The sequence below is a fragment of the Eublepharis macularius genome, chromosome 2 (genome assembly GCF_028583425.1).
Source record: "Eublepharis macularius isolate TG4126 chromosome 2, MPM_Emac_v1.0, whole genome shotgun sequence".
Taxonomy (NCBI): domain Eukaryota; kingdom Metazoa; phylum Chordata; class Lepidosauria; order Squamata; family Eublepharidae; genus Eublepharis; species Eublepharis macularius.
This window is the reverse complement of record NC_072791.1, coordinates 144,538,955-144,683,133: the sequence shown is the minus strand read 5'-3', so window position 1 is coordinate 144,683,133 and position 144,179 is coordinate 144,538,955. Positions and strand designations below refer to the sequence as shown.

Here is a 144,179-nt window from a genome sequence, read left to right as displayed (position 1 = left end):
GTGAAATGTTTTAACATGATCATCACTTTTAAAGACGTTATTTATGATTTACATTTTGTGTTCTTTATGATTGATTAGAATGCCCTTTAGCTGTATACAATAAATGATATCATTAAAATATCACTATCACTGTTGCATCAGTAACAGGGGCACAGACATCTGTGAAGCAGTGTCAACCTCTGAAAGAAGCCAGCAACCTAGTGTTATACCAAGTGTTTTGTGCCTCACACCAGTGAAGTTCCTGTACAAAACCCTTTCTGTTTCTTCAGTTCAAACACCTGCCTACCTGCCTTCTGACTTTAACTACTGTAAATAAACCTTCAGTTGCGTTTTGAACCTCCCCCCCCAAAAAGTAATAGGGGCACAGCAGCACTTTAACTTAATGGGAAAGGTCCTGGTGGCTTATTCTGGAGGGCCACTGGTATCCAGAAGCTCGCTGAGTGAATTTCCGCCTGTAGTATTTGCAGTACACAGAGACTGCTCAGCATAGCCCAAGTCCAAGGTGAATGGCCACTCCAGGACTGTCCAGAGTAAAGGGTATGAAGAACTCTGGAGGTTCAAAGAAGCCTCACGGACAGATGTTAATTCACCAGTAGTCCAGGAAATCAGGCTGCTTCATGCACACAATGCTTCAAGCAGTTCTTTCTTTGATCATGGGCCCCATCTTTAATATTACACTAGATGCTTTCTTTAAGGTATCTTAATGCCAAAAGGTTTGGGGGGTATATTCTTCCTGAACCTCTGGCATCAGAAGGCCAAAATGGAGCGTCACCATTGGGGGAGGAGACCACATAAACAGTGGAATAGGGATAGTTTATATAATTAACAAACTGGAAATGCGATAGGCATGTGGCAGAAGATTGGTGTACATGAACCCCTTACTCATATGACATGCTGTGTAAGGTGGGAAAAGAGTGAAAGAATCAGGCATGTCATATATGAATGTATGTTTAACACAGCCTGTCATATTTGAAAAAAGTTGTCCTGTTGCCAAAAACAACTTTAGTATGATGTAATCTGCAGCTAACTTTTAGTCAGTGAAAACTTGATAACCATCTTGGGCAGCTGAATTTCAGAATTTAGAACTGACATCATTGAATCTGTATATACTGTTGCAATATGGCCCCAGGTGAACAGACAACCTATGAATCAAACCCAAGCTGTTATATGTTTTATGATTCATGAAGGAAACTGCTGTGCAACTTGAAAAGATGCCTTGTCTGACTTTATGAGATCAATGCGTCTATGTGTAAGAATTAATGGGTTGGATCCTGAAATCCACAACTGCAGGGTTCACAGTTATGTCCTCCACCCTCCCCTCCCTCCTGGAGCCATTTCCAATCCCAGGAAAGTTTATTCCCAGGGTTGAGAGAGTTGTGTTTACAAATAGTTGCACAGATCGAGCAGCTGTAGTGGGCAGCAGCATTCTAACCACTACATCACACCAGCTCTCAATGGAAGAGGGAACTATGTAATACCCTGAGTGCCTTGGATGAAGGGTGGGATTAAAATATTGTGCGGTCATTGCTCACTCTGATCTGAGGTGGGTGGGAAATAAGAGGTGCTCATTAAAGAATGGAAGATTTAACCTGGGAAGGGTTCTTCTCACGGAGCCTCTGAGGAATGCTGGAGAGGTGATGGATGGCATGTGAGCAGTTTTGATGTAAACACTAACACAGTGTGTGTTTAGTCCATCTGGCCACTAGAGGAAGCTGTCCATTGGGCAGAGCTATTTAAAGATTCTCTCATTTCCCTTGCCTTTTATTGTACTTTCCATCTGCAGATAATTTTATCTGAAGATTTCTCTGATGTTGGAAAGGTCACAGTTAGTGAATGCTTTTTGCTAATCCTGAAAACAACTCTGCATGTGCAGGACTGAATCACTTGCCCAATTCCGCTAACAAGGGATACAGTGCACTTGTTGCTGACCTAAGAGTAGCAGTTCTCAAGCACAGAAGCTTCAAAGGAAAATTACATGAGATTGCTGAAAAATGAGTATTGCAAATTTGGAACAGTGAATCCACCAGAGTTAAATAGGGACATAGAATTTTTCTCTAAATACAGATGCTAATTTTCTGCACTTTGCACCCACACTCTAATCTTGCTCTACCACATATATTGTAGCTAGACTTCCTGACACTCCAATTTTCAATATCCTTCCTGCCCTTTGCTTGGATTATAAGGACCCCTTCCTTTTTCCAGTCGTCGTATCTAATGAAGGGAGCTCTGACTCAAAAACTCATACCCTGAAAATTTAGTTGGTCTTTAGCGTACTACTGGACCCAAATCTTGCTCTTTTACAGTCCTATTATCCTAGTTAAATTTACCTCAGTTCTGGTTGCCATGGCTCCCTAAAACAAGGGTCCCTAGCTTTTTTGAGCCTGTGGACACATCTGGAATTCTGCCACAGTGTGGTGGTCACAGCAACAAAATGGCTGTCACAAAATGGCTGCTACAGTAAAGATCCTTATGCTATGGAAGCAGTTCCTGCCAAAGCAATGGTTTTTAAAATCTGTACAGCCAATCAAAACTCCAGCGGCCAATCAGATGTCATGCTTTGCACAAGCCTCACCTGGCCCCACCCACTTTCTAAAAGCATTTGGTGGGCACTAGGAAAGGTGTTGGCATGCACAAATGTGCTCATGGGCACATCATTGGGGACCCCTACCCTAAAGTCTTCCTGGGGCAGCTGTTAGTTGGGATTTAAGAGCTTGTCTGGGCCAGGAATGATTGTCAGGCAATCAGGAATTGCTTCACTAAACTGGTCCGGCAGTGGACTCTGCTTTTGCTTCTCCACAGCAGCCAAAGAGAAACTGAGAGCCAAGCTACAAGTGACGCCTTACACAGGTTGGACACTTGTCAGCTTCCCTCAAGTTTTGATGGAAAATGTAGGCATCCTGGTTTTACAGCTTGGCTCTCCACTACAGCTGCAAGACCAGGATGCCTACATTTCCCATCAAAACTTGAGGGAAGCTGACAAGTGTCCAACCTGTGTCAGGCATCACTTGTAGCTTGGCTCTGAGAGACTTTAGGCAACAACTGCTGTACCACAGTTTCTAGATGGCTTGGTTTCCATGGAAAGTTTGAAGCAACATGCAAATATACTTTGGAGGAGGAAGATGGAACAAGTGTGATTAGGAATTACTAAAATCTTGATTAAGCCTTTGCATCACATGTACATGTGAAAGTATGCTTGGTTTAAACAAGATGTGGTCAGAATACATGAAGAAAAGACAGTTGCAAAGGAATGGTGCATCTGAACTTTTGACATTGCCATTGAAAAGTATAGAAAATTATGATGGAGCTGGCGTGGGGTTCTTGGACCCTAAATTCAGGGGTCACCTGTTACAGTATGAAGTCGTATTATTATTTATTTCAGTAAAAGCACAGTGCTTTATAGTCCCACTAAGAAGGTTAAATACTTGCTGCCAGGCTTTGGGGGAGGGCATCCTTAAGCAGCAGAGTGTGGAAATCAGAGGCAGAAGCTTAGTGAAAACTAGCAAGGGCTGAGGAGGCCAGATGGCAAGCAGGGTCCAGAGGATCAGAAGTGAAGTCATAAAGAAGTAAATTTAGAATAAATATGGCAAGTATGGTACAGATAGTTTTGTCTAACTCCTCTTGTTGTAATAAAAAATACTCAATCTTACTGTAATCTCTCAAATTCATATTCATATAGAGGGTCTTCACCAGGAAAAAGATCTAAACCGGGCATAATTTGTTTTGGAATATAGCTATTTTCATTTGCCTGGCATTCTGAGTATGCAAAAAGCCCAGCTGATTTGGCTAAGCCACTCTGACATTGTTTGCGCTCATCATCATACCATAATTTGTTCAGATGTTGTCAGATTTGTGAGGATTTGCATAAATTAAAGAGGGTTTCAGCTCCTGAATGACAATTTTTGAAAGAAATCACTTTGAGGTGAGAATACCTCCTCCCTGGATAATACCAGATTGGAACTCCTATGATTTTCTGCCACTTTTTCATGTAAAAGGAAAAAAGAAATCAATGTGATGTTTGGACCAGCCAGTATTATGGATGGAGGACAACCCCCTCTGCAACATAGCCCCAAGTGCAGTGCTTGTTTTTCCTATGTTGATAAATTTCAGCCATTTATTCCCTTATAGAGAGAGTAAAAGGACACCATTTAGGTGGGAGCTAAACTTTCTCCCTGTCACTGCTGATCCATTTTCTAGAGTGTGGTGAGGAAGGTTCATTCTGAGTTGTTTTCACTGGTTTCTTGACTTACCCTGCATTCTGTTTCTTAATCATAGAGAGTGTAATGGAATATTGAGGGAGTCTGGTGGAATACTGGGAATTAACTTTTATACCTATAGATGATAATGCAGATAACATGGATACTGGACAAACGTAAGTCATAATCATGCAGTTGTGACATAGGTGTATTTTAAGGTTTATATAATTAAAGTTGCCAGGTAAGCATAATACGACAGAAGTTACGTATCTTTGGGTGGAGTTGGGTTCTGTATTATACACCTACCTTTAATGTTTGCAACATATTTTTTATGCAATGATCACTTGAATTATTGTTCATTTCACCAAATCTAATAGTTGATAATTAAGTATGCAGACAAATTCCAGATGATTAGCTATATTGCACCTGAAAGGATAAATGTGAACTAGGAAATTTATTTTGTCATGAGCTCTTGTGTGCCATAATACACAAACCTGTCAAGATGTTCTCTGACTGGTGAAAGTATATGCTATGGTATATTTGTTAGCCTTTGAAGTGCCACGAGGCTCTCCATTATTTAATAATGCAGATTGCTTTGATCTTATATATGAAACTAAATGCATTCATAGTAATTGTCGTGATGAGGTTTGGAAGAAGATCAAAGCAAAACAATCAACATGTTTTTGCTAATCTGGAACTAGATACGTACCTCGTTCTATGAGTGGTTTGGATACTAAGAGAGTGTAATTCTCTTTTTTTGTTGTTGATCTAATGTCTAGTCACTTACACAATTCTCCATATGATTATTTGGCATAACTTCTAGTTGTTGTTTAGTCTGAAAGCTTACTGTTAATGTACAAATTGTTATTGTTTACTTGTAGTTACATATGGCAACTGATTAAATATTTTTTTTAAAAAAAACAGGTTGGAGATTGGGAGGGGAATGTGGGTGTGGATTCAATTTCTAAAGGGCATCCTGATTGGACTGTGACACATAGTATACTTTGTGAGATATGAGTATCTTCAATTAAGCTAAAAAGTACAGGCATCACTGCATTTATGAAGGAAAGCATGAAGATTTGTGATATCAAGTGGGAACTGACAATCCAAATCAGCTATACATTCTAACCCCTTAATAATCAATCTGTCTTCATCATTTAAGATCCTCCATTGTGGGATCACTTGTGAAACTGGATCAGCTGAAACAGATTATCCTGTAGCTCCAGACTTCTTTCAAGGAAGTACAACTTAATAGGTATGAATGTATCTCAAACTATCCTGCACTGCTTCTTTTTTCTATGTGTGAATGCAGGGCCGGCGCACCCATTGAGGCCAGGTAGGCGGTGGCCTCAGGCGCGGGGTGCCGGAGGGAGCACCGGAGGAGGCGCGGGGGGCGGGAGCACGCGCCTCAGAGCTGCAACCTCCTATCCCTCCTGCCCCATGCTGCTGCCGCGGCCAGCACATGCCCCTGGCTGGGCACAGCCACCGCAGGCAGGCATCTGCGGCAGCACAGGCAACTAAGCGGGAGAGCTCGGAGGCCACCTGCGCACCGTCAGAGCCACCCGCCGCAGCTATCGGGCCGGCGGTGGTGCAGGCACTCCTGTGATGACATCACATGCTTGCACGCGTGGGGGGGGAGGTGCCCGGCTGGCCGGCCGCAAGCGCCGAAAACCCTTGCACAGCCCCTGTGTGAATAAATGAAATGGGTTAAAATATGGCAAGAGGAGAATCACACCACCAGAGTTAAAGGGGATCTTGCTGATTCCTTGTTCCTAGAGATCCTGCAAATCCTGCTTGGGTGAAGCCAGTAATAAGATCATGGTCACCAAACTTTCTTAAGCCACCAAAGAAGTCATATCCCCTCATGAAATCTTTTACATATGTAACTAATGCTCAGTCTGCAAGGTATATGTAAAGTCTTGCCTACATGAAAAAGTTGTGCTAAAAGGATAGCATACTTTCCAAAGTTCAGTCTTTTCAAAGTAGCATATCTTTAGCTCTGGTAAACACAGGGCTTAGTGCAAGACACATCCAATGTTGGATGTTTTAAAATGTTTTTACTGCTTTATGGTATATAAATTATATGATGTATTTTTAATTTGTTGTAATCATCCCTAAGCCCACTGTGAGGATGTTGAAATAAAAGTCTAAATAAAATAAATAAAATAAATGAATAAAGTTATGGGCATGGTTCAGTAAGCCACAGATTGGCATATTCCCATGAAAGTAGAGCAGTTAAACAGAATTTGACTAAAAGTAAAATTGAACTCCAGCCTTGGTAGAAATTGGTTACTTCCTCATATTATCTTTATCTTCATCTTAACTGCAACAGCTCAAGTGGTTCTCCAAGTTTCTCCTGTGCCCCCCCCCCGAGACTTCGCATTAGAAAAGATCAGAGCTTGTATTCCAGAGATAAAATCAAATGGGCAAGATTGATAGATTGAGCATATGCAGAATTATCTTCCCTTCTCTTTCATGTATAAGATCAGGACAGGCATCAGATGTAGAATCTTCTGGTTTCCTGAAATTATTTTTTCTACTCAGCACAGTCTATCTAGGAGTTGTCAACCTCCAGTTGAGGTTTGGAGATCTCCCAGGATTTCAGCTGATCTCCCGACTATAGAGATAGTTGCCCTGGAAAAACAGGCAACTTCAGAGGGCAAATTCAATGGTATACCATAGATTCTAGGTGAAATCCCTCCCCACAGGCAACACCCCCTATATCCAAGAATTTCCCAAACTGGAGGTGGGAAGCCTAGTCTATCATTATTATATCTATAACATCTCCTGTACTCAATTTTAAAATTGCTACACACTGCAGGCTTGTGACATTTCTATCATACCCTAAAATTATCTTTTTAATTACATAAGAGCCCTGCTTGATATGGTCAAAAGTCCATCTAGTCCAGCATCCTGTTTGTTATGGCATCCAGTTGCCTTGGAAGGCCCATGACCAGAGGCTGGATCTTCTCCCGTGTCTCCCTCCAACACTTTTCACTGGCACACTGCCTTTGAACATGGAAGTTTCACTTAGCTACAATTGGTAAATATTGATGGATCTCTTCTCCATGAATTTGTCTAATGTTACTTTAAAGCCACCTATGTTATTAGTCATTATCATATCCTGTAGTAGTGACTTCCACAAGTTACTTGCATGATATATTATGAAAAAGTAATTTATTTTATTTGGAATGTGCTGTTCATCAATTTTATGGGTAGTATTTCAAAGAGAGGAAAAAGTCCTCTATACACTCACCCCACATGGATAATTTTATAAGCTTCTACTGTATATCCCCCCCCCATCCCTGATTTACCACTTTTTAAAACTGAAAAGCCCCAAATTCTTTATCCCTTCCTTACAAGAAAGTTATTCAGATGTCTTCTTCATTTTGGTTTCCCCCTTTTTGCACCTTTTCTAGCACTGCCTTTTCCGTAAAAGTAAAATATTATGTAGGATATTTTTCCTGGCCTCTAGAGTACAAATAAAGTCCTTTAATTTGATGATACTATCAGAATTCCCTTAGGGTCTTTAGTTGGAATGATCCAAGGTTATCAGCTATTTGTTAATAATGAGCTAACTTCTAGAATCACAACTGAGAAAAGGCATTGGACAAAGTTAATAGTTAATGCACATTTGGCTGCACTCATCATCACATCGGTCTAGTATTTTTCATTCATTTCATTTATTGGATTTGTAGTCTGCTCTCCCCACAAAGCAGGCTCAGAGCAGATAATATACGGATTAAAACAATACAATATACAAGAACAATTAATAATGTATAACATTATATACAATATAAACAAAAACTGGTAGCAGCAACAACGTAGTTGTGGTTCCACAACCCTCCTTCAGCAGTTCTTATAGTACAGTCCCACGCATAACCATCATGGGTCCAGAGTGGCAGATGGCAACAGTAGCAAAAGGCAGAGACCAGGAGGGGGTACTCCCCCTCCCCAGTGGGAGGCGAAAGAGGAGGCCTGCTTGTCTCAACCGACAAAAGCCTGGCAGAACATCTCTGTCTTGCAGGCCCGGCAGAATGATAATAAATCCCGCTGAGCCTGAGTTGTTTCAGACAGACAGTTCCACCAGGTCGGGGCCAGGGCCGAAAAGACCCAGGCCCTGGTTGAGGCAAGATGAACCTCCTTGGGGCCAGGGACTACCAGTAAGTATTTTTCTGCTGAGTAAAGTGCTCTCTGGGGGATGTAAGGAGAGAGGTGGTCCTGCAGGTATGTTGGTCCTAGTCCACTAAGGGCTTTAAATGTCAATACCAAAACCTTGAAGCTGATCCAGAACTCCACTGAGAGCCAGTGCAGTTGGCGCAGCACAGGTGTCACATGTGACCAAAATGGAGTCCTGGTCAAAAGATGTGTCGCTGCATTCTGGACCAGCTGCAACTTCTGGAGCAGGCCCAAGGTCAGCGCAGCATAGAGCAAGTTACAGTAATCTAACCTGGAGGTGACCATTGTATGGATCATTGTCACTAGGTCACAGGATGAAAGGTAGGGGGCAAGCTGTCTGACCTGGTGAAGATAGTAATAGTCTGTGCATGATCAGAACACACAGGTTTAAGGGTTTTATTTGTTTGGCCACATAGCATAGTATATTGTTTATGTATGCGTATTCATTTAGTTTGTTCTTATGTAAACTGTTGCAGTGTATATTTTATGATTATATAAAATAAAAACTATCTAATAAAATATTAATACAATTCAGTAAAACAATTTTTAGAAGTGTTTACTAGACTGTAGGAATGTAGGACTAGGTCTCAGATGATGGACCCATCTGGACCAACTATCCACCATGACCCCCAAGTTCCCCATTCAATACAGATGGCTGTTAAATACCACCCTGTACTCTGGTGCCAACATCACTTGGCAAGCAAGGGCAAGAGGGTCAGGGACAAGGTGCAAATAGTGGGGTAGCTAAAGGATGGTGAAATACCAGGCTACATCTTCAGTCCCGGGAGTGGGGTGACTGGGAAGAGATAGGTATGGATGCCTCCAAGAACCTTAAGGGCAGGCTGGCCATGCCCAAGGCCCTCAGTGAACCATAAACCACTCAAAGTTTGTAAAAGAGGAAACTCTTAACGATAACTGAAGACAAAGTGCACAAACATAGCAATAGGTAGAAAAAGACAACAGGAAATGTCAAATAAGTCCAACTTTTTATACTACCACCCTGTCTATGCCCACACTTAGCTGCTCTGGGACTGTCCATGCTCACTCAGGACTCAGGAGTCCCTGGAGCCTGCCCATGAATTTCATGCCCCCCGTCCATGCCCAGAGGAATTATGCCAGTTGGGCCATGGCAAGGGCAAGTTGATGCAAGTGGGACTGGATGCCTGCCACAGTGAGAAGCCTGCCCTGGCACTGCTTGTTCTGGTTGACTCTGGCCTGATTCAGATACAGGCATACACTTTAAAAACCCTGAGGTGTCTAGTTAGCTTTCCTTTATCAGATAATTTAATTCCTGGCAAGAGGTATGCCTCAAAAAGGTTTTAAGTTCATTGTTGGTCTAGTACATACATGATATTATTAGAGAATCTGTGCTTCCATTTCCTTGATTACAGCATAACTATTTTGTATCTTCAGCACTAACTCAACAGGAAATTATACCATTCATTTCTGTTAGAATAAAGAGCAATATCTTACCCAAAGATAACTGGGTCACAGATAAGTGGCCTATATGCTGGACTGACTCACCTTGATGTGGTCCAGTCACTGTACATAATGAGGTCTTGATGAGCAGTGACATCATTCATGTGTCAGGAGGTGGTAGGCTGCAATGAGGATTCCATAGTGCAGAGCTCAAGGGACCACCTGAACTCTGGTGTGCCCGCCTCTAGGTGGCATAGGCCTAGGTCCAGAATAGATCTGGGGGAAGAAGGAATAAGACAGCTGCATTTGACCAGGGTGCAAAAATCCCCAAAGGCCCTTAAAGCCTAACAAAGTTTTATTACCAAACAAGCCTATGACACATATAGGGGTCTTCACTGGGCAACCATATATTTTAACATATAATGTGTTGATAATTGTTAAACTATTCGTTATATATGTCTTTGTTTAGACATTTATCCCTCAGTTTTTTCCTCACTGGGGATCCAAAGCTGCTGATAGTCTTGTTCTTCCCTTTTCCATTGTATTCTCATAACAACTCCCTGAGTTAGATTAGGATGAGAGTGAGTGGCTAGCCCAAGATCACCCAGTGAGTTTCCATGGCAGATGGAAATTCCATGGGGATTTGAATGTGGGTCTCCCAGATCCTAGTCTGACAGCAGCCATGTTCACAAGTTACACTGAATGCACAAACAATCTGTGAACACTGTACACTTAATTTTTTTATATGTGGGATCAGTGATTCTCATGATACATTCAACCTACATACAGCTGAATGTGTGATTTAACCCCACATTTATCCAGGTATTGGTCCCTGTTTTCATTTTTACAATGAACAACTTGTCAGGTCCAGAGGCGCCCCCTGGTGACGGTGACGGCGGGCCGGAGCGGGGCGGCCTTGGCGGGTCCGTCCTGGGGCGGCGGGTAGGCTTGGTGGGGGTGGCGGGGCGATCGTGCTCCCCTCCCCTGGCGACCTCAGATAGGGCGGCCCCTGTCTGTACCGGGTATCCCGGACAGCACTTGGCTCCACCCAGCCGGCTGCACCTTAGCTTCAGGGCAGCCTGACTTCTCTCCTTCTCCTCGGCCTGCCAGGGGAGTGCCCTTATATACCCTCTGGCTCCCTTCAGCCCCACCCCCTCTCCCATGCTCCCCCACCCAAGGCCATCCCCACCACCTGGGCCAGGTGTGGCCATGCCTGCCAGCCCCGCCCAGCCCTAGCCCATTGGTGGGCACTGAGGGTTCTTCCCACCTCCCAGGCCCGATTCACCTCCCTCTCTGTGACGGGCGGCGGGCCGAGCCTCTCCTGCTCGTTCTCTGCCCAGTCTGCCCTCGCCCGAGGGCCGGGCTGAGCCTGGTTGGCTCCTTCCCCTCCTCCCAGTTGTGGCTGCTGGGTGGGGCCCCGGCGGGCGGAGAGCACTTGTGCCGGCATCTGCCCGCCCAGCGCAGCCCGGCCCCACCTGCTCCTGGCCTCTCCACTGCCTGGGCTGCGCTGCCGCCGCCGTGGTGGCCACCACTGCCGGGGCCGCCAGGGCAACGCACCGGCGAACGGCCACCCACCCGGGCTCTCGGCCGGTGGCGGGGTGGCGGCCGCGGCAGCGGGCGCTCCGGGAAGTGGCGGGCCGTCGCGTGGGCTGCCCCGCCGGGCCGGCTCCGTGTCCTCCTCGCCTGGCCTGGCGTCGCCCTCCAGGTGAGCGGTGGGGTGCGTACGGGGGTTGCTGTGGGGGCAGGGGGCATGGCAGCGGCAAGTCTGAGGCCCCCAGGACGGGCCTCGGACACCCCCCCTCTTTGCGTTGCATTGGGGTGTTCTTCGCCGGCGAACATCCGCGACAGGAAGTCGGCGTTGGCATGCAATCTCCCGGGTCAGTGTCGGATGGAGAAACTGAAAGGGAGAAGGGACAGGTACCATCTGAGTACCCTTGCGTTGTGGTCCTTCAGCTGGGACATCCAGACAAGGGGGGCATGGTCCGTCACGAGGGTGAAGGGATTGTTAACGAAGTAATACTGTAGGGTCCCAACGGCCCTCTTCACAGCCAGGGCCTCTTTCTCGACAACGGTATACTTCCGTTCGGCCGTCTGGAGTTTCCGGCTGATAAAAAGGATTGGACGCTCCTGCCCCTCATGCTCCTGGGCAAGGACTGCGCCCAGGCCGGTGTCCGAGGTGTCCATCTGGAGTATGAAAGGACGCTCGAAGTCCGGGTTGTGTAGCACCGGGGACCCAGATAGGGCCGCCTTGAGGTCTGCAAAGGCTTCCTGTCATTCCGGGGTCCACTGTATCTGGTTGGGCTGGGCCTTTCAGAGGCAATCGGTCAGGGGGCTGGCTCGGCTGGCATAGCGGGCGATAAATTTGCTATAGTAGCCCCCCAATCCGAGGAACCCTCGCAGCTGCTTCTTAGTCCTCAGTTGTGGGCACGCCTCGACCGTGGCCACCTTGTCCAGGAGGGGCCGTAGTTGCCACTGCCCGACCAGGAAGCCGAGGTACTTCAACTCCTGGAAGCCGAGGCGACTCTTGGTGGGGTTGGCCTTCAGCCCGGCATCCCAGAGGGCTTGTAGCACCTGTCTGAGGTGGCGGAGGTGGGACGGCCAGTCGGTGCTGTAGATGAGGATGTCGTCTATGTAGGCCGTGGCGAACCATTGGCACTGGGCGAGGGCCCGGTCGATCAGCCGTTGGAATGTAGCTGCCGCGCCGTGCAGGCCAAAAGGCATGACCTGGAATTCGAAGAGGCCTTGCGGGGTGGCGAACGCCGTCTTCTCCCAGTCCCCAGGGGCCATCGAGACCTGCCAATAGCCCTTGGTCAGGTTGAGGGCCGAGAGATAATGGGCCGCTCCAAGTTGGTCGATGAGGACGTCCGCCCGGGGCATGGGGTACGCGTCGAATTTCGCGACCTTGTTCACTTCCCGGTAGTCGACGCAAAAGCGCACGGTGCCATCTGGTTTTGGGACCAGCACGATGGGGCTCCGCCACTCGCTGCGGGACAGCTGGATCACGCCTAGCCTCAGCATCTCCTCCACCTCCCGGGCTACCGCGTCCCATTGCTTCCGTGGGAGGGGCCTCCAGGTCGCTCGGGCCACCTGGCCCAGGGCCGTGGGGATGGCGTGCTCCGCTAGCTTTGTGCGCCCCGGTCAGGTAGAAAAACAGCCCGGCAGACTGGCCAGCATGTCTTGCAGTTGCTGTCGTTGCTGGGGCTGCAGGGCCTCGTCGAGCCCGGGGGCGGTTTCCTCTGGCTGGCGGTCCGTCCACGGGAGGTCCCCGGCCGGGGGGTCGAAGGGGTCATCGGCCAGCTGGCACTCTCCTGGCGGGCGGGCCTGCCAACCCTTCAGGTCGTTCACGTGCAGGCATTTGACTTGGCGGGGGGAAGGGTTGCACTGAACCTTGTAGGACTGGGGCCCGAGCACCTGCTTGATGGAGAAGGGCCCCTGCCAGGGGTCATCCTGATGGTGTGGCCCGAACACCCTTCGGCTGACCAGGACCCGGTCCCCCTCATGGAAAGTCCTCAGCCGGGTCCTGCGGTCGTAACGGGCCTTCTGCGCCATGCGAGCCTTCTCCAGGTTCTGGCTGGCCAGCGTCCGAGCCATCTCGAGCCATTCCCGAAGATCCCAGACATACTCTGGTGCGGGCTGCCCCGGCTGGGGTTGCGCAGTGGCCTGTTGTCCTTCCATCACCCCCAGGATCCCCCAGGGGTTGCTCCCATACAGCAATTCAAAGGGGGTGAAGCCGGTCGATGCCTTGGGAGACTTGCGGACCGCAAACAGCAGGGGGTCAATAAAAAGGTCCCACTGGGTCAGGCGTTCGTGGGCCAGCCGCCGCAACATCTGCTTGAGCGTTTGGTTAAAGCGTTCGACCAAACCGTTGGTCTGTGGGTGGTATATCGTTGTAAAGATCTGTCGCACCCCCATAGTGTGGCACAGCTGTTGGGTGACGGCGGCCGTGAACGGGGTGCTGCAATCCGAGATCAACTCTCGCGGGATGCCCACCTAGGCGAAGAACTGGACTAGGGCTCTGGTCACCCCGGGGGCTTGCATGGTGTGCAGGGGCACCACCTCCGGGTACCGGGTGGCGTAGTCCACCAAAACGAACAGAAATCGGCACCCTCAGGCGGTCCGCGGCAAGGGTCCAATGAAGTCCATGGCCACCCTCTCGAAAGGGGTGTGGATCACTGGCAGGGGGGCCAAAGGGGACCGGGGTGGAGGGCGATTGGAGGTCCGTTGGCACATGTCGCAGGTCCGGCAGTAGTCTTTCACATCCTGGGACATGGACGGCCAGAAGAAGTGTGTCAAGACCCGGGATAAGGTGTTGTTGGGGCCCTGGTGACCAGCCCAGCTGTGGTCGTGTGCGTGGGCTAAGATGGTCTGCCGGTAGCTCCGTGGAACCAGGAGCTGTCGTGCCTCCTTACCCCTCATCATCGTGATGCGGAACCACACACCCTCTTCTTGGATGACCCGGGGTTTTCGGCCCGCCCGCCTTGCATCCCTCACCACCCCATCACTCACCGCCACCGTATCCTGAAGGCCCTCGAGCGAGGGGTCATCTGCCTGGCGGGCGACGAATTCTGGGTCCGTGGTCCAGTCCAGGGGTGCGGGACCGGGCCTAGGCTGGAGAGAGCCACCGCCGGTGGAGGTCTCAGCCGGCAGCCCCTTGTCAGCACCCCGGGCATCCCGCAGGTGTTGGTGGAAGTTCGGGGTGTCACGCCCCAGCAAGATCGGGTACGGTCGGGCCGGGACGCAGGCGAGTTCCACCTCCCAGGTTCGGCCACGGCACGTCAGGGGGACCTTTACCACCAGGTAGGTCTCTGAGTGTCCGTGGAGGCAGGCCACCGACGTCGATCGTAGGACGGGGAGGCCCGGAGGGAGCAGGCGGGTGCGGACCATCGAGACCGAGCTGCCGCTGTCCAGGAAGGCGGAGAGGCGGCGGCCGGCCACTTCAACCATTATCAACAGCGGAGGCGGCTGCGGAGGTCGGGACGTCGCCGGGTATGACTCCTCCCAATCAGCATCGCACTCCATAAGGGGGCAGTCCTGGACGAAGTGCCCCCGCTGGCCGCACTTAAAACAGGGGCCGCGGACCTCTGGGTCTCGAGTCCCCCTCGGGCCGGCCTCTGGGGCTGCAGCCGGCGCCGGGTGGTTCCAGGCCCCCTCCCGGTGGGGCCCTGGGGGAGGCAACAGGGCTGGCCCTGGCCGCGTGCCCAATCCGTCGCGGTTCTCTGCCCTGGCATGCCCTGGGCGCGGGGCCTCCTGTGGCTTGGGCAGGGGTCCGGCGACCCGTAGGCTTGTCCCGGGGTCTCGGGCGGCCTCCCGCGGGTCAGCCGCAGTGGCGAAGTTCTCCAAGAGGGCGGTGGCCTCTTTAAGGCTTTCCAGGTGGCTGTATGCGACCCATTGCCGGGCCTTCGGGGGAAGGATAGTGAGCAGCTGCTCTAGGATCACCTGATCCATGATTTTCTTCTCCCTGTCCGTTGCGGGCCTCAGCCAGCGGTAGGCGGAGTCCTGGAGGGCGTTGACCAGGGTCTGGGGCCGCTCGATCTTCTTGTATGTGATAGCCCGGAATCGCTGCTGGTAAGAATCTGGGGTCACCTTGTAGCAATCGAGGATGGCGGCCTTTAGGGTCTGGTAGTTGGCGCTCTCCTCCTTCGGTAGAGCCTTCAAGGCTGCCTGAGCCTCCCCTGATAGGTAGGGCCCCAGGATGAATGCCCATTGGTCCCTTGGCCACTGGGCTGCCTCAGCGGTGCGCTCGAACACCTCCAAGTAGGCATCGATCTCATCACTGTCTCCCAATTTCATCAGTTGGAAGGGCGCGCCCCGTCTGGGCCCTGGGGGGGATCCCGGCTGGCCCCGCGCCCAGGGCCTGGGCCAGGCCTTGGAGAAGAGCGGCCTGGGTCTCCTGCTGTTGCACATCCATGTCCCGCAGGAGCCGCACCTGCTGTTCAGCCATCCACTGGCCCAGTTGGCCGAGGTCCGAGGTGGGCGGAGTTGTGGGTTGTCCGGCACTGCCGGCGGCTCCTGCAGCAGCCTGGTCCATTGTTGGGGTGGCTTCCATCGTATAAACTGGACTCTGTGGCCGGGGAGGCAAGTGGAAGGTCGCGGGGCGAAAATAGGCGCTGGCTCTCATCCAGCCGGGTGGGGTTGGGAGGTGCGGTCGCAGGCGCCTCACAGCGGGATCCGTGCCTGCATTCTCCACCACAATGTCAGGTCCAGAGGCGCCCCCTGGTGACGGCAACGGCGGGTTGGAGCAGGGCGGCCTCAGCGGGTCCGTCCTGGGGTGGCGGGTAGGCTTGGTGGGGGGCAGGGCAAGCATGCTCCCCTCCCCTGGCGACCTCAGATAGGGCGGCCCCTGTCTGTACCAGGTATCCCGGACAGCACTTGGCTCCACCCAGCAGGCTGCACCTTAGCTTCAGGACAGCCTGACTTCTCTCCTCCTCCTCAGCCTGCCAGGGGAGTGCCCTTATATACCCTCTGGCTCCCTTCAGCCCCACCCCCTCTCCTATGCTCCCCCACCCAAGGCCATCCCCACCACCTGGGCCAGGTGTGGCCATGCCTGCCAGCCCCACCCAGCCCTAGCCCATTGGTGGGTGCCGAGGGTTCTTCCCGCCTCCCAGGCCCGATTGCCCTCCCTCTCTGTGACGGGCAGCGGGCCGAGCCTCTCCTGCTCGTGCTCTGCCCAATCTGCCCTCGCCCGAGGGCCAGGCTGAGCCTGGTTGGCTCCTTCCCCTCCTCCCAGTTGCAGCCGCTGGGTCGGGCCCTGGCGGGCAGAGAGCACTTGAGCCAGCGTCTGCCTGCCCGGCGCAGCCCAGCCCCACCTGCTCCTGGCCTCTCCACTGCCTGGGCTGCGCTGCTGCTGTGGCGGCGGCCGCCGCCGCCGGGACCGCCAGGGCAACACGCCGGCGAACGGCCACCCACCCGGGCTCTCGGCCGGTGGTGGGGTGGCGGCCGCGGCCGCAGGCTCTCCGGGAAGCGGCGGGCCATCGCATGGGCTGCCCCGCCGGGCCGGCTGCACGTCCTCCTCGCCTGGCCCAGCGTCGCCCTCTAGATGAGCAGTGGGGTGCGTGCGGGGGTTGCTGTGGGGGCAGGGGGGCATGGCAGTGGTGAGGCCCCCGGGACGGGCCTCAGACACAACTGCTGGGTCTTTCTTACAAACAAATACATGCAGGCACAAGCAGGATGTACATGCATTCACTACAGTGTGAGACATAGATGAGAGTGTGACATTTGTTGTTAATTGTTGAACATAGAATTTGTTGGTGTGTGTGTGTGTGTGTGTGTGCACAGATTGTGAACAAATTTCAAGGAGAGACTTCTGCTGAATTAAATCTCATCAGTTTGATACCATCTCCTGAGGTATTAGCAAGATCTTGGAATTCCTCAGTCATTACAGGTCTCAACTAGCTGAGCAAAACTATGGAAATTGCACAATCACCAATTACTGCTATTGTTAATGTTTTCTATACTTTCTTCCATTTGAATTTTACCTAACTACATCTCACTTTGTACTACCTACATTTCATGGCCTTTTGATCCTGATGTTTACATTTTTTTCCTTTCAGAATCACACACACACACACAAATGGATGTGAAGTAAAAGTCTCTAGTACATGAATACTTGTACTAGAGTAAAAATGTTCCTAGGCTTCTATGTACATGCACATGTTTTGTCAGTGGCCACTGGGTACTTTGAACTGGACAAAATGTAAGAGTCTTCAGCAGAAAAGTTTGGGGGAAAGGCAAGTCATGTCACAATAAAACAAATGAATCATAAATATTCCAGGTGTGATTCCCTGTGTAAGGTACTGGAACTGATGGCCGATTAGATAAGTCAGAAATCCTATACTCTCATGGGATACAGACACATGAAGTGTAATGAAGTAGGATAAACACAACTGATCAGGGAAGAAAGTCTGAAGCATAAGAAAAATGTCAAATCATAATATAGTCACTCATCACTAACCATCTTTATTGATAGGAATCCATTCACTAAGTCTTCTTCTTTCTTTAACAGTAACGAAAGGCTAAGGCTCAAGATGAGAAATTCTGTGGTTTAAAGCTGGAAGTCCAGGAGCAGAGACTTATGCACCCTGGACAGGCAACTGCTGGGGGGGGGGCAAAGCTGGCATCCATTCCATTTGCCATGATGGTGACAAAGGTGACAAAGATGATGCTACCTTCCTCGGCTGAGTAGCAGCCATGGGGGAAGGTGGGGCAGCATCAGGCTGCAAACCTTTTGTGAAGGAGGGAACTCTCACAAGAGGTGAGAGAACCCTATGAGGCCCGAATAAAGTGCCATATGCTCTTCATATGGGCTCGAATATCAGTTGAGAAGTATACTCATCTGAAAAACTTCCGGTTTGGATAATGGAGATCTGACGTGGTCCGGAGAGCTGGGCTATCAAGGGCTACTGTTTTGGCAAGCAAGGTGCTTATATAACCTGCTGCCACCCTCTACAGGGAGAAGAGGGGCAAGAACACCACGTGACCCTGAGAGTGAGTGATTTCAGTGGCAGGGGGGGTTCTGAATAAAGGATTTCCCCCACCACCTTGAGATCCCCTCAGAGAAGGGTGAGTTAAAATCTCTGCAGTGCTCTTTTGAGTCATTTATTTGGCATAAGATCTTCAGAAACCAAGCTTCAGTAACAGATTTGACCAACTTTAAACAGAAGAAACAGCACGAACAACCCAAAGAGACAAATGGAAGGTAAAGATCATTATCTTATTTTTGCACTGGATTTTAGAAGAGAGACCTAATTTAAAGAGACTACAGTGGACTGAGCTAATAGAAGAAGTAAGGAGTAAAGCATTTTGAGCAAAAAAACTGAAATTGAAAAGTTTAAAAGTGTTAAAGAAGAGAAAGTAATTTTTGTTTATGCATACCTGCAGTTTTGGTGGAGATAATCGGCAGGAAAAGGGGAGGAGGAATGAGAAGAGCGGGAACAAATACCGCGAGAAAACAGAGAGCATTAAGAACAGTGAGTGACCCTGCCTAGAGAGGCTCAACAAAAGCAGGAAAAAGGAAGAAAGGAAACAGAGAAGCCCCGGAAGGAAAACAAAGGAAAGCATCGCGAGACAAGCTAACGAAAGGTCAGAAGGAAGTGGAAGCACGCCATTTTAAGTAAGGGAAAAACAGACGGTTTTACCATAGAAAAACTGCGCCCGACATCTTTGTTGAGGTCAAATCAAAACAAACTTTAAAATGAAGTATAAAAGCGATTTGGATTAAAGAAAATAAAGGGGAAACATAAAAAATGGAGCAAAGGAAGAGAGCAGACACCTGGGGTGGTAGGAAAGCTAGCCCAGGTGTGATGAAAAAAGCAGATAAAGAGTGGCAGGCAGCCATAGAAATGGCAATTGAAACATTGGAAAAAAGTTTTAGATGGCAATAAAGAACTGGGCCAAACTATACAGAAAATGCAAGAAAGTCTGGTTAAAGATATAAAGGATTTAATAAAAACAGAAGTAACAGAGCTGTCAAAAAAGATAGAAGAAGTTAAAAGAGAGCTACAAACAACAAACAAGACTGTTCAGGAAATGGAGCAAAAAACTACTGATCTGACCTCTAGCTTAAAAGCAGAGAATCAAGTTCTACAGGAACGGGTGGCAGTGATGGAATGCAAAATAACAGAAAAACAGCTGAGATTTAGGGGCGTGCCAGAGAGTACTACGTGGAGTGTGCAAGAACAAATGACAGAAATTTTGGCAGAATTTCTAAATAAACAACCAGAGGAAATTACAGTAAATTTGGATCTAGCGTACAGGGTCAACTCAAGCTATGCACAACAGAAGTATCTACCAAGAGATATTATCATCCAACTGATAACTAAAAGAATGAAAGAAGAAATTATGAAAAGGCATTTTGAAAACCCCTTGTCACTGGATGGAAGCAGAGTCAGAATTATGAAGGAGCTGCCCAGGAGGATATTGCAAGAAAGGAAGAAGTACAGAGAATTAACACAAAAATTGAGAGACAAGAGTATAAGATACAGATGGAGACTACCTGAGGGACTGAGTTTTCAATTTCAAACCTTGAGAATCACTACTAAATCAAGACATGAAATGGATTTGTTTTTGTTGGAGAATGAGAAGGACTTTCCCAAAACAGAGAGAAAATAGGAACATGGAGTACAAATTAATATCACGGAATGTTAATGGACTAAATTCACTGGAAAAATGTAGAGCTATATTTCATTGGCTAAAGAAACAAAATTGTAACATAATATGCCTGAAGGAAACGCATATTAAGGAGCAGGATTATAAAAATAATTCTTCTTCTTCTGCAAAACAGAAGAAAAGAGGAGTAGTGATCTATGTAAAGAAAGAATTGGAACCTAAATTAATTTTTAAGGATACAAATGGAAGATATCTGGCAGTAGAAATTAATTTGAACTCAAAGAAGACTTTGATTTTGGGAATATATGCACCTAATGGAGCCAAAGATGAGTTCTACAAGGAGATAATACAAAATCTGGATCAATACTCATATGACCAAATTTTAATGGCTGGAGATTTTAATGGAGTTGTTGACTTGCAATTAGACAGAAAATTACAATTAGCCAAGCAAAAATCAGGGAAGTTACCGAAATCGTTTTTTGAATTGGTAAGAAAGGAAAAATTAGAAAACATATGGAGAAGCTGGAACCCAAAGAGTAAAGATTATACATTTTACTCGACAAGACACCAGTCTTTTTCAAGAATTGACATGATTTGGACAACTAAAGAGTTGGCCTTTTTGACAAAGAAAATAGAGATGATGCCAAAAGTGAGTTCAGATCATAAACCAATGTTGTGGAAAGTGGTGACAGGACATAAGAAATTAAGATGGAGAATGAATGAAGATCTTCAAAATCAAGAAAATGTGGAATTTATACAAAGAGAAACGAAATATTTTTTTCAATACAATATAGATCAAGAAGTACCAATTCATATGGTTTAGGATGCATGTAAAGCAGTGATGAGAGGCATATTGATTATGTTGAACAGCAGAGAAAGGAAAAAGAAAAAGGAAAAATTTCAAGAAATACAAGAGAAAATTTCTAAAAAGGAGCAAGAATTGAAGAAAAAACCGGGGGGGGGGGACAATAACTCAAGAAATTAAGATGCTACACGAGCAGTTAAGGGCACTTGAAAACAAAGTTAGAGTGGAATTTGAGGACACTGCAGCAGAAATCCTTCAAAGGAGCAAATAAGCCAGGGAAATACCTAGCCTGGCAACTGAAAGAGAAGAGAGAGAAAAAATTAATCAGCAAAATAATAGTGGATGGTAAAGAACTAATGGGAAAACAATCAATCAATAGAGTATTTTATAAATATTATGCCAAGTTATTTCAAAAAAGGACAATAGACTTAAAGAATATAGATAGTTATTTACAAAAAGCAAACTTACCAATGATCTCAGCCAAAATGAAAGAGAAATTAAATATTCAAGTAACAGAAGAAGAAATTATAAAAACCATAGAAGCAACTAAGCTGGGGAAAGCTCCAGGCCCAGATGGAATATCAGCAAGATTTTATAAAATAATGAAAAAAGACTTGGTGCAAACACTGCAAAAAGTAATGAATGAAATATTGAAAGGAAAAGGTCTACCAGATACATGGAATGAAGCAAATATCTCACTGATACCAAAGGAGACACAAGAATTAACAGATGTTAAAAATTATAGACCAATATCCTTAATAAATAATGACTATAAAATACTTGCAAGAATCCTAGCAGAAAGACTTAAAAATTGGTTAGTGGATTTTGTAGGAGAAGAGCAGCCTGGATTTTTGCCCAACACAAAAATAAGAGACAATTTGAGAGTGGTTCTCAGTGCCATAGAATATTATGATAAGCACCCGGATAAAGAAGTTGGCTTTTTCTTTGTGGATGCAGACAAGGCCTTAGACAACTTAAATTGGGACTTTATGTTTGCAACAATGGGAAAGATGAACTTAGGCAAAGTTTACAGAGGCAGTTAAAATTCAAATGGTAAAATGGGCAGTAAATTGTAATAAAGAAATCACAGTCAGTCACAGAAATCACCCCACAAATGACCTGCCAACATCTTTTCCACACTGTGACACTGAGAGATCTCTGTCTTTTGGTGCTACACCTCTGAAGATGCCAGCCACAGCTGCTGGCGAAACGTCAGAAACTACAATGCCAAGACCACGGCAATACAGCCCGGAAAACCCACAACAACCATCGTTCTCTGGCCGTGAAAGCCTTCGACAATACAAAGGGGTTATAGTGCTGTTGGGAGTCAATATAGAAAAGGGGGAGGGGGAAGGGGTGGGATGCATGTATTAAGATAATGGGGAATATTTGAAAAGATGTATAATGAATATGTGTTAACCCATCCAATGAAAACTTTATAAAAAAAGAGAGAGAGAGAGAAGTATACTCATCTGGCAGCATAGAATTATCAGCAGCAGAAGGAGTAGAGTACTGTAACTCCTCACTCCAAGATGCAGCCACCCAGCCTGGAGGAAGTGGACAGGCAGATTCGCCTACCCCCAACACCAGAATCAGAAATTCCTTTAAAATATTACAAAAATGATTTTCCCAGGATACATCTGAAATATTTTTCAATAAGATTGTTATACACCTGACAATTGTTAAAACAGTTTCTGGGTAATTGTATTCCTTCATCAGATAGCATGCTTCAGGCAAAACTATAGCTGCGTTTGGTGACAGGTCTTCTTACAACTCCTTAGATATTTAATCCATTTTAATACAATGAGATTTTTAATTGTCAATCCCCAGCTACCAGCTTGATCCTTCAGATTATTCTTTATCCCTTTCCTTAGCCTCATTATACTGCTGATTGGACCAAATGTCACTATTATACCTTTCTTTATAACCTTTAGCAGGAGTCATCTAAGAATATCAGCTCTTTGTTCATAAGAAACTGGCAAAAGTACATGGAAATTCAGAAATTTAAGTCATAACTGAATTTAAAAAGTTGAATTTTAATACCTCCTGCCATACTGCCATCCCATTTAACATATCTTGTGCGTATGACTTAAACTTTTGTCATAACTAGGAAATTCCTAATCAATAAGCAGGAACCTGCAAGAACTTACAGGGTGGGCTCATTTCCCATTCCCCATTATTTCCTCTTTCCCTTCTCTTCAAGCCCCATAGCCTCTCCCCCTTCAATGCTTCCTTCTCTCCTTACCACCCACCAGCGTACCTCCTGTTACTTCTCCTTGATCTTCAGTTTCTCCTCCTCCCCCCACTCACAACTTCTCCCTAGAAAAACTATGCTGTTTCACAGTGACCATCAACAGGCCAGGCTCAGTTGCACAGTGAGGAATCTGCAAGGAATTGTCGGAGGCACCCAATTTTCACTGTATCACCTTCCCAGTGCTATTTCTTCTTTCCCTCTTCCTGGTAACACCCATATCTTCATTCTTCTCTGCTTCCTTGACTCCTTCCTACCCACCAACCTAACTTTTATCTGCCCTTCCCCAACTTTAGCTGTATTTATTATTTAATTACTTCATTTATATCTCACCTTTCTCCGCAATGTTACTCAAAGAAGTTTACATCATTCTCCTCTCCTCCTTCTGCAGCTTTCAATAAACTAGCAGAAGGAGTGTACTTTCCACTGGATGTACAGCTCATAGTCCTGGAGCCATCGCATTCTTAGCACCACTTGGAACTTGGTGGTTGGACTCACTATGAAAGTCCTTTCCTCCCAGTGACTACTCATCCCTAGTGGGGTTAACTGAGTCTCATAAGCGGGAGACCACCCTGCTTGGGTGGATTCAATTAGCCTGTGTGATTGAAAATCAGGAGCAGGTAGTAAAACTGCTCCGACTACCACAGGGAGAAATGGTGGAGTATCAGTGGAGAGAGAAACCGCAGACCCGAGAGCCTGCTACTTCAACTGAGAGAGGAGACTACAACGTCAATTGTGTCTAAGGTGTGGGCCACTGGCCCCGTTGCAGTGGATTGCCCCGGACAGAGAGAGAACAGAAAACCAAATGTGGTTCGGGGAGCTTCCCGAAGCCTGGAGGCACTGCATCCCATCCCCACAAGAAGGCAGCCATGGCTGGAGAGGAGGAGGATCTCATGCGGCCTAAAGCTGGCATCCAAACCAGCTGTGAAGGAGAAGAAGGCCAGCTGGCAGGAAACAAAGAAGGCCTGCAGTGAAGGGTGCTGAGCCACAGGTCCGAAAAGGAAAGGCACCAATGATGGTGAGACCACAAGGGATTTTGTTTTTCATCCCGATTACATTAGTGAACCCAAAGAGGGGGACTCATATTAGGGTCCGAGCCTTAATTGACTTGGGATGCAGCAGAGACTTGTTAGCCTCTTCATTCGTAACAGGATTGGGGTTGGATTTAGTTCTGTTACTGGAGCCGCTCCAGTTTGAATTGATGGATGGGATCCTCATGAAGGGAGCCCCTCCCACTCATGAGACTGAGTTAACCCCGCTAGGGATGGGAAGTCACTGGGAGGAAAAGACTTTCATAGTGAGTCGAACCACCAAGTTCCCAGCGGTGCTAGGAGTGCACTGGCTCCAGGACCATGAGCTGTACATCCAGTGGAAAGTGGGGCAAATGTGTTTCCCAGTGGGAGACTGCAAGCAGCATGTGTGGGATGCAAAGTGGGGGTCCCACCCCCCAATGATGCCAGAGACTGTGTGCCTTACCAGGGAGGAAATTAAGGAGATACTGAGATCAAGTTCCTATACAAAGTGGTGGTAGCTTATCTTGATGATGTTTTGATCTACACGGATAGCTATGAAGAGCATGTGAAACTGGTCAGAAAAGTGTTGAACACTCTTTATGCGAATAAACTGTATGCTAAATTGTCCAAATGTGAGTTCCATAAAGAGGAGCTGGACTTTCTAGGATATCGGGTCTCCCCAAAGGGATTGGGGATGGACTCAGCCAAGGTGCAGGATGTGTTGGGGTGGGAAGCCCTTACAACAAAATGGCAGTTTCAATCGTTCCTGGGCTTTGCACACTTTTATAGACCATTCATAAAGAATTTTGCTCAGACTGCACTGCCATTAACTGATCTACTAAAGACTAAAGGAAAGGGGCCAGATGGAGAGAAACCAAGTGCTAAACTGGCCTGGTCTACTGAGTGTCAGGAAGCATTTGACAAGTTAAAAACTCTGTTTACATCAGTACCCATCCTGTGTCACCCCAATGAAAACAGAAATTCATTATGCAGGTGGATGCCAGTGATACTGCAATGGAGGGAGTGATATTGCAAGAGCGGGAAGACAGGAGGCTTCACCCCTGTGCTTATGAATCCCGCAAGTTTTCAGAAACAGATAAACACTGGCCTGTGTGGGACAAAGAAGCAGCAGCCATGAAGTTAGCCCTGTCAACTTGGAGACACTGGCTTGAAGGGGCAAAGGTACTGTTTGAGGTTTGGACAGACCCTCAGGACACCCCAATGGTTGGGCGCGAAACAGCTCCGGTGGGCGTTCTTTTCAAAGTTTCAATTTATGCTCAAACACCTCCCCAGGACATTAAAGTGTCCTAGCAGACACTTTGTCCCACCTCCCACAAGATGACAGCTAATGGGAGGAGATTGTAGACCCTATGTTCACACCAGCACAGCTGGGAGGGGCTGTAGTGACATGACAGCAGGCATACAAAGTTCCTGTTAACCCCACTTAACCCCCGGTTAGAAAACATCAAAGGGAAGCTGAGAAAAGAAGGGGGCAGGCTCTCCAAATCCTCTCATGGAAGAGAAGGATGGTTGCTGGTACAGGAATGGCAAACTATACATACCGGAAAGCCTTCATGGGGAAGTGCTAAGAAAATGTCATGATGAGAACTGGCTGGTCATTTCAGCTTCGTCAAGACCTTAAATTTAGTTCAGAGACAATTTTGGTAGCCAGGGATGAAGAAGCATATCTCAATACGTGATGACCTCCCCATTTAGCTTAATGGGGAAAAACTGGCGGGGAGGTGGGTTCTCTGGGACTATTGCAACCACTAGAAACCCCTTTCAGACCCTGGTCAATGATTTCTATGGACTTTATTACTGACCTTCCCCCCAGCAAGGGGAAGACTGTGATCCTGGTGGTGGTGGATTTATTTTCAAAGCAAGCCCATTTTGTTCCATGTTATAAGCTGCCCACAGCAAAGAAGCTGGCTACCCTGTTTATGCAAAATGTCATGCGACTGCACTATTTCCCTGATAAGGTGATCTTGGATAGAGGAAGTCAATTTGTTGCCAATTTCATAGAATCATAGAGTTGGAAGGGGCCATACAGACCATCTAGTCCAACCCCCTGCCCAATGCAGGATCAGCCTAAAGCATCTCTGACAAGTATTCATCTAGCCTCTTCTTGAAAACTGCTAGTGAGGGGGAGCTCACCACCTCCTTAGGCAGCTGATTCCACTTTTGAACTACTCTGACCGTGAAAAAGTTTTTCCTAATACCTTTGTGCATGTAATTTAAGCCCATTGCTTCGTGTCCTACCCTCTGCTGCCAACTGGAACAGCTCCTTGCTCTCCTCCAAATGACAGCCTTTCAAATATTTAAAGAGAGCAATCATGTCCCCCCTCAACCTCCTCTTCTCCAAACTAAACATTCCCAAGGCCCTCAGCCTTCCCTCGTAGGGCTCAGTCTCCAAACCCCTGATCATTCTTGTCACTCTCCTCTGCACCCTCTCGATTTTGTCCACATCCTTTTTGAAGTGAGGCCTCCAGAACTGCACACAATACTCCAGGTGTGGCCTGAACAAGGCAGTATAGAGAGGGGCTATGACCTCCTGCGATTTCGACGCTATGGCCCCTTTGATACAACCCAAGATTGAATTAGCCTTTTTTGCCACCACATCACACTGACTGCTCATATTTAGTTTACAGTTCACTCTTACCCCAAGATCCCTTTCACATATACTACTGCCCAGAAGTGTATGCCCCATCTAGTATTTGTGCTTCCCATTTTTGTGGCCCAGATGTAATACTGTGCACTTGTCTTTGTTGAATTGCATCCTATTCACAGCTGCCCACTTCTCCAGAGTAATCTAAAAAGCCCTCAAGAACCTACTTATCACACTTGCATTAACAATATACAATCCAACTAATACACAAAATAGCAATATATTTGTAGTATGCAATTATACACCAGTGAATCACCATTCATATACAATATACACTCATAATCATTTTCACATAGTCCTCAATCTGTTTTACAAGAAAACCAAATCACAGGTGTTAGAGCTCAGTCCATGTATGATAAATATTCGTTGGAATGCAATTCTTCACTCTCAATATTAACAAGCCCACAAAACTCGAGGATGTTTCCAAGCTTTATGGCTACATAAAGCTTGGAAATGCTTGGAGTGCTCTGACAATTGGGGAGTGACTCCAGCCACCTGCAGCCATTTGGTTGCCAACAGTGAGAGAACCCCGGAATAGTGGGAGTATCCCAGGCATTCGACTTGTGCATGTAGCCATAAAGCTTGGAACCATCCTCGGGTTTTGTGGGCTCATTAATATTGAGAGTGAAGAATTGCATTCCAACGAATATTTATCATACATGGACTGAGCTCTAACACCTGTGATTTGGTTTTCTTGTAAAACAGATTGAGGACTATATGAAAATGATTATGAGTGTATATTGTACATGAATGGTGATTCACTGGTGTATAATTGCATACTACAAATATATTGCTATTTTGTGTATTAGTTGGATTGTACATTGTTAATGCAACACACCTGGTAGTGTGATAAGTAGGTTCTTGAGGGCTTTTTAGATTACAGTGTTGTGCAATCTCGGAACCTCTCCCTTTTGTGCTGTTTTGGTCACTTCTCCAGAGTATTCGGGTCTTGTTGAATTTTAATTCTATCTTCTTGGGTGTTTGCTACCCCTCCCAATTTGGTATCATCAGCAAATTTAATGAGCAGCCCTTCCACTCCTTCATCCAGATCATTGATAAAAATATTGAAAAGTACCAGGCCCAAAACTGAGCCCTGCAGCACCCCACTGGACACCTCCCTCCAATCTGATGAAATGCCGTTGACCACCACTCTTTGAGCGCGGTCCTCCAACCAGTTCCCTAACCACCGAACTGTCCTATAGTCCAGTCCACAGTCTTCCAGTTTGCCCATCAGAATGTCACGGGGGACCTTATCAAAAGCTTTACTGAAATCCAGATAAATCATGTCAACAGAGTTCCCCCGATCCAGTAAGCTGGTCACTCGATCAAAGAAGGAAACCAGGTTGGTTTTGGCAGGAGCTCCTGAAAGTAACTGGTTGGTTTTGGCAGGAGCTCCTGAAAGTAACTGGAATTGAGCAAGGGCTTAGCTCCTCCCAGAAACTGATGGACAGTCAGAATGTATTGATCAGATCTTGGAACAGTTCCTTAGGTGCTACATTAACCATCAGCAAGATGATTGAGTAGACTAGTTGTCATACACAGAGTACTGCTATAACAACAGTATTCACAGCTATATTGGAACATCCCCCTTCCAAGTAACGCAAGAGTTTGAAGGCAAACAGAAGCCTATCTTGGAGGATAAATCCCCCTGAGAGGAAAGAGAATTGAGGGAATGCTGGGCTAAAATAACTAATCAGGACCATGAGCTATACATTCAGTGGAAAGTGGGGCAAATGTGTTTTCCGGCAGGAGACTGCAAGCAGCATGTGTGGGATGTGAAGTGAGGGCTCCACTCCCCAATGATGCCAGAGACTGTGTGCCTTACCCAGGAGAAAATTAAGGAGATACCCTGTGAGTATCAGGAGCCTATGGCCCACAAGGTAAGGAAGGGAGGCAGTCAACGGGCCCATGAGGAGGGGCCAGCTGCCGTCAACACATACCTCACCCAGGCAGCTGCCTCCGCAACTGGAGCACATGGCCCCAGAAGGAATCACCTTCCCCCAAGGTGAGGAAGGTGTCCATTCCAGTCTGTCAGTGAGGTGGGTTCTTGTTGCTGAACCAGCCTTGAGTACAACCCTGGTGTGTTCCTGAGGAATCCCATAGCTGTTTGGTGCCTATTCCCCCACAAGGGGAAGTGCAACCTCTTTCCCCATGGGTCCACTAGAGGAAGACTTCCCTGTGAGCCAACCCATCGGTGTGGTGGGTTCTGGCCACCTGGAGGGAATCACTATTACGTGGAACAGCTTTTCTGGATGGGAATTAGTCTGGGTGGGTCTGATGTACAGTGTGTGGCATGTTTGTATTCTTACATCAGGGTAACAGCAACTACACTTGCAGCAAGTGTAAGTTGCTAGCCCTACTGGAGAAGAAGATACAGGGACTTGAGGCATGCTTGTCCACACTCAATTTGATAAGGGAAGGTGAAGACTACATGGACAGAACACATGAAGCACTTTTCAGAGGGTAACATGAAGAGGAAGAGGGAAAGGTATCTCAGGACTTGGAGGAGCACCCAATACAAGAGGTGGGCACATGGAGGAGCAGTATAATCAGGAGACATTCTGAGCCTCTGATGCTAAGCAATCAGTTCCAGGATCTCCCCTCAGATATTGATTCTGGACCACTGGATCAAGAGCTACTCCCCCAGACTCCTCAAACCTTGAAATAAATTTCTCAGGCTCCTGCGGATGAGAAGACTCAAGCTTCCATTCCTCAGGGTAGAAGGCATAGTTGGGGACTCCCCACAGAGAGGGGGTAGAGGGTAAAGTGTGTCAACCAGACTTGTTGTCTTGAGAGGTATGCTGTCTACCAGGTGCACGCATCCAGGATGTGCAGAAAGGGTAGGAAGACTTATCAAACCCACAGATTATTATTCCTTCCTCTTGATGTATGTGGGAACAAATGATATTGCCTGGCACAGTCCAGAATGCATTAAAAGAGACTATGTGGCTCTAGGTAAAAAGGTTAAGGACCTGAGGGCACAGGTTTGTGTTTTCATCAGTTCTTCCTGTCATAGGCCGTGGTTTAGGAAGGGAAAGAAGAATACTGCAAATAAATGATTGGCTACGTAGATGGCGTCATCAGGAGCAGTTTGGGTTTTTGGACCATGGCTTACCCTTTCAAGATGAAGCTCTTCTATCGAGAGATGGCTTGCACCTCACAAAGGTAGGGAAAAATGTGTTTGGTAAGAGCCTTGCAAACGTGTGAAGGAGGGCTTTAAACTAAATCCTATGGGGGAGAGAGACAAAAATGCAAAGCCTATAACTGGAGAAGGGAACACTGAAGGCCAGCAGGGAGTGGAACATATGCTAGGAAACATTAACTCACAGGTAAGCACAGAAGCAAAAACCTTAGGGCATATAATTCATGGCTTCCGATGTCTCTAATGCACAGAGTATGGGAAACAAGCAGAGGAACTTGAAGTTCTAATACAGGAAGGGGACTATGACATAATAGGCATTACTGAAGGAATGACACTCACAATTGGAATACTAGGACTGATGGGTACAACTTGTTCAAAAGACATAGACAAGTAAGGAAGGGGGAGGAGTAATATTATATGTAAAGGATGTATATATTGGTTGTTGTGGGTTTTCCGGGCTGTATTGCCGTGGTCCTGGCATAGTAGTTCCTGACGTTTCGCCAGCAGCTGTGGCTGGCATCTTCAGAGGTGTAGCACCAAAAGACAGAGATCTCTCAGTGTCAGAGGTGTAGCACCAAACGACAGAGATCTCTCAGATGTATATATTTGTGAGGAAATAGATATATCTGAGTATGGAAATTCAGCTGAGAGTCTCTGGGTAAAAATAAAAGGAGTAAGAAATAATAGTGATACTATGGTGGGGGTCTGCTATAGACCACCACGCAAAACGGAAGACTTGGATGAGAAACTCCTAAAACAAATTACAAAGTTCACAAAGAGAAGGGACACAGTGGTCATGGGAGATTTCAATTACCTGGATATCTGTTGGAAGTCTAACTCTGCTAAAAATGAAAGGTCAAATATATTCTTGACTTGTCTTGCTGACAACTTCATTTTTCAGAAAGTAGAGAGAGAAACAAGGGGTTCTGCTATCTTGGACTTGATTCTCACCAACGGGGAAGAGTTGGTTGACGAGGTGAAAGTAGTGGGCACCCTGGGTAGCAGTGACCATGTCATTTTGGAATTTACAGTCTTGGGGAAGAGAAAAGCTGTACCTAGTCAGACACATAGGTTGGACTTCAGGAAAGCAAATTTTAACAAACTGAAAGCTATGCTGGGTAGAATCAGATGGTCAGAAAAAGTTCAGGAGAAGGGAGTTCAAGAGGGGTGAGAGTTTCTTAAAAGCGAATATTGAAAGCACAATCACAAACAATTCTTATAAGAAGGAAAAATGAGAGGAGCTTAAAGAAGCCGTGGTGGTGAGCCCATCTGTGGGGAGGGCGGGGTATAAATCGAATAAAATAAATAAATAAATAAACAGCTTTCTAATGAACTGAGAAATAAAAAAGACTCGTTTAGGAAATGAAATGAGGGCCTTATAACCAAAGATGAATATAAACAAATAACCAGTGCTTGTAGGGAGAGTGTTAGAAAAGTTAAATCTCAGTATGAGCTTAAGCTAACAAGAGATGCTAAAAACAACCAAAAAGTGTTCTTTGCTTATGTTCAAAGTAAGAAAAAGAGCAAGGACGTGGTATGCCCATTGCAGGGACAGGGAAGTGAAATTGTAACAGGTGATGAAGAGAGGGCAGAACTGCTCACCCCCCCCCCCCCCAGTTCAGCTACAGTTCCAAGTGTTACCACAGCCCTCAAGATCTGGCAGCTCCTGGAGAAGGTTGAACACCCTTATTTGCTTGGGTTCTCAGTCTGGAGGATTTTGCACACGAATGGTCAAGCACTCAGACACAAGACTTATACAAACAGATGTTTTATTAACTTGGAGGAGTGTATGCAGATGGCAGGAACCACTCCCTTTAAGGCACAAACAAGAGGCATAAAAAAAAACAAACAGCTAGCCTAATCTTTACTGTAGCTAACTGCAGGGCTTTTTTTCTGGGGAAAGAGGTGGTGGAACTCAGTGGGTTGCCCTCAGAGAAAATGGTCATATGGCTGGTGTCCCCGCCCCCTGATCTCCAGACAGAGGGGAGTTTAGATTGCCCTCCGCGCCGCTCAGTGCTGCAGAGGGCAATCTAAACTCTCCTCTGTCTGGAGATCAGGGGGTGGGGTCACCAGCCATGTGACCATTTTCAAGAGGTTCCGGAACTCCATTCCACCGTGTTCCCGCTGAAAAAAAGCCCTGGCTAACTGACTAAAAACATAAGCTCACTAACTTGCGTTTATGAAAAGGCTTGAAGCTCATACTCACAAATCCATAAACCATGCCAGGCAGGTAGTCATCTCAGGCCTGACCAGGAGCAAAGTCTCTCACATGCTAACATAGCATGGAATAGTTCACCAACATCTCAGTGAGTGTGTGTGGCGTAGTCACGTGTTTTTTGAACAGCGAGGAGCCATCCTTTTCTAAGATTGCCAGCCAATCAGAGGCACCTTGTAATCAGTGTTGCTAGGCTGAGAAGGCGTACGTGCAGAGCCAAAACTCCCTTGTGTCTCAAGGACACCAGCTCCAGGTGCAATTAATTACTGAGCTGCACATTCCACTCCTGGAGTGTCAGGCCAAACTGGGCCTGTAAGATTTTAAAAACTTAAACCAATATAGGCAAATTGGCTCACTATGGCTCTGCTAGACAATGGGGGAAGGGAGTTACAGCCTAGGATCAGCATAGAGATAGTATGTAAACACCTAGTTTCTTTAACTGGACCTAATTCCTCAGGGCCAGATGATTAGCACCCAAGGGTACTAAAAGAACTCACAGATGTAATTTCTGAGCCTCTGTCCATTATTTTTGAGAATTCTTGGAGATCAGGCAAGGTACCAGAAGATTGGAAGTGAAAAACAGAAGGCACTCCTGATATATTCCCATCCAAATAGATACACACCAATCAGGAGAAAAACAATAATAATAAACTCTATGTAAAGAGTTAATATTCTTTTACTCTTAAAGTGACTTAGTGCATTTGTGCATATCGAGAAGTGCTCTTAGTACCCAGGAACAATCCTCTATTTATCACAAGAATAAGTACTAATTATTAAATATTACACATAAATAAATTACACTCATTAATAAATTACAATAAATAACATTCTTACTATACAAAAAAAGTTAATGGCCGCATCAAATATATTGTCCCCTGGCTGCTCATTCCTTAACAATATTTCAAACAGAAAAATGTCTTTTTAAATTTCTATCATATGTGCCAGGGAAAGAAGCTCCGGGGAAGACATCAAGACTGGTAAGTAATTATTCCAATTTAATGGTAATGTTGTTAAATGTTATCTCTTTCTCTTCTCAGACGGATCCATGGATGATATTCATGGCAAAAGTCCAAGCCCATTCAAGCTCTAACCGGGGCCAGCTATTCTCACACAGTTTTCATCTGAAGACTTCTTCAGGGGCAAGGAATCTGTACACTCTTATAATGTCTACAACAAATACATGCACATTCTAACAATAGTTTTAATAAAGAATATAATTAAATATCCATCAATCCTCTATGCAATTTATTTAACTCACCATCATACAATGTTCAATATTCCTGATTCATCTCAAAAAGCAGCACCACATGATCTCTAGTTGTGTGCAACTAGTAAATTCCTCATTTATCTCACACTATCCCTACTCCATCATAGCTTTTAAAGGGACCAGTTACTTTTCTGTATAACCACTATGTTCAGAATTATAATTTTGTGTACTCTCAAAGAATCTCTCTGACTATAAAAAGCAAGACAATATTAGTTCGTTGTTCAAACTTGACGGCTTCAAGCTGCCTAGTGAATGAATCCATTCAGCTTCCTTACATAATAGATCCCTTTGGACAACCTGCATTGGACTCCGCCTAGCTACATGTAGTACTGTAAACACAAACTCATCCTCCTTATGATGCTCATTAATAAAATGTTCTTCAAGTGGGGCTTCCCGCACCCTATTCCTTATCCTGGTCATGTGCTTCAAAATACGTGTCTGGAGGGGGCGGATAGTACTACCCACATAATAGCTTCTGACAGTGACATATCAATAAATATACAACCCCCAATGTCTGACAAGTTGAAAACTGCCTAAGCTTCACCACCCTGTGTTGCAGCCTTATTGCTATTTCATCCCCTTCCAACACCAATGGACAGACGTGGTAATGTCCACATCTATGATGACCTTTTGAGGTGGAATCAATATCCTGGCTTTTCCTCATATCAGAATGTGCTATCACTCCTGAGCCCTATAGTGGGTGGAACCTCACAACCCTTAATCTCCATGAGTAATGACCAATGCACAAATGCACTAAGTCACTTTAAGAGTAAAAGAATATTAAGTCTTTACATGCAGTTTATTATTGTTGTTGGTGTGTATCTGAGGAAGCCTGTTTCACTGAGGGGCCACTCTAACTGTCAAGAAGTTCTTCCTAATGTTTAGCTGAAAGCTATTTGATTTCATTTCAAGCCTTCTGTTCTGGCCCGACCTTCTGGGGTAATGGAAAACAGCTCTGTGCCATCCTCTATATGACAGCCCTTCAAGTACTTGATGATGGTTATCACACCTCTCAGTTGTCTCCTTTCCAGGCTAAACATTCTGAGCTCCTTCAGAACATCCACTCCCTCCCCCCAAATTTAACCTCCTCTCATAGATTGTATCTGTCCTCGTGTCCTTTAAAAGAATATTCCTCCTGTCTCCCCAAAAACATCTCGACTGTCCCCTCAAAGAGTACTTCTCTAACTCCCCATTCCAGCCCCAGAGCAGGTTTTCTGCTCCCAGGAACCATCATTCCACTCTAGGGGCCATCGTTCTGTTCTCAGAGGAAAATTCTCCAACTCAATCCAACGTTTCAATTGCAATTTTTTTGGTGCTGCAAGCCAATGCAAGACAATTGACATCTGCGGCTCCTGTTCTCTCTGCTGGAAGTTTCCTGGAGGCGGCCGCTTTGGGGGTCTGTAACTCAGACCTCCGAAATGCAATCTTGGCCAAACTTGGCGTGTGGCTGGAGGAGAGCCTGCTGAAGACTTGTTGTGCGTTTGGCATCTCTGAGTGTGAAGGGGGCAGTCCTGGGGCCCCTAGAAGTGATGGACTACAGACCAACAAATCAATCCATGAACCGGGGCAGATCCATGAAAAGTTCATGGTCTGTCACCCGTGAAATGCGACAGATCACAGGCTGAAGGTCCGTAATTTTTTCCCAGTCCATGTCCACCTCTGATCCTAAACACTGGCACATTGCTGGCATTTTTGCTGGTGTCTCAGAAGAGATGTTCAAAAAAGATACAATTGCAAGTTCCTATGAGCATGGCAACAACACTGAAGTTAGGTTTGCCAACTCTGTTGAGAAATTCATGGAGACTTGGGGTGATGCCTGCAGAGGGGAGAAATTGGCATGGTATTTCACCTATTATCTATGGTATGTCATTGAGTTTGCTTTCTTAAGCTGACAATTTCTCTAGATGGACTGATCTCTGTATCCTGGAGATCAGTTGTAATTCAGAATGCTCTCCAAACCCCACCTGTGAGTTGGCAAACCTAACTGAAGTCCATAGTAAGACTGCCCACATTCAACAATCATGGATGGTATGGCAATACCCCATGTCAATATATGATGCAGCCAATCAATGCTCATTAGTGCTGGCAAAGCTCTCTGATGGCACCCTGCTCCTACCCATCCACGGAACACAACAAAGGAAGAAACATAGGATATTTTACCCTAAATGGCTAAATGGGGGGGGGGGTTCCTTGCAAGTTGGAGGGGGAATTAGCATGCAAGGAGATGAGCTAGTGAGCGGGAGTAACTGAGATCTCCATCTTTGTATATGAAGAATGTTCCCTTAGAAGACTCTCTAATAACCAAGCAGGTTTTCACAGAAATGGTTTTTATTAAAGAGGTAGTAAAAGCAATTGCACACAAAATATGCACACATACAGAGTTAATTAAGAAGTCAGTAAAGAAGAGGTAGAGAAATTCAGGGTCAGGTTATATTTACCAGTTTTGGAGAGAGGAAAGGGTGTCTATAGGAAGTAGCAACTTGAGTGACCAGCACTTCACAGCAGAAGAGAGAAGGCTCAGATGTGATCTGAGGGTGTGCATGCGGATCTGAAGGACACACACAGCATGTAGCTTGGGGTAGACCAATTATACTGTGGCACATACCCTAGGGCACAATTTTAATTTCTGCCCCAAAACAATAGCTTAATAGCTGTCTTCGGAAGTGAGACAAAGAACTGGGTTTGATTACACATATGAGGGGAACTAAAGGTGGAAAAGGTGCTTGATGTCCTGCAGTTATTAAGTGAGAAGGGCTTGATCAGATCCCTGAAGAGCCTGAGTCTAGGAAGAGGGGTGAGGAAGCCACAGAAGGGTGTTGATGAGATTATCAGACACTTCTGGAAGACCTCTCCTTGTCTCTACAATTTTGCACATCTCCGGAGTGTGGGACAGCCAGCTAGCCTTACCTGATGACTCACGTTCCAGTGATTTTCCACTCAGTGGAGTTGGAAACCATTTCACCTAGCCAAACATCATGCCATGTGCTTGGAGCACATGGGAAAAGAAGGGGTTCAGAATATAGCCATATTCATAAACTGCCCTTTTCAGTGCAAGGGAGGGTTTGGCTGCTAACCGATACATAGCACACTTTATTGTAAACAGGGTTGTAGTATGCCCTCTACCGTTTTTCTGGGAACTGCACAGAGAGGGGTTCAAATCCCCTTTTGCAAATGCATGCCCTTTTGACAGGCCAACACAATTGGAAGGAAGTATGGGTAACCCAGCTATATCACTCTGGCTCCTCCACAGTTCACTTGGCATCCGGAATCTTATTTATACTTCATTAATTATATTATTTATGTTATTTATAGTTCGTCTTTCTCACAAGACTCAAGTCAGATTACACAGTGTAAATCAATAGGGAAAGACTTGTAACAAACAACGCAATAGAACTGGGATTGTAGAAATCTGAAACCAAGCAAAAATCTGAACAAAGCATATATATTAAACATGATATTAGAGATGTGCAATTTGGGTTTGGTATTGTGTAAAAATTACTTAATTTTACCTGATTCAGTAAAATTTGGTATTACCAAACTTAAATATGCATCACCGAATGAATTTAGTAATACTGAATTTAAGTTTACTAAATTTATTTAGTAAAATTCAGGAAGCACAGCAGCACTGTTCCTTGCTGGAACAGCAAAAAAACATTGCTTCCTGCCTTTTTTTACCTGATGAGAGAGGGGAGAAGGGAGGGGGAGTGAGTGTCAGAGTGTGAAAGTAACTCTGGCAAGATCCAGCATTGTCTGATCATACTGATCTAAGTGACAGTTGAGTCATGTGAGCATCCAAGGTTGCAAGGTTGCATCAGCCGAAAGTGCGGAGTGCACAGGTACATACTGATTGGATGCAAGTATGTATAAATGTATGACGAGTACTGTGTATTAGGTGCCTGCATAGGTATCAGAGTCTGGCGAAGCACTTTGCCACTCTGAATTGTATAGGCTATTGGACTGTACATATGTATATATCTCTGTGAATAAACCTGTAAATAGTTCACCTTACTTGGTGTGGTCTCTACTGCTTCAAACCTGTTTCTATTGCCAGCCAGTACACCGCCAGAAAGCTTTGCGTCAGTGAGTGGCCAAACCTTGCAGCAGCTCTCCTTCTCTGGCCAATGGGTTTCTCAATGAGAGTGCCTTTTAAAACTGCAACTGCTGCAGGAGTTAAATTAGGAGGCTTGCCTCAGTCAGCCTCCATTTTGCCCTGGAAAATCAATACACTAAAATACATTTTGATGGAATATATCTCATATTCAAATAAAGTGCTCAAGTGCAATAAATAGTCTATGATTCTAAAACAATATACTGTACTGAAGTGGCTCTATCCTATAATCAGTACAAACATTCACTGATATATATGCAAAGTATTGGTGACTAGAGATGAGCACAATCCAAAATATGAACCAAAGTTTGTGACGAACTGGGATGGTTCATGGTTCGCAAACCGGCAGTTCATCAGAGCCCATGTCTGATGAACTGCCACGAACTTTAGGCTGGTTCATTTGATTCGTTTTTTGATTCATCACTGCAGACAGCCTGGCGCCAATCAATCAGTTTCCTAGGCAACAGGGGATGGACTTCCTGCAGACCTTCTGCTGACCCGGAAGTGACGATTTACTGACCTTGGTGTGATGTTTTTATGACACACAAAACAAGGAGCTGCGAGGCTCGAGGAAGAACACCAATAAATAAGACCAAACACGCCGGCAGTCTGTGAATGAGTCCAGGACCGTAAAGGCTAATTCTCTCTCATTACCATGATTGGTCATGAAGTGCTGGGTAAGGGGAGCCTCTTCATTCCGGGTCCATATTTTAGAGAGATGCTCTTGAATTCTCAGACGGACCGGACGGGTGGTGCATCCTACGTACATCAGTTTACAACTACACTGTTTACAGTTTACAACTACACTGGATCAAGTAAACCACGTTCGGCGTGGAGCAGGTTGAAAAGCTTTTAGATTCCAGCGGACTGTTATGAACCGGATGAATAATAGTTCTAGTGTCCGCACAAAGGGAACAGACATTACAATGGCCGCAGGGGAAATGCCCCTGTGGTACATTACTAACGGTGGTAAAATTTTTCAAATCCGAATGCACCAGGACATCCTTCAGGCTTTTAGTTCTCTTAAAGCCGATCTGTGGGGGAGCCTCGCAGCCTGGAACATCAGCCAGGATGTGCCAGTTTCTCCGAATGATTCCTGCGATTCTCCCTGATAGGGGAGAAAAATGTATGGCCCACGTGATTTTACTTTTGGGTCCATTCTCCCGTGCCTTATTGGTAAGTAAGTCCCTCCGGGGGCACCGTTCCGCTCGTGATTTTGCCTGTTTTATGACCTGCGTAGGGTAGCCCCGCGATCTAAAGGCTTCACTCATGGTCCTGGCTTCCTTGATATAATCAAAATAATTGGTGGCATTCCTCCTAATTCTTAAAAATTGCCCATAAGGTATATTGCGTTTAAGGACAGAGCCGCTCTGTCCGTGGGCTTGTGAAAGGGCCTGACGCCCAGTCGGTTAGCTGATCTCTTGAATACCACCACATCCAAAAAATTAACCTGTTCCAGGCTGCCCTGGTGTGTGAACTGAATATTGGGATCCAGGGTGTTGATCCAACTCATCAATGGCACAACTGACTCTGCATCTTTAATTATCAAAAAAATATCATCAATATATCGTCTCCAACACACTATATGATTGAAATAGGGGTTGACATCTTCCGCATAAATATAGCGGTCCTCCAAACTGGCCATATATAGATTTGCTATACTTGAGGCCGCGGAGCAGCCCATGGCCACTCCCTTCGTTTGGTAATAGAACTGCGACTCGAAACGGAAATAGTTATGTTCCATAATCAAGTCCAAAAGGTCCAACAAAAAATGGGTGGGTGGAGACCGCAATTGTCTCTCATCCATTACCACTTCAATCACTTGGCATGCCTCCGAATGTGGTATTGAGGTGTACAGTGACTGCACATCCATGGTCAACAAAAATGAATTGTGAGGTATGGTCAAAGGCTCCACAAAATTAATAAAGGAAGTGGTATCCTTGACATATGATTTAGTTTGGACCACAAAAGGTTGTAGAATATGATCCAAAAAAACTGCCAAAGGCTCTAAGATCGAATTAGAGGCTGACATGACCGGTGGCGGGTAAATGTTTTTGTGGATCTTTGGGAGGCAATAAAATACTGGCACCCGTGGGTCTCGATTAAATAGATCCCGATGTAAATTCTGGCTAATATAGCCATTTCCCAGGGCATCATCTAATGTAATTTTAACAATCCTCCCAATCGTAGCTGTAGGATCTTGATTGATGGGACGATAATAGTCCCTATCTGATAGTTGATGTAAAACCTCAGTTCTATAGACCTCTCGGTCTAATACAACAACCACCCCACCTTTGTCTGCTGGTTTCACGACTACAGAGCTATCTCTTTTTAAATCCTCGAGTGCGTACTTCTCTAATTTCGTTAAGTTGTGCCAATTTTGATACGGTTTACTCTCTATAGCTATCACTTCCTTGAGGACCAATCTCTCAAATGTTTCAATTTGGAGGTCCGTGATTTTGGGAGTGAAAGTTGACCTATGTTTTAAGCCAGTACACAAAACACCTTCAGAAGTATTGCCAAAAAACGTTTTTAATTTTACCAACCGGAACAGCTTGAACAAATCCACATGGGTATCAAAAGGATTATACCCGGGAAAAGGGACAAAGCCCAAACCTTTATTTAGAACCTTTAATTCCAAAGCCGTAAGTCGTTTCGAGGATAGATTAAAAACTAAGTCCGGTTTCTCCCGCATCTCGAGAGGCGGCCCCTCCCTAAAAAAGATCTTCTAGGTGGTAAAGGGAGGGCAGAGGGAACGACCCGGTTACGGAGAGCACGGCCTCCTTCGTCTCCGGACAACTCAGTGTCCGAAGGGTCAGTGGTATCAAAATCAGTGCCACCCACAGTGGAGGAAGCCCAAGTCACCCGTTTCTTGGAGGTAGACTCTTTCCAATTATAAACATTACCTGTGCTGTAGTCCTGCTTGTCTCTGTTCAATTTCTTAATTTTAAGTTCTTTCAATCTTAATTCACAATCTCTAATAGACCTATTCACCTCATTCAGTCTATTTGTAAAATCATCCTCATTATAAGTAGATTTCAAGGTCTCTTTAATGGTCTCAATCTCAGTGCCAATATCGTCTTTTTCTTGTGCCATGCGCTCTATCAGCAGCAGCATTAAATCGAAGGAGCATTTATTTAATATTGAGGCCCAGCGTTTTTTAAAACTCTCGTCCTCTTTGTACATACCCGGGGGTTTGTGTAAACGCAGCCCCCGTGGAATGATGTTCTCCTTACTATACTCAATTAAAGACGCAGCATGCAGTGTTAATTTGGTAAACTTGGTAAGTTGAGTCATAAGTAAGTCCCAATCCTGAGCCGGGGCAGCCCCCCTGGCTTCAGACAGAGAAGGAAAAATGGATAGAATCCTCTCTCTTTCATCCCGGGAAAAAGCGAAGGTGTCCCTGTAATCAGGCATGGTTTCCAGGAAAGAACACAAACAAATGGGAAAGTCTTCCTCTCAAAGACACACAAAACAAGGAGCCGCGAGGCTCGAGGAAGAACACCAAGGGGCACCAAGATAGAAAGTCACGTTGTTAATTACCCAATGTCAATACAATGGTGCAAATCAAATCGAATACAATGTAACAGTAACCAATATAAGGCAAAATTGATACACCCGTAGGGTGGCTTAAATAAGCCCAAACACGCCGGCAGTCTGTGAATGAGTCCAGCCGGCTGAACCGGGGAAAGGCAGACAACACAATAAGTCTGCCAAATTGAAGTGCAGAAAAAAGGGGCCGAACATGGTTTACTTGATCCAGTGTAGTTGTAAACTGATGTATGTAGGATGCACCACCCGTCCGGTCCGTCTGAGAATTCAAGAGCATCTCTCTAAAATACGGACCCGGAACGAAGAGGCTCCCCTTACCCAGCACTTCGTGACCAATCATGGTAATGAGAGATAATTAGCCTTTACAGTCCTGGAAATAGTTAACAAACCTGGCAATGCAAACCGTTTTTTATTACAGGCGGAGGCGCGTTGGATTTTCCGCCTCCGTACATTGTCCCCTGGGGGTTTAAACAATGAGCTCGATTATTCATCTTTCTTATGATTGTTCTTCACACACATGCTTGGAATTATTATCATGTATATGATATGATTTGTGTTTATTTAATTTCTTCATATATCTATATTGCTTTAAATGTTCATAAACAGTAGGTAACGAAGCTTCAGTCTCAGTGTTTTAAGGTCTTTTAAGGTACCTATTGTATCGGTTGTAATTTTTACATCAGCATGCATTGTAATTTTTACATCAGCATGTACTGCAAAGCGTTGTGTAATTGCAACAGATTCGAATTTGGTGACTTTCACTTTAATTTTACAAGGAACTATGATTAGTTTTTGTATAAATCATGGGAGGGGCCAAGATCCCTTATCCCAATGATTCGTCATACTCACTCTAAGGGTACGAATTGGAAGGTGTAGAGCAGTTCCTTGTAAGTAAGTCTCCTACCACTGAAAATGTATTGTTTAGTGAAATGTTTGGAGAGGTGTGGAAATTTCCTTTTGTGATTCGTTCACAGAAATTTTGGCCTGAAGAAAGAAGAATTTACTTCTGAAACGAGTAGTGAACAGGTCGACCCAGCTCGTCGTCCACCCCTTTTTTCTGCACTTCAATTTGGCAGACTTATTGTGTTGTCTGCCTTTCCCCGGTTCAGCCGGCTGGACTCATTCACAGACTGCCGGCGTGTTTGGGCTTATTTAAGCCACCCTACGGGTGTATCAATTTTGCCTTATATTGGCTACTGTTACATTGTATTCGATTTGATTTGCACCATTGTATTGACATTGGGTAATTAACAACGTGACTTTCTATCTTGGTGCCCCTTGGTGTTCTTCCTCGAGCCTCGCGGCTCCTTGTTTTGTGTGTCTTTGAGAGGAAGACTTTCCCGTTTGTTTGTGATGTTTTTATGAACCAAATGAACCAGTTCATGAATTGGGGCAGGTTCATGAAAGTTCATGGTTCATGGTTCGTGAAATGCAACGAACCATGAACCGCATGGTTCATTTTTTTTTCAGGTTAGTGCCCATCTCTATTGGTGACTATTAGCAAATGGGGGGAGGGGGCTCGTCTGGTGTCTGGGTGGGATGGGAGGAGGGAATTTTTTTTTAGTTTGCATTTTAAAAACTGCTTTTTTACTGGAGGGACTTTGGTTGGGCTTTTGTATAGGGGAGCTTTGATTTTTGGCTTTTGAAGGTTATATTTACTGTTCATTGTGCTGCTTGTTCTTCTGAGAGCCAGTTTGGTATAGTGGTTAAGAGTGCGGGACTCTAATCTGGAGAGCTGGGTTTGATTCCCCACTCCTCCACTTGAAGCCAACTGTCAGACTGTGGCTTGAACAAAAGTTGCAATCCAGACTACCCCTTGCAATGAGACAAAAGTCCATCGATTTCAAAAGGCTTTATTGAAGATAAACAACCATTATAAGTCCACACTCCAAGATACAAGGATCATGGCTGAGCTAGAAATTGTTACGAATGACAGGCAAAAGCAAAGGTACAGAATAGCAGTTCCCTGCGGGCCCCATCCTCCCCCTCGGTTCTCAAAACAATCGGCCCGAGGGTGAGAAAGTGAAAGTTTCCCAAGGGTGTCTGAAAGGCAGATATATGTAGACATAACATTCCTCTTCTCTCTGTGAGCTTCCAGCAGAAGGCTTGCCACCTGCAAAGAAAACACTTAATATACAGACAGGATCAAAATGGAGTTTCTTTGGTTTAAACACAGTCAGAACCTGACACCAACTGGATGACCTTGGGCTAGTCACAGTTCTCTGGAGCTCTCTCAGCCCCACCCACCTCACAGGGTGTTTTGTTGTGGGGATAATAATGACATACTTTGTAAACTGCTCTTTGTGTGCATTAAGTTGTCCTGAGGAGCGGTATATAAATCGAACGCTGTTGTTCTGGGGGGGTTGTTTTGTTTGGAGTTTTATAGTTCCTGTTAATTTTATTAAATTCACTTGTTCTTACAGGAGGGGCTGTTTTCCCCTGTTATTGGGCTTTCTTTACAGAAGTTTGGTTGGTGTTTTTGACAATTGTTCTTCACAATTACATCTGCTTTCTTGGAACCTCTTGGGGTGGGAGAATTAACTCCATGGCCCTAAATTTTTCTTATTCCTGCCGCATATACCCTAAAATCTCAACTCATCTTGGCAGAGGGTGGCTTGATTAGGAATGTAGAACTGCCAGGAAATAGCTAGTACACAATACTCAACAGATTCATCACCATAAGAAAGGAATCAGTCATCTCATCTCCTTAAGGCCAACTTATAAGAATCTCCTTAGGCAGAAGAAGCTTGACTTTGCTAAATTGCAATGGCAGGAACTCGGTCTAGCAGCTCAAGAAAAGAGGGGGGTCCTGGTTCTGGGAACTTGTTTCCTTCAATTTAAGCAGATTCCTCGCCTTTATTGGAGGATCTGGTCTCAGCAAAAGACTGGCAAACGCACTACAGTCAGGTATTGAGAGGCCCCACCCTATTCAGGAAATTAGGCAGTGGAGCAGGCACCACTTTTAGATCAGTCCATCTCACCACAATGTTCTCCCATTGCAGCATCTGAAATAACAGGCCTCATCTCCTCTCTCTCTCTCTCTCTCTCCTCTGGTAAATCCATCCTGAGCAAGCAGGATTCAGCAAAGGGACAGGCACTATTGATCACTGTTTGATTTTTTCCCAGCTGACCTGGCAGTGTATTTTTTTTTTATAATTTTTTTATTTTTCAAACTACAAAACACTACACAGCACTACACAAGACTATCACAAGGAAAGGGGAGAGGGAAGGGACAAAGGGGGATGGAAAAAGAAGAGGGGGGGGAATGAACTACAAACACTAAACACTACACTTCAATGTTTTCCCTTCATACTGTCATAATACAAAAATAGCTCCATAGGATAATGATGGAGTGGTTAATCATACAGAGAATAAACATTTCAAATTCTGATTAAACTTTCCTCCCCCTTCTAGGTCCCGGACGCAATTCTCTCTGTGCAACCGCTGTTGCGGTGCTCTCCTCCTCTTCCCCCCCCTCCGGCTTCTCCTTTTCTTCGTTCTCGGTGCAGCAGAATTCCGGGTTTTTATCCTCAAAATCCTTTAGTTGATCTTCTGATAGTATCTTATAGGCCTGATCTTTATATCTAAACCATATTCCTTCCGGGAATAACCATTTGTACTTTATTCCATGGTCCCTCAGAAGAGCTGCAAACTTTTTATACTTAAAACGCCTTTTCCGGACTAGAAATGGAACGTCCTTCAAAATCTTGACTTTCAAACCCATAAAGTCCAAATCCGCATTGTATGAGTTATATAGGATGGTGTCCCGAATCTTTTTAAATGAAAAGTCAATAATGATCTCACGAGGCAACTGTCGCTTTGTTGCATATTTTGAAGAAGCCCGATGGACCTCCAAAATGGCGCTTTTAACCTCTTCTTTAGTCGTCCTCGCGGGTATCGCCAATAGTTCCGAGACCACCTCCCACAGATCCTCATTTTCCTCCTCTTTCACATTTTGGAGACGCAAAATTGTCTGCGTTCGTTCCATCTGTAGCCCGATCAGCTGGTTCTCAACCAACTTCAGCTCCTTTTTTGTAGCCTTCACAAGTGACGCACTTTCCAGAGCAGACTTCTCTGCCCCCCCTGCTACTTCCTTAATGGTTTTCACTTCACTTTCAATTAAGCCCACCCTTTGATCAGTTTCGTTCAGCTTGTCAACAAAGGGTTTTATGGCTTCCACCACCGCCCTGCGCACCAACTCTTCGAGCGACTCTCCCTTCAAGGTAGCTGAGATTGACTTACCGAGAGCGGGACTTTGCTTCTTTGCTGCCATTTGGGGGGGGGGCCAACAAAATTCTGGAACTCACCGAAGGGGAAGAACGAGTCTTCTTCAGATCAACCTCTCCTTTACGAACGCTTGTAGAACAGAAGGGATTCGCTTGTTTACGGGCTTCCGCCTGTTTCTTTTATTTGCCGTTTCTCGTTGCCCGGCAGCACTCGAGGCGCCGCGCACGTCTGCCGGCCTCCATAGGGACAAACGGGCAATTCCCCCCCCGCATTGATTTCGGGGAGTTCTTCCCGCAGCATCCCGGACCCTGGCTCCCTCCCTGGGAGTCCTGGGGGCTAATCCTTGCGGATCAGCCGCCCGGTCAGGGTGCCCGGTCGTTTCTTCCCGGACCAGCCGAGAGGAGCGTCCGGCATGGCTGAGAAAACGAAAACGAATCCTGACCTGGCAGTGTATTAAGGGCCCACCAAGGCTAAGTCTGCAGCATCTGTGAATCTCACTTCTGCTTTGATACAGTAGATTGGAACCGATTGTGGGTGAAACTAGCAGGCACGAATATCAATAAACACCTATTGTTCCTGATTCAGGAATTTCATTCCAATATATCTGCTAGAATTAAGGTAGGCCCCACAGGATCTTTAACAGAGAAGATCCCAGTTACTTGGTGGGAGGGTCAAAAGACCTAAACAGCATAACTGCGTGGCACTGTGCAGATGGGATGATGGCAAAGAAGCATTTCTCTGTTCAGTCAGCACTGCCCCGGCATAGACTCCCAAACGGTTTCTAGACTATAATTGGTTGCACTCAGCCACCTTCAGTCTAATTGTTGACCCAAATCCACATTGATGTGTACTTTGAATTAACCTGCCTCAACACCATTTAGTATCTTTAATGTGTTTTACAGGGTTTCCATAACTCTTATTGTGAAAGTGGCTTTCTTGTTGAAGAGTTTCATAATCTTCAACATTCTCTATAAAAGTTGGTGCCACAATAGAACTCTGTGTGCTTGACACTAAAGAAGGACACTCTGCATGTCAGTAGATGTGCATATGCAGGCTATTTGGGTAACTGAGTGGAGTGGATTTTATTACAAAGAACAGCTGCTTGACTGGAGAGATGTTCTCTTCCAAAAATCCACTCGGGTAGGTTTTCCTTCAGGAGCTCAGAGACAGGGAAGATGTGCAGGTGGGGAGATGTAACAGGAGGCAGGAAAAAAGTCAAGAGAGAAGGAAAATCAGTGCTGCAATTCCCCGCAGGGAGAAGAACAGTGGGAGGGACTGGGTTTCTCTTGCATGTGGAAAACACCTTGAGATTTTTTCTGCCTCCTGTCATGTTATTCCCCACCCCCACCCCCATCCTGAGCTCCTGGAGGATTTTTGAAAAAGAGAGAGAGAGTCCCTCCCATTGCAATTCTCTCTGGCTAAAAATCGCATCAAACAACTGTTTTTTTTTTTAAAAACCCTACCCCTCCCAAGTAAGCTTGCGAGACCCGACATGTAAAGATCACGTCTGGTGTCTCATGTAGCTTGGCTTTGAGACTCAAGGTAGATTATATAGCAAGAGTCAGTACAACCAATATCACCAGGGGTCCTGTTTTCATCTAAACAGTCCAGTATTTACACTTTCTGTCTGGGAAATGCATTGAGAACATATCGGATATATACATATCTAGTATTTTCTAATTAAGCAGCCTAGATTCCCCCACCTCTTTACATGGCCTTAACAACAACAAAATTCAATTTATATATCACCCTTCAGGATGACTTAACACCCACTCAGAGCAGTTTACAAAGTATGTCATTATTATCCCCTCAACAGCAAACCTGTGAGGTGGGTGGGTCTGACAGAGCTCCTAGAAGCTATGACTGACCCAAGGTCACCCAGCTGGCTTCAAGTGGAGGAGTGGGGAATCAAACCCTGTTCTCCAGATTAGAGTCCCGTGCTCTTAACCACTATACCAAACCAGCTTTCCATTCCAATTGCTGTTGCATTAAATTATTTCCTCAGCCCATACTTTTCATTATCGTTCAGGGGTAAAACCTCGTCACTGCTTCTGTTCAGTCTTTGCTCAAAAAAACCAACATCCCTACACTGTGCTGTACCCAAGCATGAAATGGGGCAACCAGAAAGATAACCTTGTCAAGACCAAACAGAGCTTTGGCTTTCTCCAGCCATCTAGTTTTCAGCTGCTCTGGCTTTCTCCAGTCTCCTTGCTGCCTCCTCAGTTTGTTCCATCTTTCCCCACCTGTCCCTCCCTCTGTATATAGTTTTTGGTTAAGTATTATGGGTTATTGGCAGGGGGATACATTCCTTTTCCAATCATATGATGTCATAAATCACACCATGAAAAAGAGTCATGACGGGAAATCGCGCCATGAAGACGCCATCATTCTGTAAGTTTTGCACAATTTTCCACAAGGGAAAGATGTGTGGAAATGGCCAATGGCTCTATTAGGAAGGAAGAGTAGAAAGAATCTTGAAAACAGATTAGTACATTATTAGTAGAGTATAGTTGAAGAAATAAAGAAAACAAAGTGGACCAGGTGCAAATATGCCCAAGTAGAGGACACGATATGAGTTGAAACAGACTGGAGGAATATGGATAGCAACTTAAAAGATAATTGAAAGCTAATCCAATATTACATACTTTAAAGGCCGAGAAACAAACATAATAGAGTCAAAAGAGGTTGATGAAGGAATATGAGGTGAACCTTTCTTTTTATGGTAGAGAGAAATAGGGGAAAGGAAGTATTCTAGATTAAAGTTAATTCTCACTTTCCAATAACCTTGATTTTGTTTTTGAGATAGTCCCAAATTTATTACTTCTGGCACAGATAAATTATAACTCTCCAAATGTCACATTTTTCCAGACTTGCTTCTTTCCACTTCCCAACTTTTTTGATTTAACTGCTCTGCTTGCACTTCTGCTTATAATCCATGTGCAATCTAACTATGCTGGTCTCTCTCCACACCTACTACTTAATTCTAAGGCATGCTCTAAGGCTCTTTCCATTGGTTTCAAATTCTACCCTAGCCTATTCCAGTACTCATGTATACAAATGCCCAAATGTCCCTTTATGAAATGCTGGAGGATATAAGCTACTTTTGCATGGTGACAATTCTCCATGTAGCACTCTTAAATCGTTTACCAGATCTCCCTATCAATAAATCTAGTATTGATTTCTGGGGAAAGATCTCATTCCTAGATCTAATTAATCAAATACTACTTTAATGTGAAGCTTTCAAACATCTCTGAGGTCATTTTACCATATCCATGCAACAGCACTGAGTCAGATTATTTTCCAGATAAATCCAGGCAGTATAAATTTAAATAAAATAATCTGTAATTGTCAACATTTTGAAAATAAATCATACCTTGAACCATTTTGCTTTTCTCTTCTCTGTCATAACTTAATGTGATTTCCAAATTACACCATCTTGGCAGTGCCTCCAGGTTTTATGGTGCAAAACACTGCACCATTCTAACAGAATTATACGCTTCTAAATACATTGAGTTCCATGGGCGTAGTAGGGTGTAACATTGCTTGGCACAGCATTGTTAGATGTGCAATATTTTAGAAATGTTTTTCTTGCCCATATGTTTTGCGTAAAGACAATAGTCTCATATTTAAGAATACAGGATAAAACTTGAAGAAATTACTAGTTCATTATTGTGGATTAATTGGAGTCACAAATTTTAATCCCTTAACTGGAGCAATAGCATGGGAAATGAAAAGCTACGGAGATGGCATTTAACAGACATCACCAATTCCCTCTTAGGCATATAAACAGATGATTATTAGAGATGCTACAAAATTTTGTAGCCCCACAATTTTGACTCAAAATTCCCCATTTCTATTTTACTTCTTCCTTATTCAGTTCAAAACTCTGTGTCTTTTTCTGTTTTTTTTAAACTAAATATTTCCCTGTTGTGTGAATGCAATTTTAACAGGTTTTTTTACATCAATTGTGTCTAAATAATGTTTAATTTATATAGAGTATTTAAATAAAGAAAGGAAACTACAATAATGAATTACGTTCCAAAGAGATATATGAGAAATAATATCAAATATCTGCTCAATGCAATTCAGTATTCAAGGAGAAAAGGAGAAAAATGACATTTATGTTTTTAGAAGCAGATAAAGCTTTTGATAATGTATCTTGGCTGTTTTTGATGAAAGTAGTACCAAATATGAACTGTGGGACTGAATTTTTAATTTGGATGCTAAGTATCTACATAGATTAGTAAGCCAGAATTTTAGTAAATGGTTCCCTAACAGAGAAAATTAAAATAGCAAAAGGAATTCACCAGGGGTATTCAATATTGCCACTACTGTTTATTTTGTAACAAACCAAAGGTGCAATGCAAAGTGTACTTCACAAGATATCACAAACAACAGCACTTGCAATGAATAACAATAAATAACTTACTGCAAATGTATTACTGATTCTTATATCAATTTAAAGTGCTCAGTGCAAAGGTGTAATATCTCAGTATAAATTGGCTTCCAAGTCCTACAAAATACATATACTATAAATACATAAGGAGTACAAAAGACCAATACTGGCCACGTCCCTTTAAGGCAGTCCTTCAGCAAAAACAAAGTCCTCAGGTTGGCGTATACTCTTAGCTTCGACAGCTGAAGACTCCCTTGCAATGAGAATCACCAAATTGTAGTCCAAAATGTAGCAAAACAGGTAGGGCACCCTCAAGGGCGTAGGAGGAAGCCCCTATGCTGTAAACTGTAGACAAATTCCAGACGGTAACAAGTGGAAATTGACTAAACTTGTTCTGTTCTTCTTCTTCTTTTTCTTAAATCACAGGTGGATCTCCAAGATGGATAGAGAGCCCAAACAGGGCTCACCTGGCCCTACAAGCTGCCGGCTTGATCATTTAGCTTGTTTCATGACACCTCCACTTCCTCAGGGGTCAATCATATTTCCACCATGCAGCAATACAGATGATATAGTAATATCAGTAACAAAACCAAACATTTCTCTGAAATATATAATACAATAAATAAACAGATTTGAATCGTATTCAAATTAAATTAAATTAAATATAAATAAATATATAAATTAAATAAAAAGTAGATGGGAAAAATAATGTTATTAGCAGCAACCAGAACATAACAAAACAAGAAGAGATAGAAAAAACAACAGATTGTGTTGTCACCAAAAAAACCAATTACATATTTGGAAATATATGTAATGGGACAAAATTATAATTTATATGTTTGGACAAGTATTATTGAAGTTTTGCAAAGATGGGAAAAACTGAAAATTTCATGGCTAGGAAGAATCTCTGCTGTTAAAATGAATATATTATCCAAGCTAATTTTTTTTTGTTTCAAATGTTACCAATCCATGTAGATGAAAAGCTGTTTTTAAAAAATGGCAGAAAAGGATAAATGATTTTGTATGGAATGAGAAGAATCCAAGAATTACATGATAGGGAAAAAAAGGAGGCTTAGTGGTACCAAATATTAAATTGTATCATCAAGGAGCAGCATTAGTTTGGATATCAGATTGGATTATAAACTCAAATAGAGGAAAGTTAGAAACTCAAATAGAGGAAAGTTTGATCACCCTCCATGCTGTCTGTCTGGAGATCAGGAGGATGGGGCCACCAGCCATGTGACCATTTTCAAGAGGTGCCAGAACTCCATTCCACCGCATTCCAGCTGAAAAAAAGCCCTGGACCTAACCCAAGATACAGAATAGAAAGAGGAGAGGTTGGACTATAACACGACAGTGAGGCCAAACTATTCAATTGCAACTGCACTGTTATAGTGTTCAGTCGTATTACTTTAAGCTAAATACTCAATTGAAGTTCTTATAATGTCCAAATTGTGTTCCTCCTCCAGAGAAAGCAACACAAATAGAAGAAATAGGTGATGAGTTGCCAAAAAATGGGATCAAAAGGTGCACCAGGGGAAATGGAGAAGGATTTTTGAAATAAAAAGGGAATTTCTAGCCAGGCATGAGATGTGCTGTGGAGAAGGGCTTGCTGGCAGTAAAGCAGACTAGCTACAACAAAGAAGGAGTTGAAGGGAGGAAGAGGAGAGGAAGACATGGAGGTTCTATTTAGGAAGGGAAGCAGAACAGGAGAAACCAAAGGCGTTCTCTGCCCATCTTGATGAGGACGAGCCTGTTATGTCATGCTCATAGGATTCCCAGCTCCAGGTCAGGACATTCTTGGAGATTCAGGAATGAAGCCTGTGAAAGGTGGAGTTTGAGGAGGGGAGAGACCTTAAAGGGGTAAAATGTCCTATATTCCCCTTCCAAAGCAGCCAAGTAGTATAGAGATCAGTTCCAGTAGATCTCCAGGCTTCACGTGGAGGCTGGCAACCCTGCATGCTCCATGGTGCTAGAAGAATGATCTGAAATGGAATCAACTAATACATGGAGAGAAGTGTTCTGTGTTTTCATCTTTAGAAAATATCTAAAGAGCACATCCAGTTTTTTAAAATTTTAAACCATTTAAACCAGTTTTGAAAATGGGGGGGCTTCAGATGCAGCTATATTTACTTGGATACAAATAGTAGAAGCACTGCTACTGGTCAAATTTGGTGCAGAATTAAGATCCATGATGGCACTGGGCCAAAAGTGCAAGATCTAGGTGCCCATTAGTGGGATTTGGGTTGCACTCTGATCGGTGCAACTTAATCTGAATGTTATTGATGTGAGGATTCAGGATTCAGGCTGTCATATGACAGTTCAAACTTTCTGTTGCAAGGGGGAACGGAAAATAGTATAAGGGTGATGAAATGGAGCGTGGAGATGGGTCTGGCTGTGGACAATTGTTCTAGGATGGCATGACTCATATCTGCCAACAGTGGCCAGAAAATGGACTGATGGGCCAAAGGATCTCAGGGTTCAAAATGACATAGCTCTCCATGCGGGGAATACTCCATGCAACAACCCCCCCTGGTGCTTCACTGTCACTTGAATTTACCTCCTCTTTGCAAGCAGTGTAACATCTGATGAATTAGCTTTGACAATGCTTCACTAGTGTGCTGGCATTAATAGGGAGGACTTGAACTACCCTTAGTAGCAGGGTGCTGGGTCCAGTCTCCCAGACAGCATGAAAGCAAGTTAACCATATGAACTTGTTGAACCAGGGCAGGATGAGGAGAGATCAAGTAAACACTCAGCAATCAACAAAGGTTGGGGAAGGGAAAATGTTTCCTTCTCGACCTAAATTTAAAAAGACTTGGATCCAGATGAACCATTGTGAGGAGGATATTCCACAGGGATATCCATAAGGAAAAACCTCGGTCCCACTACCTACCACTCCCTCCACCCCACATCTCATATAGGTATAGGTACACATGCAAGCAGAGCCTGTGTTGCAGATATGAGATGCCGGCACTGATATGAGATGCCGAGCAGAGACTCCTTTAAGTTCTCTGGTCCCAGGCTATTTAGGGCTTTACTGATAATAGCTAACATCTTAGATTGTGCCTGGAAGCAGTGTAGCTGTTTTAAGATTAGTAAGACATATTTTCTATAAATATAACCTGGTCAAGCAACCATGTTTGGTGTAATGGTTAAGAGCAGCAAGACTTTAATCTGGAGAGCCAGGTTTGATTCCCCACTCCTCCGCTTGAAGCTAGCTGAGTGACCTTGGGTCAGTCACAGCTTCTTGGAGCTTTCTCAGCCCCACCCATCTCACAGGCTGATCGTCATGAGGATAGTAACAACACACTTTGTAAACTGTTCTGAGTGGGTGTTAAGTTGTCCTGAAGGGTGGTATATAAATAAAATGTTGTTGTTTATTGTGGTTATTATTATGATGTATGGCAATGCTTTGTAAAAACTGAAGTTTATGAACAGATGTTACAGTTAATCCCATGTAAAGTACATTGCAATAATCCAATCTGGATTTGATCGGTGCAAGAACGATTGTAGTCAGAAGATGCTATTCCAGGATGAGCCAGTTAATGTGCCGAGAGGTGCAAAGCTTCATCACCCTCCCCTGATGCATCATAAGGCCACTACAGGTTTGAATGCTGCTCAGCAGAAGGCACTCTATCCCACCCCACCAGCCATAAGGTATATGATGGGCTGTTCAGGACATGACCTGCCATCACACCCGATGCCTCTTGGTGCTTGCCTATTATCCCTATTGTAAGCAACTTGCACCATTCCTGCCAAACAAGGAAGTTAGCCTAGCTTTAACCCCCCCCTTGCCCCCAATTGCTGACTATAATGCCTTGCAGGCACTGATGCAGATCAACCACTACACAAGGGAGTCATATTGCACTGATTTGTCAGGTGAAATATTTAAGTCCATCTTCCAAAATCACCTTCCTTAATGAGCTCTTAACATTGTGTCTAGCCTGTTCTATGCTAATGAGCTTAAACACCCCTTCTTAGACTCTCCTCTGGAGAACTGTGGTCCTTACTAAGACTACTTGTAGGCACATATCTCTAATCTTCTTCAGGTTTCTAAGACTTTAATTGTGAAGCCCTCCATTTCACCCAGAAAACAATGGAATGACCCAGGACAAAGCCCCTGACTAGGGTTTGAGATATGCCCCTACATTTAAAAAAAACCAAAGCATAAATTTTTGGGTCCCTTTTAAAACTATCCAAGATGGCCATCTCCATTTCTCACTGCAGTTAAATCCACCTGTTAGTTATACGGTCTGTAAAGAATATTATTCTTTTTTCTCTTTTTCCTCCATCTGGAATGCAGGAGGATAGGAACAACCTTGCAAGAGGCCACAAGGAGACGAGGGGAGAGACAGGTGCTATACACAACCATGCAATATCACACTCATGCTCAGCCAGCATGGTCAATGAGAGGTGGCCAGAGCTGCCATCCACCACCACCACCACCACAACTATCTTGCTCTCATACTGCCAGTTTGGCACCCACCTTCCTTCTCACTTGGCAGCAGAGGATGGGACCTGAAGCAACGGGCTTCAATTACATGCAGGCTGGATAGTAGGAAAAACTTTTTCATGGTCAGAGTAATTCAAAGGTGGAATCAGCTGCCTAGGGAGATGGTGAGCCCCCCTTCACTGGCAGTTTTCAAAAAGAGTCTGGATGAATATTTGTTGGAGATGTTTTAGACTCATCCTGCATTGGGCAGGGGGTTGGGCTAGAATGTCTGTATGGCCCCTTCCAATTCTGTGATTCTTTGATTCTGTGATAAGGAATTTGTGTGTTGCCTCTGGGTCCAAGGAAGATTTTTCCCCACTGTTGAGACAGATCACTTAATATAAAGATGAAGTTGTGGCATGTGGTAAGAAAAGGACTATCACTTAACAAAATGTTTAAAAGGTAGAGCTGCAGTTTTAAAAGCTGGCTCATCATCATCTGGGATAATACATATAGTTTGTGTCGGTACAGGGTTTTCAGCACTTCCCACACTAATTCACATGGGACTCGCAGTCCTCCATATACACCATCTCATCTTCAAGATAAACAATCACCCCCTTATAAAGGCATTTGTGTAGGACTTCATTAATTAAATTCATGAACATGCCTGGGGTCTGTTGTAACCCGAAAGGCATGACCTGATACTCAAATTGCCCTAGGGGGTGTTAAACACGATCTTCCACTCATCCCCCTCCTTTATTCTTATTTGGAAATATGCATCTCAGAGGTCCAGCTTAGTGAAGATCTTCCCCTGGGCTGCCACCCCCAGCAAGTCTCTAATTAGTGGGATGGGGGTAGGTGTTCGACATCGAGACCACATTGATACCCCTATAATCCGTGCATAATTGCAGGCCCCCATCCTTCTTCTTCCTGAATAACACTGGGGCAGCATGGGGGGAACTAGATGACCGAATGAAGCCTCACACCAGGTTTTTGTCAATGAACTTACGTAACTCCTCTCTTTCTCCAGGACTCATTGAATAAATCTTCCCCTTCGGCAACTTAGAGCCAAAACACACGTTAAGAAAAACCTAGGTTCAGCACGTGTTCTCTTACCTCAAGGTTTGCCGGGATCTGTAGGAGTCCTGGAAGCTTAAAGTAGGCGTCCTGGAAGCTTAAAGATCTGTAGGGGTCCTGGAAGCTTAAAGTCCTGGAAGCTTAAAGGATCTGTAAGCGTCCTGGAAGCTTAAAGGCGTCCTGGAAGCTTAAAGCTTAAAATACAGGCGCCTGTATTTCCCTTTCCCTTTTTGCTGCTCTGTAAATGCTAAACTTTAAGCTTCCAGGACGCCTACAGATCCCAGCAAACCTTGAGGTAAGAGAACACGTGCTGAACCTAGGTTTTTCTTAACGTGTGTTTTGGCTCTTAGTCCCTGGGATCAACTCAATCACACAATCCGTAGCCCTGTGGGGAGGTAATTCACTTTGGGCAAATGCTTGCCCTTTCCTCCATAGTTAAACACACAGTCTCGGGAAGGGGGGAGGGTCTCAGCCCCATTTGGCTTCCCATACATGTTTTTGGCAAGTTTCAGCTCACTAGCCTTCCACCTCACATAGGGGTCATGGTCTCATAACCATCTTCCTCCCGACACCAGAGGGAACTTGGTGGCCAGGATGACCACAAAAGTCCTTTCCTCCCAATGTCTCCCCATTCCCACTGGTGTAGGCTCAGTTTCATAACTAGGGAGAGTCCCTTTCATGATCATTCTGTCCATGTGTTCAAACACAAGGGCTCAGATAGTTTTGCTACTTCCAGATCCAATCTCTCACGGGCTGGGCCAGCCCAAGCAGGGTGGTGCAAGTCCAAACCTCAATACCAAGTCCAGAGGGAGTTTCAGGAACCAAAAGCCAAGGCAAAGCAGTGGTCAGAGCACAAGCTAATGCCAGAGTGAGTCCAGAGTCCAAGAGCAAGGTCAGGCACAGTCCAAGGTCAGTTACCGGTAGTGTCAGGTCCAACAGTAGGCACGGGCAAGGTTCATGGAGCACGAAGTGGTTGCAAGCAGTAGACACGTTGCTTCCATGCCTGGCTGTTGCTTCTGACTGGCTTTTATAGCCAGGCATGGTTTTCAGCCAGCTGCTGGGGCTCCATCCTGAAGCTACTCATCATCACCCTCCAGCAGCTGGCGTCGGCTCAGGAGACGAGCACTGTGCCGTCTCTCCTGCAGCTCCAGTCTCTGGCGCTGTCTGCGGCATTCCCTGGGTGTAGGTGAACCCAGGGGGGTGGAAGCCTCTGGCTGGGCTTCCCCTGTGGTGCTGGCAGTCCCTGACTGAGCTTCCCCTGTGGAAGTCCCTGGCTGCACTTCCCCTGTGGTGCTGGGGCTGGAGAGTACTGATGGCTCTGCTTCAGCTGCTGGCTGTAGGCTCCGATTAGCCAGCAGCTGTGGCTCCTGATTACCAACCTCTGCTGAGTCAGGGCTGGCTGCATGGAGCTCCTCTTCTCCTGAGGAGTCCTGGCTGGCTACACGAAGCCCCTCTCCTCCTGAGGAGGAGTCCTCGCTCTCACTGAGCCCAGGCTGGGACATGACACCATCCCCTCCCTCAGGCCCCCCTCCATTCCGCGGACCAGGTTTCTGGGGGTAGGCCCTGTGGAACTGACGGATGATGTCCGGAGCATGGAGATTACTGGCAGGCTCCCAGGATTGGTCTTCTGGGCCATAACCCTTCCAGTCGACCAGATATTGCAGCTGTCCCCGGCAGCGGCGGGAGTCCAGGACCCCAGCAACTTCATATTCTTCTTGCCCATCAATAAGCACTGGCGGGGGAGGAAGTGGCTTGGGTCTCTGTGGGTCTGGGGGTGAGGCAGGAATGAGGAGAGATCGATGGAAGACCGGGTGGATCGGGAGCATAGGAGGCAAGTGCAGTCGAAAAGCCACAGAGTTGACCTGGTCCGTGATGGTGAACGGGCCGATAAATCGGGCATCCAGTTTTAGGGATGGTCTCTGGGTCCGTATGTGGCGGGTTGAGAGTAGGGGTGTGCAAGCCAAAAAATTTCGGCTAAAGCCGAAAGCCGAAAGCCGAAAGAAGAATCTCTTTCGAATAAGCCGAAAGCCGAAACAGCCAGCCGTTTCGGCTTTCGGCTTTCGGCTTTGTTTCGGCTTTGTTTCGGCTTTCGGCTTTTGGCTTTTTCAATGGGAAAATGCCTCCGTCTTCCCGGGCGTCTGGGGGAGGCATTTTCCCACCGAATCAGCCCAAAATTGGTGGGAACCTTCCTCTAACCCCTCTCTAAGAGCACCTGAATGAGCACCTTAATGCTTTGCCTACTTGTACTTTGAAAGGGAGAAAATAATTTTTAAAAAACTTTATTTTGTGTTGTTTGTGTTTTATTCTTTGTTGTGCAGTTGGTTCCCATCATAGGGAACAATTGGGCTGGCTGGCCAGCCATCTCTGTAGGTGGTGGGGGAATTTGAGGGAGGGTGTCTGTGGTTCAGGTGCTCTTTCACAGGGACCAGCTGGCACTCAGAAGTGTGCCCACCATTGTGGCACCCCTGGGCTGTGCAGAATTGCCCAGGGAAAGAGAGTTTAGAAGTTCCCAGCATAGGGAACAAAGGGAGAGGTCTGGCCTTTGTCAGCCTGTTCCTGGGGTTATGGGTGTGGGGCAGGTGGGGGTGGATTTGGGTCTGTGAGGGGCTAATGTGGGGATTTGGGTCTGTGTGTGGCAGCTGGGGGGGAATTGGGTTTGTGTGGGGCTGTAAGGGGTGGACTTTAGGGGCTGAGAGGACCTACTTGGGGAGGCCATGAAATGCCCCCCCCAAGTGGGAGCAGGCTGAGCCTTGGTGGGGGGTGGGAGAAGGGCCCCTGAGGGCTGGGGGGCATTTTGCATGCAAAATGCCACCCCTGGCAAGACAAGCCTCCCCCAGCTGTCAGTGGTAGAGATGAGAGCAGAGCACCTACTTGGGGAGGCCATGAAATGGCCCCCCCAAGTGGGAGCAGGCTGAGCCTTGGTGGGGGGTGGGAGGAAGGGTGGGAGAAGGGCCCTGAGGGTAAGGGGGCATTTTGCATGCAAAATGCCACCCCTGGCAAAGGAAGCCTGCTTCTTCATTTTTCCCCATAGGAAATAATGAAGAAGATGAGCAGCAGCATGCTAACAATATGCTGCTCCTTCGCTTTCTTATGGGAGGATGGGGGGACCTGCTTTGGGGGGCCATAACATGGCCCCCCAAAGTCTAATAGGTCTGAAACTTGGGGGGTTTGTAGAGAGGGGTTATAGGAAGGTCCCCACCAATTTTGGGCTGATTCAGTGGGAAAATGCCTCCCCCAGACGTCCGGGAAGACGGAGGCATTTTCCCATTGAAAAGCCGAAAGAAAGCCAAAAGAAGCCGAAACGTTTCGGCTTTTTTTCTTTTGGCTAGCCGAAACGTTTCTGCTTTCTCCGAAACGTTTCGGCTAACCCGAAAGAAGCCGAAACACTTTTGTTTCGGCTTTCTTTCGGCATTCAGAAAGCCGAAACGCACATCCCTACTCCCAGATGGTGTAGTTTTTCTCTGCTGGGGTGAGCTGGCGGGAGTAATAGGCGCAGGGTCGCAGAGGGCTTGAGGATGTCTCTCGCTGGGAAAGTACAGCCCCAATCGTGGTGCTAGAAGCGTCCGCTTCCACAGTGAATGGCAGCTGGGGGTCTGGGTATCGCAAGACCGGTCCAGCAGTGAAGCAGCCCTTCAGGGCTTGGAAAGCTTGGTCTGCTTCAGGAGTCCATTGGAATGGCACCCGGGGCCGCAGTAGCTGCGTCAGTGGTACAGTGGTCTCGGCAAAGCCAGGGATAAACTGGCGATAATAATTGGCGAAGCCCAGAAAACGCTGCACATCCTTTCAGAAACGGGGGGCTTGCCAAGTCTGTATGGCCTCAACCTTCCTGGGGTCCATCTGAATCCCCTGGGGTGAAATTACATGGCCAAGGAATTCCACCGTCCGGAGGTGGAAGGCACACTTTTCCAGCTTGGCAAACAGACCATGTTGCCGTAGTCGCTGAAGCACAGTTCGTACATGCTGTGGGTGGTCTGCAGGATCCCGGGAATAAATCAAGATGTCATCCAAATAAATTATGACAAACTGATCCAGGAGGTTGCGAAAGATGTCGTTCATGAACCTCTGGAACACAGCTGGTGCATTGGTCAGCCCGAACGGCATTACAAGGTACTCATACTGTCCATATCGAGTACTGAAAGCTGTCTTCCACTCATCGCCTTTCCGGATACGCACCAGGTTATATGCCCCCCAAAGATCAAGTTTGGTATAGATCTGGGCTCCCTTCAATTGCTCTAGCAGGTCGGCGATCAGGGGAAGTGGGTACCTGTCTCGAACAGTGATTTTATTCAGGGCCCGGTAATCATTGCATAACCGGAGTTCCCCACTTTTCTTTTTGACGAATAATACGGGAGCGGAGGTGGGCGAGGTGGACGGGCGGATGAACCCCCGCTGCAGGTTTTTGGCAAGAAAATCCCTGAGTGCAGCCAGCTCGGGCTCTGTCAGTGAATACAGGCGTCCCTTCAGCAGGGGTGAGCCTGGAAGCAGGTCAATGGCGCAGTCATATGGCCGGTGGGGGGGGGGACGTTGGTCCGCTCCCTTCTCCTCAAACACATTCTGGAAGTCCATATACAGTTTGGGCAGAGTGGACGAGGTTGGTGCAGCTGTGACCGTGGCCAGGACCGTAGGCTGGGTCAGGTGCGGACAAGGGTCCCGAAATTGGAGGTCCAGTTGGCCCCACCTGATGATGGGGTCGTGGAGGCTGAGCCAGGAAAGTCCCAAGATGAGGGGGAACCGAGGTGTACTCGCAACGTCAAAGCAGAGCTTCTCCTGATGCTGCTGGATTCGTAGCGTGAGTGGCTGGGTCTCTTTGACCACTGGGCCAGAGCACAGCGGGCGCCCGTCAATGGCTTCAACTATGGTGGGTGCCTTCTTGGACTGAAGAGGAATTTTGTGCTGGGCTGCGAAGTGAGCATCTATGAAACAGCGGGAGGCTCCCAAATCTATCATGGCATACACAAACAGGACCCGGCCGTCGGGTAAGCAAAGCTTCACTGGCACCAGGAAAGGTTCAGGATGGTCGTTGGAGGCATTGGCCACCCCAACCAGTTGCTTTACAAGAGGCTGCTCTCGCCCTGTAGCTGAGATTTTCTTCTTTGCAGGGCAGCTGTTGGCATAGTGGCCTGCCTCACCGCAGTACCAACAGAGGTGGTGGGCCTGGCATCGCTCCTTTTCCTCTGGGGGCAAGGGGGGACGAGGCCCCCCTAACTGCACAGGCTTACCCCTGTCTTCAGGTGAGGCTCTGGACGGAGGCCGATGGCTCAATGCACGGGCTGTTTTCCTGCTCTCCAGTCTCCTCTCGATTCGTAGGCATAGAAGAATAAGAGCCTGCAGTTCCACCGGCCGTTCCGATCGAGCCACTTCATCAAGAACTTCATCGGACAGCCCTTCCAGGTACTGGTCCACTAGGGCGGCCTTGTTCCAGTTCAGGTCCTGAGCCAGTAGCTGGAATTCTGTGGTATACTGAGCCACACTCCCATTTCCCTGGGTGAGGGCATGGATTTTCTGGTTTGCTTTAATGGCTTTCAGAGGATTGGCAAAGATGGCGGTAATGTGAGCCACGAAGTTTGGAAAGTCCCCCAGCAGAGGGGATTTAGCCAGTAGCAAGGGTGTGGCCCATCTTGCTGCCTGCCCCTTTAACAGGCTGAGGATGAAGCCCATTTTGACTTTATCCATGGGAAAGTCTCTGGCCCGGAGTTCAATGTACAACTGGCACTGGGCAAGAAATGCTGGGAATTCCTCCACATTACCCTCAAAACTGTCAGGAGGCCTCACTGGGCATTTTGCAGGCAGAGGTGCAGCAGGGGCAACAAGAAGAGTAGCAATCTGCTGCTGCAAAGACACCAGTGCTTGGGTTAATTGCAGCACCTGGTCCTGCAGCATGGCCAGGCTTCCCGGGGTGGGCATCACTGCGTCCATGCCGGGAAGTGTGGTGGAAGCAATCTGTCACGGGCTGGGCCAGCCCAAGCAGGGTGGTGCAAGTCCAAACCTCAATACCAAGTCCAGAGGGAGTTTCAGGAGCCAAAAGCCAAGGCCAAGCAGTGGTCAGAGCACAAGCTAATGCCAGAGTGAGTCCAGAGTCCAAGAGCAAGGTCAGGCACAGTCCAAGGTCAGTTACCGGTAGTGTCAGGTCCAACAGTAGGCACGGGCAAGGTTCACAGCGCACGGAGTGGTTGCAGGCAGTAGACACGTTGCTTCCATGCCTGGCTGTTGCTCCTGACTGGCTTTTATAGCCAGGCATGGTTTTCAGCCAGCTGCTGGGGCTCCATCCTGAAGCTACTCATCATCACTCTCCAGCAGCTGGCGTCGGCTCAAGAGACGAGCACTGCGCCGTCTCTCCTGCAGCTCCAGTCTCTGGCACTGTCTGCGGCGTTCTCTGGGTGTGGGTGAACCCGGGGGGGTGGAAGCCTCTGGCTGGGCTTCCCCTGTGGTGCTGGCAGTCCCTGACTGAGCTTCCCCTGTGGAAGTCCCTGGCTGCACTTCCCCTGTGGTGCTGGGGCTGGAGAGTACTGATGGTTCTGCTTCAGCTGCTGGCTGTAGGCTCCGATTAGCCAGCAGCTGTGGCTCCTGATTACCAGCCTCTGCTGAGTCAGGGCTGGCTGCATGGAGCTCCTCTTCTCCTGAGGAGTCCTGGCTGGCTACACGAAGCCCCTCTCCTCCTGAGGAGGAGTCCTCGCTCTCACTGAGCCCAGGCTGGGACATGACACAGTCCTTTCACTAGAGCAGGGGCGATCAAGTCTCTGCTGCACCCCAAGTCAATCAAGGCCCTTACCCAGAGATTTGTTCTTCTCGAGGGGTTCAACAAGATGACAACTATAAAAAATAATGCTCCCTTTGATCTCACCCTCTGCGGCACCAGAACGTCCACGACCTGCTGGCAGGTGCCCTTCACAGTAGGTCTCCGCTGTTTCCCATTGGCAATTCAATTTCCCCCTCGCTGCCTGATATGGGTTTTCCACTTGAGTTGTGTTTCTCCTTCTCTTGTGCAGTGGCCACTGCTGCTTCTTCCTTCCTGGAAGTCAATCGGGGATTCACCTTCGAGCGCCCCTCTGACAGCCTCCTTGGCTTTGGCTCTTTCCCCTGCTGAGTCTTTCCTCAACCGGACATTCCCTGCATCTCACACACAGCCCCTGTTTCATCCTCCGGTATTTCTCGCTCGGGGCAACGTTGGCTCGCAACCTCCCTCGCTCCCAGGGCTGCGCATCTGTCAAGTTTCTCCACTGGCTGGCTTGATGCTGTAACTTCAGCAACTTCACTATTTGCTTGTGAATCTAAATTTCACAAGCCAGTTGAATCCAGCCCAGGAGTGTTCAGGGGTCATCCTGCACCATCGCTTTAGCCACCAGGTCAGGGTTCAGGTTGGCTCTGAAAAATTCTATTTTCACCCCCTCCATCCAGTCCCTCAGCTTAGCCACATATTCCCAGAACTCAGCAGCGTATTCCCGGACCAGACTGTTGCCCTGCCTTATCCGCCTCAGGTGAGTTCTTGCCCTCTCCTCCTCAAAGGGGTCCTTGTACTGCTCCTTGAGAGCCTGGATGAATGCTTCCATGCTCCGCAGTTCTGGGGCTTGTGTTGCATACACAGTCACATACCACTTAGCTGCTGAGCCTCCCAGCCTAGAGCCTATGTAATTTACTTAGCTGAGTTCATCTGGGAAAGTGTGGTCCCACTCTCTTAGAAACTCCTCTACCTGCACCAAGAAGTAGCCCAGTTCCTTGGGCTCTCCATCAAAATGGGCTTCCAGTTTACACCAGTCCAGGGGTAGCAGGTTCAAATTACTTGGGACCCTCACTCCTCTAGCACATGGCCTTGGGGCCACCCTTAGGACTGCTGGAAGAGCAGGTGCTTCTGGGCGAGGGGGGCCTTGAGGTATCCCACCTGCCCCCCCCTGGTCAGGAAGACCCTCTGGTCCCCTCCCCTCTACCTCTTTGGGACTGCATGGCTAGGTACAGTTCTTGTAACCCATCCATAATTTCAAGCATCATCTGCTTGACCTCCTCCACCTCCTCGTGCAACTCTTGCAGGTCGGTAGCCACTCAGGTCTCTGGGCTCCTTTTCCTGTTCTTCATCACTCTCACACTGGTCCTCTGCTGTGGAGGAGTCTCCATCTGCCTGGTTTCCAGTTGCCTTCTCCGTGGCCATGGCAGAGTCCCCATCTTTGGTGTCCCCAGTTGGGTTCTCCAGAAGAGCCCCCAATCCAAACAGCCATGCCTCATCCTCTGGGTCTCCGACTGGATTCCCCAGGGATTCTGTTCCTCCTGCCAAGCTGGGCTGAAACAGTTGTGGTTTGTGCTGCTCTTTCTTTCCTTCACCCAATCATACAAAGGACATGGTATCCAGCCTCGGGGCATTGTCCCCAGCCATAGTAGGAAACTTGCTCCTGACTTCGGCATTCCCATGAGGCTTTGGCATTCCTGTGAGGTCTTTAGGTAGGCTCTTGGGTTTCACAGGAGTTCCACCTGGTCCGTCTCAGAATTCTACTCAGGCCTATTCAATGTGGCTTACTTCCAAGAAAGTGTTACAATACAATACTTAGTAGAGTTCAATCCTTTTGAGACTATCAAGTTCAGTACTTAATTCTGCTTAGGACTGCACTGCAAATAGCAAGGTTAAGAACATACTTGATATTATATTCTAGGTATCACATGAAGAGGGACACTGGAGCATGACTGGAGGAGGACTGCTTCTTGCTTGTATCATGTTGTAGGTCTAAGGGGAACCTGAGCTAAATCAATTGTAGATGGCCTCGTTCTTGGTCAGAGCTCTATAGCTGGGCAGACCTGTTCCCCTCGCTGCATTTTATGTAAATCCAGACATTGATACATTTTGTAAATGCATATGTATTTCAATCCTAGATGGCACTTAAAACATACAAAGCACTCTAGAGTTGCTGACATCATTGAATAGCAGATTGTTATTGAGGCAGCACCATGGCTCTTGCACAGTGTTGTTAGCCAAACTGCCTTAAAGATGGGGAATTAATCAGCAGCAGGCTATTATTAAGAGATGAAGACCAGTGTATACCAGAGTCAGAGTTCCTGGGACATGCCCAATAAGAGAAGAGACTAATATTTTAATGAATTGAAGACTTTACTTAATAAACCCTGAGTAAAAAGTACATGAGACTCACACACACATTCATTACAAGGCTAGGAAATAAAAGATAATAAAAATAGAGACGGTTGCATGAGTAGGAATATCATTGGTGGGCAATACACACCTGTCCTGGTGAAAGCAGAGATCCAGCAGCGATGGGCAGAATGCCTAGTGAGATGCCAGCAGTGCACTAGGTGGGGTGGGGTAGGAGGACCCCTGTGGAGTTTGAGCATCTCCCTTATATAGCCAGTTCCAGCCCCTAGGCTAGACCCAGGGTGGGCTTATGCCCTGTCAAATGGTCCTCAGGAAATTTAACAAAAGGAAATAATGTACCACTCAGATGGGATAAAGGAGATCCAGACTGCATACTTCGAAGTCTTAATGTTTGTGTTTATGACACCTCAAGAGACAGAAGGAAGAGAGGATGAGGGGTGATTTATATTTATGATGGTCCATGGCAACTCTTTCAGAGGGAAGAAAGTACAGAAGAGAAGGGCAGATGAAAAGTGATCTGCATTTTATGATTGTCCATTGCGTGATGGGTGGAGGCGATTATCTTGATTGTGGGATTACCAGGACATCCTGAAGCGCCTTTTGTTCCTGGCATCTCCATATCAAGAGGCCCATCTGGAAGACAATTCATAAGACACAGACATGCCATGGTTTCCACATGAAAAATTGTTGTCATTTTAAAACTGTCTCTGGGAAAATGGCTTCTCTCTCTTTCACTTCCTGGTTCCTCCAGGATTCTCAGGAGGGGCTGGCATCTTGGAAAGCAGGCCCATTTATCTGGGTGCAGTGTGGCCACTCCAGAGTGCTTGCAGAGAGGGTGGCTTGTGGGTAGACATGGGCACGAACCAAAAAAAAATACCGAACCAGAGGATCGTGGTTCAGTGCAGACCACAATCCCGAATTCCCGAACAGCAATGAACATCTCCGATTCCCAAACCGAACTGTGGATCGTGGATTGTGGAGGCTACAGTGGAGGAGCACCCTGCTGTTCCCAGTGAACCAGAGGAGATAGATCCCTATCCACCAAAGCCAAACTCAATTGTTCTCTCTCAGTCTCTCTCTCCAAAGGCTAGCAAGTGGCAAGCAAGAGCTCTGTCCCACTCCACTGCTAGCAGAAAATGAATCCCAGCCTGGGAGCCCATGGCTATTTATAAGCATGGGTCCCATTCAGCAACACAGGAGGTCTGTGTTTGGCCATCAGAGCTGCCTATCAGGGTTTGTAGGGATGAGATTGGAGTGCCCATGGCTGCAGAACACCCCCTTCCCCCTCCCTCCCCTGGGTGTCTTCTCCCGACTTGTGATTGCTTTGCTGCTCTGTGGTTGGAAGGAAGCCCTGCTGATCAAGGAAAGCTGGGCTTCCATTGGGGTTTCCAGGGCGACAGAAGGAGGGCAAACAGAGCTCAAGCATTCCCTTGGCTCCGTTGCCAGGGGAATAGATTGCTGGCGCCTGAGTGTCTGGATCCCCGAACCGAGCCCAAACACCATGATCCAGGCCTCTCCCGACCACTGGATCATTGGCCATGGACGATCACGATCCACCAGGTCATGATCGTGCGATTGCCATTTTTGTGGGTTTTTTACGTTCGTAATGTGGATCGTGCCCATCTCTACTTGTGGGTGCTGATCAGGGGGTTGCCCTGCCAGTCCCATGACGTTCCCTTCTTCATGCATCATATTGGCCTCAGTACCAAGTTATGTGCAGTCCATATATAAAGTCTATGTCCAGATTCTAGGAAGGGGGGGGGGTTCTAGGCAACAGTGTGTAGCTTCCAACCATAGATGACAAAACAGTTGTTCATTCAACAGCTTATTGAGACTCCTTTTAAAATATGATTGTTTATTCAATTCTAAGGTCGGGTAAGGAGAATCATGTGTGGGCATGAATGAATCTGGCAACATTTATGTGGAAATGAAGCAGAGGGGAGGAGCAAGAAAAGGAGAAGGTGGTGCTGGAAGTGGTTGCTTGGAGCAATAGAATGCTAAGAGCAGTTACGGTTACTGCAACAGGACTATATAAAGCTGTCTTCCACATACAGTAGAACAGAAAAGTATTGCTCCATTTTTCTGTTAGATAGAGTGGCAGCTGAGCGCTTAATTGGAAGACCCAGTTCTAGGTGATCAAATGCCTCCACAGTCGGGCAGCCTGCTAAGGTTGGAACCTTGTTCAAGTGTCTCACCGCTTTTCACCTGGGAAGAGATAGGACTCCACTCAGGTCAGAAGAACTCCAAGCAAGAGAAATGGCTGGTCATCAACAGGAAAGTCTATGATATCAGCCAGTTCCTTGAGCAGCATCCTGGGGGCCCTCGTGTCATCAACCACTATGCAGGACAAGATGCCATGGTAGGATTTTATTGTAGGGTCCAGAGAAGTTGGGAAGGAACAAAAATTTATTTCAGGCCATATACTTTGTAGTCATGATGACTCATGAGGCCCCAGGTTAAATCTTGGCATCTCCAATTATTTCCAAAATTCTCAGGTAACAGGGCTGGAAAAGACTTCTGCCTAAAAACCTGAAGGACCATAGACGGTATGAGCAAACAAGGTTAGATGACTCAGTAAAAAACAGCAGCATGTGGTCATGGAGCTGAAGAATAAGTGGAAGGAGCTAGACCAAGAGGTTCTGCTCTACATCCCTTCCCAATCACCACACATGTGCCCTGAAAACACTCCTCTCATCACGGGACCTTCATAAACAAAGGGATGTGAGGCTTTGGGGTAACTCTCCTGGCAGCTAAGGGAAGGGAGATCATCTTGTGTGAGATACTTCTGTTTATACAATCACAGGATCTGTCCCCTAGATGCCCACTTGGAGATTTACAATAGCCTAGCTTCCACTTAGGTGGTAAACCTGTGTTTGGACTAGAACACATCAGACTGCAGATAGGAACTCTCATGTCTGAATGATGTTCGGTACAAATCATCCCCAGCATTATGGCTACAACTCTTCTCTGACAAGGAGATTTTGTCTGACAAGGAGATTTTGAATTTGGAGAAGGCTTTAACCATGTGAGACCCACTTGCAGTCTGAACTGATATTAGCCAAGATATAGGTTTGCTGCTGTGAAAATCTAGGCTAATTTACCTGAGCTGCTTAAAGCACTTCTTAGCCTTCTTCCAGTGTTGGAATATGAGTGAAAAATGGAAAGGCAGTTCTAAATTTGGATGCATCACAGTTATGAACTGATTGATAACCAGGCAGGAAGGTTAATTTACAATAGCAACCTTTCTGTGGTTTACCTTTTTGTGCATGCATGCATTAGTGATTTTGGCCCTTGTCCTAAATCACCATGACATTCTGTTCCCTAATCATGAAGACATATAGAACAGCCTGTTCTTTGAGCAGTAAGATGGTAAAAATGGACAGTGCACCAGTGAATGTTCAAGGTTTCAAGCAGTCTAGCTGTGTGCAGAATTACACAGAAGGAAAGAGAGAGCACAGTGTGGTGGCTACTAAAGTATTAGACTTGGACTAGAAACACATGAGTTTGAATCTCTCCTTGTTTCACAAAGTACAGTAGGTGACCTTGGACAGTCACTTGCTCTCAGCCAGGATAGTTATGAGGATAAAATGGGTAGGGGGACTGGACTGTGACTTCATTTTGGATGAAGTGTGAAGTAAAAATTAGATTGATGTACATGTTTACTCAAAAGGAAAGCTATCACCTGAATTTTACCAGTACAATTCAAAGTGAATTTGCAAGTTTCAACAAAATAGTGGAGCAATTTCAAGAAAAAGCAGATGAAATTTCATTAAGATTAGTGTCAGTTTACAGGGAGGTTTTACACATTTCATAAAAGTTCAAGGGGAATTATATCCAGTTAGGATTTGTTAGGAGTTCAGCCTTCTATTTATATTTCACAACAGAACATCTTATATTTCCACAATATATTTAAAAGATATAAAAATGTTATAATCCTTGGGGCACCAGTTAACTGTGAGATTAATATAGTTCTTCCTGAGATTGAGAGTTTTCTGATAAAGTTATTTTGGCTTGGAATTTGTTTCAGCTGAGCACTTTTGGGAAAGAGCTTATATTTTAATAGATGTATGTCTTTTAATCTCCCTGTGTATTTTTAAAAAGAATTCATTACATTACAAATGAATGTGGCGGAGGAGGTTGTTGGTGAAATAAGGCTATACACAAAATGCATTTAAATGGATACGCTTTTCTATCTTCCCTATACATTTCATACCAAAAATAAAATACTTGTTATATTATTTTCATAAATGTTTTGTGCTAGCAACGTAGCAGCTAAAAGCAACAGGCATGCTGGATATTGCTGACTGACCTTGAAATTAATACACATAAAACAGGTTATGTTTTATATTTTGCCTGGATCAACTCATCATGCCACCGGCAGTGCAATCCTAAACAGAACTATACTCTTGTAAGCACATAGACTTCAACAAACTTAGAAGGATGCAACTCTGCTTAGACTGCACTGTTAGTGAAGAAATACCAAAGGCACAGAAGCAGAGAGAAAGAAAAAGGTAAACAAAGAGGGAAAATATCACCACACAATAAAAGATTAAGCATATGTTTTTGGAAGTCAGCCTCCTTGAACAAAGTAGGATTGACTTGCAAGTAGTAAACACTCAAAGGATTGACTGGTAGGAGTCTTATGAGAATGCTCTTTCTTTACAAATTCAGATCCATTTTTTTAAAAACATGATTTCCCTTTACTTTTTTTGACTGACTTCTCTATCCTACTTGACCGGAGGATCCTCAGCAAGGACTAGTCATTTTTAATTTTTGTTTTTGCTAACATTACTGTACACTGCACCTGTACACTGATGTCAGTATTTTTTTTCTGTGTTCCTGATGCTGGTTGACGATAAATAATAAATGGATGAATTTACCGTTAATTTTCAAGTGCATGTATTTCCTACATATTCTTATATGCTGCTAATGATTTCAGCAGCAGTGTTCACTAGACATCGGCACTAAACCCCAAACAAGCTGTTTGTTGTTCGTTGCCATCCACGAACAACGAACAGTAACGAACATGACCCTGTTCACAAACACGTTCGTTGTTCATTGTTCATGGTCCTTTAAAGATCCCTTTAAACTATCAGCTGGCAGGTGGCAGGGGGATTCCCCCCTGCCCCTTTCCTGCCACGTGCAAGGAGCAGGGCCCTTTAAACACCCCACAAACTGACCTTCCCAATGTCCAATACTCACCAAATTTGCAGGGGACATAGTCCTCACTGTCCTCCAAAGACCCCCCAAGTTTCAGAGAGATTGCACCCTGGGAAAGGCATGATGCATGGGTCTCCCCCTTTGTTGTCATTTTCTCTTCACAGTGGCAAAAACGGGACTCTCTGCTGGAAGTACTTTGAAGGGTTAAAGCCAGAAAGAAAGCCAGAAGGATTTCAGAGTTCAGGATTCGTTTTCATTTTCCCGGCCATGTCGGACGCTCCTCTCCGCAGGTCCAGGAGGAAGCGCCCGAGCAGCCTGACCGGGTGGTTGGCCCATGAGGGTTAACCCCCAGGACTCCCAGTGAGGGGGTCAGGGTCCGGAGCGCTGCGGGAAGAGCCCCCTGAAGTCGATGCAGGGGGTAAGTTGCCCGTTTGCTCCTACGGAGGCTGGCAGACTTGCGCAGCACATCGCATGCTGCTGGGCCATGGAGAACGGCAACAAGCAGATTTAAGGTGAAAACCTGGAAGTAAGCGAATCCCTTCTGTTATTCTAAGTGTATGCGAAGGATTGGTGGGAGTTGAAGCTAAGAAAGTTTGGATATCTTCCCCTTCATTGAGTTTTGGAACTTAGTTGGCGGACTTCCCCCCCTAAGATGGTGATGAAAAAGCAGAGCCCTGCTCTGGGCAAATCTGTTTCGGCTGCTTTGCAGGGGAAAGGAGAGTCTCTTGAAGAGGCGGTTAAGCGGTCGGTCGTTAAAGCTATGAAGCCCTTTGTTGATAAGCTAAATGAAATTGGTCAAGGGGTTGGTTCAGTTGAAAACGAGGTGAAAACCATTAAAGACGTAGCATCTGGGGCAGAGCAGTCTGCTCAGGAAAACGTAGTACTCATGAAAGCAACAAACAAAGAAGTAAAGCTTTTGGAGAATCAATTGATAGGGTTACAAGTGGATTGTGCTCAGACGGTATTGCGTCTTCAGAATGTGAAGGAGGAGGAGAGTGAAAACGTCAAGGATTTGGTGTCGGAACTTTTGGCGTCATTCGCAAAGGCAATTAAAGAAGAGTTAAAAAGTGATATTCTGGAAGTCCGCCGGACATCTTCAAAATATGCAACGAAGCATCAGCTGCCTCGTGAGATTATTATTGACTTTTCATCTAAGAAGACTCGGGACACCATCTTATATAATTCGTACAATGTGGACTTGGACTTTCTGGGTAACAAGGTTAAGATATTGAAGGACGTTCCATTTTTAGCTCGGAAAAGAAGATTCAAATATAAAAGGTTTGCAGCTCTTCTGAGGAAGCGTGAAATAAAATACAAATGGTTATTTCCGGAAGGCATCTGGTTCAGTTATAAAGACCAAGCCTACAAGATAACATCGGAAGCACAGCTGAGGGACTTTGTGTTTAATCATCAAGAGTTTCAGCAAGCAGAAGATTTAGGAACTGAAGAGGAGAATGGGAAGGAGGGAGTGAGCACAGCTACTGTAGCTGTTCAGAGAGAGCTGCCACCGAGACGCGGGGGGGGGGGGGGGAGAAGACCTGATCCTGACTGTAGTTCATACTTTATAAGATCTACCAATCTAATAGCATATTAGAAAGTTTAACTTTAAATAATTGTATTATGAAGGGAATGCAATACTTGTAGATGTAGTGTGTGTTTTTTATATGTTGTTTCTTCCCTTTCCCCCTGTTCCCTTTTTCCCTTCTTTGTAGTTTTTGTGGCTAGTAATTAAAAATAAAAATTTATATATATATTAAAAAAAAAGGAGTTCAGAGTTCAGTCCTTGCCTCCGGTTGCCAAGGGAATTGATTGCAGGTGTCAGACTGTCTGGCTTGACAAATGGCTTATGAAGGCAATGAGGCTTGCAACAACCACTTGTTCGTTTAGAATGGGGCCTCACGAATGGCTTGTTTGTCAACAGATGAATGGGCTATTCATGGGTTTTTTCTGTTTGTAATGTTGTTCATGCCCATGTCTAGTGTTCACTAAAACCGAAGGTATAAGTTACATGTTGATTTTGCAGAATATGATGCTTCATTGTTCATTTCAGTAGGCTCTGAGTATTTGCTCTGCGGAATAATTTTTGAAGTTGTTTTCAACCAATCAGGACAGTAAAGTAAAGCTTGTGATATAACATGATGAATCATAACAGAGTCCTGTTCCATTTAAAACAGGTTCTGAAAAATAGGTTATTTGTCCTGCTTAATATTTAGAGATTTCCCCCCCCCCCCTACAAATGATTATCTGAGCTAGTTTGGGAACTAAATGTGCATGTTTATGTACCACTCCTCAGTCATATCAGCACACCAGTGGTACCTTAAAAACTAGGGGGGGAATCACATCAGCTTTCATTAGTCAGAGCTCAGTTCATCAGAAATTTTGGATGTACATCCATAGGAGATACGTTTATACTTAAAAACAACAGAAACATAGGAGTGAAGAGGTGTTAGAGAATGAAGCCAGTAAGCAACAATAATAAATCAAAGAAAATGCAATCTATTCAGAGTGGGTAAGGAGGACCACTCCCAACAGTGGGTAGATGAGCACAGGAGGATAAACATAAAATCAGATCTAATCAAGAAAGGTGCAGTATGAACCAGGATAAACAGAACTAATTAATATTTGTAAAGGGTGGATCATAATGTCCTACAGAGAATGAGAAAATCCAAGTACTTATTCAAATCTAGGGGGTAGTGGTAAATAGTATTGCCTCAAGCAGGCCCCTGAGTCTTAATTCAGCAGCACTTTTACATTGGAATTTCCCTTTGAAGTTCTTTATGTGAGAGAGCAGAATGGTATTATTGACACATTATGGCATATATGACACTGAAAGATAAGAAAGTGAATAAGCTAGTACTGGTGTCATTAGGTCCTGGGATCATGTTGCTTGAGTGTATATGAGGACAAAGTTGGCATCTAGGTTTATTGTAGAGTTTGGTCTCTGGCTCCCCTGATGGTAGAAAAAAGAAGGGAGCAGTTTCATCTCCATCACTTTTGCCACTGCTGCATCCCACCTACCTGGCTTGTAATCTACACAGGTACCAAAGCTCCAGTAATAAACTTTGCCAAGTCTGAAAAGGACTGTAGGAGGGAGAGGAACATGGAAAAGACGTTATGATCCTTGCACCCACAAACTGCAGGGTCCAACCCAATAGCTCTCACTTCTGTAAAGAACTTGTGTGAAACTCAGATACTGTTCATGTTTGTCTGCTTCAGAGAGATGAAGCAACTTATGCAGTGCTTTAATATAATGCCGAACAGACTTCCAGGGTGGAGTAGTGAGGCACAGCAGTTGAGTTACGAGCTCTCTGCCATGAGCTCTCTGGTTCCTTGGGACTTGAGAATTTGGGCCCCCAAGTCTCCTCCACAGAGGGGGGGCCAGGCTGGAAAAAGGTGGGGGAGCTCAAGGGGACTGGCAACCCCTGGGAAGCTTCTCCCACCCATCCATAGCAAGGACTGAGGGAGTAGCCAATATGGCTACCAAGCTACAAAAGCCAAAGTCCAGTGAACTTCCGGTTTGGGATCATGGTGGTCTGAAGTGATTCAGGGACCTGGATCATCCGGGTTGCTGTTTTTGAGCTAGTGGGGTGCTTAGATCACCCACAGCCCCCCGATTTCAGGCAGAAGTCGGGCAAGGACACTCATTGGCCCTAAGAGGGTGTGATCTCAGCAGATGGGGGGTTTTGAATCAAGGATTCTCCATCTGCCTTGAGATCCCCTCACAGAGGGGCGGCTAATATCTCTGCAGCAACCTTTTGGAGTCATTAAATTGACATAGGATCGCCGTACCCAAGCTTCAGAAATGAATTTTAACCAGGATTGAACAAAAGAGACAGTGAGTACAACCCAAGAAGACTTAGAGAAGTAAAGATCACTATCTCCCCTAACGGGCTTGATTTTTGCTCAAAGACTGAAACGTTTTAAAGTAAAGAGACAAATTCCCAAAGCAAAGGACATTAAAAGTGGTGGGGAATGGAGAACTGTGAATTTAATGATTTAAAGAGCTTAAAAAGAGCAAAAGGAACTTTTTGTTTTGCATATTTGCGGTTTGGGAGATAACAACATGAGGGGAAGAGTGTGGGAAGCGGCTGAAATATCATGAGAGGTGGATTGCCTGTAACATAAACGAGTGGTGGCTAGAAGGGCAGGAAGTCGGTGGGAACAGAGGAAGAGAAACAATGAGGGACAGAAGACCCGAAGAGGAAGCAGAAGTTGGCCATCGTGAGTGTGGGAAAGGCAGATGACTTCATGTGAACTGTGTAACTGTGTAACAGAGAAAAGCATCTGACATTGAAAAAATGAAGTGAAATAGGCCATCTTGGAAAGGGGAAAAGTGGAAAGCAACCATAGACAGCACCATTGAGAAAAAACGCCCGACATTTTGACTACTGGAAAAAGATAAAGTTTTCCCTTCACATTTTTTTTATATTACTGGACAAGACTGATTTAATTAAAGTAAGAAATATAAAAAAGGAAAGACGGAGTTGAGGAAGAGAGCCGACTCGTGGGGTCCTAAGGCAAGTCCAATGACGGGGGGAAAAAGATAAAGCTTGGCAGGCAGCGATTGAAAATTTGGATAAAAAAATAACAGAAGGTAATAAGGAAACAAATTAAACCATACAAAAGATGCAAGAAATGGTTCAAGAACTGCAAAAGCAAGTGAAGGACTCTCAGTTGAATTTAGTGAAAGAGATTAAAGAGGCAATAAAATCAGAGGTTGCAGAATTGGCAAAGAGTATTGATGAAATAAGAACGGAACTCCAAGCTACACGGCAGAAGGTACAAGAGGTGGATGTGAAAACGGAAGGTTTAAGAGCAGAGGCAGCGGGAGTGAGTGATAGGGTTGTTGTAATGGAATGCAAAGCTGTGGAAAAACAACTTCGTTTTAGAGGCATTCCAGAAGTAATGGCTGGAACAACCTTGAAACAAGTTACTGAAATAATTGCATAATTTCTAAATAAAGAGCAGGAAGAAGTGGCTGCCAATTTAGATATTGCCTATAGAATTAATTCCAAGTATGCAGAGCAAAAAAATTTACCAAGGGATGTTATTGTCCAGTTAACTACCAAAAGAATGAAAGAGGAAATTCTCAGAAAGCATTTTGAATCTCCATTGGTACTTGATGGGAAACGTGTTTGAATTATGAAGGAGTTACCAAGATCAGTGCTGCAAGATTGAAAAAAATATAGGGATCTGACTCAAAAGTTGAAAACCATGAATATAAGATATAGATGGGAAATACCAGAAGGGCTGAGTTTTGAGTTTCAATCTGTGAGGCAAGTTATCAAATCTAGACATGCAATGGAAGTGTTTCTGCTAGAGTATGAAAAGGACTTACCAAAATCAACCCGATTGTAATTATGGAATACAAATTAATATCATGGAATGTAAACGGACTTAATCCACCCTCAAAGAGAAAAGCAATATTTCATTGCCTGGCTAAACAGAGATGTAATGTGATTTGTCTACAAGAAACCCATATACGAGAACAAGATGTAAAATATTTACAAAATAAAAAGTTAGGGAAACAATTTGTGGCAACAACTAAGAAAAAGAAGAGAGGGATTGTACTCTATATTAAAGAAGAATTGCAACCAAAATTGATTTTTAATGACAAAGATGGAAGATATGTGGCAGTGGAATTTGACTGTAACGCTAAAAAAGCCCCGATTGTGGGAATATACGCACCAAATGGTGCGAAAGAGCAATTTTTCAACGAAATTAAAGACAGACTTGGACAGATGACATACGATCAAGTGATTGTGACAGGGGATTTTAATGAGGTAGTAGATGTACAATTAGATTAAAAAAATGAATTTGATAAAAAATAAAGGAGGGAAATTGCCAAAATCTTTTTTTGAACTTGGAAGATATATGAAGATATATGAACTTTGGAAGATATATGGAGGACATATAATCCGAATGCCAAACAATATACTTTTTTTTCAGCAAGACATCAATCTTTTTCAAGAATTGATATGATTTGAGTATCTAAGGAGATTGCTGTGTGTACAAAAGAAACGGACATTTTGCCAAAAGTTAGTTCAGACCACAATCCTGTGTTTTGGAGATTTGGAATGAGGTAAAAAAAGGAGATGGAGAATAAATGAGGATCTTTTGAGCAGTCATGCTAATGTGGAGGTTCTTAAGAAAGAGACTAAAAACTTTATACAATATAATGTGGATCAAGGAGTGGCAATTCATAAAGTATGGGATGCATACAAAGCTGTGATTCAAGGAGTGCTTATGGACTTAAATGCCAGAGATAAGAAAAATAAAGAGTTGAAGTTGAAAGAAATTCAAGAAAAAATCAAGCTAAAAGATCAGCCGTTAAAGAAAAGACCGGGCAAAAAGAAGTTACAACAAAAAATTAAAATAATGCAGGAACAAATAAGAGCAATGGAGAATAAAGAAGTGGAATGGGAGTTAAAAAGGATGAAACAAAAAGCATTTGAAAGAGCCAATAAACCAGGGAAATATTTGGCTTGGCAACTGAAGAAGAAAACTTTAACTTTAACTTTAATTGAATTTTTATACCGCCCATCTCCCGAAGGACTCAGGGCGGTGTACAGCAAAAATAAAACATGCAAATATAAAACAATAAGAATATAAAATATAAACATATTAATAATGTAACTCAGAACAGGACAACTCAATTAAAACACATTTAGGCCGGCCCCGCTTGTTGGAATAATAACGTCTTAAGGGCACGGCGAAAGGTGTGTAGGTCAGCGGCCATACGTATCTCCGGGGGCAATTCATTCCAGAGGACAGGTGCCCTGACAGAGAAGGCTCTCCCCCTGGGGGTCACCAGCCGACATTGTTTGACCAACGGCACCCTGAGGAGGCCCTCTCTGTAGGAGCGTACCAGCCTGTGGGAGGCTATCGGTAGCAGGCGGTCTTGTAAATACCTAGGCCCTAAGCCATGGAACGCTCTAAAGATGGTAACCAGCACCTTGAAGCACACCCGGAAGACCATCGGAAGCCAGTGTAGCTCACGCAGGAGAGGTGTTACATGGGCATGCCGTGTCGCTCCCATAATCACCCGCGCAACCGCATTCTGCACTAATTGAAGGGAGAAGCAAACAATCAGTAAGATTGTGGAAGACGGGAATGAGTTGTTTGATCAAAATTCAATTGAGAGGGCATTTTTTAAATATTATGCAAAGCTATATCAGAAGAAATCAATTGATAAAGGTCAATAGAGGAGTATTTTCGAAAGCTGAGTTTACCAACGGTACCCGAGAAACTGAGAGAGAAATTAAATGCTGAAATAACAACATTGGAAATTTTGGAAGCGATACAAGATACAAAAGTGGGAAAGGCGCCAGGACCGGATGGGCTCACAGCTAAATTTTATAAAGTAATGGCAGAGGACTTGAAGCAGCTGATGCAGAAAGTGATGAATGCAATTTTGGAAGGCCATGATTTGCCGGAGACATGGAATGAAGCTAATATTACATTAATACCAAAGGAAGCACAAGATTTGACTAATGTGAAAAATTATAGACCAATATCCTTAACAAATAATGATTATAAGATTTTTGCAAAAATACTGGCTGAGAGGTTGAAGATCTGGCTGGTAGAGTTTGTAGGGGAGGAGCAGGCAGGTTTTTTACCAGATAGACAGATAAAAGACAATCTGAGGATGGTATTGAATGCGGTAGAATATTATGATAAAAACCCAGGAAAACAAGTCGTTTTTTTCTTTGTGGATGCTGAAAAAGAGTTTGACAATTTAAATTGGGATTTTATGTTTGCGATGATGGAAAAAGTGCAGATGGGCAAGATGTTCATTCCAGCAGTAAAGATGATATATAAAAACCAACCTGCAGCTATAGTTGTTAACTGGGACATAACGAAAAAATTGGAGATAAGAAAGGGAAAGAGACAAGGATGCCCACTCTCTCCATTGTTATTTGTAATGGTATTGGAAATTTTACTTAGACAAATACGTGAAGATGATGAGATTAAAGGTATGAAGATTAAAGGGTATACATATAAGGTAAGGGCCTTTGCAGATGATGTGATGGTGATAGTGGAAGATCCGCTCCAGAATATGCTAAGATTGCTGGGGAAGATAAAAGAATTTGGAGAGTTGGCAGGATTCTATATATATAGAAAGAAATCTAAACTGCTTTGTAAGAATATGTCTAAACAACAACAGCAAGAGTTAATGAAGATAATGGATTGTGAAGTGGTTCATAAAACAAGGTACCTAGGTATTGAGTTGACTGCAAAAATATTGATTTATTCAAGAATAATTATGAAAAGTTATGGCAGCAAATAGATAAAGACATGATGGTTTGGAATAGGTTAAATTTGTCATGGTTGGGTCGTATTGCCGCAATTAAGATGAATGTCCTACCAAGGATAATGTTTTTAATGCAGACAATTCCAATAGTGAAAAATGGCAAAGGAAAATCTTAACATTTGTGTGGGCAGGGAAAAAGCCTAGAGTCAAGATGAAGGTGTTATATGATGCAAAGGAGAGAGGTGGACTACAGCTACCAAATCTGAAATTATATTATGAAGCTATATGTTTGGTTTGGGTGAGGGATTGGATGCTGTTGGAAAACCATAAACTATTGACATTGGAAGGGTACAATAAAACCTTTGGATGGCATGCATATCTATGGTATGAAAAGACTAAGGCCGATATGATGTTTTTGCATCATTTTGTGAGGCGAAGTCTATTTGCTGTATGGGCTAAATATAAGAGATATTTGAATGAAAAAACACCAATGTGGATTGTACCAGCGGAGGTTGTCAATCCAAGGACTGAAAATGAAGGAGAGGAGTGGACGACATATCAGAATATTCTTAGAGTGGACCAGTATTTATATAGTATTAAAAATAATGAAGAATTGCCATTTTGATATGGTTGGTTTCAATACATGCAGATAAAAGATCTGTATGATTCTGATCGGAGGAAAGCAGGTTTTAGAGCAGAAAATTCAGAGCTGGAACAGTGTTTACTTCAAGGGGGGAAAATTGATATCTAAAGTGTATAAAATTTTGTTGAAATGGTTAACAGAAGATGAGATCGTTAAGGTTCAAATGGTAAAATGGGCAATAAATTGCAATAAGGATATATTGATGGAAGCTTGGGAGAAATTGTGGAAGGATACCATAAAGATATCAACATGTACCATGATAAGAGAAAATGTGTATAAAATGGTTTATAGATGGTATCTTACGCCAAAAAAATTAGCTAAGGGAAACAGATGTCAGATATATGTTGGAAATGTGGGAAACATGAAGGTTCTTTTTACCATATGTGGTGGACGTGCGAAAAAGCTAAACTGTCCCGGGGGGAAATAGTAGATGCTATGTCAGATATATTGCAGAAAAATGTTGTTAAAAACCCAGAATTGCTATTGTTATGTATGAACCTTGAAGAATTTGATAAAATGGACAGGATAATGGTGTTTTATATGACTACGGCGGTTAGGATACTATATGCACAGTTGTGGAAGCCAAAGGAGATACCAACGGTGGAAGATTGGATCTTGAAGACATTGAATTTGGCGGAAATGGACAAACTTACAAGGAAATTACGAGAAGAAGTTGTGGAAGAATATATAATAAGTTGGGAGAAATTTAAGAATTATATGGAGAAAAAGTGGGACATTAAAGGGAAGGTGTGGTCTTTGGATACTTTTTAAGGGGAGGATAGTGCTCTTTTACTTTAACTGAATATAGAGATAGAAATTTTAATATTATATTGGAAAAGAACAATATAGTTTGTGATAATATACCATGTTATAGTGATGTATTTTGTTATAATATATTTTGTTATAATACATTAGGTTATAATGTAAAACAGGATCTATAGGGTAGGATTATACGATACACCAGATTATGATATATTGTAGGACATTATAATAAACGCCTAATTTAACTTGTAAGAGGAAAAAATGAGACAATATATCTTAAAGTAATATTGAAAATAACAATAATTTTGAATGTTATAGACATGGTATAGTAGATATATATTATTTTGGACATGGAATATTATAGATTATACTATTATAGATTATGTTATTATAGAGAGTGTATATGTAATAGAATATATGATTTATTACTAGAATATACTAGATACTATATAGTATTAAATATATAGGGTCTAGGATGGTTAAGGATTATATACTAAAAGGTAGTAATGTAAATTAGATGAAGGGAATGGAAAACTGTCGGAAGTCAACATAAAAGGGGGGGAAGGGGGATATTATTATATGGGGGAGACAAAATAATGTGTTGTATGTGTGAATTGATATAATGACCCATCCAATAAAATTTTTTTTAAAAAAGCCGAAGTCCAGCAAGCAAAAATAAATTGAAGCGAAAACTGAGCAGATTCCTGATAAGACGAGGAAAGAAAACTGGGTGATGGAGCACTGAGGCCCTACTAGACTTCCCATTGAGTAAGAAAACCGTTTTATGACTTTACGAGGGCTGCCAGCTTGTCTGTAAAGCAGATGCCTGTGAAAGCTGGGAGGAGGGAGGAAGATATGGAAAATTGATTGCAAAGAGAACTCTCTCAGCAGTGCTGGAAAGCAATAAATTCTTTGAAACATATAAAGAAAAGTTCCGAAAAAAGACTTTGGTAATTTCCCCGTCCTTACTTTGCTTGTTGATGAACTTTTATCCAGTTGCAAATCTACCACTCCATTAAAGTCTCCAGCTAAGATTACCTGATCATAAGTCCATTGCTCCATTTGTTCTCGTAAATCTTTGAAAAATATCTCTTTAGAGCCATTTGGTGCATATAATCCAAGTATCATTTTTTTTTCATTACATAAAAATTCCACAGCCAGGTATCTTCCATTTTTATCAGACACTATTAATTTGGGTTGCAATTCTTCATTAATATATATAATAATTCCCCTCTTCTTTTGCTTGCTTGCCGAAACAAATTGCTTTCCTAACTTCTTATTAATTAAATATTTAACATCTTGATCTCTAACATGAGTTTCTTGCAAGCAAATCAAATTACTTCTTTGTTTGGATAGCCAACGTAACACAGCTTTTCATTTAGAGGGTGAATTGAGTCCGTTAACATTCCATGAAATTAATTTGTACTCCATAATTATAATCTAGTTGAGCTAGGAAAGTCTTTTCCATTCTCCATCAGAAAGACGTCCATTGCATATTTTGACTTACAGCGCAATCCTATGGCCGGCCCCAACGCCGACGCGGCTGCACTGGTGGTGTGGCGGCGCCGCCGGGCCGGATCCTGTGCCAGCAAAGTGTGGCCGCAGCGGCGCCCGCAGCGGCGCAGAGATGCAATTTTGGAGAACCAGAAAGTGTTGTGGGTGGGTGTGATCCACGGCCGCCGCCAGGCGCAGCCAAAGGGCGCTGTTCCTGACAAGTGTCAGGGGGAGGGGCCAGGAAAGGCGCAGCCTATGGGCAGCACGCGATCCCGGCCAGGCCCCAGAGCAGCAGGCAAACCGCGCCCATGCTGGCAGACTGCCTCGGCTCGTGTGTCGGGCGGGGCTCGCAGTCGGGAAGGAGAGGGGTGGGCGTAGTCTGAGAAGCCTTTCCCCCGTTTGCCCAATGTAGCACCAAGTCCCTGGCGGCCGCGTCCAGAGAGGTTGGCATGGGACTGGCAGGCGCCCTGCCATGAGGAATCCAGGGCAGCAGCCAGTCTCTGGCAGCAGGGGACAGCCCCCAAGTGGCGCCGAAGGGGAGGGCTGGCCTGAGGCCACCACCAAGAGGCAGACACAGCGGGCCTGCCCCCTCGTCCCCATCCCAAGGCAAAGAACACAGACACCCATTGCACAGAAATCAGCCTTTATTATTATATCATCCCACCTCCCCCAGCAGATGTGAGGAAGGGGAGGCGTGTAGGAGAGCCGTCTGTGCAGCAAAACACCCCACCCCACCCCCAAGGCGGCAGCGGCGGTCACCGGCGAGGCCGGCGGCCGGACCCCCTTGGCCGTCCACGGGCCCGGCCTCTCGCACGCAACTGGGCCCGAGGGAGGGGTGCCTCTGGGGCGGGTGGAGCTGCTGCAGCGGGTGGGGCCGGAGGGTCGAGGATGGTGACGAGCCGCCCGAGCAGGGCTTCGGCACGGACTTGAGAGGCACGGACCCCTTCCCCCACTTCCAGTACCGCAGCCATGAACTCCCGGCCGCGGTTGTTCGCCTCCTCCCATGCAGCGTGCACCTCTAGCCGCTCCCTCTTGATCGCCGCCCACATTGCGGCTAGTGTCGGGGGAAGCCGCTGGGCAGGGTGGGGGCCGCGAGCCCGTGCGCCTGGAAGGATCCCCTCCATGGGTCCCTCCCCCTCAGAGGCGGAGCCAGGTCCTTCCCGCACACGGCCCATGGCACCCGGGGGCGGGGGGGCTGGAGGGGATGGTGCTGCAGGCTGGGACAGCTCCTCGAGCGGCTCTGTCGATGAGGTGTCCTGAACCGGCGGAGTCCCAGGGCCACCTTCACCCTCCACCGACACAGGGAAGCCGAGCGACTGCAGGAGAGCCGCTCCGGCAGCAGAGGTCCTCCGGGAGGGTGGCAGCTCGCGCAGCTGGGCAATCACCTCCCCGCCTATCTCCAGACGCATGGTCCCTGCTGGAGCGAGACATGGGTGGGAAGAGGCCCCAGGGAGGGAAGAGCAGCGGCCCAACATGGGCTGCCACAGGCCACCGAGCCGGGCCAAGCACACCCATTCCAACTGCGGCCGCAGCCCCTCGTCTTGAGACCGGTCGGCGCCATGAGTGGCCTTGGATGTGTGGCCGAGGCCGGCGGCCGAGCCGGTCCCTGGCCCCACCAGCAGCAGGGCCACAGATACATACCGTGCTCTGGATCCATGCCCCCCGACGGGCCCGGTTGAGGCTCCTCGTCGCTGGCAGCAGGGGCTTGCTGTGGCGGTGGAAGGGCTGCCGGTTCCTGGGCCCCGCTCTCTGCCAGGGGGGGCACAGACTCCGCTGCCTCTGCCTCCGCCTGGCTTGGGTCTGGACCCTCAGGGGCCGTGCCTACTCACGGGAGAGGCCCTGTCACACATGTGCCACGATCCATACGTCCCCCCCCTCGCCTCCCTGAATCCACAAATACTAACCGGGCAGGACCTCAACGCCCAGGCCGCCCACCACCGCCTCCGGGATGACCGCTCGCATGACCGCCTCTGGGCCTGGGAGCCCCTCGTCAAGGGCCCGCTCATAAGGAACCCCCTGAGACATGAGGAGGTGCACTCGTTTGCGCGCGGGCCCGAAAGAATCATTCCAGCGCTTCATTGCCGAGTGAGCAGTGCGGGGCGCGTTGCCCACAGCCGAGACCCTGTCAGCTGCCATCTGCCAGAATGCCCGTCGTCGAGACCGGGACGAGGCGCCCCTGTGCGTGCTCAGGGCGACCTCCGCATTCTCCACCACGAGCCCAAAAAGCAGCACTCTCTCGGCCTCTGTCCAGTTTGCCTGGCGCTGGCTTCCGCCGCCACTAGTGCTCTCAGCAGACATGGGGGTAGTGCCCGCTGGAATGTCCAGTCCCCGAGATAAGTGGTGGGAACCAGCCACCTAGTCATGTGCTCACCCATCCCCTCGGCAAGATGGAGGAGGGCACAGGGGGTGCAGGACCGGGAAGGGTGGCTGGGACGGCCCATGCAGCGGACAGAGGACCTGCTCCTGAGCACCACTTGCAACGGGCCGCTGAGACCGGTAGGCCTGCTGCTGTGCGTGGGGGGGGGGGGTTCAGGGTGCTGGAACTCAACCTGCGTTCCTTCCAGGCAGGACCTTGATCATCCCCGCCTGGTGCCCGCCACTGCCGCCGCGGCTCCCAGCCATCCAGACCAGCCACCTCCTGCCAGCCGTGTTTGTCCGAGCGGCCCTCAGGCGGCGCCGCCTCAGACGCCGCCGCCGGTTCCAGGCCAGGGTGCCATCCCTGCTCCTGGGCGACATGACTTGCCTGGACCGCTTCCGCCTGGACAGGGCAGCCATACAGGCTCTGTGCGAGGAGCTCACGCCCGCCCTTCAGGGGCAAGCTGCGGCTCCCCGGGGCATCCCCGTCCTCCAGAGGGTCCTGCTGTCCCTCCGCTACCTTGCGACCGGCTCCTTCCAGGGAGTCATGGCTGAGGCCTTGGAGGTCTCCCAGTCATCCGCCAGCCGCTGCCTGCATGCCTTCCTGGACGCCCTAGTTGGTCGGATCCGTGAGCACATCCACTTTCCCACCTCGGAGGCAGAGTTGGCACCCATCCGGGCTGGCTTCTCCTCCTTTGCAGGCTTCCCCAATGTGATTGGAGCAGTCGACTGCATGCATGTGGCCATATGCGCTCCCAGAGAGGAGCCGCAGGTCTACAGGAATCGGCACCGGTTCTACAGTATCAACGTCCAGGCAGCCTGTGACCACCAGGGGATCTTCACGGACCTCGTTGCCAAGTTCCCGGGAAGCGTCCACGACGCACAGATCTTCACCACCTCCGGCCTGAACAGGCTCCTGTCATCATGGCCTGAGGGGAGAGGCTGGCTCCTAGGTCAGGAGTTGGTGGGGGAGCTGTGAGGGGACGGGGATGGGAAGGGAGATCCTAACTCCGCCTCCCCTTGCAGGTGACCGTGGCTATCCATTGCTGCCTTACCTCCTGACGCCATACCCTGCGGATGAGCCCGCCGACAGAGCCAACTACAACCAGGCCCACCGGTGCACGAGGATGGTGATCGAACGTGCTTTCGGTCAGCTGAAAATGCGCTTCAGATGCCTCCATCACACGGGCGGCCGCCTGGCCATGCAGCCGTTCACCGTCGCCAAGCTCGTGGCTGCCTGTGTCATGCTGCACAATATTGCCGTGCGCCAGCAGCTCCCCTTGCCAGCCACAGAGGGCCCAGGCGAGGACCCCTGGCTGCCGCCCGCCGGTCGCCTTTCTCCTGACGCCCCTGCAGAGCCCCAGGAGCATGACCGAGCTGTGCGAGACAGGGTCGCGGAGCACCTGTGGCATGCTGCGCGCTGAGGGCCATGCCTGGCCATGGGGGGCTCGGCCGGCCAAACACTCGCCCTTTACGCCCCTATGGTGTCCCAGGTGGCCCCGCCGAGTCCCCGCTCCCTCAACCCCTGCATGTAGAGAGCATGGGAAAGCCGCCCCGGCCAGCAGCCACCGCCCCCCATGGACGGGCTGCACGGGAAAAGCGGTTAACGAACTTGGCTTTATTCCCAATCGATTCCAGGGCCGCATCAGGCGCCCAGAGAGCAGCTTGCCAACCCAGAACCCCAGCCTCAGCAGCCAAGAGGGTGAGGGCTAGGTAGCGCGTCGGAGCAGGGGGAGGCCAGCGGCCCCGCCACGGCATCCCCGTTACAGAGCAGGGGCCCGGCTGGGGTCCAAGATGCCTGTGCCTGGGATGGCATATCGGCAGCTGCCCGGCCGTCTCCGGGGACGGGCTCCAGCTTCGGCCGCTTCCTGCCAGGCGCCTCCACTGGGTCACCCTGTGGGTCTTCAGCGGGTGGCGGGTAGCGGGGTGGAGACCAGGTGGTGAAGCCCCTCCCAAGTTCCTCCTCATCTGGCGAGGGGCTCCGGGCGGGCGCCACTGTGGGGGCAAGAGGTGGGGGATGGGAGCGTCAGGGCCCCTGTGGGCTCTGGGGTTGTTGTCGCGGCCGCAGGCCGCCCCACCCCACATGCCCGTGCCCCTCCTGTTGGCGAGACTCACATGGTGCCGCTGCCCGCGCCTGCTGGAATGCCCCGTGAACCCGGTCCATGGCAGCCATCCACCTGTCATTGATGGTCCCTGCAGAGGGGGGAGAGAGGGAGGGGGGGCACCCGTTGGTGGCAGCCCGGCATCTGCTGCAAGCACCTGCAACCTGCGCCTCGACGGAAGTGGCTGGGACGCCTCCGGGCCCTTATGGCCTGCCCTCTGTGGCAGCGGAGGAGGCTCCCTGGATGGCGCCGAGGACCCTGACTTACTGCGCGCAGGGCCCGCAGCCACCTCCTCTTCCAGGAGGTCATGCTCCACCTCTCACAGCGCCGTGTCTAGCCACGCTCGTATGAGGTGGGCCTCCTTCGCACGGCCAGGGAAGAGCTCCTCCAGGTAAACTGGCCGCGCAGTCATCGCACCCTCATCTGCCAGGAGGTCATTCCCAGCTGCCTTGGCAATGAGCTGGGCCCCGAGCCTGGCCGCCCACTGCTCCCGCCACCCGTCGCCCTCCATGCAGCCGGGACCGCTGTGGGTATAGTGTTTCTGTGCTGCCCACCGAACTACACCGCCCGCCGGCATGACCTTGGAGGGTCTGAGATGTAACAATTCCCTATCTTCTGTCTGGCAGCTGCATAGTTCATGGATAGGTTCAGCACAGCCCCCCCCGTCTCAGACCTGTGGGTTGGAGGGGAGGGGGCCGTGGTGGTTGGCTTCCTATGGCCCCAGGGCCCTCTTCCCTTGCGGGGATGCTGTGCTGCTCAAGTGCATCCTTGCGGGACGTGAACCCTTGGGCCTGGCTGTACGTTGCGCCGTGGGACTGGGAATAAAGCTCATCTACACATGGACCCGTGTCTGCCTGCGATACTTTGGTGAACTGCCAGCCATATCCTGCCCTGGCACCATGAGCGCATGACCAGGCCCGCGGTGACAGCGCATCCCTTCCAAGGGGGGGGGGGCTTAGGATGCACAAGGACTGGCCAGGGGCCGCTCTGGCATGTCTTCCATATTGCCCTAACGCACCTGCCCTGCCTGGCATGCCGCCCTGAGCTGGGGCAGTCACGCAACCTGCCATCGGGGGGCCCTCCCGGGCCTGGGGTGGCCACCCAGCCTGCATGGCCCGGCCGGGGAAGGGGCACGCTGTGGCAGCCAGCCGGGAGGCCTCGGGCTCCCGCATTTTAGCCACTTTGCGCAGCTGATGCGCTCTTCCACTGCCCCTGTGGGCGGGGCCAGCGGCCTTCCCTGCAGGATTGGCGGGGCTGGCAGCCTCGGAGTGGTTCCCCCCCCGGCAGGGCAACGCGAGTGGCCACAATTGCTGAACGCAGGAGACGGCGCCGAGCCAGGGCGGAGCCACGCGCAGCCTCGGACACATCCCACCCCTCCCAACAACCATGGCCTGTTGGCGTGGGAGGCTGGCAACTGCTCCACGGGATTGGATGCGAGGCAGGACGCCCTGGGGTGGAAGGTGTTGGAATGACCAATGGGGCTGCTGCAGACGCCCGAGGGGCTGGACCCACTCTGGGAGGCGGCCGCTCATGGGACTGTGTTGCTGGGGCTGCGGCTGCGATGGGGGCGACCCTCCCCAGGCGCGCGAGACCTCCTGCTCGGGATATGGCATCCGCCTGCCACCACCCTGGATTTTCCATTGGTGGGGGCTAGGGTTCCCGCGAGTGGACCGTTTCCCCTGCCATCTCCCGCCCCCTTGCAGCGGCAGCTCGCACCACCCTCTCCCTTGCTTATCGGGTGCCAGCTACTCTCCCCACCGGGGATTGATCCCCCTCCCCGCTCACATGCCCCGCCCCAACCCTCTACCTGGCCATAGATGCAGGGGGGTTAGCCGTGTTAGCCTGTGGTAGCGAATTCAAAAAGGGTCCCATAGCACCTTTAAAACTATCCAATTTTATTGTGGCATAGGCTTCTGAGAATCAAGTTCTCTTCGGCAGATGGGTGGTACAGACACTGGTCAAATACAGAGGAGGAGGGGGGGAGGAGGAGGGGGGAGGGGGCGGGGAGGCAAGACGGGGTGTGTCGGATACATTTGTGGCAATGTGCAGGTGGGGAGATGTGACGGGAGTGTTGGGGGAGGGGTGGAGGACGAAGTCAGACTCGCAGACACAGAAAACAGTTGTTGTACATCTCGTTTTATTGCACTGGAAAGAGCGGGCTTGCGTTTAGGCTGGCGAGGGAGCCGGAGCATTCCACACAGCCCTCCTTCCCGCTTGGAGGGGCGGGGCTGGGATGCAGGCTGCGGCGCGACGGTGCTTCCTGGGCTGCAGCCAACCGTCCGTCAGAGATGTTTGGGGAGGGCGAGGCGCGGGGGAGCAGCCATGCCCTGGACGTGCCTGTGGGGGAAAAAGACACGTGTGGGCTTTGCCTCGTTCCACTGGCAAGGCAAGCCCCACACTCCGCCATCCGGGGGGGGGTTGCACATGGTCGAGGGCAGCAGCTGATGCATGACGGTCTGGTGAGGATGCACTCGGCCTTGGCAAGCCTTTACCTTTAAGGGAGAGAATGAGCTGGTCACAACAAACACCTGGCCACATGTGGTTTTCGAGGCGCCTGCCTCTGAGGCAGCCAGGGGCGGCCATGGTTGCCCCCCACCCCTGCTGGGCCTCACCCAAAGCGGCAAGTGAGCGGGTGGGTTCAGGTGAATGGGCGGTTTGCACTAATCTGCGGAATGCCCCCCCACCTCCTCCTTACCTGTCAGCGCTCCGTCGGTCATCACCAGGTGGGAGCGCCAGAGTCAGGGCACCTGCAAGGAAACGGGAGAGCATGCGGTTAATTTGCAAAGTGTCATTCCCTTCTGCCACGGAAGGGTTAGTTTGTTTGTGCTTAGTTAGAAGCAACTAGCATGCATCAGTTAGCTGTGGAGTCATTCTTTCTATCACGGTAGAAAGAGAGTTAGGCAGACATTTGCACCTCTTCCCCTTTATGCGAAGTTCCCCCAGTTTTTCGCAAAGTCCCCCGAGTGCATTCTGCGCCTGCCAATGTGAATGCCCTCATCCCGTTTCGGTTTTCAAAGGGGCAATGCCACTCAGCAGACGGGCAGAGCCTCCGGCCGAGTGCTCACTTACCTGGGGGTTTGGGCGGCGCTGGCCGGATGTTTTGTAGGGCGCGGTCGCAGGTGTTTGGGTGCAGAGAGGGGGGCTCGTCCACACCGGGCGCGCACGCTGATTGGTCCCCAGGATAGTTCTCATCCTATGCTCCTTCGGGCCATAGGGGCGGGGCGAGGCGCTCAGAGAGGGGGCTGATTTTTCGCCGTTCCATGGACGCCTATGGGCTACGCCTTCTTTTTCCGTGGCGTAGCTTTTTTGCGCCGCTGTGGGCGTTCCCGCTTCTGGAGGAGCTTAGGGAGCGGACTAACTCCGACCCCGCCTTGCTCCCCGCCCCCCCTGCATCGGCGTAGGGCTCTACGCCACTTCTGCGCCGCCGCCCGGGCGCCTGTGGCTTGCACCGGTGCTGGCCCACCGGCGGGCCAGCGCCGCGTCCCAGCGCGGGCGGAAGGCCACTTACGCGGGCGTACGGGCTAGATGCGCCCTCGCAAGCCTTAGTTCGGTTCCTGTTCACTTTCCGTGCCCTTCTTAGGATTGGGCTGCCCATCACTTGTCTCCCTGATTGAAATTCAAAAGTCACTCCTTCCGGCAGCTCCCATCTGTATCTAATTTCAGCTGCCTTCAATTTTTGTATCAAATCTCTATATTTTTTCCGATCCTGGAGTACTTTTCGTGGTATTTCTTTCATAATTCGAACCCGTGTCCCAGCTATTTCCAGTGGAGTTTCGAAATACCTCCTAATAATTTCCTCCTTCATTCTCCTTGTAGTCAATTGGACAATAATATCTCTTGGTAAATTCTTTTGTTCTGCATATTTTGAATTGACTCTGTACACGATATCTAGATGTGTCATCATTTCCTCCTCTGTATTGTCGAAGGCTTTCATGGCCGGAGAACGATGGTTGTTGTGGGTTTTCCGAGTTGTATTGCCGTGGTCTTGGCATTGTAGTTCCTGACGTTTCGCCAGCAGCTGTGGCTGGCATCTTCAGAGGTGTAGCACCAAAAGACAGAGATCTCTCAGTGACACAGTGACACTGAGAGATCTCTGTCTTTTGGTGCTACACCTCTGAAGATGCCAGCCACAGCTGCTGGCGAAACGTCAGGAACTACAATGCCAAGACCACGGCAATACAACCTGGAAAACCCACAACAACCATTTCCTCCTCTGTTTGTCCCAAAAATTTTGCCAATATTTCAGCCACTTGTTTCAGAGCAGATCCATCCATTTTTTCCGGGACCGCCCTCATACGATTTTGTCTATCCATTGCTTTGCATTCCATCATCACAATTCTTTCATCCATACCCATAGTCTCTGTCTGTATACCCTCCGTTTTTTTCTCCCCATCCTGCACCATCTGTTGTGTTTCTTGCACCTTTTGTTGGGTATTCTGTAAATCTGTTTTTATTGCCTCCATCTCTTTTTTAACCTCTGTTATTTCCGACTTAATCACTTATTTTATTTCCGTCATTAAATTTTGCTGTAGTTGTTGTACCATTTCCCGAATCTCTTTATTTCCCTCCGTTATTTTCTTGTCCAAATTCTCAATGGCAACCTGCCAATCCTTTTCTTTTTTGGAGGCCATCAGACTTGCCTTGGGTCCCCATGAATCCGCTTTCTTTCTTAGCTCCATCTTCTTTTTAATTCAAGTCTCTGTTTTTATATATCAATATATTAAATTTAGAAGATATTTGGAGAAAATATAATCCTACAGTGAAGCAATATACTTTTTTTCAACTAGCCATCAATCTTTTTCCAGAATAGATATGATCTGGGCGTCTAAGGAACTGGTAGTATTTACAAAAGAGACTGATATTTTACTGAAAATTAGCTCGGATCATAATCCTGTGATGTGGAGATTCGGAAGGAGAAATAAGAAACGGAGATGGAGAATTAATGAGGATCTTTTGGGTGACCCAGAATGTGTGGAGGTGCTTAAAAAAGAAATGAAATTTTTTATTCAGTATAATGTGGATAAAGGTGTGTCAACACATAAGGTCTGGGATACATATAAAGCAGTAATTAGAGGTGTGTTAATGGATCTAAATGGTAGAGACAAAAAGAAAAAAGAAATGAGGTTAAAAGAGATTCAGGAAAAAATTATCCAAGTTGAACAGCAACTGAAAAAGAGGCCAGGTAAAAAGAAATTGTTGTATGAAATAAAGTTATTGCAAGAACAAATTAGGGTTATGGAAAATAAGGAAGTACAGTGGGAATTGAAGAAAATGAAGCAAAAATCATTTGAAGGAGCTAACAAACCAGGGAGATATTTGGCGTGGCAATTGAAGAAAAAGAGAGAGAAAAGAACAATAAGTAAAATAATAGAAGAGGGGAAGGAATTATATGATCAAGGACTGATTGAGAGAGCATTCTATAAATACTATGCAAGACTATACCAAAAAAACCCAGTGAAATATGATAAGATATGAGACTATTTTGACGTGATTGATTTACCTAAGGTGCCGGAGAAGTTGAAAGGGAAGCTTGGTGCTGAAATAACAACAATGGAAGTGGGGCAAGCAATACAAGCTACTACAGTGGGTAAAGCTCCGGGACCAGATGGAATTACAGCAAAATTTTATAAAGTGATGATAGAGGATTTAAAACATTTGATGCAAAAATTGATGAATGAGATATTGGAGGGGGCAGAGATGCCAGATACATGGAATGAGGCTAATATTACATTGATACCGAAGGAGACATTAGACTTAAGCAATGTAAAGAATTATAGACCAATATCTCTAACTAACAATGACTATAAAATATTTGCTAAGATATTAGCGGAAAGATTTAAAGCGTAGTTAGTGGAATTTATAGAAGAAGATCAAGCTGGCTTTTTACCGGAAAGGCAAATAAAAAATAATTTACGAGTATTGCTGAATGCCATTGAGTATTATGATAAAAATCCAGGGAAGCAGGTTGGCTTTTTCTTTGTGGATGCGGAGAAAGCATTTGACAATTTGAACTGGGATTTTATGTGTGCAACAATGGAGAAGATGCAGTTGGGAGAGAAATTTATACAAGCAATAAAGGCAATATACAAAAACCAATCTGCAAATATAATTGTTAATTCGGATGTAACAAAAAAGTTAGAAATCAAAAAAGGAACAAGACAAGGATGTCTGCTTTCCCCACTTTTGTTTGTAATGGTATTGGAGATTCTACTTAGGCAAATAAGAGAAGATAATTTAATAAGAGGACTGAGAATAAAAGGATTTGAATATAAAGTGAGAGCTTTTGCTGATGACATAATGGTGATAGTGGAGGATCCAATAGAGTGTATGCCTAAATTGATGAAGAAAATTAAAGACTTTGGAGATTTAGTGGGATTTGTAATAAATAAGATGAAGTCCAAAATACTGTGCAAAAATATGACCAAACAACAACAAAAGGAGTTGATGGATAAGGTGGAATGTGAAGTAGTGAACAAAGTTAAATACTTGGGAGTGGAAGTGACAGTGAAAAATATTGACTTATATAAGAATAACTATGACAAGTTATGGCAACAAATAGATAAAGATATGATTAGATGGAATAAAATGAACTTGTCATGGTTAGGTCGTATTGCAGTAATTAAGATGAATGTTCTTCCAAGAATGATGTTTCTACTACAGACAATACCTATTGTTAAAGACAGTAAACAATTTGAGAAGTGGCAGAGAACGATGTTAAATTTTGTTTGGGCTGGAAAGAAACCCAGAGTTAAAATGAAAGTACTCTATGATGCAAAAGAAAGAGGAGGATTACAATGACCAAATTTTAAATTATACCATGAAGCGGTATGTCTGGACTGGCTAAAGGAATGGATGATATTGAAGAACTTGAAGTTGTTAGCACTGGAAGGATATAATAAATTATTTGGATGGCATGCATATCTATGGTATGACAAAGTAAAAGCAGACTCTATGTTTTTACATCATTATGTAAGAAGAAGTTTGTTTGCCGTATGGACTAAATACAAGAAATATATGGAAGAGACTATACCAATGTGGATTATCCCTGCGGAAGTAGTAAATCCAAGAACAGAATATGCAGGGGAAGACTGGTTGACATATAAAGAAATTCTTGAGATAAATCAGAATAATTATATGCTTAAAGGTAATGATGAATTGCCATTCCAATATGGATGGTTTCAATATATGCAGATAAAAGATTTGTATGAGAAAGATAAGAGGAAAAATGGCTGGGATAAAATAGATTCCTTTTCCCTATATTGATATATAATAAGAATCATTTATTTTTCTGCTTATACTCTAAACTTTTTTATTCTTTGCCTTCCACTCCTGGAATGATTAAGGGGTTAATAATTTTGGTTAAAATGTAAGGGATAGCAAATGTGATCTATATAATATATATAAAGGAAAAAATTATTAGAAATGAATTAATAAATAGTGTAAGTGAATAAGAAAGCATAGAATGTAAATAATGATTGCAGAGACTAAAAGGGAAAAGGGATAGAAGGGGCGTCAATTGGCTATGTAATGTCTTGGTGTATTTATGGATTGATAGATATATGTCCTGTACATGTCCCGTCATTAACTTGCTAGATCTCCTTAGGTAAGACATACTTAAAATATAGGAATGATATACCTTACAGAGTTATTTTATTATAAGAATTTCAGCAAAATAATGTCTTTGAAGAGCTCTGTGGAATCAAACTAAAGGTCCAGCAAGTCCAGCATCCTGTTTCACATAGTGGGTGACTAGATGTCTCTGGGAAGCGCACAATCAAGGCATGAAGGCAGGAGTTTTTCACTGCAATTGCCTCCCCCACAACCCCAGCAAGTGGTGTTCGGAGACTAACTGACTAATATGAAGGTTACATTTAGCCATCATGGTTAGTAGTTGATTGTCCTTGAATATACCTTTTTTTAAAAGTCATGTAATATATGGCTATTATTAATAATAATAATACACTTTTATGCAGTGCCTTTGAAAGTGCCCAAATGCACTGTACATCTTAGTAACTGTGTTCATGCAAAATCTTGCCTCCTGAATTTCTAACATGATTAGATCCATTAAAAAATATTTTCTGTTTTTAAAAATCAAAGCCACAAATCATCAAATCATTTTTCCTTGTTTCACACAGGAAGTCAATAAGGAGATTCCAGTTAGCCAAAAGAAATAGACAATGTTTTATCTCTGATCAAAGCTGTATGTTTAGCCATCTCCACTAACTCCATCATTTTCATAATCCAGTCTTCAGTTGAAGGCAATTCTATGCTTTTCCATTTTTGCGCATACAAAATCCTAGCTGCTGTGGTCATATATAGAAATAAAACCCTGTGCTGATTTTTCCAACTGTTTGTCTATTAATCCCAACAAAAAAGTTTCTGGCTTAAACTGTATAGTAGTCTTTAAGATTTTTTGTATTATCATATGGATTTGAATCCAAAATTTTCTAACCTTACAGCAAGTCCACCAGAGAAGATAAAATGTTCCTTCTCATTTCTCACATTTCCAACATTTATTTGACATACCTTTACTCATTTTAGCTAATTTGTCAGGGGACATATACCACCAATACATCATTTTATAAAAAAATTCTTCAAGTCTAACACTCAAAGTAAATTTAAGCCCCTGTATCCACATATTTTCCCACTGGACATCTTAGTAATTGTGTTCATGCCAAATCTTGCCTCTTGAAGTTCTAACATGATTAGGTCCATTAAAAAGTATTTTCTGTTTTTATTTTAATAATCCTGAAACATCTTTTAAAAACATTCTAAAAACCCTTCTGCTTTTTCTGCTTTTTCTGCTTTTTCTACTTTAGAAGGAAGAAACAGAAAGATCTGGGAGGGAATGCATTTTCACGGGGGAGGAAGAGTGATGGGAAAGAAACAAATTAGAGTTTGTGCTGATATAGGAGAATTTGAAAGTTTCTTTCAAGAGTTTGGGGTTTTTTAAGGGAGAAAGTAGTCACTGATATAGTTTTACATTTTTTTTGCAAAATGGGTGCCCTAGGGTAAGCAGATTCCAGGCCAGGTCTGGCTGTGTAATGTTTTTAATTCTGGAATGTAACTGTCCCCTGAAAAGACAGCTAAAGGACAGTTACTCCGGAGAGACTAACAGGGCAATCTTCTTTCATGGGAGTAAGCTCCATTGAACTAGGGTTGCCAACTCTGAGTTGGGAAATTCCCAGATATTTTGGAAGTGGAGCCTCAGTAGGACATGGCTTGGAAAGGGGAGGAACCTCAGCAGGTTATAATGCCATACAGTCCACCCTCCAAAGAGCCAGTTTCTCAAGGGGACCTGATCTTTGTAATCTAGAGATCAGTTGTAGTTCCAGGAGATCTCCAGGCCCCATCTGGAATTGGCAAACCTACATTGATCAGACTCGAGGATTCTGAGCAGTCCCACTTAGCATTGTTCTCTAAAGAGCCTAACTATATATTACAAAGTCAGGTCATATTCATATCTGCCATGAGAACTTTCAATGAGACACAAATTGCAGGTTCCCCACTAGGAAATCAGCTCCTAAGTATGTTGGGGGACAATTTGGATTGGGACTGAAGCACCCAGAGAATGGCGGCTTATGCCTTTTCTCTGCATCATTATCGCAATCTGAAATGGCCCCAGAGGATGCTCCATCTGGTACTAATAGGGTACACATAGTTTCTCCAATAGGGTAAATAGAACCCTTGGGACAGTTTCAGATCAAGAAAATAGAGTGGGGTAGAAGGTAGAAAGACTGTACAATTTCTGTTGGTTTTTTTTTACCCTGCCTAGGGTCTTTAATTCAGCTCCTCATATTACTTTAATCTTTTACCTCAGAAAGTGGTAACCAACACTCCTTTTTTTCTCCACACAAACAGAGCTTCAGGTATTCTCAACTTTACCCACGTTTATATATCAAGAACATCTTCCCTTTGGGATTTGAATCCCACTGCTAACACCACCTATGGAATTCTGCACTATCTATGTTAGCTATATATTCCTGTCTCCCTGACTTCCTTAAAAGGTTTTCACTGCCACCAGAAGCTTTTGCCTTAGATCTCCTCTATTTAACTGGTACTATAGGAAGTAGGGTTGCCAGGTCTCCTTACCCTCCCAGCAGGAGTGGGTGACCTGGCACTTACTGGGGGTGAGTTCCTCATGTGTGCACAAAGTGAGCATTCTGCAAGGTGCAATGACATCATTTCCGGAAGTGATTTCATTGCACCCGGTGGGAGCGTGCCTGCTGTGTGCTGGCCTGGGAGGGTTTTTGCCTCCAGAGCTCATTGCCTGGGCCCTTTCTCCCTGCTAGCCAGGGGAATGGCAGTGGGGGGCAGAGGCTGGGAGAGAGAGATCCCCTGCCCCCACCGGGGAACCTGGCAGCCCTAATAGGAAGACTTTGTTATAGATGACAGTATGATGGAATGGTCAGTGCATGAGGGAGGTTGTGAAGTAAAAAAAGGATATTTTTTGCTTAACGAAAAGTAGAATTTATTTTTAAGAAGTTAAGTATGATGGTTGCAGTGTATTGATAAACATGTTGGTTGCAGGACAGTTCTTAAGCTAGGTGGTTTCAAAAATAATTACATCATCTTAAAGCTATATTCACAGACCCAGTCACAAAGACTTTCCATGCAGATTGTCACCAACAGAATAAACACTCGTTTTATCCACACAGGCATGGATTCACTCAGGCCTTTCCACACAGCTTGCCTGACCTAGATAGAATAACTTCCCTGAGACATACACAGATTGCCCCAGGTACAACATAGTTTGCCCAACTTAGCTAGAATAACTTTGACACCCCAGTCAGAATGAAGAGACAGACACCAAGCTTGGATCTAAGGGCCACTTTATTAATTAACATTAACCTGTAACAACAACTAATTGTGGAAAGGGCCAACTACTGTTACAGGTACAGGTACCTGTACAGGTAAAGCTACGTGGTCACCCCCAGGACCTCTGCCTTGACCTTTCTGGGCGAGCCCTAAAGCTCCAGGTGTGAGCCATCCTAGTGGATGGCTGCAACCCAGACAGCCAGGCAAATTGGATCCCCCCTTTCAAGCTCCTAAACCTCAGCCATACAGCAGTGAGGGAAGGACTTGCACACAGGGTTTCCCAAGGCAGTCGGCCCACACAGCATGGCAGCTGTCTCAAGCAGTACCATCCGTTCCTGGCAGACCCCTCTTCCCCATTCATGGAGAAGTGCCATGGGTGCTCACTGGCCCTCTCTCTATTCCCAAACTCTATCCTGCCATCGACAGGGCCAAGCCCCTGCTTAGGCCCTGGCGCCCCATGGGGGGCTTAAAGCCAACCAGAGCCCTTGCCGCAAATTGTCCAAGAAAATGCCACTGCCAGTCTCCAACAGGTGAACCCCATCACTTCTGTAGAGGTCGGCAAATTTGGCCCTGATCCTGGGGTGGGGTAAATAAATACCCAACCCCACTGTGAGGGCCTTCTGAATGGCCTGATTGGCCTTCATTTGGGCCCTCTCAATAGCCTGCTAGTCCTCAGCCTCCTGCCAAACCTTTCTAGGTAACATAGCCCACCACATGATCAACACACCTGGCCAGCGTTGACCTATATTCTGCAGATCCATTCTTGCCTGCCTTGCATAAGCCCCAAGACATTGCCTCCCATGTGAATGACCACTAAGGACCACTCGTGCCCCTGAATAACAATGGCAACAGCCCCTGCCACCTAAGGCCACGGCGGCCCAGCCACTCAACTGATGCCCATTCGCTCAAGCCAAGCTGGGAGCTGATCTGCATCTTCCTCACCTCACCCCCCCTGATGGGCCACCCAGAATAACATACTGTGCCCGCAGATCAAAATCCTTTGTTTCTCTTGGCAAGACACAGCTCCTAAGGAAAAATTGATTAGTAACAACTTCAAAACTGCAACAAAGATTGAATATAAGCATGATAAGCAGAGGACTTCCATCTGCCCACCCTCTGAATTGACTGGACCAGGTACCCCATGGCCGCGGCCATCGAGGCCACCCCAATCCAAAAGGAATGGGTGCCGAATTTGACGCCAGCTAAACCCAACTTAGCCAACGCCTTCGTTGTCACTGCCCAAAATTGGTAACGGGTCAAAGGCTGACCATCCCCATGCGTAAACAGTATCCCCTGGTCATCCCCCTGCACTCTAAGATACCTACACAGGGCCCAAACTAGACACAACTCATGCTTGGCACAAGACCCCAATTTGATGGATGCACCTCTGTGCCTCTGATCTTTCTTGGACCTACAGATCATGAGGGAAACAACATCTCCCATCAACTTAACATCCCTTGCCATAAGGGCTCGACCCGAAGCATCCACACCAGACTGGGCCACCAGCTCACTAATGTGCAGTGCCCCAAAGGCCGTCAATGTGGCCGCATGAAACAACCTAGCCTCAAAATCAGCGCTACAAATATCGGCCCAGGCTGTGCAAAGCCCCCGCAAAACTGCTGGGGAAATTGGCTCCCTCAAATCAAGGTGAGCCCCAGCCTCACAGGACCATCCCTCCAGCATTTTTCTCACTTGAAAGTCACCTGTGGCCTCAGGCATCCCCTGAGCCTTGCTAACAAAGGCTAACGTGGCTAACTGTCCCATGATTGTTTTTATAGCCAGACCCCGACTCTTCTGATGCACACAAAATTGCATAATGTGCCTGTAATGATTTCAAATAAATGGGTGCATGTGTCTTTAAATGCTTGGTGAGATAGGCGAAGAGTAGGGGTGAAAGAGAGGGATGAGTGAGTGATATGATTGGTTGATGACTGAGAGTGTGGGCGGAGTGAATGCTGTTTGAGACTGACAGGGCAGAGAGAAAAGTTTCATTCAGAAGAAAGCAGGCTAGCTGTGTTCTGCCTGAGTATATTGAAGTATTTATGAGAGAAATATAACTTGTGTGGAATCTGAACTGAGCATGTTTGTGAAAGGACACTCAGTCAGGGAAAGAGGCCAGCTGTGTGCTGCCTGAGCAGGTTTAATATTTCTGTGAATGAGAGTCAGAGAAAGAGAGGCTAGCTGTGTGCTGCCTGAGGAGTTTAAGCATTTCTGTGAGAGAAATATTGAGTTAGAGAAAGAGGCTAACTGTGTGTGAAGCCTTAGAAGTGATCTGTGTGAATGAGTTTATAGGACATAACTTTAAGAACCAAGAACTACGTTTATGAAACTGATACACTTCTTGACTAAATAAAAGTTTATTTTGTTTTGTTATATCCCAGAGTAGCTGTCATTGCTATATCCCATTCTTATCCTCAGGGCCACATAGAACCACGAAGGAGCCTGATGCTTAAGCACATTACCAAAGGGAAAATTTAAATAAAATATCTTGGAATAATATATTCCTGGTGGCCCATCCCCGTGTGGCACTGTTATGACCTACCACTCTGACATGGCCCTGAGCGCTTCTGACTCCCAAGCCTCCATAGCTCCTGGGGCATCTGTGCAGGTTCCAGGTGGGCCTCCGGGGCAAGCTGCCAAAAACACTCCATCTGCAGGTGGGACAAAGCGTCCACCACACCATTATTAACTCCTGGAACATGTCTGGCTTTAAATAAAATGTTCTACCGGAGGCACAGCAATGTAAAGGCCCTCACCAACCTCATGACCCTGGAGAATCTGGACGTTAGGGAGTTGACCACATGCACCACTGCCTGATTGTCACACCAAAAGTGGACAGAGTGGTTGCACAACTCCTCACCCCAAAGATGCACAGCTACCAGAATTGGAAAAAATTCCAAAAAAGTCAACTCCCTATCTAACCCCAGTGCCAGCCAATCCAGCGGCCACTGGTCTGCGCACCGATGCCTTTGGAAGTACACTCCAAAGCCAGTGGAGCCAGAAGCATCTGATGTGACCTGCAATTTGGCTTCAAGCAACAAGTCCTCATACCAAAAAGTCACCCCATTATAATTCCTGAGGAAGTCGGCCCAAACAGCCAAATCCTCCTGCATATCTTTAGTAACCCGAATACAATGATGAGAAGCATTCAGTGATGACATAGCATCACAGAGCCACCTCAAAAAGGCTGTGCCTGGGGCAATCACCTTACAGGCAAAATTAAGATGGCCCACCAATTGCTGCAGCTCCAGAAGGGATGCCTTGCGCTTGAACTGAAACTCCAGGAGCCTAGCCCTGAGCTCATCAACTTTCACTTGGGGAAGCCGAAACAATTGTTGGACTGTATCCAACTCTATGCCCAAGAAGGTTAACACCCAGGAAGGCTCCTCCATTTTCTCATGCGCCAAGGAGACCCCCCAGCTTCTCTGCAAGCTCAATAAAGGTGGCTAGCAACCGAGCACATTGCCCACATCCCACCACCATCAAGAAATCGTCTAAATAATGCGCCGTGTCATGATAATGCGACCAACGCCTCAATTCCCATTACAGAAAGGAGCTGAAGCACTCAAAAGCAGCACAAGAAATGGAACATCCTATAGGGAGGTCACGATCCATGTAGAAATTCCCTTCAAATGAGAACCCGAGGAGCTCAAAATCCTCAGGGTGTACCAGGAGTAGGCAAAATGCAGACTTAATGTTGCATTTCGCCATCTCTGCTCCCACCCCATACCTACGTACAACTGAGAATGCCTGATCAAATGATGTGTACCTAACCGAGCACAGGTGCTCCGGAATAGCATCATTGACTGAATTCCCTTGGGGGAATGACAAGTGATGAATGAGGCAGAACTCCCCTACCGCCTTCTTGGGCATCACCCCTAAAGGAGACACCCTCAGGTTGGGTATAGGAGGGTTGTCGAAGGGGCCCAGCACTCTGCCTTCTGCACATTCCTTAGCAGTTTTCTGGTGCACTATGTCCTCCTTACCAACAACCGAACGTAAATTGTCAAACATGAATGGTGAACGCGGTCCTGAACTCGGATCCAAAACCCAACTGTAAACCCACTTAACAAAAAAAGGGCATCCTCCCTCTTAGGGTACAAATACAACAGGCGTTCAAGTACTCTCAGCCTTACCGGGCTGGGACCCTTTTCCAAACCCTTGTTGGCCACCAGCACCCCCTCCCCCAGGCTTCTTACCCCCCTCCTTGCCTGACCTTGGGGCAGGCATTGTAGGTATGAGACCCGGCACAAGAATGGCATTCATGCCTGAACCTACAGGGCTTATGGGCACACCCTCCCTTGAAGGCGAACTCCCAGCAGAGCAGCCAGAGTTGAACCTACTGCCCTGCCATATTGCAGGAACGGGTGACTGTAGAAAATCGCTGGACAATATGGCCATTGTCGGACCGGTCCCGCAAACTTGGTTTTGCTGGGTTCATTACCTGCAGCCAAAGCTGCTGGTGAATACGGTCCCACGGAAGGCCTGGATTTAAAGCAGCCCTCATCCTCAACTCCTCATCGTACTGCAACCAAGCAGCACCCGAGAAGCCAGTATAACCTTTATAAATAATATCTAAATATTGAAACAGAGTTGCAGCTCGCTGGGGCTGAGCCCTTGCCAAAACTCCTGCACATATAAGGAATCCAGCCAGCCAGTTGGCCCATGTCCTGTCTACTTGCCTCCGTTTTAGCCTCTCCTTTTCCCTATAATCTAATTCGTCCTTGTCTTTCTAACTCCCAAAAGAGAAGGGAAAAGACATCAACATACTCTCCCTTAAGCACCTTATCCCTTGTAGCCTGCGTTAGATGGTCACTGAGAGGTAGGGCTGAGTCCCCAAATGGTAAGGCATGAAATGGCACATTGCCATAGTTCCAGTAAGGCTATGGAAAATAGGCCCAAGCACCAGCTGGGAACCCAGACCATCCCCCTTAATAACCTGGAAACGCTGTAGCATCACCCCCCCCCATGTTGAGGAAGCACCCGAGCTCAACAGATTGGCACCCATGCCCTGACCAACCTATGGGGCTTGACCAGCCTGGGGCCATAGCGCAGGAAACTGCAGGCCAGCACCTGGAGCCACTCCTTGAACCCCACTTGCAGCCCCCTGGCCTGGGGGTCCCCATGGCCATAAATGACCGGTGAGAGGGCTAGGCTCCTCCTTGCCAGAGGCAGAGTGGAAGCACCTGGGCTGAGGCAAGAGCACATGGTGGAGAGCTGCTGCTAGAAGGTAAGGGGTTGTTGTCTTTCTTTCTGCCTTTTGCCTTTCCTAGCTACTGTTTGAGAAGCTGAGGGTGAGTGGGTTCTGTGTAGCTTGCTAGAGAGTGGTTGTGGTTAAGTTCTGTGTGGGGCTGTTGCGGGCTGAGTGAATTGCTGTTGTTTGCTGCTGGTTGCTGTTGCTCTTGGTTACAAGCCCCGCCCCCTACTGTCCTAGGGCCCTGCTGGGCTAGGCAGGAAGTGACCTTTTGAAACAAAAGTCTCCTCCTCGCCAGAGGCGCGAGCCTTTGGCGTGAGCCAAATGGTGAGGGCTAAAGGGCCCTTGGCCTGTGGCTCTTAGCCTGGGGATCCACTTGGGGGACCCGAAACTCTGCTGAGCATACTCTAGGCATATATTTGGAAGGCTACGGAAGCCCCCTTCGCAGTCACCTGCATGGAGTGTGCTATGTTTGTTTTCCTCCCAGAAGAGAAGATGAAATTCACTTGCCAGAAGTGTAAACTGGTCAGACTTTTCGAAGAAAAGGTTCAGAGCCTGGAGGAGAAGATCACCACCCTTCAGGAGATCAAGGAGGGGGAGGATTTTATTGACAAGAGCCTGGGGGAACTGCACAGCAAAGAGGAAAGTCAAGGAGAAGAAGAAAGAGTCGATCTCCCTTCTGAGCCTCCTCTCAGATCTACAGTACAAACCCAAAGATGTCAACGAAGAAGACGCTCTGGTCCACTTGAGCTCAACAATCGTTTTGAAGTGCTAGAGATGGTGACGGAGATGAGAGTGGAAGGAGAACCGCAAAGACCTGGAAGAGGGTGTGCAGAGGACATGGGGCCACACGGAAGTGGAAAAAAACGGAAGGTGGCAGTCATCGGGGACTCTGCTCAGGGGAATGGAACGCCATGTCTCTGGGCCAGATCCCCTATTCTGAGAAATGTGTTGCTTGCCGGAGGCCAGAATTCAGGATATTACCGACTGGCTGCCAAAACTCATCAAGCCTGCTGATAAGTACCTGTTTCTGCTGATCCATGTGGGAACAAATGACACGGCTGTGAATACTGTCGCAAGAATTAAAGAGGATTATGAAGCTCTTGGAAGGCAGTTGAAGACATTGGGGGCTCAGGTGGTATTCTCTTCTATCCTTCCAGTCATAGGAAGAGGAGGGAGCGGACCAGACTTGAGGTGTTCCAGTTGGCAGCAGAGGGTAGGACCCAAAGCAATAGGCTTAAATTACATGCACAAAGGTACCGGCTGGATATTAGGGAAAACTTTTTCACGGTCAGAGTAGTTCAAAAGTGGAATCAGCTGCCTAGGGAGGTGGTGAGCTCCCCCTCACTGGTAGTTTTCAAGAAGAGGCTGGATGAATATTTGTCAGAGAGGCTTTAGGCTGATCCTGCACTGGGCAGGGGGTTGGACTAGATGGTCTGTATGGCCCCTTCCAACTCTATGATTCTATGATTCTATGAGAGCCACCCCATCCTTACCAACTGGCTCCACTGGGTCAACTGCCACTGCCACAGGAGGCTCCTCTGCCACAACTGCCTGCTCCTCTTCAATTATGGGCGCTGTCAGGATCTGTCATGTTTTAGGTTCTTAACCTGAGTTACGCCATTTTAAATGGGTAGTTGTTAGTCTTTCTCTCCCTCCAGGTCCAGGTGTTATTTTGACTGTGCTTTCCATGGGAGAGAATACTCTTATCTGTTTCCACAGCCAGAGACTTTGACGAGCCGAGCCTTCCCACAGCAAAGTTCTCATCGCCCTGGAAGATGTGGGGAGGCTGGGAATGAAGGGTTTGATGTATCACATGTTGTGCTTTCTTTTCCCATTCTCGACAATGACTGTGTTCAGCTAAGGTCCATCCTGGGCCTTGGAATATGGATACTTGTATCAGAGCCTAGTCTTTCAATAAAACCTTTTGAAATCAAGAAATTGTGCTTCTTGCAGAAGGGGGAGACGAACTCTAGATAACAGGGATTCCATAGTCTGACAGGCACCACCGCTCCTTGGCTTGAGCCCGAATGAGCCCCACTGCCTTCACCAGCCAGAGCTCCTGCCGCACCTTCAAGAGCAGACAACCTCATTAATATATCTCTATTGAGGGCATCCTGAGACACCCACCTAATTTGCCTCTTCTTGCTGGTACCCTGAGAGGCTGGTCCTGGTACTCCTTTGGCCCGCTCTAAGTCAGTCAAACACCGCAAAATCTCTTGCTGGCTGACACCCCCATCCTCATCCTCCAAAGAGGACAGAGCTGGTGAGGGCCCCTTAGACTGGGGCCTCTTGCATGGCTGCTTGATCTTTGAAGGGCCCTTACCCTTCTAGGGTGGCATGATCCCTAAGACAAGCAGCTGCACCCAATACCCTGAAGGGGCCAACTACTAGAGGGACTTAGGAGGAGGGGGGAAGAGACAAAATGGCCACCTGCTATAAAATGGCCGTCCTGTGAAAAGGCCACACCATGCAGAGCCTGCCACAAAATGGTTGCCACCCCATAAAGAGGCCCATGCAGGGTAGCTGGGGTAAACACTTCCCACCAGCTGGTCTGAAGCCCCCAACATGCCCAGCAAAGTTCTGTGCCTACTGGCCAGAAGGCAGCCCCCGAGCCCCACGTCACCCCTGCTTGCCCAATACCAGGGCCTACGGTGCCCAAAAAAGCCGAGGGAGAAGGACAGCCAGCAGGCTGAAGTAAATTCCCTGCCCCTGCTAAGACAGTGCAGAAAGCGGCACTCCCCCAGCCTATGGGCAGCCCGGAGAACCCAGCGCCAGAAGCCTCTGTCCGCCCACTCCACAGTCCGCCTCCACCTCGGCCACCTCCTCCAACTCTGTGGACCATGCTGTCGTTGTCAATGCTTTGCTCACCGGCCAGCCAGGCAGCACAGCTGCCGCCACCGCACTTGCCACTGATGCCCGCCACCGATGCCGCCGTGATGCCCGTGCTCGTCACTGCAGGAGCACACCCTGCTCGACCGAGCACTTTACGAAGACTGTGGCCAGGGCAGGTGGAGCCGCCTAAACAGGCTAAAGGCTCCACCCCCTGGCAAAGACCCAGATAGCTGGGAAAGAGTGTTGTCTCCTCCTCCATCCAAGGATGCAAAGAATGCCCTGTGACGCACACGGCTGGAGCCAGCAGCCGAATGGGCCGTTTTCTCTGAGATATACAAAAACTGACTGAAAACCTTTCCCTGTGTTCTCAGACTAAAACTGCAGTTCACTCCATCCACTAGGGTTGCCAGGTTTGGTGTAATGGTTAAGAGTGCGGGACTCTAATCTGGAGAACTGGGTTTGATTCCCCACTTCTCCACTTGAAGCCAGCTGGGTGACCTTGGGCTAGTCACAGTTCTCTGGAGCTCGCTCAGTCCCACCCACCTTACAGGGTGCTTTGTTGGGGGGATAATGATAACATATTTTGTAAACCATTGAGTGAGCATTAAGTTGTCCTGAACGGCGGTATATAAATTGAATGTTGTTGTTGTTGTTGTTGTTGTTGTTACCCTCCTGGAGGGAGGGAAGTGACCTGGCACTTCTGTTTGGAGTCTTCTTGCACACATGGTGCAATGACTTCTCTTCCAGGAGAGATGTCATTATGCAGGCCCCAGGAGCACTCTCACACTTCTCACTGGGCCAGTTCTTAACGAATTGGCCCGTTTGGGGCCAGGAAAGAAATGTGAGAGTGTTCCTGGGGCCTGCACAATGAAGTCACTCCTGGGAGAGATGTCATTGGACCATGCCAGGAGTATGCCCAAGAGGCCTGTTTCTCTGTTCACCGCCCCCCACCCAAGCTGGCCAGATGAGTGGTGGTAGGTGGTGGAGCCTGGGAGCAAGAAATTCCCCACCTCCATTGGGGGACTGGCAATCCCACCATTCTCTAGGGTACAGCTATCATCCAATCACCCATCTAGCCCTTCTTTTCTCAGAGGCCTGCATTTAAAGCCACAGTAACAAATGTTTAAAAAATCACATTAATACACACAAACTTATTTACATGCAAAGCATTACAAGCCCCTTTCCCCCACATGCTGCAATCCTGATTTGAATCAGGCTCCTGTGTGCCTAGAAACTGAGTGGGGAACTCATATCTGCTTGAAAGTCTTGGTGGTAGACTTAGACATGACCTGAGGACTTTTCAGTGTATAGTTAGGCCCTCATGAGATCACTCATTGCTTTCAAGCAATAATTTCTGGCCCACCAGAAGTGTTGGTTGATGGCTTTCTGGCCTGAAAAAAGTCTCAGAGATGCCTTTCTATGCATCCCTGCTCCACTATACCCAGACCCCCACAAAGAAAAACATGTCTCAATATAATATCTGGCTACTAAAATTCTCCTAATCAGTGACATTTGTGCATCTGTCTGTATCAGGATGAAAATCTCATGAGAAAATTCTCTTAAGTAAAAAACAACAAAGTGATATCAGCCGGAAGTGTGGGTATTCTTGAATGTAGGCAGCAGTAATGCAATTGTGCTATCTGATCTGTCGCTGAGCCAGATCGCATAGCAGGTTACACTGACTAGTTGTCTTTCAGTGCATTTTTTAAAGTTATGTGGAATGAAAGAAGCCCTATTAAAATCACTCTTGTTGGGCTGGAGACTGCTTCCAAATGGAGGTTTTTCTCTGCCTTGACTTCCAAACTGTAGTGCTTTGTTTAGAACTTCCATGTTGCATTGTGCTGTAATAGTTCTCTTTCCAGTTTTTCTCTTTTCTCCAAATACTTGCTCCCAAACCTGCTTTACTTCTACCTATGTGGAAAGAATACAGTACAACCATATTAGTATACTGTGTAGAAGGGATGAAGGATGTTCTTGCAAAGGTTCTGCCCATCACAGCAGCATATTATCACAGGAAAAACAACAGTCACAAGGGGCTGATGGGGGAAAGGGTAAAAAAAATTCCACATATGGAAACTCTATTTTTAATGTATATGCCTCTGCTTTTGCAGCAGCATTGAAAACAATACAGAAAATCCTCACTGTGCGGAAATAGCCTGAGTTAGTGATAAAACTTATCTTCAGTGCAGATTACTTTGATTGCTCTACATATGGTCCCATGTTGACAAAGGAAACAGATATAGAATGAGGTAGAGAAAGACACACACTATAAAATAGCATCTAGAGATTTAATAGCCATATATGCCCCCCCACAACCATATAGATTTAAAAAATCCACACAATGGGGCCACACAATCCTACCATGTTGATTTTTGTAACCTTGGGGAAAATACAAAGTATGAAGAAAATAAAAAAAATAAAAAATAATCATGGCTTTAAAAGATATCAAAAGATCTGCATAGGTGCAACATAATAAAGCATTCCTCTGTGATGGCAATCGCCTTATGGAACAGGCTCACACTCTCCTGGCTTTCTGCAAGCTGCGGAAAACCGAATTATGCAGGAGGGTTTTAAATGTGTGTGTGTGTGTGTGTGTGTGTGTAATAAGGCTGTGCTGTAAGGAAATGGTTCAGAGAGATACTTTGATAAAGGGATAAGAACTTTAGACTATACTATTACATCCTGTTCCTGCTCATTTTCAAATTTTTGCAATCTATTCCCTATTGCATTGATGATTTGAATGTCCCAGCCATTGATCTTGTTGATTTACACTGTGTAATCTGCCTTGAATCTCAGTGAGAAAGGCAGACTATAAATAACAACTACAGAGTTCCTTGCTACAGAGTTCCGTATCTCACCGTCTCAATATCCATTTGGGATTGCCAGGATATCCTACCACAACAATGAGGCCTCTGGCTTGCATTTTGTTGTAGGGAATCTATTGCTGGTTTAGTGCCCTCTTTGAAGCATCCAGTGCCTCATGGCTTGCTCAGTCTTAGACACAAAAATGTAAAGCCCAAAACAACATAAGGAGGAGGTCTTGCTGTTGAGAGGAGTTGCTTCAGCCATCAAGAATGCCGTGAGGTGAACTATGGGGCAGAACCAGCACTGTGGGGGGAGAGTGCAGGCTCTGAAATTCTAATATCACACATGTATCACTAACCCTACTGCCAGCATTTAGGGCAATCCATAGAGAAGGGAGAAATTAAATTACCCTGTTGCTCCAATAAGAACATCACATCCATTGCTGAAAACAAACTTCTCTGACTTTTATGTCTACCACTTCAGCCCTGTAGTCTTCTCCTTTTCATAATTCCCTCCCTTTTTATTTTCCCAGGATACCTTCACAGCTTTCCACAGGGATGAGGACCTAGTACATAAATATTTGAGTTCGCTGCTAATTGGGGAGCTGGCACCTGATCAACCCAGCTGCGAGCCCACCAAAAATGTAAGTGTTTCCCAGGGCAATTTTTAAAAAATGAGATCTGATGTAGTAGTTGCATGAGAAAATACACTAGACCGAAATTGCCATGGTTCTTATAACATGTTGCACTTGAACCTTAGTTGCTACTGAAGAAACCAAGTGTAGGTTCTAGGGTTGCCAGGTCTTACTCTGCTGGCAGGAGAGGGGCAGCATTTACCTTTAGTTTTTTCTGTCTCGCACACAAAGCACATGCTTCCAGCATGGCACAGTGACATCACATCAGGGAGTGATGTCATAACACAGGTCCCAGAAATGCTCCTGCACTTTGTTCTACATCAATTTGGGCCCCTAATGGGCTGAATTGGTCCTGTATGAAGCCCGGGAGCATTCCTGGGGCCTGCACAATGATGTCACTCCTAGGAATGACATTAGGGTTGCCATTCCCCCATCGGGGTGGGGGATCCCCAGATTCCACCCTTTCCCCCCGTATCCACTTTCTTGCCAGGCAGGGAGGTGTGCTTCCCAGGGTGCACTCCCTGGGTGGCACGGTATAGCCCTGTGCCCCAAATCACGCCCCGAACCAGGCCTGTTTCAGGTAGAATCTGGCCCTGCAACTGGAAATTCAGACCCTCGGGAGCGCAGGGAACACCCTTCCACCTGTGTGGTGGCAGCTGCCACCGCCACTACAACTTCCAGAAGTGATGGTGCCATGCAGCCGGCGTAATGCTGTAACTTCCGGAAGTTACAGCAGCGTGCCCCCAGCGTGATGACGTCACTTCCAGAAGTGACGTAATCTCGCTGGCTCTGGGGTCTCCAAGGAACAGGGGAGAGGTAAGTGCCAGGTCCCAATCCTCCCACCGGGAGAATAGAGGGACCTGGCAACCCTAAATGACGTTGTTGCACAGAGCTGGGAGTGCACCCTAGGAGGCCTGTTCCTGCACCTTTTCCTCCACCGGCCAGGTGGTGAGTGGAGGAGGCTGGGTGTGGGGGATCCCCCATGCCCACCAGGGGAATGGCAACCCTAATAGGTTCTTTGACCTTTGTACCTCAGTCTCTGTTTTAAGTAGTTAGTTCCCCTGAACTACTATAGAATAGAACGTACTGGACCTTAAAAGTTAGTAGTTTTTTCCCACTCCATTCCTTTAATGTTTGTTCAGTCCAGAGCCTCAACTACACCACACTATTCTGTTGCATGGTCTACATATGCAGCCAAATGAGGTAGTAATCATATGACAGAGTGCTGAGGTTTGGCACGTATCAGGATCCATAAGTGAACAAATTAATTCTGGGTTTGCAGCATGGACTCAGGACTTAACTTTTTGTTATTTCAATTTGCTGGCTTTTTTTTTTTTTGCTTCTTTGCCTTACCAAATCATGTGCATTTGATAAATCACTGTTTGAAAGCAATCTCATATGACTGGATGATTATTTTCATAGAAATTATTAAAACACTACATTAAAAGATTCTGAATAACATTATTTACCTCAAGATATTTTTAGTAGTATTCGGTGGAGGACTGGGTCTAAAAATATTGGCTACCAGGAGACAAAGGGGGCCCACCCACAACTATAAGGCTGTCATTTAATTTTTATAAGAAATAGATAAAATTTTCAAAAAATACATGTGGAAAAAAGGTACAATTAAATTTTTTGCAAAATAAATGTATATTTGTTATTAATTACAGTGCACATATATCATACATATTACTGGCAGCATATAGTAGATACTAAATAAAAATACAGATTGTTTTGATTGAATTTTTAAATTATTTTTTTAATTTTAAATAAATTTGGATATTTTAAAATAGTTTGCTTATACTGAACATTTCACACATTAACAGGTAGTTCAAAAGCATATTTCATGCAGTCCACTATATTAAGAGCAATCGTTTGTATTCACTAGATGATTGTGTGAATCTGTCAATAATTGCTTCTGCATCAAATTCATCTAACAATTCCTTTCTGCTTCTTGTCGCTCTTTGCGTTTCAGAGATCCAGATTTATGCTTTTTCTTTTCCATGCTGGTAGTGGATTTTTTTTGCAAGTGGGAAATAGAAGGAGAAAGGCAGAAAAGGTTGCAGATATGGGGTAGGAGGGAGACTGCATTTTGGGGGTGGGGGGATGAGTTGCCAGATCCAGGCTGAGAAACTCCTGGAGATTTCCACTCGCTTGCCAGCTCTGCAGCCCATCCCCACTCCCAGCTTCTCTTTCTCTTTCATGCACAGACACACACAAACATTCTTTTGCTTACCTGTCTGGCCTCACAACCCTCCCCCCCCAGCACACACACACACACACACACACACACACACACACACACACAGGACAGTGCTGGCTGCCCAGGGGGAGAAAGTGGAGAGGGCAACTCACCTCTGTTCTGTTCTCCTGTAGCAGGGCAGAGCACCAGGAGGATAGCCAGGCAGTAGGCAGCCGCAGCTCCTGGGAGGCAAACCTCTTGCTTGGTGGGGACGAGGACTGCCTACTCCAGCGCCCCCTCTACAGGGCCCACAATCCCAGGCTGAAGGGGGGTGGAACAAACCAAGCATAAACGGAAGATTCCCCAACAATCAGATATCAAGGAAGGGAACACCCTGGGAACCCCAAAAACACTACAAGGTGTCAATAAACTTATTTACCAATGTAATCAAGTGGAATATAAATATTTATAACTTAATCAACAACAATAAATACAACATTACAAAATTACATGAGTCATGATACATCTACACAGTCCATCATATCTCCAATGGGACTACTCCTTTGCTTCTTCAATGGGGTCAACCCGTAAGACCCCCACATCGATGTTCTAAGCTCAATGGCTGTAATAGTAACCAAAGCCCAATGGCTATAGTGGCACAAAGTCTGCAAATCGGCTTTGCCCCAAATGTATTTATATTTCCAAAGCTCAATGGCTTAAGTGGCTGCGAATCACCAGGAGGTTGGCAACGAGTCTGCTAGCTTCTTGCTCCACTCATTTCGTCACTTCTTCTTCACAGCCAGTAATTGCTCTCAGCCAGCATTAACAATTCCAAGAGGGACTGTATGTCCTGTCATAATCAGTCAATGTAATTCAAATGCGGGGTGGAGCCAACCCACAAGGATCCCTGCACTGAGCTAATGAGCTCTGGACTGGGGGAGGGGGAAAACAATAGGCAGCCACATGCCCTCCAGAAGCCAGGGTGCTCTAGCCTTCCACTCTATGTTACCATAGAGATTAGGAGGAAGGAAATTCTACAGCATCCCATGGCAGCCGCCATTTTTCTCCTGCTGTGGGATTCTTCTAAATTGGGGGATTTTTAACATATTGTCTAATGTTTAAGGGGGCCCACTTCATCAGTGGCCCACAGGGCCACTTGCCATCGGGCAAGCTGACACCCTGGCCAGTCCGCCACTGGTAGTGTTTTATCAACAACTGGTAATATAAACAAGAAGAATCAACTGAAATGTATGGCAAACAATTTGTGCACAGTGCTCCGAACAAAATTTGAAAATTTAAAAAAGAATAATGCACCAATTCCACCTAGAAAACATTTGATAATATGGAATTCTGAAATCCAAGATGAGGGAAATTTTGAAAATATACCTACCAGACATGTGATTTTCATCATGCTCTAGAACTTTTTTAAATATAAATTTTATTTTAAAAGAAAAGATATGGAAATAGAAATCTTTTTAATGCACTTTTTAAATTATTCATTTCCCTGTGTCTTCTTATACTGTTACCTTAATTAATGTTAATTTCTGCCTAAGTAGTCAAAGAAATCCTTCCATTTCCCCCAAAATTCAGCTATTGGTGTATTATATACATAAGTAGTGAATTTGGCCATTGATATTCATAAATCTTATCTATCCACTCTGATACATCAGGGCATATATCTGTTTTCCATTTTGCTGAATATAACACTCTGGCTGCTCTCATCATGTAACAAAAAGGTCTCCCTGTTCTTTTCTAACATATTTTTTGGATTTAGCTCAGATCTGAGTTTGAGAATCTTCTACATCTCTTCATGTATCTTTATCCAATATTTCTGTGCTTTCTTACAGGTCCACCACATATAATAAAATGTTGCATCCATGCTCTGACATTTCCAGCACTGTCCACTATAAGCCTTACTAATTCTCGCAATGTCTTTGGGAGTGGTGTACCATCTAAAGAACATTTTATACCAATTCTCTCTTATTAACTGACAGTCTGTAAATTTTGCCTTTAGTCCATAGATCTTCCCATAGGTTCATCGAAATAGTTTCTCAAAAATTTTCCATCCATTTTATCATACAGGTTTTTACTTGCTCCATTTCTGTGTGATATTGCAATAAGATTTCATAGATTTTCCCTAAGAGATGCTTCAGATACCCAGATATTAATAGTTCATATTCTGTTTTTTTCCCCAACCTACCACATTCTTTAAGAGTTTGTTCCTTTAGTTTTGATACTATTTGGTGATATATCAGACATGGGATATTTTTACCTTGAGCTTGAATTTCTTGACAAGTTTTTATATTTCCTTTCTTATCAATCTTTGATTCATAGCTGAGCCGATCAATTCTATTTCTTTGTAGCTGCACTGTAGTGGCCATTTATTGGCAACATCAGTGGGGAGATCAGTGGCCTCAATCTATTTCTGCATTGAAACCATGTTTTGAGCAGTCCGTCTCTTAATATGTGGGTCCCATCCTGTTCGTGAATGGGTTTCCATAATTTCTTAAACAATAAATAATTATGGATACCTTCTTTGACATCTGCTAACTTCAATTTGATATGTCTACTGCTCGAATTTATAATTCAATCTGTTATCCAAACTAACGCTGCCACTAGTGATTCATCAGACTGGTGATACAGTTTGTTATTTGGCACTGCCAGCCCTTCTTGGTTTTTGTCATCTTGTAATACTTTGAATCTTATCCTTGGTTTCTTCCCTTTCCATATGAAGTCATTTGTTACTTTTTGACACTTGTTTAGAATCTTTTGGTCTATATGAATTGGGATTATTTGAAATAAAAAGTTCAATTTAGGTAAAATATTAATTTTGACAGTGGAGATTCTTCCTAGTCATGAAATACTCAATTTTCCCCATCTCTGCAGATTTTCGGTAATTCTTGTCCAAACTTTTTGATAACTGTCTTTGTAGAGATTCTCATTTCATGGTGATACATTTATCCCTAAGTATTTTATTAGCTTTGTAATAATGGTACAATCCATTATCTTTCCAATCTTTTCTTTTTGGATGCCTTTGCTAACAGTGTTCCTCTTATGTAGGCTTTACAGGCTTCCCAGATTGTTATTGGTTTAACAGCCTTTGTAGTATTTATTCTGAAATAGTCAGTCAGTTTTTCCCTACACTTTTGCAATACATCCTCTTGTAGCAATAGCGTATCATTCTTTCTTTTTTATCTCCAGTTTAACAGGTTACCTATATCAGATTATGGTCTGCTATGGTCCTTGGATGAATTTTTGCTTTGTCCACCTTTGTAAGAAGCCTCTTAGATAGCCAACACTTATCTATTCTGGAGTACATTTGATGTCTGTCTGAGAAAAATGTATAATCTTTTTTCTTTTTTGTGTAGCCATCTCCAAGCATCCTCCAATTCCAGGGTTGAAATACAGTTGAATACATACTTTGGAAGGTTTCGTCCCAACTTTGTTGATCTATTGATTTTCAAATCAAGGACACCATTCATGTATCCAAAAATCAAGCTCTCTCCTTCTTGAAAATTTAATAATTTCCTGAAGAATTTCTCATAAAATTTCTTTTGGCCATTGTTTGGTGCATATAATGAGACCAATGTCCATATTTGTCTATCAGAGAGTCTTCTTTTTAAGACCACATATCTTCCCTCCTCATCTTTCAGTTCTTGGAGGATTTCTAGGCTTTGATTATTAACATATATAGCCATGTCTTTTTTCTTCAATTGCAAATATAGCCAGCTGAGTTTTTTTAATGCACAACCAAATTTTCCTATGGAGAATCCACTTGTCATAGCTTCTTTGTGTTTCATTCATGAGACATTTTTTATATGTTTCTAGATCTATATATTGAGGTGAACAAAAATATTTCTTGTTCAAGTGCCCACCTATGTATTTAATTTTGAACTTGGAACTAAAGTGTGGATCAAAAAATCCATACAATTGAGCCATGTATGGGTCAGCTAGATCTTTCTACAAATACAGGGCTACTTCAGTTTGCACAAAAATCTTATTTAAAAAAAAGAATGGATAAAATAAAACAAAATAAATTAAATGCCAAGATCTTATGAGACGCAGAAGATTTTAGCACCATTTTGGGTTGCCTAGGCAAGTGTGTAAAACATCATCCATATTGCCTGTGGTGGTTGCCTAGGTAATCCAACATGGCTACTTATTTTATTTTGAAACTCAAGGTGAGTTGGGGGGAGGGGAGAATATGTCTCTGTGGCTTTAGCTTCACTAAGAGAGCAAGAAGTACCTCTGCCCTTCTCCCTCTTCCTATAGAGTCCTGAATACTAACTACCCTGGCAATCTACCACTATTTGGGTAATGGAGACCATTACTCTAATAGTGAGGGGTAATGGTGAGGGAAGGGGAGAAGGAAGGAAGGGAAATACAGAGAGACATCACTCCCTAGCAGCCACCAAAATAGCAATCACACAGCCAAGTAAAAGAATTTGGGGGAATGGCTGTTTTGTGTGTTATACAGTTTCAATAAAAAAAAAATTAAAAAGAAAAACAAAAGAAATCCTCTGGTGCTGTCAGTGACATCATCAGGAGTGTCATGAAAGTTTAGAATTGTACTGGAAAAAAGAGCTATTTTCTAAGTTTTCAGAACATATCTTGGTTTACTGAGTTAATTCCAAACTGAGTCTAGGGGATTTGAGGAAGATCTAAGGGAGATTGCTGATCAATAGACTATTGTATCATGCTGGAAAGAGAAAGTATGCAGAAGTAGTCTGGCTCATAGATATCTGGAGAAGTTAACTGTTGGCATTTTTTACAGGAAATGCTGGTACATGAATCCCGGGAACTCTGCAGCACCGTGAAGAAGATGGGACTCCTGAAACCCAGTTATCCCTTCTTCGTTACCATATTTCTTCATGCTTTTCTGCTCGATATTGCATCCTGGCTTACAATTTGGTTCTTTGGAAAGTCTTGGATACCCTTCCTTGTTGGTGTAGCATTGTTCACCATAGCCCAGGTGATGCATGGTATAGTGGGCACCCAAAGACCGTTCTGGGGTGGGCTGCTGCTGCTCTCTCCCAGGGCGCCCTCGTGTCAGGGGTGGGGAGGGCGGATTGTGCCTGGAAGAAGGATTTGCGTCTTCAGCAGCTCATTCAAAGCACACACACTGAGGTGCAGCTGTTTCTCTAGGTCCTTCCCACTTTCCCCTTTCCCTTCCCCTTTTCTTTCTTCTGTCATTATTCTGTCCCATCCTCCACCAGTCCCCCAAAAGAAACATAACTTTTCCTCTGCTCCTTTCCAGTTTGTGAAGTGACAGGCAGGAGGTAGGGGGGAATGCTTTGGGGCTCCACCCCCCACACACAAACACACACATTCAGAGAGGGCAGTGAGCAGCAGCAGAGAGGGGAAGGCATCTCCTACATTTCCCAAGAACACTTGCATGACCCTCATCTCATTTGGTGTGGCTCTAAGTTGCCCCATGCTGCTGCCACCACCACTAGCACACAGCTGTGGGCCAGGCACAACAGGTGGCTGGGGTGGATCTGGGGCAACTGAGCAGTCTGAGTGTGCGTACATGTGTGCGCACGCACACGTGCGCACATGTGGGGGCAGTGATAGCCCTGAAGCTGCCTCCAGCCTCAGGCGCCAGAAACTCTGGCCCTGGCCCTGGCCCTGGTTAGAGCCGAGAAGGCCCTAGGCCTGGTCAATGCCAGGCAAACATCCTTGGGACCAGGGACTACCAGCAAATGTTGGTCTGCAGAGAGTAATGCCCTCCAGGGAATGTACAGGGACAGATGGTCCCATAGATATGCAGGTCCCAAACTGCTAAGAGCCTTGAATGTTAACACTAACACCTTGAACTTGACTCGGAATTCAAGTGGAAGCCAGTTTAGTTGGCACAGTACAGGTTGTATATGTGTCCTAAACAGAGTTCCTATAAAACGCACTACCTCATTCTGGACCAGTTGCAGTTTCTGGTCAGTTTCAAGGGTAGCCCTGCATACAGTGAGTTACAGTTGTCCAAACTGGAGGTGACCATTGCATGCCTCACTGTAGCTAGGTTATGGGCAGAGAGGTAGGGAGCAAGCTGCCTGACCTGCTGGAGACAGGAAAACACAGATGTGGCAACCAACAAGATCTGGGCCTCCATTGATAAGGAGGCATCCAGAATCACACCCAAACTCCTAACCGTTGATGCAGGCAACAAAAGTGCCCTATCTAAGGCTAAAAGCCACATTCCCAAACTCAACAACCCATGACCCAGATACAGGACCTCCATCTTCATAGGGTTCAGCTTCAGTCAACTCTGCTTCATCCAGACAGTCACAGCATTCAAAGGCTTGGCCGGAATGTCCAGGGTGACATCTGGTTGGCAGGCCATCAACAGATACAACTGGGTGTCATCAGCAAACTGATGACAACCCAGTCCAAAGCTTTGGGCCAGCTGGGCAAGGGGGCATGTATAGATGCTCAATAGCATTGGGGAGAGTATCACCCCTTGAGAAACACCGCATACTCGCAGATACCTAGGCAACATCCACTCCCCAAGCACCACCCTTTGTCCCTGACTGTGGAGAAGAGAAACCAGCCACGGCAAGGCGGCCCCACATATCCCCACATCAGGAAGGTGGTGGATCCAAAGGTGATAATCAACCGTCAAATGCTGCTGTCTCATCCAGTAGCACCAGCAGCGCCAACCCAACTCGATCCAGATGCCGACAAAGATCATCTGTGAGGGCGAACAGTGCCATCTCTGTCCCATGGCCAGGGCAGAAGCCAGAATGAAATGGATCCAGGACCAAGGAGTCATCAAGGAATATTTGCAGCTGCTCCGCCACCGCATGCTCTGTCACCTTACGCAGGAACAGAAGATTCGATACTAGGTGGTAACTGGATGGATCAGTGGAGTCTAAAAATGGTTTCTTTAAAAGAGGCCTCACCACTGCCTCTTTCAAAGGAAAGATTAATAATCTCCATCAATGGGACTTGAAGTTTATCACCACTGGACTTAACCAGCCATGACGGTCAGGGTTCCAGGAAACAAGTGGTAGGCCTCACAGCAACCACGGTTCTTTCAATCTTATCCTGGGAGCAGTGACTGAAGTGATCTAAAATTGAACCAGAAGATGGCCAAGGGGCCTGCAGGTCACATACTCTATCAACCATGGCTGGCAAGTCCTGGCCGAGGGACAAGATTTTATCCACAAAAAAGCTCTCAAAGGCCACACAGCTGAGTCCTGAATTAACAATTTGTCATTCTCTCTGTGACAGGGAGACTAAAGACCTAATTATCCTAAATAATTGCGCTGGGCAGGTGCTTGCAGATGCAATGGAAGTGGCATAAAACTCCTTTTTAGTTGCTTTCACTGCCATCTCATAGGCTTTCAAAACATCCTATAAAACGATGGTTGTTGGGGGTTTTCCGGGCTGTATTGCCGTGGTCTTGGCATTGTAGTTCCTGACGTTTCGCCAGCAGCTGTGGCTGGCATCTTCAGAGGTGTAGCACCAAAAGACAGAGATCTCTCAGTAGATCTCTGAGAGATCTCTGTCTTTTGGTGCTACACCTCTGAAGATGCCAGCCACAGCTGCTGGCGAAACGTCAGGAACTACAATGCCAAGACCACGGCAATACAGCCCGGAAAACCCCCAACAACCATCGTTCTCCGGCCGTGAAAGCCTTCGACAATACATCCTATAAAACATTTTTGCCCCTTTGTCATGAGTAAGCCACCACACTTGATCTAGCTGTCATAGTTCTCATTTCATCTGTCATAGGTCCTCAGTATACCAATGGACTAGTCTGCTATGGTAGCAGAGAAGGTGACGAAGAGCAAGTTCTTCGATAGCCTTAGAGAGATAGGCATGCCAATCCTCTACTAGCACATTCAACAAGCCACTGGGGGCATCAGAACCCGCAGAGCATTCTGGTGCCATCTGTTGAGAATTGGATACAAAAACTACTACATATGGCTGAAGTGGACAAATTAACAAGAAAACTAAGAGAAAAAAATCCAGAGGAAATTTTTAAAGACTGGGGGAAACTGAAACAATATATAGAAAGAAAGTGGGACGTAAAAGGGGAGATGTGGTTATTAGACAATTTTTAGTTTTTGATTAAGGAGGGAGATAGTGATCATTACAAGGGGGAAATATGGACAATGATGTGAAATAGTTATTGAGTTAAGAGAACAATTTATTTGCTAAATAATCAAATAATATTAAGTAGAGTAGTGTTAGACATTGGGTTGGAAAGCTGTTGGAAGTCTATAGTAGAGAGGGGGGAGGGAAAGCGTGGGGGAATAGACGAAGAAAGGGCAGATTTGGAAAATGTAAACATTTATATTATACTCACCCAATAATTTAAAAAAAAAGAACCCACAGAGCATTCTGGAATCCAATTGGATCCATAAGTCTGCACAGGCAAGCATAAATCAGCTCACCACCTATGCAAGGGGAGGGGGGCTGGTGCAGCCAAACGGGCTTTCAGGATGAAGTGGTCCAACCATGGCACCTCTTCAATTACATCAAGATCCACATGAATCCCCATCCCAAAGATCAGATGTAGCACGCAGTCTGCCTGAAGCATGGGAGCTGCTACAAATTGGGAGAGTCCCAGTGTTTCCATGGAAGACAATAGGTCCGCAGCCTGTAAGGAGGTGGTGTCATTGGCATGGACATGGAAGTCTCCCAAGACTAAAAGCTTGGGATATGCCCAAGTCCAGCCGGCCACTGCCTCCAGCAGGCTTGAGCCTGCTTGGTACACTAGGTCTTAACTAGGCTTGAGCCTGCTTGGTACACTAGGCAGCTGGTACACCAAATAGATAGCCCAACTCTCCACGGCACCCCATGCCAGGCCTACTCAATCAATGCCAGTGGTCTTTGGTGCAGGGAGCAGCCTGAAGGAGAAAGACTCCCAAATGAGTATCACCATCCCTTCCTTTCCTCGCCACCAACCCAACACTGATTATTTAAATTCATATCCTGTTTTTCTCCCCAATGGGAACCAAAGGGGCTTATAACTTCCTCTACTTCTCTAGTTTCCAAAACAGGAGATTGGATGAAATGATAGTTTGTAGTGTATTTTCTACATAAATGATAAGCAAATGCTGATCCTAGGAAAACGGTATGTTTTGTTAAGAGAATAGCCCTGAAAATTGGTGTTCTGCCCATGAGATTCTTGATTTAGTTGCTTTGATGTGCAGATACCCAGGATGATGCATATTTATATTGCAAATGGCTCTTTTTAATGTTCTCTCTCCTCAAAAACTGATCTTCAGCAGCAAGAGAAGCCCTCAAAACTGATTTAAAGTTCATGTATGAAAATAAATTACAATACTAAACAAGAAGTAAATCTTGCTTTAATTCTATGGGACTTACATCTGGTGAAGTGAGTTCTGTCTCATGAAAGCTTATACTGGAATACAATTTGTTAGTCTTTAAGGTGCTGCTTGACTCCTGTTTTATTATGTCAAGCCTGAAGTTGCAAACATTGAATCCTGCAATGGAGATTCCATATCATAGATTTTATTTTAAAATGTATCCATTTGTATATATAGTCCCTACTGGGGGCTGTTATCTCTAGGCTGGGAAATTCTGGAGATTTGGGGGGTGCAGCCTGTAAAGGACAGGATCTGAGGAGGAGAAGGACCTCAGCAAAGTATAATGCCATAAAGAAGAAGCCATTTCTCTTAGGGAACTGCTCTGAAGTCCATCTGAAGGTAAAAGATCAATTTGATGGTGGGTCTTTAAATATTACAACACCATGAAATGAGCCCATAGAAAAAGAGTCACTTTCTAAAAAGATGAAGCAACTCACTGCAAAGAACTGTGTGTGAAACCAGAGCGACTGCCAGGTCCTATGGCTTCTGGTGGGGTCCTCTGGCACTGACTCCCAGTCCCTACTCACACACTCACACCCTTCCACTGCCTACTTGTGAGTGCTTTGTCACCTCTGTTCCCAGCTGCATATGCAGCCTAGTGCTGCTGGAGGAGGGCATGTGGATGGTGCACAAAGCATCAGCACTACTGACAGCGGCACTACTAGCTGCACCCACCACCCACCACCATCAGGGAAAGGATGTGCAGCCAGTGTGGACAGCTGAGACTGCAAGTGGTGGGAGAGATTGCAAGTAGGCAAAGGAAGGACACACATGAGTGTGAGGGCAAGAAGGGGAGCCTCTGAGCACTCTGTGTCCAGGGCCCCCAAAACCTGGAATTAGCCCTGTATGAAATAGTCCAAAGTGTCTTTGCTAGATTGTTTGATTTGAAGGCCCAACCAAGAGTTACAGATTGATTCCCTGTCTTAGATTTAACTAGAACTTTCAAAAATCTAAAAATAAGATTCTATTTTGTAACTCTATACAATATAGTACACTGCCTATTATAGCACATAAAGGACAATACCTTTCATTCAGCTATCAAGAGTGACATACAACCTTTCCAGTACAGACAGATTAGAGATTTATATAATTCGGATGTTGTAAAAGGGGGCATACGAACAGAGAACTCGGAACTAGAGCAGACCCTTCTTAAAGAAGACAAGAAAAGAATATCCAAGGTATACCAAGTACTGTTGAAATGGTATACCGAGGATGAGATAGTTAAAACACAAATGGTGAAATGGGCTATAAACTTTAATAAAGAAATAACAATGGAGGCATGGGAATACTTGTGGAAAACTACAATGAAGACAACGACATGTACTAATATTAAAGAGAACATTTATAAAATGATCTATCGTTGGTACATGACACCAAAGAAGATTGCGCTAGGGAATTTGAACACTTCTAACAAATGCTGGAAATGTAGGAAGCATGAGGGCTCCCTCTATCATATGTGGTGGTCGTGTGAGGTAGCTAGGCAGTTCTGGGGGGAAATAATAAGAGAAATGAGTGAAATTTTACAGTTTCAAATAAATAAGAACCCAGAACTCCTGCTGCTAAACTTGGGAATGGAGGGAATTCCAGCCCATCATAGGACGTTGATTTTTTATATGACTGCAGCAGCTAGACTTTTGTATGCGCAGAAATGGAAAGTACAAGAAGTGCCAACTATTGAAGATTGGATCTACAAATTGCTGTACATGGCTGAAATGGACAAGATGACAAGAAAACTGAGAGATCTGGACTCAGGGCAGTTTAACACAGACTGGGAGAAGCTGAAACAATATCTGGAGAAGAAATGGGAGGTGGGAGGAAAACTGTGGCAGTTTGAGAACTACTGAAGTATAATAAAATATATAATAAAAGTATAAAAGGGAGGGGTGACTTTACCGGGGGAGGAAGAGAAATGTGAATTTATAAGCAGGTAGATTAATTGATCGAGATATATATAGATATGTAAAGATTAAGTGATAGAATACTGATAGAGAATAATTAAGGTTTAAACATGAGGATTGAGTAATTAACAATATTTTCTTTTTCTGATAAGATTTATATGCACCAAACTGAATGCATAGAAGAGTTAAATTGATTGATTATGTGATAAGTTAGATAGAATTACCATAAAAAGATGAAATGAGTAATATATAGAGAATAAATCAAATTGTTTGATCTAAATGGGGGGAATTTTTTATGGTTTACGATGTATAGATTTATGATATATAGAAATATTCAAAACTGGAAAATGGGATAAATTGTTTATCTAAAGAAGTACGGTTTGGGTGTATAATAAGTAAAGAAGTTAAAGATGTACTGCTTAATATAATGGAGAATGTATATTTGTGTTAGACAGATGAATTTTATAGAAGTAAGGGAAAGGGGACAGAGGGTGGGAAAGCTGTTGGAAGTCAACAAAAGGGGGGGAAAGGGAGGGGGTTAGAAACGAAAAATTAGGGGAAAATTGAATGTAATGTAAAAAAAAATAATGTTCTAACCCAATAAAAAATTTTTCAAAAAAAAAAAAAAAGAGTGACATACAACCTCACTAGAGACACCAAGAACAATAGACTTTATGCGTTGTAGAGCCCCATTTGCTGCGTTGTGGAGTCACATCTGCTAAGTTATCAGCCTCTCTGGAGTTGCCAGTTTAATTTTTTTTAAGTACCTGCTGTATGTCCATACATACATAGAGAATGAGAGTGTCAAACCCATTGCCCCTCTTTGCACTCATGCTCAGAGGAACATTAAGACAGCAAAGTGAGGTTAGCCTCAGAGGTGTAGAGAGTCTCCTTTCAGCACAGGCAGATTCAGAGACTCTGGCTTCTCCTCTGCCTGCCATTTAACTCTGATTTTAGTCTGCTATCAAGTGTTTGCTGCTCTTGCTGGTCCCCTGCTGCTGCCTGGGCAGAGTTGCCAACTGACCTGGAAAAAAAAATGTCCTGTCCCTTTTAACAAAGGTTTAAAGTTTGAAAATGAGCAGCTGAAGAGCCTTCTTGTTTGGAAAAGCTGAGAGCATTAAAGAGGACTTGGAAGCCAAATACCATATCAGTCAGAATGAATGAATGAATGAAATTATTGTGCTCCAACTAAATGCTGCCTGGTATATCAAACAAATACTCATATGCTTTACAGTTGTACGTGTGGTTGGCCAGCATTGTGATATGTAATTCATTCCTAACATTACCTAGGTAATTACAATCATAGTTTATGGTTTGCCAAAGCTAGTTCAATGAATAATCAGAGAAGAGTCAATGCTTGTGAATAATGTTGAGTTTGGGACTGTAGCCATCCCTTTTCCTATTTGGAAAGCAACCACTGTTTCATTAAACATATACAAGCTAAACTCAAGAGACGTAAAAGTATGCTAATGTAGTATTTAAGAACTTGCATTTGTTTGATCCAGTGCATCCTTCCTAACTGATGCACATTATGCAGGAGCCAAGTCTTTGTATTTTTCATGATGCTGCACAAACTGAGGTTGCATTGCCTATTTAAAAACACCAGATGTTCTTCCTGTATTAATAGTTTCCAGAGAAGCTGTCATGTTTATGATGAAGAGTCTTGTGTTTCTCAATAGCTTTATTCACTAACAGTTGGGCTTCTAGACAATAACCTGGTGCATAAGATAACTGGTGCAGCTTTTCCAAATTAGTGATAAATATAGTTTGCTTCGATTAAGTAATTAATGTCCTATGAACCAGTGTGTGGTAAACTTCATAACATTATCATTTTAAAAATGGTTTCCAGAGTCAGTATGGATTTTTCCAGCATGATCTTGGGCATATCTCAGTCTTTCAGAAACCCAAATGGAACAGTGTTTCATTTCATTGTGACAGAAGTACTTAAGGTAAGAATCCAGTAATTAACGGAGCCGTAGTTTATTTATTTGGATGCTGAGAATCACAGTAGTAATCTCTCTACAGTCAGGCAGGAAAGACCAGTTCTGGGTGGTGTATTAAAGTTAATGATATTAATACCAACACCATTTACATAGCTTATGCCAAACAAAGTGTTTCAAATAATGGTCTCATTAATCAAGCTGTAGTTGGATTAGTACCAGAAGGGCCAGGTGTAAATTCCTGCTTGCCATGAAACTTGCTAAGTGACCTTGACCCAGTCCCTCTCTCTCAGACTAACCTAACTCACAGGGTAATTGAGAGGATAAATTGGGGGAGGGCAGAACAATGTGTGCCATTCTGAGCTCCTTGGATGAAAGGCAAAGGTCCACTGAATTAGTACATAAAAGGAGTACATAAAAGGTATTGTGAGTGACCCTCATATTGCAGATGGTGGGGCAGGGCTGAAATTAAGCCAATGCATCACCATTATGCATTTGTATCTATCATCTTGCTAAGCTCCTCTGTCTTCTGCTATGAATTCTGGCTAAGCCATATGCTAATTTAAAATGCCACCCTGTTCTATGTTCTATAAAGCATTGTAGCACAAACTTTGTTGTGTTGCATCGCTTTAGGTGTTATTTGAATGGTCTTTTCTTGAAAAATCCACTGTGATGGATATGGTTGTGTGGCAGATATTATACCCTCACCTTCCCCACTTACTCTGCCCATGGAAAAGTTATCTCCTCAGAGCCTTCAGAAGCAATTGGGTCTTTGGGTGTAGCCCTGGAATCTGGATTTTCCCATTGAACTGCAGTAATTGATAGTTTTGTTACTGAAGTGAAGGATCTGTGATTTTTTTTTTTAACCAGGGTGGACCACCCAGCTGGTGGAAGTATATGCATAACCAGCATCATGCCAAACGTAACTGCTTTTGGAAGGACCCTGATCTCAACATGCACCCTTTCCTGTTCACCCTAGGGAAGGCACTCTCTATAGAGGTGAGCAGACAGGGTATCAAGACAAACAGGAAAAAAAATGGAGAGAATGTGAGTACTGAGTAAGCGTGTTCTGGGAAAACGTGATAAAAGAGAGGAATTATACCCTCTGCAGGTAGCTTTTCTACTGCCTTCACTGTAGTGCTGATAGATTTCTTCCTATTTTCTCCATCTTCCTACACTTAAGTAACAATTTTGAGTGTATGTGTCTGAGGCTGCTTCCATGTGGCAGGGGCATCTGCAGAAGTAGTAGAACATATGTACAATAATTTTCCCTGCTGTAATTTCACATGTGCTTTCCTTACCTCTGCTCAACCCCACTTCCGGCCACCATTCTCTCTGCCACGGGAGGGCTTTTTGGAGCTTTTTTTAAAAAAATGGCAAGTGCTAGTTCCTACAGCACTTTAACATTATAATGCTGTATTGCCATAATCTGATAGCCCTCTGAATTCTCAGCTTTCATTTTAAAAATGCTCTAGTTCTTTTATTGTAGAGATATAAGAGGTGCAGACTGCTGATTTTTGAGAAAAGCCATCGGCCGATGGTGGAGGGAATGGGGACTGTGTGAGGAGAAGCAAGGAAAATGACACCAATGTGAGTGGGACCATAAAAATATGCTTACCCACACTGCGCATCAAGGTGCTTTGACTGTGATCTCTCTAAAAAGATTGTATCAAACCACCCTTGGAAGTATGGCATAACATCTCTGGGAAGCTCTGTTGCATGCAAGTGGGAGAGAAAAATCTACTCAGCATTCCTGGGCCCTCCATCCAGTCCCTCTCCCTCTCTTTCTCTCATCCTCTTTTCCACTCCCTCTGGGCCACTGCCACCTTTTAGCATGAAAGAATATCTCCTGATAAAGGGCTGGGACTTTGACACTCTTTACTGATTTTCCATTAAAAGGCTCCACTTGGCGATTTAATCTTTCTGGTCACTGTGGGGACTAACAGATGTTCATATGCACTCTGGGGATGAAGGGATCAACTTCTGCCCTTGCTTCTCCTGGGTAAGCATATCTGAACTGGGTGTGGAATGATTTCAGAGAACAGACCAGCAGCATTCAAATTTTAAAATAAAGAGTTTAACAACGTAACAAAAGCACCCTCTGCCTGTTTACACAGCAAATTTGAGCCAGGATTCAACTGAAAAGTGATAAAGTATCAAACCCTCTGACCCAGTTCTTACTTATCCTTAAGATGTTAAAGTTCTTTCTCTTGGCATTACAAGCATTCAGAAATTGTTCTTGCCTCTGTGTTGGCTTCATTCCCTTTGTTCATGATGGCCACTTTGACAGAGCTGTTCTGTTCTAGCTCCCAGTTGAAAGTAGGATTGTGAAAAGAAAGCAAAACACAAAAACAACAAAACTACTACTCCTTTTGTGGTCAGGGGCTTATATTCTTCTCCACTCTAAAGGTAAATCTGCTATTGTCCAGGAAAAATGACATTTGGCCACCTGGTCTTTCAAGCACCTGTAACTGAGGTGTGACTTTTCTCTTTCTTAGACTAGGTTATCTTCATATCTAAAGATGTAGGAGGGCTCTTCTGTTGGGAGATCCACCACACTGTTCCTTTCAAGTCCTATTAGCCAGTAAAAGACACTTAGTAATCTCTGTATCGACCCAAACGCTCTCATCCCCCAATCCCTGATGGCTCTCCTGGCCACTCAGGTCCCCTAGGAGCCTCTAAGAGCTCTGATCATTTTTGAAGCACCCCGGCCTCTTGGATTCTTTTTGAGTGTGAGTACCTTCTTGGCAAGCAACACTGGACACAGGCAGGTAAAATATATTATTGGAGTTTATTACAGAAAGAACATAGGAGCATGTGCAAGACAGAAACTGCTCTTGAAAAGCATTTAGGTAAGGCAGAAAACAAATAGCAGCTTGCTGATCTAAATATGTTCTAACTAGCTACTACTTCCTGTTTGTCTAAACATTCTCTGAGTTGATGCCAAGATTGATTGACCTTACCAAAGTCCATTCATGCCAGCTCACTCTCGGCATCCTGGAGATGGCATGGAGCTGAAGAGCTCTTTTCTTACATTGTAGCTAGTTGGCAATGGCTACAAGATAGCAAGGCTGGTAAACTGCCTAGAGACAAAGAGGCTTTTTGAAATCTAGGGGGCATCAGCCCACTCAAGGAACCAATCAGGGCTCAGTTACTTAATTAACATTACAGGACTGTGAAAGTTTAGGGAGTGTGGCTAGATCTGAGATCAGCACCAGGCTCTGGCCTTCTCCAAGGTCACTCACTCATGAGAAGAAAGCAGCACAGGTGCAGTTAATTAACAGAGCCTGTGACTTTCCCAGTAAACAGGCCTAGCTACATAGAGACACACAGGATGTGAGGCCTGAACCAAAGTTTTACTCTGTATTAGGTGGTACAAGGCCTGCTCCTTACACATGGGACTTCAATGTTCATATCAAGGCTGTATTGTGACTGGAGTGGCTCAGGTGAGGGAGATTTGCCCCCTTGTCTGCCAATCACCCAGTGATCGGCGGGAGGGGGCAAACTCCCAGAGCTTGCCTGCCACCAGCAAGCACCTCAGGAGCATGTGCTGTACACGTGCTCCCACCCATCGTGCCTGCCATGGGAGCATCCCTGCACTCCATTTGGGGCCAATTTAGGCCCCAAACTGGCCGAATCTGAGCCATGCGGAGCACTCCTACAGCCGGCGTGATGACATCACTTCTGGAAGTGACATTGCCACGTGCTCAGCATGGCGATATCACTACCAGAAGTGATGTCATCATGCTGCAGCTGGAGCGTGCGTGTGTGAGGATTCAAAGCTGGGTGACAAAGGTAAGTGCCAGGTCCCAACCCTCCCACCAGGAAGACAGAGGGACCTGGCAACCCGAATAACAGGGAAGTTTTCTTCTCTACTCTTGGTGAGGTTTAGAGTCATGGACTCCCCAAACTTACACAACAGGCATTGGTTACACTGGCCCACCCCTGGAGGCTCATGGATTTGGAGGATTTCCTAACATCTCGAGGATGTGCTCCAACTAAAGCCCTGGTCAGTTTGTGGAATGTGGATAATGGAGGCATTAGACATGATTGCTCTGAAGTGCCAGTTACCTTCCAACGGAACCTGGAATGCTCCTTGGTTTACCCAGGAGCTCAAGATGATAAAATAGCTTGGCAGAGGAACTGAGTACAAATAGAGGAAAATGCAGAGTGAATACAATAAAATACAGATGAGAGAATATTATGATGCCTGCTTTGTGGCAGTGAAGGCAGCAAAGCATGCTCATTTCTCTGCCTCCACTGTGTCTATGTAATACTATCCGGTGGGACTTTTCCAGGGGTTTTATTCAAGGCCCCCTTATGATATAGACCAGCAAATGTTCAGGCTCACTGGAAATGTACAGGCTCACTTTCAGCCACCATGACTTGGATGCTATTGTTGGGCCAGTTCAGTCTCAGGAAGTTACTGCAACAGTCACCAAACTGTTGCCCAGAAAGGAATCTCAGGTATAACTGAGATTTTGCTCCAATGGATACAATGACTTGGACTAGGATGCTCATGCTGACTGGCTGCCTCTCACACCCATCATTTTGACTGACATTCTCCCCATGCACCATCTTCCTGTTGCCCTCAAGGTGCTCATTATGTCCTTTTATCCCAGTAACCTTTTTTTGCTCTGTTTGTACCCATCTGCCCCCACCCCATCATGCCAGCTGTATGGTTTATCAAATGACAAGAGTATGCAATTTGAGGAACTTCTCCTCTGCAAGAGCATACACATGCAAACATTGGACCATTTCCTCAACCACTTTTCACTGCGAGTTGTATGCTGATGGCAACTGAAAACAGGAATAAGTAAGCAACAGGAACTGATCTCTATTTATGAAAACTCAATCAACATGGAGACACAGCTGTACAGCAATCCACACATTTATTGAACAGCATTATGAATTCTTGTAGAGAGTTATATTAAAACTGTGTCTACACTGTCTACTTTATGGCGCTCTGATCCTACAAGGCAATAAGCATCTTGGGTGCTTGGCCAGCAACAGCAACAGGGAGAAAGATACACAATTGTGGCTGTCCGACCTTGAGGAGGGCCCCTTTTCCTAGTTTGTGTGTGTGTGTGTGTGTTACATTGTCCTTGTATCCCCAGTTGGAAGAGTGGAGGCTCCTGTTAGGTGTTTGTATCTTAAGAAAAACAATGTTAGCCATGCCATAACAGTGTTTGGCCAGTTGTGCTAAGTCCCCGTTCTGAAGGGTTTCTATCACTAAAGTCCTCCCATGTGTGTTCTAAGTATACACAAAATGAAGCCAGAGAGTACAGTCACATGCATTAACACTATTATCCATGTGCATCATAGCTGAGGTTTATATAGTGCTTAGGAAGTCTATGGCTGCTTCTTCATGGCCACAATTTTCCATATAGCTTTTATTGATGCGGCAGTAGCAGAAGTCTTGATAATGCAGTGTCTACAAATGCAGCCAATGCTTTGTCACTCCACAAGGAAAAGGGCTAAAGAATTGGTCATTACATTTTAAATAAATTTGGAAATAAATAGATAATGGGAATAAACAGTTATGACACTATTGTGCTACAGTGATCTATAAATTACACATCTTTTAAAAAAGCTTTGGTGGGGGGATGCCACCCAGGAGGCTAAGGTAAGGAAAATGGCACCAGTATGGAAAGGATAAGCAAAAGTGTGTACCTTCCTATCCACATAACATCCAAAGGTGCTTTAACTGTGATCTTTCCAAAAAAGATAATACTAAACCAGGTTTTGGAAAGTTCGCAGCAAAGCAGTGGAAAATACAGAAGCAGATGGATAGAGGATGACGTTACTTGGATGCTCCCTAAAATAGTGTTGCTGTAAAGCCAAGGCAGAATAAAGCATCCATATGGAAACATCCTTTGATTAGTTATTGTCTTAGCTGATATCTTAAGCTGCTTGAAGATGGGAGTTTGAAGGGAGGACTTGTATTTTCACTCTTCTTGTATTGTATGGAGATTCTTAAAGCCACAACAGGGATGGTGCTGGCTTAAAGTTATACCAGCATCAGAGGCCTGACCAGTGCTGGAGAGACTTAGGATACAAAATAAGTCCTACTCTTCCCTTAAAATGCCCTTAATGCTGCCTGATTTTGCACCAATGCTGAAATTACGCCCTTACAATTCTCACACAAATTGGCCTTGGCATATGCCCAGATACAATACACCTGTTACCTTCTATTTACATTGGTGTATTGTCCAGATAGGCTGGTTAGGGTTTAGAATTGCTTTTACAAGGGTGGGTGGAACATAGGTTTACTGTGTCGTCACTGCCATTGGACTTGCATTAAGGAAGCTTCTCTTATTCTTATTCCCAACTTGTATTGAGCAGAAAATGTAGAACTCTCAAATATGGAAAAAGAATTAGACTGTAGACTGTGCTCCAGGGCACCATCCTCAGTAGTGCTAAATAATAAGGGAAGATTTATGGATGCAGGAGAATAGGGATAGGAGCAGTTGTGCATTTATATACATTTCTAGCCTTTTCCCACCCCCTAACCCAAGCTGCCATAACCCAATCTAAAGGACAAACTAGATGAAGCGTTATCAATTATTTTGTGGCTTTTAAAGGTAGTGGTTTGCACCTCGAGGAGCTACTTTGAAAAGTCAGGAAGACTTGCTTGGGGGATCAGATGTATTCTGTACTTACCATGTCACTTCTGTGTTTTATGGTGCCTCTCCAAAACCACATTTGGTTCTTGCAAGAAAATACAAGGGTACAGTGCCTAAAACCATGCATTTCCCTGCAAAAGCTTTGGAAAGTTGTTCTATAATATAGCACAAAAAAAAAAAGAATTAAACCCCTCTTCTGTGAGGCTGAACATTAATTAGCGTTTTCAAAATGACTGAGCACCCAATACACAGGTCGAGTTCATTTTCACACCCTCATTTTCCACAAATATGCCAAGGCAGTGTTGGCAGGTTTCCAGAGGAAGGATTTGCACCTTGTGCTTAAAACACCAAAAATGCCTAGATTTGGTATAAGCCATTCCCAGGCATGTATTGGTATGGAAGAAGGCCATGGGGCCAGAATGCCGAACATTCAAACTGTGCTCTCAGACTTCTGAACTTCTATAGAAGAGGCTGCTACATTCTACAGCAATTGGAAATTCCCAAATGTCACCAAGAAGCAAATTGTTCACCACAGTCATCATCATACCTTAGGATGTATTTACACAACCAATAAAGATAGATGACTTAGGCAGAAGTAAGTATGCATACATTTTTTTTTAAGTGCTTTCTTTGTGGACGGAAGCATTATGACCATTTCATCCCAAGCACAGCTTTGTACACACCCCATTCAGTGTGGCTTTCTCCTTGCATCACCTTGCACCTGCTCCCCTAAGTCACTAGCAGACTTTTACTGGCTTTTTTCCAATAGTAGGTACATCGTGGTAACATCAGAACACTATAGCAATATACCTATTACCTTTTTTTAAGCAAGCAAAAAACATGAAGGGGTGGGAATAGCAGTCATAAAGAGATACCACAGAGAATACCACTGTGTAGGCCTCTGTTGCTGCTGTGAATGCCCCTGCATTCACAACAGCAAAGAGAACATTATTTATTTATTCATTTATTTGTTTGCTTATTTATTTATGTCATTTATAGTCTGCCTTTCTCACTGAGACTCAAGTCAGATTACACAGTATGAGATTAGTACAATCAGTATCAAGTACATTTCAATACAGTATCAAGGACATTTCCATAAACAATGTCATAGGGTGAATAGATACAAGTTTACAAAGACATAGTATTAGCAAGAATCCAATACAGAGTAGAAAAAATACTGAAGCAGAACATTATCAATTCTAGGACTAATTCTGAGACAACATGGAGCACTGGTGCTACACAGGAGTACATATTTAAAGCAGCAGATAATATGTAAGGCAATATAATGATGAAGTCTATGGTCCCTAACTCATTAGCACAGTATATGAGACCCCATCCCTACAATACAGCCCTCCCATTTGAGTAAAAAGCCTTTTTGGGAATTTTGGAGAATTGTGCCTGCATGAACGCAACCTTAAAGCGTTCTTGACCATAGATTTCTGCAGAAAATGTATAATTTAGGTTTATCCCATTCATATTTAGGCTTATCCCATTTCAGTTGTTACTGGCCCCCTTTATGCCAACCTGGTTCCCCTTTCTCACCAGATATGATTCTCAAATGTTTTTATTCAAGCATACATTATTATTGCTCTCCATAGTATCTTGTAATAAGTTTAAGAATCTCCATAGTTGTTCCTTACAGTTTAGTTATATAAAACAGACAAGGGAATCTGTAGCAAGGTGTCTTAATGCTGTTTTCTTTGGCAGGAGCTCACTTTCATTGTACTCTTCAATATCCGTCTCTGTCTCATGTATATTCCTCTGATGGGATTTAAGAGTTTCATGGCATACTACTGGCTGGCCAGGTAATAATCATTGTGCAAAAACATTCTTCAAGTTTTTGTTGCTACATGAACCTCAATTGTAGACTATTATTTCAGAAAGATTGATTCTCTGCATACACAAGTTGACTTCCTCACATCCCAAATTTATCATACTAACCTGACCATTCTAATGGTCTCATCTGACCTGCAGAAACAGCCTAAGGAGAAGGTGTCTCCTGAATCACAAGTAGAGGTGGGCACGAATCACAATATGAAGCAAAAAAATGCATGAACCGAGCCGATTTGTGGTTCGTGAAAATGCAATTTGTGGGGCCACGTTTTCCACAAACTCCATGACTTGCCCGGTTTGTGAGAGTCGTGAGTGGTTTGTGAAGCCAGACAGGCTGGCTCTGCCACCCACACGGGATGTATGAAAGTGACAGCCCCATTCTCCTGCTGCCCGCTGTTACCGAGCAGCCCCCCCTCCCTGCAGAGGCCAGCCATGAACTGGGTCTGAGTTCTACACTAAAAGATTGCCGTGCCTGTGTGCCTCTAATACACGTGTCAGTTTCATATCTGATGCTGCAACAGACTGACAGTTCCTGGACAATTGCTCTCAGAACTCTTACATGGCACTGCCCTGCTCAAGCTTATATCTGGACTCTCCTGTGTGATGCTGACCTGTTGCCAACCACGGACTGTGTCTTAAATGCTGCTCCCTTGCCTGCCATGAGAGCTTGCCTTACCCTGGGCTCCAGCCACGCTGCCAGCAGCCAGATGCCAGCCAGGGGAAACCTTCCGCGAGAATGGCCAGGCGCTCCCTGGCTCGCTCCTGCCGGGAGGCTCCCGTGGGCTGGTTGCCCTCACTGCCAGACAGTCTGCTGGTAAGCCCTAGCCATGCCCAGATGACAGCCATGTTCTCAGAACAGCCAAGAAGCCGAGGGGAACAGCCGCTTTGGGAAGCCATTGCGAAGAAGCGAGCGGACCACGTACGCCGCAAGAGAATCCCACTCTCCTCCGCATTTCTTAACACCTACCCAGAATGGAGATTGATCATCAGTCAGCCAGGGCAATCAACAAGCGCACATCAAAGCAACCTTTGCACTCCAGACTTGAAGGCACCAGAACGAGCAAACTGCCCGGATCCCCTCCCTCCTCCCCATCCCCTCTCCCCAAAGGTGTCATTTATAAATTAATCAGACTTCAAACATGGTCCAATCAAGGCTGTCCCGATGGGCTCAATTTCTTTGATTTAAGTCGTGAGAACCACAGAATAAGGCGCCAGCCCCTGGGTGCTCTGAAGGTATATAAGCTAGCCTCTCGAATCCGAGGGCGCGCGCGTCATTCCTATCCTAATTTCCGTGTTACCCATCTACCTGGGGTCTTGGTGCAGGCACTGGACCCCCCCCCCTCGCTGCTGAGATCTCTGCTCCTCTTCAGGAAGGTGAGCTTGTCCCAATTCATCGTGATACCCGGCTCATGCATTAGTCTCTAATTGTCCTACTCTGTATTTCTTAGCTCTTGTATGCAATCTTGTGTGTGTGTGTGTAAGATTAGGCATACGCCACACTATTAGAAAATACACGTTATTGATTGAATAATTGTAGTCTGCCTCTTTGTCACAGAGATTTCCGTTTGGCAGGACCTTGGTAAACATTGGCTAGATCCGCGCTGTTCTAGTTCTGGACTGCTAAGCTAACTCCCCATCCTATTAACAGAGCAGTTCCAGTAACACCGCGAGCAGCAGGAGAACGGGTCTGTCACTGCCACTGTCATACACCCCGCACCGGCTTCAGCCAATCGAATGAAGCTGGCATGGTGTGTGTGAAAGTGACAGCCCCCTTCTCCTGCCACCTGCAAGCAGCAGGAGAAGGGGGCTGTCTGTTTCAAACGCTGCATGCCTGCTTCACCCAATTGGATAAAACCTGCGCGGGGTGTTTTGAAACTGACAGCCTTCTCTGCCACTTCCAGGCGACAGGAGAAGGGAGCTATCAGTTTCAAACACTCCGCGCCGGCTTCAGCAGCTGGCGCCAGGCATTTGAAATGTCATGAACCACGAACTGATTTGTGAACTAGGAAAAGTTCGTGGAAGTTCGTGGTTCATGGAATGTGATGAACCACGAATCACATGGTTCATTTTTTTCTGTTTGTGCCCATGTCTAATCACAAGTCAAACAATGCCTCTGGTAGTTCTTCCAGAATGGTTTGGCCCAAATAGTTTCAAAACAATAATGAAGAGCTATGGCCATGACATGGTCTGAAACCCTTAAGAAAAATCAGCCATAGATTACAATTTTTCATTAATTGTATATTAACTATGAATATTTAATTTTATATCTGCTGTGCACATCTACAGCTCTATGCAATGGAATTTGCATTCTAATAAATGTTAGTGCAAATGCATGTCCTTATACTTTAAAGTGTTACATACTGTTACATTCAAAAGACGACCATATAGTACTGATAATCACAGTGCTCTTGTAGCTACTAACAAGTTCTACTCAAAGGTCTATATTTAATTCAACTAACTAAGAGTAAGGGAATCAAACACACATAGTTAAAAATTCAACTAGAAATTAACATATAGAATAGAAAATGTTTAGGAAATATTTAGGCATAAAGAATCAAGCTTTAGGAGCCTATCCATCCATTATAAACTCTTGAGGACCAAGCTCGACTCTGGAAGGCACCTCCAGCCCATTCCCATTCCTCACTGCCCTCTGGTTGCAATCCCATACAGTTTTAGACGGGAAGGCAAAGATGAAATTAAAAAGCCTTCTGAGGAGTGATCTCCTCCGCCTCTGTTTTTTAAAATTATGCTTCCCGGCTAATATTGCTTCTCCCTACACTTGACGAACACATGCTGAGGCTTCTTGTGTAGTGAGACTCTGAGATAATCTCTGTTGGGGGAATCTGAACTTTGAGCACTTTGGCCATGCAAGATCCAGTCCCTCAGGTTCCATCATGAAAGTACGGAAGTAGCTTATTACAGAGTGGTGTCCATGATAAAATACTGTGAATATATGTAGACTGCAGCTTGAGGAACCCCTGAGGAAGCTCAGCGAAACGAGCTTTCCGCTAGCAGCCTGTTGGAGCCAGGGTGATTCATTACAGCTTCTCCAGGACCTAAGGTAATCTGAAAAACAAGAAATAAGAGCTGTTTACACCACAATATTCAAAGACTTACAACTTACCTCAGATCTAAGAAGATACTATAAGCTGGAGAATATGCCTATCCTGCAGTCGGAGAGAAAGAAAAAAACAGTTATGCTGTATACTTCATGTTACTCTAACCAGCTGAGATTGCAGCTGGCGTGTGATTATATTGTGTATATGTTTTGATATTTTGTATCTTGACCATCATAATTCATGTTATTTATTCATTATTTATTGTCTGTAGTATTAGAAATTTATGAAGTAGATTGACTGTACTTGTAGCACTTAAGCACGTTTGCACTTTTTGCACTGTTTGAAATAATCTGTTTTCGTATTTGAGATTGTGAGGGGGGATACTCTTCGTTCCATCAGAATACCACAAGCTGCTTATTATCACTCCATTGGCTGTCTATCAATTACCAGGGCCACTTCAAGGTATTGACTATGGCATACAAAGCCTTTCATGACCCGGGTCTATCATATTTGCAGGACTGCCTCTCTCCTCATGCTCTACCACATCAACTTCAGTCATCTGAGCAGGGCCTTCTACAGGTGCCACCCTTCAATAGGGCAAAATCAACAATTGCCTATACATGTTGTGGCAGAACAGCCCCACTGCCCAGTGGGTACTGCTCCATCTTGCCCTCTGAGGTGTCTGGGAATTAATCAGTAGCAGTTCAAGTCTCTACCTGTCATGTACCACCCGACCAGTCCCTCCAAGTTCTTAGGACTTTTCTCTCCACTTTTCTCTCCTCCTTGTGGTACACTGTTGCCACCAGTTGGTCTTTGTAGGAATTGCCTGCTGAGAGGGCCAAAGCTTTCCCCAAACTGCAAAACTGAATTATTCAGGAGGCCTTTATTATACAAGTAATAGGGCTATTCAATGTTTAAGAAAGATGCTTTGGTAAAGGGACAGTGTCTGTAGACTAGACTACTGCGTACAGTAAGTACTGTTGCTATAAGTATGATACTACTATGTAATTTCTTGTTTTAACTGTCATGTTAATGCTTATGCTTTATTACAGCTCTGTTTCAGCTCTGTTTTCAGATTTCTACAATCCAAGTCCTATTGCATTGTTTATTAGATGTTCCAATGCTGTTGATTTAACTATCTCACTGTGTGATCCACCTTGAGTCCCAATAAGAAAGGTGGACTACAAAGGACATCAAACAACAAACATAATATGTTCAGTGACAGAAGCAAATGAATGTCAGGAGTTTTTTCCCCTTTCATTTAGCTTGCAGCAACATGCAACGTGGACCAGTCCTGGTTCAACTATTGGTATACAGGGCACTTGAACTTCCAGATTGAACATCAGTGAGTATAGGAAATAGAACGAAAGAGCTGATATGGAATAAGGCATGTCTCTAAATATGTCTGGGGGAGACTTTCCATGGAAATGTAGGCTGGCATCCATTTGGGGTGTTAAGGGGATCTTAAGCAGGGATACTTTTGGATCTTTCAATGCTATATAATATCTACTTCAATCCATCCTTTCCTCTCTCACTGTAGCCTTTTCCCAACGATGCCTCGGTATAATTGTTGGAAGGTGGCTCCCCTGGTGAAATTCCTCTGTGCCAAACATGGTGTTCAGTACCACTGCAAGCCCCTGCTCACTGCCTTTGCAGATATATTGTGGTAAATCTCAATTAGTTAAGTCCCAGTGGGAAGGAGGAGGAAGATCCGTGTGAAAGGGTCAGTGTTGCATGGGAAAAATCAGGCAAGTAGTAGTGGAGAAGCATGGAAGATCCAGCCATTACAATATTTACCAAGGAGATGCCTTTGCTCTTTCTTTTGGCAGATCTCTGAAGGAATCATCAGAGCACTGGGAGGATGCCTTTCTCCATGGCTAAGAGACAGAGCCTCAGGAAGAAATCTCCTCATGATGCCCTTTAATATTGCAGTTTTGGTGGGATAGGGCTTAACTATGCAGTTTGGGAATAGGTCAAACCAAAGAATACTGTAGAATTCCCCCTTTTGAACAGGCATCTTGATTTTCTAGTTTCTGGAGCTTTATGGATGGAGGCCAGGAGTGTGGTTGCACCTGAGACAGAGAAGCACATTTAGGACTGGGAAGAACAGCTCTCGGTTGTCCCTTTCTGTTTACGGGGCGGGGGCGGGGGCAAGGGGGGGAGCAAACCAGCTGCATTTCTGTGTTAAGGGCCTGCCATGTTCCTGACTGAAGAATCAGTAAGCCTAGGAATAGGAAAGAAAACAGCAGGCAGAGTGCTTTGCTTTTGATGTACCCCTGCAAATAAAAAGAGGATGTAGAAAAAGCCTGAGATGTTCTACAGCTTCTTATACATTCCTGTTGGCGTTCAGTTTGACTACGTTGTTTTTCATTTCCCCATTATAATAAGCTCCAGACTCTTCTACCTACTATTAAGCGTCCATCTCACTTCAAGGAGAATTGTGTCACTGCAGAGGTTTTAGCCAAATTGATCAAAGATATTATGATTTTAATTTTCCATTTTTCCTGACATGAAGCGATGCAACAGTTTGGTTCAGCACAGCAACGCCATTGGGTATAGCCTTCCTTCATTAGGGTTTGGTCAGCTGCTGCCCATTTGTGGGCTCTCTATTTTATGGCTACCTATTTTATGGAACAGCTTCCTGGAAGAGTTGAGAAAGGTACTGGAAAAGTTGGGGAAGTTCTCCACCATGATGCAGTAACTCCATGTGTGGCAGATTTGGGGCACCATTAAAAGACATCATTTTAAAAAAAAATTATTATATTTTTACTTCAAAGGAGCGAAGAAGAGTTACTGAGTGCAATTTAAATTCCAAATTATTCTTACTGTAGCTCTTGAATAGACATAACAAGTACTGCATCAGTCAGAAAGATAGATGGGGTTGCCAGATGGTCTCAACCCAAATACCAGGCACACTTCATGTTTCTTGTGTGCACAGATAACATGCATGCACGTTCCAGAGACCCCAATGGCACTACTTCTGGTTGAAAACTGGAAGATGTAGGATCTCAGTGAGGTCACACACAACCTCACAGAGCACAACCCTAAATCCCTCAGAGTTCAGTGAATCTTATAGCCTAGTTTAGGATTGCAGCCACAGATTATTTCAGTTATGATACACTAAAAAAGAAACATGTCTCAAATCATGTACAGAGTGCCTCCCCTTCTCCTCCACCCCCAGTTCATACATACTTTTTCCCTCCCCTATTTAACTTTTCTCCAGCAGCTTCATTCAGTCCAATGTCATGCAGCAAACAACATCTCTCCATTTAAACAGTTACCTTCCCAGGAGCTCCATTTCTTGCTTGCTTTGGCTGCATGATTCACTGCTTGGGGGTGGAGGAGCAAGGACAGCTCTTTGACTCTCTCAATCTCTTCTGTTCCATTTCCTCCATGTCCCATAAGCCCCCCCCCCCAAATGCGGGAATGCTGGCAATGCAAGCAACGCAACCATCTTGGAAGAGGGCAACAGAGTTTAAATGCTCTTTTTTGTCAAGGGAGCCTGAAACTGCCTTCAAGAAAGGAGTGTGAGTTTTGAACATTTAATTGTTCTCCCATATTGAAATTTGGTGGTAGGGTTGCCAGTTCCCTGGCGGGGGTAGGGGATCCCCCGCTCCCAACCCCCACCCCCGCTTACCTGGCAGGTAGGGGGAAAGGTGAAGGAACGCATGTCCCAGGTCATGCTCCCAGGTGACACAGTGCACTCCCATATTCTGCAGTAGGCCGAGTTGGGCCCCACATAGGCTGAATTGGGCCCATTTTGGGCCTAAATTGACCCTTCTATGAAGCACAGGAGTTCTCCAGGGCCTCCCAGCAGCACACTCACACTCCTCATCAGGCCAAATCAAGCTCATTTGGGGATGAAATCGGCCCACTGTGAAGTGCAGGAGCACTCCAGGGCCCATTGCACTGCCCCGGCAGTGCTCCTGTGCTCTGCAGCAGGCCAATTTTGGCCCTTTTAGGGGTGATTTGGCCAGTTTGGGGCCCAGATCTGCCCACTGCAGAGTGCAGGACCATGCCACATTGTCTGGGAGCATGCCCTGGGAGGCGCATTCCTCTGCGTTTTCCCCCGTCAGCCAGGAGAGTGCTGCCAGGAGGGCTCTGGAGCACTCCTGCACTTCATGGCATGCCAATTTAGGCCCCAAACAGGCCCAATTCACCCCCAAATGGGCCATAATTGGCCCACTGCAGAGTGCAGCAATGTTCCCAGGAATGGCATGAGGCCCTGTGTGATGATGTCACTTCCTGGCAATGACATCATCATGCAGCCCGGGAACGTGCATGTGAAGACATTAATAAAGGTGAGTGTCAGGCCTCTCACCTCCCGCTTGGAGGGTGAGGGGACCTGGCAAGTCTATTTGGCGGGGTGAGGGGAGCCTGTCTGAATCTTCTGCATTGGGATAAGGCGGAAAGTGAGACCTGAAGGATATTGACATATGTCGCCATCCTGCCACTGTCAATTATCCAGCTCAGGCAAACTCCATTGCTTGCTCTGGCCATGAACTTGAAAAGGCAGACAATTATGAAAGGAAGGGGATTGCAAAGGAAATTTAATTAAGCATGCTGCTGCCTTGAGACAGAGAATGTGATGCCGGCTGAGGTGACTGGGCAGTCAACTGGCTGCTGGGTAAAAGTGAAGAGGGGATGGAGGCAGGGCAGCGGAACCCGAACTTTGCTCTCCTTGGCAACTGCCTGCACTTTTGTGTCCTCCAGCAGCAGATTGCTTGCTGGGTGAAAGCATGGGAAGAAGGGAGGAGGCAGGGAGGTGGAGCCCAAGCCTGAGTCCGAGCCTCACTCTCCATGGTGAGAGCCCATACTTGTCCTCCCATCCTACCAGTTGCTAAGACACCAGCCAGCCATGTGGTGCATGGTGTGTCAGCAGCCACAGCAACCTACTGACCCTGCCAGTTGCCCACCAATATTCTGGTGTGTCCAGGCTCAGCAGCGACTTGCGCCACTGCTCATCTTACTTGTCTTGGCCGCTCCTCCTTCCCACTGTGTAACAATACCAGACACTTTCTTTGAAGTTTTCCTGAACAGTCCAAGAAAATACTAGACTGTCCAGACTGTTTAGCCTGCCTAGCCAGGTCTTACAAAAGGATAGCTCTGTTAGTTTATTGTTGCAAAATAAAATAGCCTTTCCTTCTCCTTGATCTGTCTTCCTGTTTTTTATGTTCTCCTCTATTTTGGTCTTCCTTTCATGATCTGCCCTCATTTCGATCTTCTCTTCTAATTTTTCTGCCCTCCCCTATTTTTCAGTCTTAGTCTCAACTAGACATGGGCACGAATGGGGAAAAAACCCTGAACACCCTGTTCGTCGTTCAGTCCCATCCACAAACAATGAACAATGAACATGGACAAACATGAACTGTTCCTGGACATATTCGTTGTTCATTGTTTATGGGGTAACAACCAACAGCCACAAAAAGAGAAAAGGGTCCCAACAAAGCCAATTACCACCAAGGGCAAGATGCCCTAGGAACCCAATAAATCAATAAATTATTTACTCAAAATATTATTATTCGTGTCTTGCTCACCATGTGAATAAAAGATATACAATCAGTCAAATTTCTACAATGTGTACATATACAATTACATAAATACACACATATGTCCCATAATAGCTGCAAAGAGACAATGATAATTCTATAACTTCCTATACAAATTTGCTGGAGTAATGACAGTTCTTGGAATGATTCTTCCTCGTGTCCTCACACTCCAAATATGTGGTGATGCCAACAGGATGGTCAGTATAAGGTAAGTGTTCAAAAACAGCAATGTCAGAAGAGCCTGATAGGATCCCTCTGGATCTCCAGGTAGGTGGCAACGAGCCCGCCAGCTTAGAATTTATTGATTTATTGGGTTCCTAGGGCATCTTGCCCTTGGTGGTAATTGGCATTGTTTATGGGGGCCAGAACCCCCACCTCCACCCCCCACTTAGCCCCCTCCCCTCAAACCCACTTACCTGGCCCTTTAAAGATCCCTTTAAATGATCAGCTGTCAGGGGGGATTCCCCCTACCACCTGCCAGCTGATTGTTTAAAGGGCCGTTTCCTGCCACGTGCAAGGGGCAGGGCCCTTTAAACACCCCACAAACTGACCTTCCCAATGTCCAATACCCACCAAATTTGCAGGGGACATAGTCCTCACTGTCCTCTGAAGACCCCCCCAAGATTCAGAGAGATTGCACCCCAGGAAAGGCATGATCCATGGGTCTCCCCATTGGCTGTCATTTTCTCTTCACAGTGGCAAAAACAGGACTCTCTGCTGGAAGTACTTTGAAGGGTTAAAGCCAGAAGAAAAGCCAGAAGAGTTCAGACGGAGTTCAGTCCCTCCCTGTCTCTGGTTGCCAAGGGGATTGATTGCAGCATGTGCCAGACTGGCTTGCCAAAGGGCTGCAGAAGGCAACGAAAAAGGCTTTTAACGGCCACCTGTTCATTTAGGATGGGGCCTCACAAACAGCTTGTTCAAGAATAGCAGATTAGGCTGTTCGTGGGTTTTTTTCTGTTCATAATGCTGTTCGTGCCCACGTCGAGTCTCAACTCCTTCTCTTTCCTATCCTGCTTTACAACTTAGAATATACTTAGTAGTATAATAGCAAAATCTTTGTTAATAGAAATGAGTTAATAGTATCAAGAAATGGATCCTTTTAGCCCATTTCTTGGCTTTCAAAATTTTGGATCAGGCTTTTGGGCCTAGTAAAGCCTCAAAAGAAATCTCTGGAAACCTACTGAAACTCTGAGCTAACTGTTCCCAGAGAAATAAGCTTGGGAATTTATAGCACCCAGATGCAAATGAGATCTTTTCGATCATAGACCTTCGAGGACATGGAACAGCGGGGCTGGTTCATTTCTTGCATTCCATCTCATTAGTGTTTAGGAGGACACCAGTGGGGTTAGCTGCTCTAACTGCAAACATGTTTCTGCTACAGAAGAATGTGATCTCATGTCTTGGCAACATCCTAATTAGACTATTAGGATCAGACCATGTTGTAGGCAACATGACATAAAGAAAGGGTCTTCAGTTTGTTCTTTGCTTGGCAACTGGTTTAAGTATCAGCACTAAGCCATACTGCTGTTGAATCTTTTGGATCATCAGTTACAAGGACTGCAACTATGGAGTTCTTTGTGGTTTGATTTGATAAGGTAACATCTGAGTTAGATAACCAAAGCCTGTTAAGTATTTTAGGTTTTAACTATTTAAATTTTTTTTGTCTTGCACAATTCTTAATAAACTGTAATTATACTTTTGTGGGGCTTCAGTTTGAATCCAATATCTTGGCCTAGTTGGCCTCAGCTGCCAAATGACTGTTTTTGTGAAATTCAGTCTGCAGGCATCCTACCTTGCAAGGATAATGTCTTGATTGACACTTGGCAAGGCTGGAGACTTGGTTTCCTCAGTCTCTAGCCTTACAGTCAGCTCAAGTGAACTGGCAGCAGCTTGTTACCCTGAGTGGCAAGGGCTCTTGCCCCACAAAGTGCGTTTTGTTTCTTGATACACACACCCCTCCCAGGGCTCCTTCTGGACTTGGGAAACACATGACTGAATATAATGTTGAACATAAAATGTAAAATATAAAAGGCTGCATGCAAGGTATCTTAAGTTTGTATGGGGACAGAGAGGGGAAACATTATGTAGTTTTATTATTCTGATTTTTTTTCTCGTATTTTATATGGATGATGTTTATTTTTTAAATGTTTCATTTGTTGGTTATTGTTTAAAACATTTAAAAAGAAAAGAAGAGTGTGCATTTGCACATGCGCAGTTAACACCTGCCTTGCACATGAAACATTAAAAATTACAAGAAAAATTATCTCTAGCACCACTGCTTTACTGTGCAGCCACAGCAGTATTTCCTAATCAAGGCTTATGCCCACTGAGAACAAACCAATCATATAACTGCACACCTCCAGAATCAAAACGGAAATGGAAATTTTCTGGGTGCACTCCCCTAATACTTAATCCTTTATTTAAAAGGTGCTGTGGTGTCTAATATACCCAAAACATAATTTTCTTGTTGAATAAGTAGCAGCTTAAGATCCATAGAAGTAACAGGTATAAAGGCTGTATCTCATTGCTTTGGCAAAATTAGGTGATGTAACTCCTTATTCTATTGGATGAGCTGGTGGAGGACTGGCAGGTCCAGCTCTCCGAGGCCATCGATGAAATAACTCCCCGTCATCCTCTTCATCCCCAAAAATTGCCAAGCCCCTTGGTATACAGAGGAGCTATGGTGACAGAAATGGGAACTAAGATGACTTGAGCGCGTGTGGCGGTGAACTCGTGACCAGGAAGCAGGAACATCTTATAGGTTGTATATGAAATCCTATGAGATGGCAGTGAAAGCTGTGAAGAAGGAATATTACGCAGCTTCCATTTCATCAGCTAGCTCATGCCCGGCTATATTGTTTAATGTGGAATATTCATTGGTCTCCCACTCCAGTGGAGACCATCAAAATTTGAATTCGACGATAAGCTGTGAGGCTTTTGTGAGCTTTTTTGCTGATAAAATCTTTTCTCTCCGCTACGATTTATCAGCCACAGTTGATACAGTACATGAACTAGAGGCCCCTTGGATGTCTTCAGGGCAGATATTTGATCATTTCAGCCCTCTTTCTGGGGAAAAGGTGGACAGGATTCTGTGGGTGGTGAGGCCTACCACATGCCTCCTGGATCTGTGTCTGTCATGGCTGGTGAAAGCCAGTGTCAACGGATTACGGGATTCCTTGGATGCGATTGTAAACTTGTCCCTAAGCTCTGGAGGTTTTCCCCAGGGCTCTAAAGGAGGCTGTGGTGCGGCCCCTTTTAAAGAAACCATTTCTAGACTCTGCTGATCTGCTCAACTACCGCCGGACTCGAACCTCCCATTTCTGGGTAAGGTGATTGAGTGGGCAGCAGAGAAACAACTGCAGAGTTTCCTGAAGGAGACCTTGGCCCTAGATCCCTTCCAGTCTGGTTTTTGCCTAGGACTCGGGGTAGAAACATTGCTTGTCACCCTCACAGACAATCTTCACAGGCATCTGGATCGAGGCAGATCAGCACCACTGATTTCATTAGATCTTTCAGCAGCATTCGATATGGTTGATTACGAACTTCTGACCCACTGCCTCGCCAATGTGGGAATTCAGGGAATGGCACTACAGTGGCTAGTCTCTTTTCTTCATGATCAGGGACAGAGGGTGGCACTGGGGGAGAAGTTATCATCCCATTGGCCACTAATATGTGGTGTGCCACAGGGGGCAATACTCTCTCCATTATTATTTAATATCTATATGCTCCTCCTTACCCAATTGGTGCAAAGTTTCGGGCTTGGATGTCACCAATATGCAGATGACACCCAGCTGTATCTGTTGTTGGACAGCCAGCCTGGATCGGCCTTGGATGTCCTGGAGCATGCTTTTGAAGCTGTGGCTGGATGGTTGAGACAAAGTCGGCTGAAATTAAACCTGGCGAAGATGAAGATCCTATACTTGAGTCGCAGAAACGTGGATTCGGGACCCCGACTTCCTACACTCAATGGGGCGGTGCTTACACTAGCTCTGAGAATTAGGAGCCTGGATGTGATCCTGGATCCCTCCTTGATGATGGAGGACCAGGTCACCGCAGTTGCCAGGTCTTCTTTTTTCTATCTCCAACAGACCAGGCAGCTTACCCCTTATCTCTCATCCCATGACTTGACAACAGTGGTCCAGGCAATGGTCACCTCTAGGCTAGACTACTGTAATGCACTCTATGCTGAGCTTCCCCTGAACCTGATCTGGCAGTTACAGCTGGTACAGAATGCCACAGCACGGGTCATCACCGGAACGCCAGTGTGTGCACATATAACGCCAGTATTGCATCAGCTGCACTGGTTCCGGTGGAGTACCGAATCACGTTCAAGGTTCTGGTATTAACTTATAAAGCCCTATGCGGACTGCGGGACTGCCTCTCCCCATATGAACCCCAGAGGACTCTTCATTCCAGTGATAAACATATGTTAAAGATCTGGCCCCAGGTAGGCCAGCCTGGCATCGACCAGGGCCAGGGCCTTTTCAGTCCTGGTGGAACGCTCTGTTCAATGAGACCAGGGCCCAGTGGGATTTGTTGTCTTTCCGCTGGGTCTGTAAGACAGA

At 45.7% G+C, this 144,179-nt stretch overlaps 1 long non-coding RNA gene and 1 pseudogene across 1 annotated transcript; both read left to right on the top strand.

The window, feature by feature from the left end:
- The first annotated feature begins 5,245 nt into the window (after positions 1-5,245).
- Positions 5,246-33,149, top strand: LOC129323688 (uncharacterized). Its single transcript, XR_008596467.1, has 3 exons — positions 5,246-5,448; positions 29,646-29,794; positions 33,024-33,149. It is a non-coding gene; the product is annotated as an uncharacterized LOC129323688 (long non-coding RNA).
- A 33,127-nt stretch (positions 33,150-66,276) lies between these two features.
- LOC129323483 (acyl-CoA (8-3)-desaturase-like) lies at positions 66,277-123,609 on the top strand (annotated as a pseudogene).
- The last annotated feature ends 20,570 nt before the right edge of the window (positions 123,610-144,179 follow it).